Here is a 144,179-nt window from a genome sequence, read left to right as displayed (position 1 = left end):
AAACAAAACAAAACAAAAAAAAAAAAACCCAAAACCAAACAATTACTGATACAGTTTATCCTGGTAAAGAAGGATTAGTCCCTTCTTTAGTGAGAATGGGGTTAAGCGTGATGCAATTTTTTTTTTGCTTCCTATACCTATAGCCTCTAAGTTTAAAGTTCTTTGACTTTAAATACCACTGGAGACCACTGGATCAATGCATAGGCAGATTTGGCTAAAGAATTACTGCACTCTCACCACAAGGCTAGCATCAAGTTATGTTGGACATGAAACATGGGAAACAGCATGACCCTGTTAACTTACAGGATATGTATCTTTATCATACAACTCTATTGTTCGTGGGGAACATTTCTAATCTCAGCTTCTATCAGTTGTAACAGCATAATAGTGGAAGAAAAAGAAACACACAGGATTTCCTCAAGTCTCTTTTGAGCTAGGAAAATAAACCCAAGTAAACAGATTTTTAAAGAATTTAGTTCCTTCTCTGTGCTCTGTATTGCCACAAGAACTTTTGTGTCTCCCTCAGACTGTTGTTTTCCCCATCGTATTTGTCATAGCCCTTATAGGTTTGCTTCTATTCTACAGACTGGTTGTTAACAATTAACTGCACACATTTTATAGCTGATACCCAAAATTCAGTCTGTCCTCACCAATTTATTTAGTCCTCTAAGTCATAGAGTGCAAAGAGCTCCATGCACCAAAGTAGAGGTTGGAAGGAAGCAAAGTGCCCTTAAAAATGGGAAAATAGAGCTGTCAACAGCCTTCCCAAAGCTGGGAACCACGCGCGCGGGCTGGAGCACCATCTGCCGGCATCCTCCCCCTTAGCAGTTTGCGCTGGGACTTTGCACCTCGAGCGGCTCTGCACAGCCATGGGCGCCCAGCAGAAACGGTGCAGAAACGCTCTCCTGGAGAGCGGCGCGCCACGTTCTTGCCCCACAGCACAGCATAACTCTGTGTTCCCGCAGCGCCAGCGCGAAGGAAACCCACAGACACCGTGGGTCTTTTCCTCCATGAGGAAGACATTTCAGCAAAAACAGCAGATTAGTGTAGTGAGATCATTTTCCAAGACAAAATCTTTTGCTTTCTGGGTACCATTGACCTTGCCTGAGGCCTGCTATGGGTGGAGGAGAATAATTTTTGCAAAGTTGATTGGCTGCCAGGAGAATTAAATATGTTTATTTTTTCTCAGCACGTTACTGTAAGTATTCTCTCTGTAAGACATCCTTTCACTGTCTGTGTTGTTTAACTGTCAGAGGACATTCGCATATGTTCCCTTTTCCCATATTCACTGTTGTAAGCACAATTTGCGTATGAATTTCTTGCCACATGCATTCCTCAGAGGACAAAGTGGCCCAGACAGCTGTGGAGAAATCCTGGCTTGCATGAACGTCCCAAGAACTTGGAGTATCTACAGGCACCAAAAGCAGCTTTTTACACGGCCACATTTTATATTCAATAGTCGCTGGCTAAAATACACAAAAACGAGAGAGAGTCCAGAGGAGAGATTAACAAGAATCATCTTACAAACATGACCTCTGAGGAAAGGCCGAACAAACTGAGGTTGCTCAGGAGGCTTTTGAGAAGAAAAGACCCAGAAAAGACACCCTCAGCTCTGTAAAGGCTGTAATGCTGCAAGTGGAAGCAATAAATTGTTCTCTGCATCCATGGGAACAGGACAAAATGTGGCAGTCTTTGCTTGCAGCTAAGAGGACTCAAATCAGATGCTCTGGAGAACTCTGCAAGAAGATGGATGGTGCAGCATGGAGTTGCCTCACCTGCAGAGGTTGTGACATCTCTGTGGTTAGGGACAAATACAGCAGATTTTGTCAAGAATGTCATTGGTATATCTGACCTGGCTCTAGTGCACAGGAACAGACCTGGAAATCCTTTTCCAGCTCTGTTAGTCTAAGTTTCCTGGGAGCAAACAGATGTATCCTAGTGTTATCCTTCCAGGAAGGGGGAAATCTGGCCTCCCAGAGGGGTATCTGGAGAACAGCAGAAGAGCACAGGGAAGCTGATGAAGTTATGGAGCAGCTGAACACAGATTTTCAGAATTATATGTGGACAGAAATTACACTCAAGTTCTACTCTACTTCTTAAATATTCTTCCCTCCCCTCACCCCACTTTGGGGCTTGGGTTTGCCTCTCCCCTACCACTGTCTTGTGAATGATTTTAATGAGAATCAGACTTTCATCTAAACACGTTCAGTATCTCCTGACATTTTAGGGTAAAATTACATCATTACTGTTTGTTCTTGCACATATTCTCAACCCTACAAGCTAAATTTGGTTACAAAAAACTCAGGGGCCATTGTAGAATCCAAAAAGCAGATGTAAAATTGGCCATGTTTGAGTGGACAAGAAGGAGTCTTTGTTTGTGCAGGACTCAGAATTCCCATGGCCAATAGCTAGATGGGGGGGGAGGGGGAGGAAGGGAAAAGCAAGGAAAGATAACAGGGAGAATGCAATACCAAGTTTCAAACATTTCCAAATCTCTGCCACCAGCACCAGTGCACCTAATGGAAATCATGTTAGTATGCAAACATTTTGAATTCAGCTATTATCTTTTCATATTTAACTGGTTTATTTAGTCATAGTCTTAACAGTAAAATATATATATGTATCTTCAGCATAATGCCTTCAAGGAAATTTAAGAAAGCTCCTTTATTATTTCATGCAACTCCCGAGAATAGTATATATGTTTCAAATAGATGCAGCAGATCAGCAATAGCCAACTGTGTGCACTGCCTCACATGATACACAAACTCACTATTTCACATGTTTTACTGGTGCGAAGTGGTAAAAGAAAAGGAAAAAAAAAAGAAAAAGAATGCACAGAAATGCAAGCTAGGAAAAAAATCTTGCTGCCTAGCAGTACAAAGAGACAGATACTTAGGCCTCTCTTAAATCACATCTTCCTAACCCTTCTTCTGGTTCCTGATGTGTAACTGACACCAACTTACACTCTCATCTGTTGGGGTATAAGTCTGGAAGAAAAATGTATACGTCAGCTCTGGATTTTACCCAGCATGCAGAACCGCATGTACGTCTCAAATATCTCAAACATGTCTCTGGCCAAGGATTAAATATCGATCAGCATTTTAAAACACATTTGGTGGTAAATGAAAAAACTCCAAGGAGAACAGAAACACTGCGGTGACCACAAGTTTAAGAAGTGTCATTTACTTGCAAACCACTCTGAATGTGGCAGGCCTAGTGAGGTGGGTGAATAGGTGGCAAGGAGGTGATCTGCTCACACACACCAGGTAATTCATTATATCGTGTCACTGACAAACATGAAAGGGAAAAAATGGTAGAAAGTTTCCGTAAAATCTTTTGCTTGTACACAGAGATGTAAATAACATATGGCTGAACTCAGAAACCTTCGAGATGGCAGTGCATGAGGGCTTCTCCTCCCCCACTTGCTCGCACACACATTGAACCACAAATCATTCCAAGAAAGCCAAAACACAGTGCAACCAGAGTAAATGCTCAGACCAAGTAGGATGGAGATCTCCAAAACCCTTAGGCACCTGAGTAGCTTGCAACAAAGTTTCCTTTAGCTGGACCCTTGTCTCATTAGCATTTGCTTTTCAAAGTCAGCATCATAAGTTTTGCTCCACTTTGTATATTTGCTATTAGTCTTTTTTTTTTTTTTTTTGGCCATCAGACACAATCAGCATAGCAGGAAGGCATTTCTGGCACTTGATGAAGTCCAAATTACCCTTTTGAGCACCTGCAGAGGATAAAGGCTCCACACCGTGAGCCAAGCGCTGGCACCCTCCCAAGCACCACGTACAGCAAGCGCTGCTAAAAAGCCTCACTGGGCTAAAAAACCTAAACCACTACCCAGCTCCTCCCCATAGAGATTTGTCTTGCCCTTCTCCACCAGTGGCTTCTTAGGTTTAAATAAAAACTGTAATGACTGAAGAGATAATCCTGTGGAGTACAGGCAGTTACTGTCTTGGGTGTGCTTCATTTGCTCCAGACACTTTCTCACAAACATACATATGTTTTTTAGAAAAGCCCATCAGATTACTGGATTTTTTACAGCCCAGTGGCAAGCCAGTGCCACAGGCAAAACTTTAAAGGCCCTGAGCTCCATTACACAGCTACACATGCAGTTATCAATGTTCCATAAAGACAGCTAAATCCAGCTCTTGCTGCACCAGTGCCAGGATTTACACAATTATTGTGTGTGCCTACACCCTGGCCGGACCCACCTGGCTGCACTGTCCCCTTTCACTCCCTCATCGCAAGGCAGGAGCTAGAGCTACTCAGGCTCAGATGGACGCTTGCTGCAGGAGGAAGCCCTTCGCCAAGGCTGGAGGAGGCCCCCTGGGATGGAGGCAATCAGAAGCCACCTGGACCTCCTTCAGGTCAAGGCATGCTCAGCCCCAGAGGCACAGCAGCACATTCAAATCTGTGCAAAGCCTAAGTATGCTATCCCTACTGACTCTGCAAATAGGGTGAAATCCAAGTCACTTAATGTCTGCTAAAACCACAGGTGAATTTAATATGATTTTTTAACTCCGCTTTAAAAGTACTTCCAGGCTAATTATCCTCTGTGCCCTTTTCTCAATCAGTCCTAATAGGCTTCTTCAAGTTCATTTGTTGTTGTAGAATTACATGCATTTTTATATATTCACACACATATATACAGGTAGATACATAATTATATAAAATATGAATATAAATATATATATAGATTTATAAATATATATATAGATTTATGTATATATATTAAGAAGTATATAAATATGTTTGACTGGTTGATTGATAGATGTAACTGGTTGCATTAAAAGATAGTATTACTTCTAATCTGCTGGCTTTTTCACATTTTCATACTAATTATGTTTTGGGGTAAATTCCAGAACCTCGTTTGGAGTTTTACATTTCATCATACTCATTTTCACACTTCTCTAGGCTCACTGGTAGTTGCTAAATATTGAGGTTCAGAGGCCCTTTGCTATTGGGAACACAGGTGAATCCTTGGTTTTTTAAAGCTCAAAAGTCCAAGTTCTGTGTTGTCTGAAATTTGTAACAGACTTCATATCCAAACGATCACACTGAATCTGCAGTTTATTTCTACTAAATCCAAGTCTGCCACAGCTGAAGGCCCTTGAGATGCCTGTTAAACTGTGACTTGCCTGCAGTCCTGTTTTTCCGATGGCAGTACACAGAAAAGTAGGTACTGCAAAGTACCCAGAGCAGCACGCAGCTGCAGGAAGCCTCCTCTAGTATTTTAATGATGAATCTTGAGGCCAGCCCATCATCATGTAAATCCACACTCTTTTGTTACTGATGTTTTGTAGGAACCTGGTACCATTAGTGTCTCCCAAAGTCAAACAAAACAGCTCATCAGTGCCGAATCCACAAGCCCTGCTTTGCAAATTAAAGGATCTTCATGAAGTCTTTCAGTATCAGCAGGCTATTTAGAAATGGAATTTGTGGCACTCTGGGAGAGATTTCTGTAATTTCAATTAGGCTTTCTTTGGAATGGACTATCGGAGAGAAAACAGTTTTGGAAAACAAAAGCTTTATCTACTTATTAGCAAGTCAATAAAAGCCATGAAGACTCCAAACTTCTGCTTTGGCTTTTTGTGTGCTAACAGGCCAAACAACCTAGCTTCCTTTGAAACTGGTTTCAAATTACTTGCAGATGGCTGGATGTAGATGAAAGACTCCATAAAGGTGTTCCTTATTCTATTCTCTGCTCCCTAGACTATTGGGCTATGTGCTGACACTTGGATGCTTGTTTTACAATATCATTTGACGTGTGGGATTTATGTGTCAAAATTTCATTTAAAGCCAAGAAAATGTCAGCTCTCAAGTACAGAGAAGCAGCAAAAGGCTGTGCTTTTCAAGACAGAAGTCAGTGAGTCGGACACTGCCAAGTCTGAACCCTGTACCAAGCACACACACACAAAAATTTGACCCAATTGCCAGCAAACTGAGATTCCTTTGGTGTGTTGTGCTGAGATTCCATTACTGCCTTTATCATTAAGAAAATAATGTAATAAAATGAGACCTTTTCCCTGAATGCATTAATAAAGATAACTTGTTGGTCAAGCTCCAAAACCACTGGAGCCACATTTAATTTACTGCTTTTATGGATTTAGGATTTGGTTTGCTGCTATGTTCAGTCCACTGCAACAATATAATGGGAAATTGTAATGGCATGTTTAAAAGAAAAGGCTCATAATCTATCACTGAAACTTTAAAATGTCTTGTGCTGAGAGGCACAATTAAATGCTACCAAAAATGGGCATTTCACATGGTTTCACCGCAGCTCACCAAAGCGGGTCAGGGGAAAGACCCAAATAACCACCAGTTTTCGTGTTAGTCACCTTAAAACATCTCGGGGAAGAGAACTGCTGAGAAAGCGCTGACGGCTCGCAACCCCCTTCTGCTGCTCCTTGCAGTAAGAGCCTCTGTGCATCACTTCATAAAGTATCAGTTGACGCATTGCCCGACTGTAAATCAATAAAAGCAGTAATGAGTTACGTCAGGGTCTTTCCGATGTCTCATAAACAACTGCGCAGTGAGTACTGATCTGTTGTCAGCGCCGGGGTGGAGACGTTTCCACCACCGAAGCACCCAGCATTTAGCAAACGAGAAGATCCAGTGACAAAACAGTACCAAAACCCCGCACCCCATCAATCTCTGTGCACCAAGAGCCCCGCTTGCTGCGAGCCCCTTGCACAGACGGAGCAGGCGCTGCTCCCACCGCGGCGTTCGCTTCGGGTCACCGCGGGAGAGCAGGCGCACGGCGTTTCGGTGCAGGCTGAGAGCGTAGGCGGGCGAGGACGTGCCGCCCCTGTGACCAGCTCTGGTTCCCCGGGAGGGCTGGACGAGGCTGGAAACGCGGAGCAGGAGGCGTCCGTGCAAATCAGAGCGACAGCGGTGCCACGGAGGAGGCCGGGGCTCATGTGTCTGTGGTGCAACCCAGCCCTGGGGAACGAAGAGGAAAAGCTCCTGAGGGGCAAATGAACACACCAAGCCAACGCAGTGCTTTGGGGGTTATTTTAAGACTGTGGGTTTTGGCAAAGACTGACAAACCCTTTCCAATAGCTAATTGCCCTGGGACCCAGGCCTATCTCCTGACCTTGGGGCAAGGGAGGAAGGAATTTGCTATCTTCATTTTACCATCCTAATAATTAAATACTTCACAGATAGTGCTGGACAAAAGCATTCTCTAAACCAAGCGACAGAAAAGCCTGATTTAGAAAAAGTGGCTTGTTCTAGCTGTAGAATTAAACAAATACGTTGTTTTTTTATTTGCATGCAGCAGTCTCTGTCTGTGGAGCTTTGGCCGGAATGCTGAAGAGGTCCGTGACGTGCAGCTCGCCATTCAGTGGCTGTAGAGATGACTGCTAGGACTTGCATCGATGGCTGATTTTTACTACTCATTTTGTTACTGTGGGAGGTTTCCACACGTAGCTTTACATAAACTCAGTCCAGTTTCTTGTTCTGTCCTCAGGACAAAGCGTGACTTTGCTTCACTTGGAGGTTGGAAACTGATGATTTGGGGGTTGGCTTTTTTTTCCCCCCCTCTCTACTGCTATGTTTATACTCTCTATCAATTTCTTCCTGAAGGTGAATTTTACTGTTGACACTTGCATCAGTGAGCTGGGGATCTTGCAAGAAGATTGCCGTTACTGAGCATTTCTCATCAGCGAGGTTCCCCACAGCAGTTGCCGCAGGCAAGGGGGACGCTGCTCGATTCCACACTTCTGCAGGTCCCCAGATCCGCCTGAAGCCTCTGGGCTTACATCTCAGTTATGGCAGCATAAGGAAAATTTGCCAGGGGGTTGGCAAACCCCAAATTTGCTTCCTGTCCACCCTGCAGACGGTGTTGGAGAGACGAGACCCTCTGTCTCCGGGAGCGTCGCTGGAGCACGTTTCCTCAGGATAAGACTTTTCACAAAATACAGCAGCAGCTTTCTTCAAACGTGGCCAGGGGAGGCGGTAGCTCTTTGCACGATGGCCGAGTGGTCATAACACTCTGCAAAGAGGCAAGCAAATGCGCTTCGTTTCCTGCTCCCCTCGCAGGGGTCACAGCTTCCCCTCGCTGCCTCTCACCTGGGTTCCTGATCAAACAGAGCTTTCATGAAATCAGAGCTGACTGCACAGTATTTCAAATCCCCTAATTCTACATACAACAGAAGTCGTTTTAAAATTATTTGCCAAATTAGTTGCAGTGCGCCAGAAGGACTAAGTCCTAGGCAAAGCCCTCAGAGCAAGTTTGAAAGGCGAAATAAAACTTTCAGGGCTCTCCCAAAAACAAGAGACAAGGGAAGAGGAATTCGTTCCCAGACCCGGGGGCAATGCTGAGGGTAAATGAAACGCTCTGTAATCGTGGCTGTGATTCAGCAACACTGCCAGGTACCCGCTCGACCTTAAGCTCCTGCTTAAGTGCTTTTCTGAATAGGGTTGTGCTTAAATCGGTGCTTTTTCTGAAATAAACCTTTGCCTTTTTCCAATGCTAGTTTATCGTTCTGCTCTTAATTGAACATACTTTGTTTGTGCCTCATATTATTTTTGAGATAAACAGTTTTCTGGAAATGGCTAACACAGTTTTCAAAGAGGTATCACTAATGTTTCCTCATCTGCCCTTTAAAAAGCGTACCAAACCTGCCTCTAAAAATTAACGCTTCCTGCATTATCTCTACCATCCCACATAAAAAGCATTTGTCCACCAACATAGCACCTTCGAACACCTCTCTCGACACTGATAGATTAGATTTCGACTAGTAGTGACCACTACTTAATTTTTTCCCTCTTCCCACATGCTGGCTCGCAGCGCGGAAAGGGTAGTGAGAAGTCGAACTACCTGCTTCCTTCCGCGGCTACTCCGTCGCGGCGCGGAAACGATCTCCTGCTTGTTGGTCTGTTTATAGAAAGTGAGGTTTATTTAATACCCCCCACACTCACACACGCACACACAAATAGCACTGAGGGCCAAAAAGAAACCCAGACGAGCCGGAGTCGCGGTGCGTTTGCATGGCCGCCTTCGCCGATCCCTCTCACGAGGAGCTGTGGCAGCACATATGGTCCATTAGGCCATCATCCAGCAAAGCACTTAAGCACTCCCGTAACCTTAGGCGTACGATTAGTCCCGTCGACTTTTCTGACAAATAATATGTTTGCTCTCAGTGCCTCGGTAGCGCGTAGGGGAAAGGAGAGTTCGGTTTTCAGCAGAAACTTGTACATTTGGAAAAACAGGTAAAAGGGTATATTACGTCCACATGTTACGCTCTGTTCTGCCTTCGATAACCTCTTGAGTTTTCAGAAGCAGTTAGCTGAGCAATGAACATATTCCTCACTGAGAACTAGACGCTTGCCAAGCGTGATGTTTTAAACCTACGCTAGCCTTCAGTCAATCTTGCACAAGAAATGTAGCTAATTTTCTATTTGAAAAAAATGTCTAAGTGGATTTTCCTGGAACTTTTGCATATGAACTGAGAAGTAAGTGACATTGCTAATCTGAGGGGAAGGACTTTGAAATGCCTGAAACTGAAGCCTTGGAAAGAAAGTGCCACGCGCAAGCGTCAGCAGAGCGCGCCTGGTGTCATTTCACCGGCCATCGGTAGGAAAGCAAACGCCAAACTTGCAGATAACTCAAATGCTGGTGCTAATGTATCGTGAGTCCTGTACATTTCTCTTATGAATAAGCACATTTGCAAAACTCGAACTGGTAATTTATCTTTATTGGCTGCCCAGCCCTTGTTGTTTAAGCTACGGCCCCAGTTTGGGGATCGTAATGGGGTTATTGCTTGCGTCTTCCTCCCTCTTCTCCCCCCCCACAAAAAAAAAAACAAAAAAAAACAAAAAAAAAACAAAAAAAGAAAAACAGAAAAGGAGGGGACAAATAGAAAAAAGGAATATAATTGCTAAAACATGGTCTGTACTCAGAAATTGCTTTTATTTTTCCAAGTAATATACATTGGAATCTCAAGGAAATGGAGTGTATAATTCTTTGTGAAATGGACACAGAGTTAACACAGAAACAAATACTCAGAAAATGCAGAAAAGCACATGCACACATGCTCATATATGTCTGTGTCTGCATTTATTATACTCAGATACACACACACACAGAAACTGTGATTCCTTTCATCCAGTTAATTGTAAGTCTTTCCCTAACATCTTATTTTTTGTACTTTCAAAGCCTCATATTTTAATTAAAAACACTTAATTTTTTTTTAACGACAAAGCCACAGCAGACTTGTGGTAGGCTGCTGGAGTGCAATTACCAATTCCACAGCACTAGTCTCTTTTCTTTTTGGATGCCAGACTCCAGATGCCAATGTACTGAGGCTAATTTTTTCCATCAGCAACATCTAGCTATTTGGCAGTCTGCTCTAGCATTTTTGCTGGCTGCCTTGGGGCAGTTAAATGGCAGTATTCTTTATATATTGCCTAGGAAGCTGATTTACCTGGGTGGTATTTTAATGAAGGTTTGGCCTTCTCCGTACATTTTATGCAATGTTTTGCTATTAACAAACATGCCTGTGAATTATCTCCTCATTAGATTTCCACAAAGGTATGTTTTTATTTGTGTTCGGCGTTGGCGCCCTGTGCTTAAATGCCCTTCTGTAATTCAGGGTCGGGCTTCTGTGATCCCAGACCAAGGGCACAAAGACTCCCACGCCCCTGCGCGGACCGGCAGCGAAAGCTGCGCAAATAATTCCTCTCAATTCGCTGGCCAAATCGAGAAAGAAGGACGGGAAGTGGTTTCGGGCTGATCCAAATTTCAAATTGCATTTGTTTGTTTCATCAGCAGAATATTTTCCTTCTCTGTGTTATTTCAAGCCGACTAGTATGTTTTATGTGAAGCAAAATTTTTAGCACAAGCTAATTTCAAGGTGAAGCACTATTCATTTTTTTTTTAATACTCTTAGCAAAGGCTGATAAAAGAGGCGTTCTTTTTGTTTTTCTTCCTTCTTTTTTCTCCCAAGAACTATTCATGGAATTTTATATGAATTTACCAGTAAATTTACTTGCTCCAAAGCTTTATTTTTATCTAGAACAAGTCATTAACTACATGTACTGGTATAAAACTATGCAAAAAAATAGAGCCAACTCCAGCGCAAAAAGAAGACAAGGTTACTGACTTCATTTATATATGTATGCTCTTGGGTGCCCAACAGCCATAGCTTACTTGGCTTGCTTACAGTGCCTAGCCTAAGTGACATAAAATTGAATCTCACTGAGAAAAAGTAGGCTTGACCTTTGAATTTCTGACAATCTCTGCAGCATGGACTGGAAAAAGCAAAATCATACTAAAAATATAGCAGTGCTACACAGAAAGGTGTACTCGTGAGCTCTGAGAATAGAGCTAGAGTACAAGAGCTCTGTGATTTCAGAAATGCTGCTTTTGTGGTCTTTTTTAACGAAGGAATTTTACCTTCAGTTGGATACCAGTATGAACCAAGCCCCAACTTCCATAAAAGAACAACTGAAGACAGTGAATGTAAGAAAAATGTTCTCTTGTCTGATTTGAAAGGTGACCTGGAAGAGTAGAGGCCATGGTCGAGCTGGAACAAGTGCAGGGCTGCAAGGAGAATAAATGGCTCATGATGGCCATGGGTGGGGGGTGAGATTAAAAGTGAATGACTTGAAGCTAGAGGCACTTAAATTAGATAAGAAAAAAGAAGTTCTCACTACGCAGTCTGCTCAGTGCTGTCACAGCCTGCGGAGGATGGAGGTGCTCACAAAGAAGCTGGATGAGCATCTGTGGGGCAGGTCCAGGTGCAACCTCCGTGGCAGGGGGATCCTCTGGACGTCCCGGCAGCAGCCGCCAGCCGCAGCGTTAGGAGAGCAAGGTCCTGATCTTCTCCGCTGGCCCTGCTTCCCTCTCAGCAGCGCTGGGGTTGTCCCCCTGGCAAGGAAGCCCGCTCTGGCCACCAGCGCTGCCATGGGAGAGCTGCCCAGCTGGCGCTAAGGTTTCCTAGTATCAAAACGCCAAGTGTCGCCCAGGGGACAATAAACAGTAGTTTCTTCTAGCGGGAAGCCAGCGATCAATGGTTTGTTGCTCTTCAGTTGAAATGCTGGACGTCTTCCCCACGAGCTGAGTCATAACAACGAGGCCTTCTGCTGGTTTACACATTAAACCTTCGTATTTTAATTAGAGGTTCAGGAGGAGAGCTATTTTCTTTGGAAGGGGAAAGATGTCATTTTCATTTTTTTCATGAGATTTGCCTTCCTTTTGGGAAAGTCCTCTCATGGAGCTGACGTGCGGATAATTTACTTTCACTTCAAGAAAAGCTTTGTCTTTTGTCAAGCAAAGCATGCGTGCTGAGTGGATGGAAACCTCTCTCTGCTGCAGGGCTTGTGGCCCTGGGAACATGCCATCGCCACGGTGGGTGGGTGGATCTCCTCACCACTGTCAGGACCTGGTTGTAACATGCATGTGGACACTTCCCGCCCCTCTGGAGCAATGGCCCGTTGTCCCCATGCACTGCTGTGGGCACCCTCCCGGTGAGGAACGGGTCCTTCTTGTCCATCCTTTCCCTCCTGTCTGCTTTTTCTGCAGTCCCAGCTGGTTTCAGTGCTGTCGGAGCTGCCACATAGCCCAGCCCACCACTCTTGGAGCTGGTGACAGCCCACACCAAAGACCACAGGGACATTGTGCTTCCTTCCTACACCTGGAGCCAACCATGACCCAGAGCTGGGCAATGGAGGCAAAACATTACAACACAGCTTGCTCTGTGCCAGGGAAAAAAATGTAACCAGCTTTTTTTGTAAGGCTTGAATGCATCAGCATGACAACGAATATCTCCTGAACTTTCTCTGAAGCAAGGCTTCATATCCATTCCTGACACACTAGCACATAACACCCGTCTTCTTTCTCATGTGTCATGGTAGGAGATAAGCTGATGACTGGGGCATTTGGTTGAACTGTATTGTGTAGAATTGTATTTTTAAGTTCATGGAGAGCAGTTTAGGATTGATTTAAAAGGTTTCTCACTTTCTCTCTAGAAACCAAGTTTCTCTGGTTTATTTTATAGCAGGGGAGTTTGCATGTTGGCGGCATGACTTGCTAGTATTAGCGTTACTGGCATTTCATGAAGAAATAGCAAAGTCATGCTAACATACAGATGAAAAAAATCTACAGCATAAAGTTAACAATGGAAATTCTGATGCAAATTTTTGAAACGGTCCAAAGCAAACATTTTCAAAATTAATTTTCTTGGAGGGCTGGCATTTCAATCAAGATGAAAATGATTTTTAAAAGAGTTCAGCCAAACTGCATTTTTCTATCGAGGAAAGTGAATTTGACAAGAATTTTTTAATCATGTCTACTTACAAAACTTTTGTATTTATGGCACCAATTTATGCCATCACAGCCTTTGGTCAAGACTTTTAGTAGAGGAACTTACTAGTCATAGTCTGTGATCTCTGTTTCCTTCGGTCTTATTTATGCACACACACACAAACACTTCTCTCCTTTTCTAATTCTAGTTAGGTTTTGATACCATTCTGAAAGTCAACACTGATATATGGTCAGGTGTTTACTCAATCAGCTTCAGAAAGAACTTTTCTTTTGATTTTTAATTTCTAATAACCTAACTCTTGTAGCATTTTCAAAAACTCTTGAATTTTTACAAGTATTTGCTTAATGTATTCCTTCGTATAAGTCACATTTATTAACACACTGTCAAAATAACAGGTAGTAATATGAATTCAGGAGTTCATGATGCTTCATTTTCTAAACTACCCTCAGGTCACTGACTTTATCTTATGGTAACCACTCATATCTGCATAAGGCAGAACTTCCTGTAGTTTTGGCTGTGTTTACGGCAAGAAATTTGGCTCTGTATATTTTTTTATGGATTAGCAAAAGTGATCTTTGGCTTTACTGAACGAGAAATTCATATAAAATAAAACACTGGATTTTTCTAGTGGCTTGAAATGTTAAGAAACATTTCACTTTTCTGCAGTGGTACTTGCATGAGGGAGTGAGTCTGGTTCTTTTAAGCAAATTTGTGTTCAGCAGGATGCTCTCAGCCTTCTCACCTTCCCCCCACGTCCTGTCCGAGCTGGCAGTGCGTGATGCCGTACCTTGCACCAACTACTCCAGTTCATAGGGGAGCTTCTCAAAGCAAATTTACCTTCACTGGGGGCTTAATTCCCTGCGCCCGCCTGTGCGGGAGGGTTGCTGCGGCAGGGGCAGGTCCCGTGGGTGCCCGAGCAAGGAGAAGGGCTTTCGTTTGAGGGATGAAAACCCTGTGCAGCAGCTTCCTCCATTTATCAGTTCACGAGGACGAGCCTGGGACACCTAAGTGCTCCCCAGCCAAGCCAAGCACGGCTTCTCTTTACAGAGTGAAGGATGTATGGTTTTCTTCGTTAACAGCAGGGTTTAAGGAACTTTATGCCTGTATCAAAGGTGATATTGGGCAATTCTGTTGCACTTATGCACAATTATTTACTTATGCACACTTACGAACAATTACATACAATTTATGGCCTGACTTCTGGGGCTGCTTAGCAACCTCAGTTTCCATTTAGCTCAACTGGGTGGTTTCTGTAACTCTGAAAAGTCAAGGGAAAGGCCCCATTCTTCAGTATCTTGGCTCAATTACGTTGTCTTGCAACAGACAAATTTATGGATGGCGACCCCAAGGTTAAATTGTGTAGGACATAAGGTGAAAATAAACTCAGAGAGGCCTGAAGAAGCGACAGCGTGAGGTTGGCTGTCACCTCGTCCCGGTGGCCGTGGGTCTCTCCAAAACGCAGGCAAGCTGCACGCGCCTGGTGTCCTCACTCGGCCCATGAAGGGTTTCTCCTTGGTCAGTGACAGGTCGTGTTCTGGGACAGAAATCCCAGTGGCGCTGAGTCCTCGGGAAGACTCGACACCGCGAGATGCAGTGCTCGCAGGTCTCCTTTCTCCCTGCCCAGGGCGCGAGGCCCCGCGATGCCGCGTGGGAGGGACGAGCAGCCGGGAACTGCAAGGCGCAGGTGGCACGGTGGGTGGCCGCACCGTGCTGCAGTTAGGTGTTTTCCAGACTGCAGCTTCTTGTGAAGACATCAGGAAGACCGGTGTGACGGGCGGGCAGTTTTGCTCAAGGGTGGCAGCTCCTCACCCGCTATTTTTGCTGCATTTTTTTAATCTGTGACAGCTATTGCAGGCAGCGGTGTCCCGGGCTTGGCTGCGGTTCGGCACAGGAAAGGAGGGATACGTGGATCGTAGCAGCCGGAGGTGAGGAGAAGAAAAACAGAGGCGGAGTTTCCAGCTGGTGCGTGGAGAAGGAAGCGGTGGAGACTAAAAGCTCTTTCCCCATTGCTAAATCCTCTGATGATCTGAAGAATTATTTTCATTATCCTTCTCAAGAAATGTGGGCAGAGTTAAAAAATAATGAGTGTGTCACCTTATGTGTTCAAAATGAGACACCCTGAAAGAGTCAGGTCTTCAGACAGCACCAAACAGTAATCTTCTGAAAATAAATCCTTTTTAATGATTATTTAAAAAAATTTTATAATCTAGGGCTCATATAATGATAATTTTGACATACCTATAATTTAATTATAAGCAATCAAAATCTGCCAGCTATTTGTACATACAGTTGTCAATGAGATTCTTACTTTCCTACCTTTTATTAAGCTAATGCTATTATTAAATCACTTGCGTACAATGGATCTTAATTTTTGTTTTAGCTTAAAAACAGCTTGTTTTTTTCTATTGGGGGGGAAATAGTTTCTCTCTTGTACTTTACGTCCAACAGAAGATTGAAGCATGGCACTTTTTCAATATCGAGTATTATACTTGAGGTTGTTTCTCAATGCTCGATGAGAAAAACAGGCCTTGCCAGAAATGAATAGTGACCATGTGTTAGCAGATGGAGTTTCAATGTGCTTGTTTAATTTGCAATCATATACAAACTTAACAGTAAACAACTTGAGCAAATAATGAGCAATTGATGTAGAGATTTTTTTAATAGGGACAATGAGCATGAAAATCAAGATGAATACGTTGCTTCAATTTCATGGGCAACATGAATTAGAAACAGGCTGCATGCATTCTGGTTTAACTTAGAGAATAAAATGTTTTCATTGTCTAAAAACTAGGTTTATTTTCAATAACACTCAAGCCTTATTTTTCCTCATCCTAGTGATTTTCCTGAGATTTTCATGAGTTGGGAGTAGCTGTCCTGTATATGGCCAATTAATTTTTGTTACTTAGTTGGCTGTGAGATGGCAAACAATAACTTTCTTGCTATTAATTGATATCTAGAGAAAAGATGCACTGGATCACCTCAAACAGCTCCAATCAATCTTTTGCGTTCAACATTCATTTTGAAACCATAACTTTGCGAGTGATGGATGCGAGGAAAACTGCCTATAGTCTTTCAGCCACACTGACTGAAGGTTTCTCTCTTCAAATGGCAGAGAGACTGATTTCAGCATCCGATGATCTCCTCAGATGACTTCTTCTTGTGTACATGCCCCAGTCTATACGTGAAGGTGCCTGAAGGACATGACAGTGAGAGCAACAGTTCACAGTGTCTTCAAAGGTGAGGAAGACGTGTCGGGGGGTGCCCTGTGCATCGACCTGCTTTCGTGGCTCACTCACTAAGAGATTTCGAGGTGCCCCTGCCCCATCCTCCAGCAGAGCCAAGTTTGGGCTGTGAGACTGAGCCGAGAGTGAGACGACCCTGAAGCCACAGAGTGAAAACAACACTCTTCGAATAACTGAGAAAAATCTACAGAATAAGTATCCCCATAGATGTAAAAAGTACCAGGGATAATAGCAGATCACAAAAAAGTAAAGGGAGGAAAGCAAACTGGGAAAAAACAGGGAGAGGAGAAGCGGCTGGTGGGGAAGGGGCTGCTCCACACATAAACAAGCAGGAGGGGAAGCAAATCCTGGAAAAAGAGAAAAGAGACAAAGAACAGCTGGTCATGAGTAAATAAAACCAGAAACCTAGCAAGGATTATAAAACATTTTTATTTAAACATCAGTAAAGAGCCCATAAGAGTGGTAAAATATTATTTATTAACTCATAGTCTGTTCATTTTACAGTGCCCATCTCAGTGGGCAGGTGAATGAGCCCAGATCCCTCAGAGAAAACTTGTTCTTCAGGTGCACTACTGTGTTTGGAGATGGGGTGTTTTGTTGCTTTTTTAATGTGGATTTTTTTACTTACATCCATATGCCATAATTTTGTTCAGAGTTCCCCCAAATGCTGCAGGGAGAGGAAGATGCAAGGACTGTTTGATTTGCAGCTAGGACCTGGAGACTCTTGCCCAACCTGCTGTAAACAAGGATGTTTTCCCTGTCCTTCATTGAAGATGATGATGGATGTTATACATGGGAAATTCAAGTTAGGGGATGGGTTTGCTTAGAGAAAACAAAAGTTTGGGGAAAATCTGAGCTCTCTGAACCTGGAAAATATTCTTGGTCTGGATAAAAAAGAGACAAAACATTCCATCCTTGGTAAGCCAAATATGGCTACAAGAGAAAAAATGTGCTAATAACTACTTTGCCTAACAGTTATCATTTATGTAACTCCAAAAATGTGTATTTTTACTGAAGGAACAAGAACAAGACCCATGGGAGGGTGGCACACATTGATGCCTTCATCACTGACACTGAGACACAGATATGTGTCCTGTAGTGCAAGATCTGCAGTAGGCTATGGGCAGAGAGCAAGGCTAAATCAATTTATTGTCTGATTGATCCCATGGCCAGTTTGAAGGCTGAGGTCAATGAGAATTTGTAGCTGGTGAGTTAGATAGAGAGGGGAAACACAAAAATTGTTTACTGATTACATTGGATCCTACCAAGGCTATTTACTACCTCTTACTAACTAGCTGGACTTACTACCAATGGCAATACCAAGCCTCGAGGTGCCTTTTGTTGTTGCTCAGACCTGTCGTTCTCCTTGAAATACCAGAGCAGCTACCAAAAAAACAGTGAGTCTGCTTCTTCTGGCATTTGTGCTTGGTTGTGCTTTATTTGCTGTGGTTTTCTGTGTCTGTGTGTTATGTTATGGACCTCTTTGAATCATACTCCTCTTGTTTGCAAAACACTGCAGAAAGCCATTGCTCGTGTGACGCGTCCTGTGACGGTAAATCAGAGTGGTGGTGTTGGGTTTAACCTTTATCAGCGTGCACTATCGTGTTTCTCTGGTTCTTCCTGCCTCGGTTTCAGAAGTTAGAGGAATTTGAGTTGTCAGTTTTCTGTATAAAAATATAGTTGAGAAACATTATCCCTGTCCTGAAATGTCGGCACGGATTAGAGTACAGCTCTGCAGTCCTCCTCAGGAGCCCTTACGTTATTTGCTAATGTTCTCTACCTAGGCAGAGGATTGAGTACAGCAGAGACTAACAGTTACCTACACAAAACTGGCATGGCAAACTGGCTAACATCACACTTCATAATCAAAATGTGACAGGTGAAGCCTTATATGAGTAGGCTAAAGCGCCAACGTTCAAAAGTGAAGAGGATCATATTTAATGATTAAAAAAAGTCCTCAAGTCACATCTGGCTAAGTTAGTATCCTATAGTCTCATCTAGTAATACTAGCTCGGGAGACTGATAATAACAGCTTAAAATGAGAACATATTTGTTGCAATGAACGTAAACTGAGAGTAAACTTCCTTCTGGCAGGAGCAGGCAGAGATTTTTCTTGGCTGCTGATGTCAACTCCTTCATTAGCCTCAGCATATATTCTTGAATGATGAGGTACGCTGGTTTCATTTGTTCTTTCGAGGAAAGAATGAAACGTCTTTCCTTGATTTTACTCTTTTAAAATAGCCTTAACTTAGTATTTTGAATATGCTTTTCTACCACACCCAAGGAATCGCTCATCAGATTTCCCAAAGAAATTTTGTGTAGGGCTGGTGAGAGGTCACAAGAACGTGTGGTCTCGGCTGGCTGTGCCAACAGCCTCAGTTACCATCTGAAGTGCCTCAAGACGGCAGCATGACCGGCTACCATCGCCTGCACTTTCTCAGACTGGACATTTTTGCAAGGTTTCTTGCCTCAAGCTGACATGTACTGTTCCTAGCTGTTTTCCTCAAATGCTGCAGAGAATCCTTCTGCAAACACTACATCTCTCCCAGGTTTGCATTCAGTCTGCAAATGAGGTACTTACCGTGTTTGTCATGGCAAAAAATAACAACTCCCCTCTGGAGGTGAGGGAAAGGCATTGCAAGGCCCTTTTCAGCAACGTCGGGATGTTATTTGTGTCAGTTAACACGGGCTTCCCACAAATAAAGACACTAAACCTTTAGCACCATAGCCACAGCTGCCTTCTTTCTTCAAAGCCTTTGACCCTTAGTGTTTGTTAGTGTCTGCAGTGGATAAACTGCTGATCTAGTGCTTTAGCTTTTAAATCAAATTGACACTTGTATCAGTCTTAATAATTCATTTGCGGTTACACAGAAATATTCAAAAACACACAAATTATCCCAAGCAATTTATTTTGAATGCCACGAAGCGAAAGGAAGGCCTTTTCCCACATGGGGCATAATTTAATGGTGAAATCCATTCCCACCACCCTGTGAAAACCACAAGCATAAGGGGGTTCGTGAAGAGATTAGGTCAACCAGGAGAAAGCAGGTTAGCTCTGTGGCTGTTGAACACAGCAACCACCGAACAGCACAACGTACTGCCAATGCAACACGTGTTTACCAGGTGTCGCGGCCAGAGCGGTGACAGACCCCTTTTGCTGGTTTGGGTACCCTTTTCCCAAGGCTCTGCTGTGGCCATGGTTGGGGTGGGAGCGCAGGACACCTCCCTGGTTGCTCCCCACGAACCTGGCACTGGGGCACTGGCAGAGAGGCTGTTACAGTGCTTGAGCTTGCGTGTGGGAGCCGATACCCTTTGCTTTCTGCTCTGGTGGTGTGCACCCCCGTCCCAGTCCCACCACAGAATAATACTGGATTAGGTGTGCAGAGGGATGCAAAGAAAAGTAGGGTCTGCGCGCAGCCAGATACCAGCCAGCACAGCCGCTCCGCTCGGGGACTACTGATGAATGTTTATGTTCGTAGCACTGACTGTTCATTAGTAGAAACTGTCATTTTTTCATCTGAGATCACTTAGCTGAAGTGTTTTGCCAGTAAATTTCTGGCACCCCTCTTCCTGAGGAATGCCAGACACAGCACGCTGCTCACTGGTTGCTGCATCTACATTTTAAAATAATTGGCAGTTCCATTTTGTTAATTTTTACAGACATTGATGAATCTGGCTGTTCTTTAAGAGATATCTCTGTGCTGAAGCGGCAGCCACATCTGAAGGAACAGTAGATTGGGGAACGCAGTATTTCTTTTTTCTCTTCTTTCTTAATCTAAGTACCTTCATCCTGAAATGCCAGACACTGGGCTCTGTCGTCTTCTTTAACTCTCTATATGATAAAAAGAAATATTTCCAAAGATGACATTTTTATTATGAAATAGCCTGTTGCTTTTTAAAATATTGTTTTAATTTCCTCTCTAAGTTTTCCCAAACTCTTTACAGTCTACCCCAATCTAACCTTGCGTTTTCTAATGCTGTCCCTCATCAGATACAACCTGAGCATCCTTTATTTAAATTACTAAAATCTACTGGGGCCTTTCTACAATCTCTGGTTTATTTCTTTTTTGAGGAAATCTCGGCTGAGCAAAGCTGGAGCTGCTGGGGCGAGGGAGGAACTGGAAGGGGATGAGGCATGGTTGATGGGAGGTTTGGAGACAAGCTGCATGAATGGCAGCCTGAGGGCAAAAAAAAAAAAAAAAAAAGAGAAAGAAAGACAGATTTTTTTTTTGTATTTTTGTATTTATTTGTATTTTGTATTTGTATTTTTTGTATTTTGTATTTTTTTTGTATTTTGTATTTGTATTTGTATTTTTTGTATTTTGTATTTTGTATTTATATTTTTTGTATTTTGTATTTTTTTTTGTATTTTTTTGTATTTTTTTTTTATTTTCATGTATTTATGAGACCTCACCTCAGTCTTCTGGGAGTTTGTGTCTCCACGATGGCGCCGTCGCACGCCCGTTTGGGCCTGCTGGTCTGCACTGTCGCAGCTGTTGTGGTGACTCATGGACTGAAATTCAGCCTTTAGTGTAGCTGGGACTTGACTGATTAACGGCCGGGAAGATTAGGGCCAAAGCCTTAACCTGGCATCCAAAGCCGGGAGCCAGTTGAAGGCCTTGAACACAGGCCCAGCGTGCTTGCAACATGGAGAAGGCAAGCAGCCACGTACTGTAATCCTAAATAATCTGTTTAATGGTCATATATCTAAATAGTCTATTAGGCTCCAGGGTAACAAACAGAAAACAGAAGGAAAATGCAGAGACTTCACAGATCCATAGAAGCACTTTGAACCTTTGAAATTAGACTACTTGGATTAAATCTGCATAACTTCGTTTCTGGGGAGAGACCGGAGGAAATTTTAGCCTTAAACTCTTGAGTTTGTTATCATACCTAAGCCCTTCCTCAGACTTTTTATCAGATGGAGCAGATATACCCAAGGGGAATATCATTCTTTGGTGGGGTCTTTCTATAGTTTTGCATAACAGATTAATGATTTTACTTGGCTTGTTTATAGTGTTCTGTTGACTACAGAAGGGTGACATTTCTTTGGAAGAAAAGTTTTCCTCTGAAAAGTGTTTAAGTCAACCAAAACTCTCGGTGATTTGGCTGATATTTTTGGCCAAAAAATTAAACCTTCATCTCTTAAATGTTTTTATTTTTCATTCAAATGATCTGAGTTGCCTCCTGCTTTACTAAGGATTTTTTAAAAATAAAAATACTTTTATTCGTCTCTCATTTAAATTCATTTTTTGGCAGTGGTGGTGATTTTACAGTGATTGAATTCTTCACCCCTTCCCCTAATTCGGGGGGTTGTCTACCAAAACCAAAAGCTTACAGTCTTAGCATCTCTGCCATGCAGACAGTCAGGGATAATTATTTGTTCTATTTACTGCAATTTAGCAATGCCTTCCTAGTGGGACTTTTTGCTACAATGCATTAATATTCCTTAATCCAGCTGATAAACACAAAAGGAGTGTTTGCAGGAGTGATACTGCTCAAAACAGTGAGTTTATGATCATTGCATGGGCATAATGTTCCAAACCTGTATGTGGACCATAATTTTCCTGGAGATGGATCTATTATTACCTGCACAAGACCATTTATGTGACTAAAGCTTCTCACAGTAGGTAGTTGTGGTACCAAGTCATGAAGCCTTGTGAAAGCAATCAGTACGCCATTCTGTAACCATCAAACATGCAAACATGTTTAACTAATGAATTGTGATCTAAATTCATGAATGTTAACATCCCTAATGCCTTCTAAAGTGATTATTATTTCAAAGCCGTGCTGAGACTGGCAAGCTCTCCTTGGTACACGTGCTGCTTGATTGGGGTGGTTTGAGAAGAAAATCTCATTATAATAATTGTGGCCATAACTTGGAGAGCTGGGACTATTTTTAAAAGCAGTATTAATATCCGATGGAAAATAAAAGTAATAAAGAAGACATTTCATTAGTTTCAATGAGTTTTTCATCAGAAAAAAATCAAAAACATCTAAGCCTACTCAAAAAAAGGCATATACTAAGGAGCCGTCAGTCAAGAAGCTGGTGCAGCACACTACACTTGTGCTGTGGTTTGTGACTGCTTCCCGTGGAGAAGGGAGAGACGAATGCTGGAGGACAGCTATGGGAGGGACATCTGTGGAGGGACAAAAATATCTCTAGCAAGACAGGTCCTCCACACACCAGGGCATGGCAGGCTCTCCTATCTTCTGTACACAGACACAAACACTGTGGAAATCGTGTGCCCCTTCCTTGTTCTCACGTAGCTAAACTGGTTCAGCATGTGAGGTAATCAGACATTAGTAGATTTTGCCATTCCTCATTTTGAAGTCTTTCCAGTGTTTTATTCAGCTGGGCTGGCAAGCCCGCAGTGGTGACTCCTGTGTTCTCTGTTTAAGTGTTGACTTAATACTTACATTTATCTGGGTTATGTGGGGTTTTCTTTGTCATTGAAGACATATAAAAAACCCCTCACATTTAAAGCCAGTCCCTTCTCAAGTAGCTCTTCTGAAACTCTAGAGAACTCTGGGGACCTGTAGCTCAACATACTTGACTACTGGGCTCCTGAAAGGCATTTCACCATCAGCTGGCACAAAAGCATGGCCTGCTTGCTTCTTCTCTTTGTCAGCTCACGCATTTGCCTGACATTAACTTCATAATTATGTCTTTCTGCTTAGCTTCATCTGTTGTGGCTGACCCGAAGGGATTCACAGCTCAAAGTCATCAAATGCTGAAGTCAGCCGCAGTCCTGAGAGCCTCCCTCATCATCTTCACCCAGACGCAGGAAAGCACAACCCTTCTCTCATCCACTCTGTTCAGGGGCTCACCAAGAACAAGCTCCTGTCAACTACATGCAAAAATCAACACATCAGTCTAACCCCAGAGCATCATGCTAACAGCACGAAGGACAGCTGCAATGACCAGCAGCCACGGCAGGAGGACTAAGCCTACGTTTCCTCCAGGAAACACAGGACATAGCACAGTTAATGTTCATTGTTCTTACAGCATGTTTATCCTCACACTGCTTCTGTTCTTTTCACCCAGACACCATAGACACATTGCTTTAGAGGAGACTAGCTATCACTGGTAAACAAAACTATTATTGCAGCAGCTTTTTGATAGGGTCCGGATAGTCACATAAATAAAATGAAACCCATTAAAAGCCTATTTTCTCACAGCCACAGTGTTCTGACACATTCATTGCTCAGGCTGAAGTTTTCCATGCCTAAAGGGATTTTTTTCTTCTCCCCTTAAAGTCAAAGCACAACCCCTGCAACCATTTTTGGGTTATGGGAGAGTGAGTCTAACCACACTCTTTCCAGAGGAGCTACAGTAAAAACAGATGAAGTTTGAAATTTGGCCAGGACAGAGTAATCAATGAAAATTAGTGCACTTGCATGCTTCGAAAAGAGTTGGCTTTCATTTAGCAAAGTTGTGGCTTTTCAAGTGCAGTGTGCTATGTAGTCCTGGGTAAAATGTTGTCTACAGGTGGACATACTGCAAGGGTCACTGAGCACACACATACCAATTTCAGAGTGATTCCTACTTTGCTGTAGAACCTGGCACTGACTAAAGTCAATATGTAGAAGAATAATTCCCTTTTCTGGGTATGATGTTAAAAAAATGTCATCCAGCGCTTGCTTATGCAAGAGATGAGATAATCCAGCCCTTGAACCTTCTCCAAGCTCCATTAGATGTGAGAGGGCCCACAGAGGGGTCTATTTGCATGCATGAAACTGCTGGAATAGGGCTTAGAGTAGCAGAGTTAAAATGGAAGGAATCAAGAGATGCTGTAACCATATTTTCCAAGAGCACCGCTGAACCTGAAAGAAACAATTTCTCACTCTTTCCTTCGGGAAGCAAAGGCTCTCTGGCCTGGCAGAAGCTTAGTGTCACAGGGCAAGGAGTGTCCTCCCTCTGACTGCCTGCTGGTTAGGGAATCTCCTAAGATATAAATGGTCATGATTTAAGACCCCTTGATCTAGCACGCACTTAATACCTCTTATTTCTTGGGTGACTGTTTTAACTATTTCTCATCACTAGTAGCAGATCCCAGGAACAGGATGAATCCCGAGTGCACAGAAGCAATTAAAGCTTTCTGTTGGTTCTCTGTGCACTCAGTGGAGGACTAAATAAATAACTCCAGTGGCTGGGTCATCTTTTGAACATAACCAGATTCTTTACAGAGTCGATAAGAAACAACAATGAAGTTAAGCAGCTGGTTACCCACCTGTACATCTTCAAAGACACCTATTGCCTCTCTAAGGAGTTCACTGTGTCGATAACTTAGACCATGCAAGAATCTCAGTGGGGGCCAAACACTTAAAATTGATAAGCCAGTGCCTAAATTAGGCTATCCGGATTCCTCCCTGTGCTTTCTGCAGTGAATATTCCTTTTAATGGTGGCCAGATCCAATCATTTTTGAAAGCTAGGTTGTGCTTGAAACCACGTTAGAAATTGTGTAAGACAATGTACAGCAAAGCAACAAGCAAAAAACAGGACCAGCTTCACCCAACAATGTTCCTTGGAGTTCTCCGAGATATCTTTTTATACTGAGGTACCACTTATTCGCATATCTTCATTTTCTTTCCATAAGTAAATGCTTCCTGCACTATCTGCAAGATTTCACTCCTGACTTTCATCTTCAAAGAAGTTCATATAAAGTGGTTTCCACTGTGTCATTTTACAGGTCTTTAAGATAAGTTTCCCTTCTCAGAATCATTTCCTTGCAAAAGTAATTACAACAGCACCTCTTTTTTCTGACAGTGTTTATAAATGCAAGACTGAAGAAAGATAACACCGCTCTGACTCCTCTGAAAACACTATAGTGCTTTTTCCTATTTTTAAACTCTTTATAGCATTTGGATGATGTATGGCAGATTGCTACTTAAAATTTCTGCACTGCTAGGAAACACTATTATCCAGCAGACAATACTGGAACATGGTATTCTAAAAGTTATTTATATGATTAACACTTATTGTACGTTCTTTTTTCCTCAAGAGCTCATCTATATCTAATATATTTATCTATTTTGTCTTTCATCAAAGCATACAATGCCATGTTCTGAGACCCTTGAGAAATGTACAAAAAAGTTGCCAGGTAAAACCACAAAAATATTCAGATTATGCAAGAATATGATGGTAGAATTACTTTTAATACTAAAAAAGCTATCACAGATGACCTGGGGAGGATTAGGTAGAAAAAGAAGAAAACTTCTCAAAATTCTATACAATCTTAGTTTTCGACCACTTTATAAGTCCTTTTGCAGAGATGCAGCTATAACTGAACAAAAACTGTTGATATAAATCCAAAGAGAAATAATATACGACAATTTCTATTCCTTTCAATACGCAGAACTACTTTCAATATTAATTTTAGCAGTATTCCAGACTGAAATATGATAAGTTATCTGGTACAACATGAGCAACATACGTGTTATTTCCCAAACATCTCCAAAACATTATCATGTTGGGTTACTCAACCTCTGGCTACCAGTGTAGGAAGGACTGGAATATTTTTAAGTATCTCAGCATAGCCAAGAAAGAACTAAGTCAGACCTATGGAAAAAGCTAGCTTTTAAATCCTTCAGCAATATAATCTAATCGTTTCTGTTAGAAACCCTAAGTTACCTTTCATTCTACGAGCTCCTAATTCCACTAGTTTAATTTTTATTTTTTGTCATTTGCCATAGAAAGGCTTTGATCATGTCTTGAACAGTTTTACAGTAAGTGGGTAGGATTGTAAGTACAGGACAAAGAATAAGAAATTTATCCTCAGTTTCTCTTATTTTGATGGGTTGAGTTTGATCCCACACAGACTGGGCTGCAGCTTTAGAGCTGGTCCTCGCAGTGGGTGGATCACCTCAGGAACCGAGCAGAGAACAAAGCACATTCCAACGACAGAAATTATAGGACCTGGCTTAAAAGTTTGAGCTGCAATTCAGGGACTTCACTAAAAAAAGAAACCCAACAGTTGTGCCAAGCCCTCTGACAACCACAGAATTTGGGAGAGCATTCAGCACACTTCCTAATTTATCTGGTTGTCTTGCCTCCAGCTTTCCCCTTTTAGATCACCAGGTTTATTCTTTAGCAGCCACTGTCAACCAAAAAGTTATTCCTTGAAATATATTCATTTTTGCCTATATATTGTGAAAACTACAGGAACTACTTAACATTTCTGGTAATGTAACAGAGCCCTCCTTTCCTTTGGACAGCTTGAATACTGACAATGCTTTTAGAGTGTTGAAATATTTCAAAACAGAGGAATCGGAAGACGAAAAAGTGAGAAAAGCATTCAAAATGTCCATAATAAAAGGAGGAGGAGAAAATAAAAGAAGTTAAAGATTTATTTTTCCTTTGGTTAAAGCCAGCAGGGAATTTGTGAAATTCTTCAAGCTACATTAAGTTAGATCTTTTAAATCTAAATGTGAAACTGCATAGAATTTATATGCAGGCTGTCAAACGCACTTCAAAGGCTGGCAATTTCTGCCCACAGGAAGGCTCCCTCTTCTCCTCTTGTTCCTCTACATCTGCTAGAGTGCATTCTTAATGTTGTTTCTGACTGGTAGATTTGATTTGATCTGATTAATAAGTTTTGTGAATATCATGAAGACCATAAATTTCTTGTGGAGGGATACAGAAAATGATGAAATTTCAAGTTGTGCACACTTTTCTATGTATGTAACAGAACCATTCTGTGTGAAACCCTAGGAGAGAACTGGGCTCAATTGAATTATTCCCAAATTACTATAGTTTCATATTTACAAATATTGCAAAGAGGGAAAATTCATGGATGATGCCAACAAGTTGAAAAGATATTAGTGATCAGAAAAACAGTGAGACTCCTCTTTTCTGCATCCCATCACAGAAATAGGCCCTTGGCTTGAATGTCATTTGAGAATGGGTTCTTTTTGTTTTAGGTACATGTGGCAGCCCTCTGACCAGGAGGAAAATCCATAGGAAAAAAAGAGTTAATAAAATCACCAACGATCCATACGAAATAACAACAAAGCCTGCAGGGCAAGTTCCTGTGGAGGAGATACTACTGTTAGAGTATTTCCTCCAAAATTTCCACAAAAAGGCCACCAAAAATCATCCAGATTTTAAGCATGGGTACCTAACATCCAGTGACCTAATTCAGCTTTTAAGCCACAGATTATGCTTTTAGACTTTCAGTTACTGGGAACTTGAAATCTAGCTGCAAGTTTCATTTGCACATGGTTTGCAGAGCTCAGACCCAGAGTGCTGCTTTCCCCAGAAATACCAGATTTCCACCTTGGAATTCTCTGGACTGAAATAAAAGGGTGCTTCTTGCTGTTTTCGTGTCTCTTTCCTTTTGAACACTACTTTCCCTGCTTTTCCCTCTCCACAAAAAATAGCTCTGGTGGGTATTTCACCACAGCAGTATCTCTGTGTGTAGTCCATTAAGGACATGATGTGACACGGAGGACTACCCATTCATAGAAAACCATGGAGATGGGTTTTCTACATAGAGGTCTACATGCAGACAGTTCGGAGGTGCCTCAGTCAGCTGCAGGACTTCTTTGCTGAGCTAGTGCACTGACACGCTTAACGAAACGGTATTTTATCATGTCCCTTTGTGTCTCACCTGCAGTTTGCTCTGTTAATCCTTTTGCACTGGGTTACTTTAAAAATTCTAACCTGCTTGATGGTTTCTAACAGCTGCTTTAAAAAAAAACCAATCCAGCCAATGGAAGTGTACTCTCCTCTCCACAAATAAACTACGAATCTCCTATTCAGAATTACCCTGGTACAAAGTAATAAAAGCTACTAATATTCTTAATAATCTTAATGTGTAGCATCTTATGACCCTCCTAGGCTGAAAACAGGATATTTAATCTCATTAAAAAGCCAGGAACCTCTTCCTATCAAACTTTCTACGGTTAAAAAATAACTCTCTGTGGCTTAACATGAGATACTCACCTTTAAGTCACATCAAAAGTTCTGCAAATCTTTTTAGAGGTTTCCAAATGTATTATTTATAAGTTCCTCTCATCTCTCAGAACTCCTTAAAGTTGAAATTGTAGCATTAATGTATCTTAGCTTTACAGGCAGAGACAAAAATAGAACCAATAAAACTTTAAAATTCACTAAAACAGTTTAGGAATAAACTGCTGTAAAATAGCAGGCATCTACAGAGCACACTGTGGCATGAAGTACTCTTAATGGCTTTATTGTCACTTCTTGGAGATGACCTACATAACTCACACGCAGCTTCTTCACTTGGATACGGTACATCTCTCCCAAGTATTGCTAAACTTTTTTAGACCACACTCTGAAATGTTACATTCTTTATATATTCCACGTATATGCCTTACTTCCTTTCATATCTCTGAAGTGGAGTGAGATGATTTCAGTAACTCAACCATTAAGAGAAAAACGTGCTCTCAGTCATCTGACTACAGCTCCCCAATTTGGGTTGAATTCCCAAAGCAGTTTTGGCAGGAAGAGATATTGGGGAGGCGGGGGAGGGACAAAGGAGAGGAAAAAAGAGAGGTAGATTGATGAAATTGGAAGCTAAAATAAAATGTGCCTGCCTTTGAATTTTCATGCATTATTTATTAAATGTGATCACCTCTATTATATTTCAAAATACCTTGATGAAAATTCAAGCAAAATATTTTTAAATATTTGAATGCCTGAACAAATTTTAAAACTTCTCTATTGATCCAAAATTCACATCAAGAAATGGCAATTCTAGATAGACTAATGGATTAAACAGAGGTCTGAATTGTGGTGCCTTTAAGGGTATTGAAGTCTGTGCCAACACTCACCATCTTGAACACCTCTATCTCAGCATCTTCATTTTTATATTGATATTCATGTTTCATGCAATTTTTTCAAATGATAGTATTTTCTTTTTTTATGCAAATGAAGGGGAATTCTTTCTTCAAGCAGAACTATGTGAGATAGTATCAATTCAAAAGTGTTCCATATATCTTTCTGGTTTGTACTCTTGAAGAAACATGAAGAAGCTCCGCTGTTATTTAGGGATAATAAGCTTTTTCCAGTTCATTAGTGAGGACTATGATAATGTTACTGAGACCAGTGAACATACACAAGGATGAATAGGACTGAATTAATAGCCTGGTATTTTGAAGAATCAAATAAGAACTTGTTGAAAATGCTACTAATGTTAAGTTTTAATAGTTCCTGGAATCCTAAGAATATTGGAAAAACAACTGGATTCAGTCTATTTCAGGATGCTGAAAAATTACATACAGAAGACAGCCATAAAGATTACTCAAAGACTGGAGAAAATGACTCACTGTGCGAGTTTTAGAAAAGTTCAGCATGCTTAGTAGATAAAAAAGGAGATCAAAATTGATTTGGTTATAGTGAGCAGTCATATCAGGAATTCAGGTGCTCCTTAATCTAGCAGAGAAATGTATTGTAAGAACTAATTATTAGAAGTTGAAGTCTGACAAATCAAATTAGGAATTGACCCAAATTTCCCCTTATAAACTGATGAAGAGCTGTCCTAATCAGGCTTGTTTCTCTCATTGCTTCTACCAGAAAATATTAAACAATACAAAAAAAGCTATCTGTGAGGATCACCAGTAATGAGCTGACTCCAGCTCTGCTCTTCCCTTTTCTAAGGTTGCCTTTTGTTGTCTGTTTGGTGGTGGTCCCACCACACCATTCAGGTAACCGACAATATACTCTGCTGTAAGTCTATAACACTGTAAATCTACGATAAACTCTTACTTAGCAGTGTGTCAAATGCTTTTCTGAAATTCATGTGCATCAATGCTATCAAATGTCTTAGGTCTACATAGGCAGTTACCACCTCAAATAAACTACAAGGGTTCTCATATATCTACCTTGAAATCTGTGCACAGAACTATTACATCTTTGTGTCATGATTTTTTTATCCAAAGTTAATTCTAGATCTACAGAGGTAACTAAACAACGAAGAATTGCATGAATCATTTTATTTTCTCCTTCTTCACCAGCAGGACTCCATCATTTTCCAGTTTCATCCCATCTTTGATGAAACTATTTAAACGTCATGCCATGGTGTTGGGTGTGTAATTACACACACACACAGTCTTTCTCAGTCTTGGGACAAGGGCTCTCTTCTCCTCTTTATTTGAGCACATTAAGAATTTTGAGGCATGTTTTTATCTTATGCAGTCACTTTTCCTTTCCCACCCTTATGAGTCTCTCTGCCTCACCTTTGTCCCACGGACACTATCAACATTAGCTTTACTGAAAATTAAGGTGATACATTCTTTTAGTTTTGAGTCATGAGAGATTATCTTTAATCTTGGCCTCATTTTCTGTGGTCCTATTTCTTTTCTTCCTTTTTATTTCCAGAAAACCTTTGGCAGATTGTTGTAATTTTCTTCAGTCTATTCACCAATGTCTCATAGTCCTTACACTTTTGTCCTTTAAAACATACCGTTTCTTACAGGAAACTTCATGCCCTATTTTGTCTGCACTAGATAATTTGCTGTCCAGACAGTTTCAGCTAATGTTCACATCTTTGACTTGAAGCAATTCTAAATTTCCTCAGCATTCAGACTCCTGGATCCAAATGCCTTTCTCTCTATATTTACATATATTTGCTCTTCAAAGTCAGTAATCCTAGAATATAGCTTATCCTGGGCAATGTACTATAGGTGACCCTGTCTGAGCAGGGGCAATCGGACTAGATGGTCTCCAGGGGTCCCTTCCAACCTCAACCATTTTGTGATTTCTGAACTTACATCACACAGTAGGAAGATCTAATCAAAGTTATTTTGGATAGTATAGCTATGTCAGTGTGATGTTCTACTTCATCTAATATACTTCGAATAAGTTAGCTGGAGCAAAGTTTGTGGTAGCACAGCTTCAGATATTCAGATTAGCCCATTTAGAACTAATTTGGTTATCTCTGCTGACCAAATACTGTTACGTAGACATATTCTCAGCTACAGGCCAATTTTTTATAATCTGGACAGATTTTTTTTTTTTTAATTCAGACAAAAATAAATAACTTGTGATAACAGATACAAGTGGTTCTTTTTGTTGTTGTTTGTTTGTTTGTTTTACAATCAAATCCTCCGTCACAGAATCACAGAGTGGTTGAGGTTGGAAGGGACCTCACGAGATTTAGTTCACCCCCCTGCTCCAGCAGGATCTCCTAGACCATGTTAGACAAGATCACATCCAGGACTGTTAGTTCTTAATATTGTGCAATGTTAATAATGCCATTATGTATATACATTTATCTATATATATATATAAAAATAATATACACACATATATATAGCATTGTCATTTTCCTAAGTTTTTCCTCTAAACCCACAACTTTTCTGTAGCTGCATTATTAGATTTCTATTTAGATTCCAATCAGAATTCAGTGATGAGACTTTACTTCTATTTACAAATGAACAGTATGGATGCTTTGAATTTATTACATTTAAATTCCTCAGCTATTTAAGATATTTACTTAGATGTATCAATAGGCAAAGAACACATTTAAGAATTGGCATTTTGTCTTTAACAAAAAATAAAGTATTTATACTTACTTTTAATGCATCTATGTGCTCTTATCATAGAGAATGCATTGCTAATGTTAAAGAATTAACATTTCATTCAAATAAACAGGTATCTGCTGAAAATATTTAACTAGAGTTTTGACATAGAGTCTTCCATATTTTCTGTTTATATTCAGTTCTTCAGTATGACACAGGTGAAGTCTTAACGTAGTCCTTATACTGCTATTGTAAGTATTCTTGAAAGATATATTACCTGTAAGTCTTGGCAATTCTGATGGTTCCCCATATAAATGAAAAGAAACCCTAAGATTCCAAGATAAAATTTGAAGGAAGAGGAGTTTGATCTAATCATCAAGTTAATACCTCTGGAAAAAAATAGATAAGCCTGCAGGTACAAGAAGTCCCTGAAGAATTTGGAAAGCAGAAGCTGATGGGATTTGTATACAAATATTTTCTTTACTGGCTGTATCAGTTGGTCTAATACAAGTTGTTACTTTTTCCTTTGCCGTGGGTACACTCTTTCCCAGAAGCTTGAATCCTTAGACCAGCACAATCTTTACAACCTTATCATTGCTACGAAGTATAATACATGGTTACCAGCTCCACACCCCCCAAAGAACTACCTAGTAGTCTTGGCTATTGCAAGATCCTCCTAAGCAGTTAACATCTCAGGCAGGTGAATGAGCGGGACATGCTTTTCACTCAAGCTTAATGTTTTAAAATTCAAATATCACAATGTCCTCCTTCACCATTTCATCTTCATACTACTTGCAGAATTCACATTTCTTTATTGCTTTTTGTCTGTATGGCATAAATATCACTATTTAACTCAATTTATTTGAAATCACAAAAAAACCTCATTGAATCCCATCCAGAAACTGCTCATAAGAGAAGGCTTTGTATTGCTAAACCCTTATTTATATCTAATTGTAATGATGGAACATACCGCATTCTTTTAATAGGAAACATTCACATCTTGGTTTCACACCTTAACCGATTAAGGATTGGAATCCCCAATTTTCAGTTATTAAAACTAAGTTACAAGAAACATATGAGGGATGGAAATTGTGCACTCTGGAACGTTTTAGCTAGATATGGAAAAAATCTGGAGGAAAACTGGGGGAGTTCAAACATATCATTGATCAAATATAGTATATGGTTTCTATCAATAAAGATGCACGTTAAGGCCCCTAGATTTCTGCAGCTCTGCTGCCAGTGACAGAGCACGCTGCTGAAACTTCTAATCAATCTCCATCCAGTGAATATGCGGTCAATCACTGGCACAAAATGCTCCATTACAGTGAGACAGAAGCCAAAACTCAGTGGAGTGCAAAAGCTGTGGAGCTCAGCTTAAAAACAAAAAAACCCTCATAACACTCCCTCAAAAAAGAAAAAGAAAGCCAACAACCCATCCAACACACATCCAACCATTCCGTATTAGCTTAACAGTCGGTGGGATCATTTTGAAGACTACTTTTCTCCAGCACTTGATTTCAAATAAAGTGCTTATAGGATCAAGATGAGTGGAGAAATTAGTATTTGAAGGCATGGTCACTAGGTGCAGGTAAACACAAGCAGTGGCAGATCAGGCAGCAGACTGTAGTTTACATAAAAGTAGAATGGGAAAAAAAGGTAAATGACCTTTCCCTTGCAGACCTTTTCAGACTTCTCTAAAAAGGTCTCCAAAATAAGCATATAAAGCAAGGCTTGCATCAATCACCATGAAACATAAAGGAACGTCCACTCCAATTCTCCCTCTCACCCCATGCTGGTTCCCCTCTCTTTTCCAGGCTCTTGATTTCCCCCTTTTTAATGCTCCTTCCTGCTGCTTTATAGTCCCTGCACCTCAGGGAGCCTGCTCACTGCTGCCAGTGACTCTTGTTACAGTACCAGTAAGGAACACATGTTGTCCATTTCTTCCAGGTGCATTTTTTTATTCAAGTCCCATTGAAATCCATGGAAGTCTGGTAGTGTTGGATCAGATCTCAGTATTTTCAAACCTTTTGAAATTAAATGAACCCTAAAGTTTGTTAAATGGAAGAAGCTGGAAATCAGTCTGCACCCAGCTGCACTGGGCTTGAAACAGGAGTTTCCAAGTTCTATGCAAGCCACCTTGACTTGCTACCAACTTCTCCTGGATATGCCACTGGTGACACAATTTTAGAAACTCTTCTGAACTCCTCATTTGAAACTTTTTAACCAAATGCAGTGGGCATATAAATAAGTAACTTCAGGGTCTTACTCAGTCTTTCATCTTTGAGTGGGCATAATATCACTCACCCATTCTCAAGTGTAGCTCTTGTTATAACAACTACCGTTGGCTGATCAGTCCTCATAACCTACAACTCAACTTCCATTTTTTAATGTTTCTGACACTTTTTCAAGTGCCATTTACATGCAGTTCTAGCACAGCTGCCTGGGACTGTATTAAAAATTCTAAACTTCAAATGAGCGTGAAGTGTAAGATTCTTTTCATGGGGTTAAGGCAGCACAGACAAGGCTGCCATTTTTAAAGATATAGTGCTGCAATCTTCCATTTTGAATTTAATGTTCAAGAAACTAGAGTTTTCTAATTGTGATGAGTTTTTCAATGGACATTTTGAATAGCACAGACAGTCATTTCAGTCCTTTACCATGACATCTGTATTTTCAGGCATGTGGTTTGCCATCTGATGCTTCATCAGGTATAGGATTTGCTTGGGTCAGTCAAACACTTACAACAGTAATGGGACAGAAACTTTGATTCTTCTTGAAACTTCTTGCAACTATTATTAGCTAAAGGATTTGGCATTTTCTACATTGCTCAAGTACCTCGCAGGTGTCAAGAAATAAAAGCATTTCACAATTCCAGCTTAACTCTGATGCCTGTCTGTATTCCTTACAGATGCTCTTCTATTACATTTCATACATTTTAGAAGAAAAGCATTTGAGATTTTATGAGGAATAGCCCTAGATTCAATGTACAGTGTGAGTCTAAAACATGAGGTTTTATATCCTCAGTTTTCCTTTCTATAAGGACCCCTTCCTCCTGCTTAGACATCAGTGTCTGTTCCAACATTTTTAAAATGTTATGTGTATTTACCATGGAATTTCAAGGCCACCAGGGGGATTTGAATGCTGGACTGCAGTTCATTTTAATGAGGGCTGAACATCCAAATCCATAGACAGCATTGAATATATATTAGGCTTTGTATATGTGATAGTGAACAGCTAGTAGAACTGACAGCTATGCTAGACCCCAAAGTATACTCAATTTGATTTTGCAACACCTTCGTTATTCCAACCAGACCATCAATAGTGAATTAAGCCACATTTTACCATAGCGAGTTGTTTTTGTTGTGCCAGATACAAGAAGCTGCAAAGCCATTTCACTTGCAGAGTAAGCCAAATTCTAAATATAAACCTCCCACTAGAGTATATTCAATTACAGAGTCACAATAGCCTCCTATTCCAATTAGCATTTTTACAGGATTTTAGGGAACACCAGCAAATCAGCACCAGTTCCTGTACTACAAAGATTCCCCCTGTTCTTCCAGACTGGTGACTAATTTTCAAGAAGAGCTGTAGTCAGCATGGATGAGGAGCTGGGAAACAGGTGGGTGTCTCAGCAGAATGGCTCCTTCTGCTGCTTCCTGCAACTGTCGACCAAATTGTCAACTGACCTCAGCTCCATGAGCTGCAAAAGCACAAAGCCATACTGGCACGGGTGTCAGTCTGGTGCTCACTGGTACTCGAAGAATATTTTTCATAAGGGTGGCACATTTTTGACATACAGCTGTCTCAAAGACATGTTTTGCATATGCTTGTATTAGCAGTGAGGAAGAAGAATTAAATGTAATTCTTCAGGAAGCTACATGTCAAAACAAATGACATACAACACGGATTTGTGATGGCAATCAAATATAAATGATATTAGGAAACAGCAGTGCAATAGACTTAGCAAAATGGATTAATTTTTATCAGAACTATTTTTATCTGAAATTATTTTATCAATAATTCCTGTCTTCAACCGAAGATAAACTGTAGAATAAATAGGGAAGTATGCAGGTAATTAGGTTTTAGTAACATTCTAGAATATAAAAAATATATTTTTCCAATTTCTAAATAATGGATTTCCTAAAAATATGACTTTTTTTCCTCTTTGCATAGGAATCTGCATGAATGTCAATTTAATGATTACTACTGGTAGATGGAATTTTGATATCCATTTGGTACTGATTTACACCAGTATTTTCAAGGCTGCCAAAAAGCAAATCCAGAAGGCAGGCAGCCAAAATTCCAGAACAGACAACTGTCTTTTATTTTATAGCTTATGCATTGTAAGCTTAATATGATTTTCCACTAACAAGTTCTGTACCTTCTCCAAAGTGTTAAAACTGGTGTACAGAATTGCAAAGTAACATAGCCTCTTCAAGGCACGCTAATATTAAACTTACGGCAAATTATAGAAATTATACTGTTTACTTAGGAAAAAAACAGTAAGGTTAAAAGAACTACAAATGATTTATTGCAGACACTTGTTTCAATAGTCACATTTTTAAGCTCAACTATGTATGGAACAACAATATGTCAGCTTAGTGTTGTTTCTTGTCTGATACAGAATGAGCAGATACATAAAAGACAAGGAAAACACTGTGGTAAAAGAGAAGCACGAAGTATCATGTAGTGATTATCTTGTATGTTTGATAAATAGGATGTAATCTGTACTTAATCCTTCCAGAAAGGCCACAAAAACAAGCTGCATTTCAAGTACTAAAGAAGATACAGATAGGAACAGGATTTGCTCACTTTTCAGGCAGAACTATAAAAAGTGTCCGCAGACTTAGAAAAAACAGAAGCACAGTTGGGGCCATGCCTTGTGTTAAATACAATGACTGAGTATGATGACTGAATACTTTGAAGATTTCTAATGCTAATAATATCTGAGTTGCAACAGCAATATTAGTGAAGAACATTTTCTTCACTCATCCATCAGTCTAGACTCTACAAGAAATGAAGCTCCAGCTATTACTATATATTAGTCAATATGAAAGACCAAAGACCAGCTTTGCTGTGTATTCTTCCATTGCTCATCCTCTGCAAAGATGAACCCTATTATGGTAACACGAATTAGAAAAACATATAGTCATAAGCACACTCTTGTATGGTAAACACCCCTGTGAAGCTGTAACTGCATGAAGCTGTAACATCACAAAGAGTGTCTCTCATTCTGTTAGGAATTATTTTATGTAACATTAAAGTCAAAATCAAAACAGTTGTAGGTATTGAAATTTTAACAGGTGGAAGATAAATTCTGTGAGTATTTTTAGCCTTTTATAATAGAAAAATGTATACAAAATTAAATTTTAAAATACTGTTGTATTATATGCAATTATGCATATAATTGCAAGATATGCAATTATACGTGTTGATAATACGATATTATATTGCAGTTGCTTTTTATGTACATACATTTCTCACTAAAATGTATGGTCAAAGGTCAAAAAATAACATTGGCCATTCAGTTGCAAAAATAATTTCAAGATCAAGAGGAAGCCAGAACAAGTCACTGCGAAAGGTAACGAACTAGCCTTCAAATTTCAGTAACTACATATGCAGCCTGTATCAACATAAAATGCAAAAATACATTCTTCCGTCTTCTGATATGTGTCCAAAGAAGATTATCTCCCAGCCCTCAGGTGGCCGATCTAACAACCCAAATGTTCTGAAATAACAGCCATAGGCCCTTAAACTGACATCCCATGTTCAGATATGCAAAGGGCAATGGCTCCTCTCTTTTGCTTTTTTCTTCCTGACACAGGTTTTTGGTTAATTATAAAACTTTCCTCCTTGTTATGACCTCTACAATATGTACCTGTACATATCTGACCTAGGCGCTGATTAGATGGTTCCGTACACCCCACTTTTAATACCTGTGATGCCAAAGAACAATCAAAGATTTTCAATTATACACTGAAAACAAATTTACTGTAGATGTATTTTCCATGTGTTTTATTGATTTGATACAATATACATACATACACAGCAATATACGCATGTGTATGTGTCTGGATATACATACATACACAAAATGCGATATGTATGATCTATTTAACAAACAAGGCCAGATTATCCGGTGTCGCAGAGATGTGCTCAGCACAGGACCAAAGAATGATGTGGAGGAATACAAGCCTTTCAGATCTGTAACACTGTCCTACCCTGCAGCTGTCTGGGGACCAGACCTGCTTCTGTAATAGAACAGAAAGATAATAGGTATCTATTATAGATCTAATAATAGAGAGGAAGGGTTTTTTTTATCTTACCATGGGTTATTCTGTTTTCCAAAGGACTCTGTAAGTGATCAGTTGTTATTTAATACCATGCCTCTCAGGCACTACACTTGGACATGAGAGAAAAATGGAGAGAAACTGCCAAAACTGCCAAGTTGGATTCACAACACAAAGATATCTAATAAAGCCCACTGGAAAGCCATTGCAGATGGGACAATCAAACCAGGCCCAACAGCTTAGTGGGACACAGGGGCTGAGATGGGGGAAGTCTAGCAAATGAACAAGAGATAGCTGGACAGAAATCCTTCCTTTAATCTTGCCCATCCCCAAGCCTGCTGTATTTATACATCCCTCTAGTACACTCTTACAATACAAACACAGAAGTGGTCAGAACCCCTTGGCACGCTAATGAAGATTTTCCGCAGTAAAGAGTTACTCCCATTAACTTGTTATTGACACACTTTATGAGAAAAACATAAAAATCTGTCAAGCACCTGGCTGTATGCATTACATTAGAAACTGTAGTTCTGGGGAACTGAGAAAGAAGCCTCATGGACTTGCACTGCATTCTATGAAGAAGAACAGAAGTAGTTAGAAAGTTTGTGGCTATGTTATCTAGGCGCCTTTTCAGCCCATAAAAACATAAAGAATACTGGTGATACAGCTCTGACAGGCATGTTTTGCATGTTAAAGAATAACAGAATACATTTTAAAGAATAACAGAATACATTTTAAAGAATAACAGAATACATTTTAAGCCATATGTTTTTAAACAAACCATCAGCAGTTAATATCTAGATCTGAATTGCTTCCTCTGTTGTAAGTTCATGGCTTGGATCGATGAGACATGTTTCTATCATTCTCCCATCAGATATTACTGGAGAAGTGGTAGGAGTCTGCATAGTAAGTAAAGAGAGAGAAGGAGAAAAACTGGGAGTCATGGTTGCTGGAGGGTATTCAAGATAATGAGTAAGGGGAGAACGAGGATATTTTTTAAATGCTTGTCCTGAGGTTATATTTGGCATTCGTGGTGGCACTGTCCTTATGCCAGGTTGAGCTACCGATGTTATCAAGGGAGGAGGGAAAATAAAAGATTTGTTCTCCTTAGGGAAGCTAGGAATGTGTACATTTTCATCCTTCAGTTTTGCAATATCATTAAACACTGAGGCAAGAGGTTGAAATCTGGGTTCCCAGCTGAACAAATAATCTAAGTTACAGCTCCCTCTGAGATCATCATCAGAGGTGACAAGAGTTGCAAGTGAATCATATTGGGAGTCCTGCATATCTGAGCTCAAGATACGTTCTTTTGTGAAGTCTGTCATTATGTCTTTCTCTTTTATTTGAATTTTCTTAAGCATTTGAGATAGCATTTTGTCATGTGCATAGACTGTATCACAGGTTTCTTCTCCACTTTCATCTTTAATGACCTGCATGCTCTCTGTGCTTTGACTGGTAGCCACAACATCGGTTTCTTCAGATTGACAGGACAGTTGATCAGATTCTCTGGGAATTCCTGAATCTGACACCCGTGAGCCTCGCTCACTTAAAGCTGAACCAGTGCTCTTTCTGCAAGGATGTTCATTGATCCTTTTGATTTCCTCATCTTCTGCAGTTTCCCCTCCAGCTGAACCATGGCCACTAGAATCTGAATGCCTACAGGGGTTACTAACATCCTCCTTCTCTCTGATTCCTACTAAGCTCAGCCACTCTGCTATGGTACCCATGGGAAGCTTACTGCTCTCAGTAATCTGGATTTTCTGGCAGTCCTTAGGGACTTCATCTTCGTTGGCCAAATTTAAATCAGTAGCCAATGAAGATGCTGCTTCTTTTTTCACACAAGAGTTCATGTTGTCTTTTTGCTTATATCTCAGAATAAGTGCAATAAGACTGACAGCAAGCAATAAGAATACTATCAAGGAGACAGAAAGGCTAACAATCAGGCCATATGCAGAGCCTATGGGATAATTCTCAGGAGAATTAGAAATATTTACCATAACTGTGCACACAGTGAACTTTGAGCCAATTTTTGGACTATGAGCTCTTACTAACAACTCCAGGATATCATCTTTCCTTTTGCTGCCATTTTTCTTTCTATGAACAGTTTGAGTTAAATAAACATTACCACTGGTTTGATTTATAGAAAAGAATGGAGAAGATTTTAGCAAGGAGTAACGAACAACTCCATCCAGTCCACCGTCATTATCTGATGCTGTCACTTTTCCAAGTAATTGACCTGCTTCGTTTTTCTCAGGGAGATTTAAGAAATATTGATCCTGGGTAAAAACTGGGGCAAATTCATCTCTCCCCTCAATATCAACCTGAACTGTAACTGTAGCCAATGAATCACCTTTGTCTTTTGCTTGGATTATGAGACAATACCTATTCTGACTTTCATAGTCAAGCATTTGCTTTGTATGAATGTCTCCTGTCAAAGGGTCGATGAAAAACATGTCATGGTCTCTAGAAGCATCATGATGAGCCAAACATGAAGACTGGACAGAATAGGTAATGTGCCCATAGGAGCCTTTATCAAAATCCAGTGCCTTAACAGTGCACACAAAAGAAAAGGTAGGCAAATTTTCACTGACAATACAGTTCAGCTTGGGAAACAAAAACACTGGGGTATAATCATTGTCATCTAGGACGCTAACAAGAAAAACAGAAAAAGCCACATTTTTTACATCAGCTCCTCCATCTGTGGCTTGGATAATCAAAGTGAACTTCACAGTGTCTTCATAATCCAGAGTTTTCATCAAATCCACTGATCCAGTTTTCCCATCCAGGCGAAAATATCCCTTGTCATTTCCAGAGATGATAGCATAAGTGATCTCTGCATTAGCTCCTGCATCACAATCATTTGCTGAAACCTCAGTGATATGACTACCTATAGGGATGCTTTCTTTGACATGAATATGATATTCCAGGTTGTTAAATACTGGTGGATTATCATTAACATCCAGTACGGTTATTAGTACAGTAGCAGTTGAATTTAAGGAAGGTGCTCCTTGATCAGATGCAAGGAGGACCAAACAGTGGGAAGAAGCAGTTTCCCTATCAAGAGTATTGCTCAAAACAAGATTGCCAACAAGCTTGTAAGATATTTCTGACTCCGTAAGACTTGTTTCCACAGAGAATAGATTATCAGCATTGCCATCAATAATAGAGTATTCAATATGTGTATTTTCATGTGTCCAGTCACAGTCAATGGCTGAAAATGTGAGGATACTTTCTCCAACAGAGGCATCCTCGCTCACGCTGAGATTGTACAATGCCCTTGTGAACTTGGGGGCACAGTTATTTACATCTTCTATTTGTATCTCTACAGATGTAACCGCACTTAAAGCAGGATTTCCACTGTCCTTAGCTTCTATAAGGAGTTGAATAATCGAATTATTTCCCAGGTTTATCACTGGCTTAGTAGTGAATACTGAACCTGAAAATAAAATAGAATTAGTTAAAACCCCTACTCATCAAGGCAAATAAATGTGATTCTAAGAGCTGAAGCTAATCAATTGTATTTGAAAATGATCAAATTCAATGGCTGCATAGATACAAAAGTAACTTTAAGAAACCATAGTTAATTCTGCAAAGCCAAGGCCCACCCACAATGATACAGTACACATACTGTACAGTACTGTACAAATGCACATATTGTATATAGACTAGCAAAAATGTCTCTTAATTGGTTGAACTGGTAAACTGCAAAATAAAAAGCAAAATAAGGCTAAAAAATATAGAATCATTATTAAGGGCAGCTATTCTCTGCAAGTCCATTACTGAATGATATTAATTTTCCTGTCTTGCTATTCATTAACAGCACTATAGGCATGTTTGTTACTTAGAAAGGTTTGCCAATAAGTTAGGTAAATATATTTCATCCAAATTGCTTCTCTTAACATGCTCATAAGCCATTTCCTTCTACTTTATTGTTTGTGGTGTATAGCTAAACACTGCAGAGACAATGGTGCGTGACAATTTTCTGATCACAGCTAAAAACAATCACTAGCCAAAGATAAAGACAGAGTGATGAATACAGAGTAGCAAATGGGTAAAAAAAAAAAAAAAGAAAATATCTGCAATTGGGTAAAACATCTATATTTTCAGCATTTGCAGTTACCGTCACCCAACAAATACTGCATTCAAAAATTTCTCCCACATGAATGCTTGTGAACAATTATATGAAGTATCAGTGATATGAACTTGCTCAAACTGAACAATAGTTGCAGATTTCTGCAATATCAATCTCTGAAACTGAAATAAACAAAAAATCATAAGTATACATATATACATAAATACATACATACATACAAAGCAAGAGAGAGAGATGCACAGTGTTTTCCACCTCCCAGAATATTACAACAACACGCCAGAATGTTTAAATTTGTAAATCTCTAAACTATTAAAGAATATTATATCCTTTGGAGCGTTCTCAATTTAGAACACGTTTAAATTCCATTTAGAAACATAGAATCAGTAAGGTTGGAAAGGACCTCTGGAGATCACCTAGTCCAACCTCTCTGCTCAGCAGGGTCACCTAGACCATGTTAGACAGGGTTGCAGCCAGGCAGGCCTTGAAGATCTCCAGAGAAGGAGACTCCACCACCTCTCTGGGCAACCTGGTCCAGGGCTCTGTCACTCTCACAGGGAAGAAATTCCCCCTCACGGTCAGGCGGAACTTCCTGTGCCTCAGTTTCTGCCCAGTGCCTCTTGTCCTGTCACACGGGGCAACTGAAAAGAGTTTGTCCCCGTCCCCTTGACACCCTCCCTTCAGGTACTTGTACACACTGATAAGATCCCTCCTCAGCCTTCTCTTCCCCAGGCTGAAGAGGCCCAGCTCTCGCAGCCATTCCTCAGTAATCCTTAGGATTACTGGATAATGCAATCCCCTCAAAGCACAGATCTTAAAAACATACAGCCCCAGCTGTAGAGAAGCTCTGTTATGATAGCTACAACTTGTACTGAAAAGTAGTAATTATGAACTTAAACTTCATGAAATCTAATGCATGAACTGAAATTTCACAAAACAATGCAAAACCTGCAGCAACATTTCTGTTAAATCATGTCATAGGAATAGCATCTATAGGAAGTTTTGGCTAGCTTTGTACACAGTTCAGGAAGAAAATGAGAACTCTGGTCTGATGCTATCAGCTCTTCAGGGATAATGGCATACTTAACCATAATGTATGGTGTATTTGAATCCAAAGATTCCAAAACTCAAGTGATCACTGGCAACAGGTTAGGAAGTGGAATATGAATCTTCAGTTTACACTGTGTAAGTTGAAATAATGAATCATGTTAACAGACTCACCACTCTTATGATCAATGGAAAATCCCTCAGAGGAAGAAAGCATTCGGTAGGAAATCATTCCATTTTGCTCTGAATCTCTGTCCATAGCAGAGACTGTCAGAACAGCTGCATCCACAGAAATGAGCTCTGGCAAACTCACCTGAAGTGTAAAACACAATGACAGTTTTGATAAAGCTTGATAAAAGACTTTGAACATAACAAAGGCATTGATTTGATTAGGGAAAAAAAATACAGTTCCTAGCTTTGGAAAAAGTTTCACCTACTCATTTTCCTCACTGGACAAAACTATAAACAGTTAAGATATTCAAAGCAATGCACACCATAGCGCCAAAATTTAGAGTGAACTTTAAACAATATTAAAATCCATCTATTTCGGGTTTCATTTTGACAAAAAGTTCAACAAATCGCTGAATATTTCTTTCTAATAATATATCAATGGAAGGAATATTTCACAGTGCACTGCAGATGTGACCAGCTTTTTTCCATGCTTTCAGAAACATCTTGATTCATTACAAGGGATGCACTTTGTAGATCCATTCCAGAGTATCTGATTGAACCTTAAAAAACACATATACCCTGAAAGTCCCAGCACCAGAACATTTAATATTCACTAGATTATTGCTGTAATTTAGTTTTTCAAAATGCTCCCTTTCTTATTCATATAATCTAGGAAATCAAGAAAGTCCTTTCCCTTCTTCAGAGCTTCCATTATCTGAAGTCCAGATAAAGTATTTTTGAGACCAAAATTTCCTCCCACCTTATAAACCGGATTTCAAATGTTAGCGATACAGCAGCTACTTCTGTCATAATTTCAAGTGTTAGTTTGTATCATTTTACTGCATGCATTATAGCTATGTATATCCATATATTGTATAAATATGAAAACTTGTGAAAGGATACTAAAAGGGTAAAAATCACAGGGCTATGAATAGGGAATTTTACATATCATTGTGAGTGAAAAATAAGCTGTGTATCATATTGTCCAAGCAGCATGTGAAAAATCAGGATTGCAGAGCCAGAAGCTCAGCTGGTTTTTATTAGCATAATCAACAGAGTGACACTGATTTACATCAGTTAATAATCCTGCCTCTAAGGTCTGCTTCAATCTATAAAATAAAATCCTAATGCTTACATGAGCAAATACTTGCCTAAACTATTCTGCAAAATCAGACATATATGAGGGTTGAGAAAAACTTAAGGCCAAGTCTAAAGAAAAATTTCAGAATTTAAAGTGTATTTTTAATGGAATTTAGACTTACAAGTCTACACAGGTGATTCACACAAATCCTGCCGAATCAGGCACCTGAAATTTTCACAGGTGCATATAGTCTATCCCATAATTATCTAAGCAACTATACTCCTGCTCCTGCACACGCTGAGAGGTAGCAATTTATCTACTAAACGATGTTTAGACATACTTCTTAACTAATCTGTCTGAAATTTGTAATCAAAGCATTGTTAAATCCAAGTCTTCTGTGGTGTCTTATATTTTAGGCCCTGAGCACTACCAACATATGCAGAAAGCAGCCGGTGAAGCACACAACTGTTCACGGAACTGCAGAATCACTGAGGTAGGAGGGGACTTCATGAAATCACCTCATCCAACCCCTCTTCTCAAAGCAGGGTCAGCTACAGCAGGTTGCTCAGGGCCATGTCCAGGCAGGTTTTGACCCCACATCCTCACTAAGCAACCTGTTTGAGTGTTCAATCACTCTTAAAATAAAATATTGTTTCTCATGTTTAAATGGAATTTGAATTTTCTGGGTTTCCCTTTGTGCTCATTACCGCTTGTCCATTCACTAGGCACCACAGAGAAAAGCCCCTACTGCCCCCATCAGGTATTTACAGGCATTAATAAGATCCTCTCCTCTCCAGGCTAATCAGCCCATGCTCTAAGCTCTCTTGGGCACCAGCTTTGGCAAAAGCCCCACAGTCTAGCCCACATAAATTGTCCTCAGAGGACAATTCTTGCCCTTCCTTTAGCTCTCCCTCTGCAGCCCCTCTCCAACAGCAGCTCTACGCTTAGTCTGTTTTCCAACCCTAACCCTAAGCCCCTACGTGTGCTGAGCCTTAGACAAAGCCCTCAGGGCAAAACTCTTCTGGCAGCCGACCTTTATTCTTGGGAGCCTCGTACGATACATGCTCCAATTCCTTTAATCATCTTAGTGGCCCTTAGTTGCTAAAAACAATTGCAAAAACATTGTTGCACAACTTGACTCTTAGAATAGTCTAGCAGTTACAACTTTTGTCCAGAAGTGCAAAAGCTAGGCTCTGAGAGCTCCTCAGTCTCGTAGGAGATATTTGGTATGTTGATATTCATATCTCTCACCTCCAAGAACAGTACAGTTGCTGTAAGGCAAGGTTACATGTTACAAACTATACATGCATAACCTGCCACAGGGACATTTGCTATCCCTGTGTGGAGTTGTGTAACGAATGAAATGAAGAAACACAAACCATAATAATAGGGCCAGAATAAATGTATCAGCTTGTGAACTATTCTCTCAAAAAAGGATGTTCCAAATTCTAAATGATGCTTTCCAAACTGTTTTTGTATTATATCCAGTAACTCCTAGCGATGAGCGCATGGTCTGAGGAGTACAGCTAGAATTCATACCAGCTTCCCTCTGAAGGAGAAAACTTGAGCATGAAAACTGTACAATTCCCTCAGTCCTATCAGCAGGACTCCTAGGAAAGGACTAAGATTTTCGGAGGAGCACTTTGGGGAACTTGCATAGTTACTGCTCATGTGCTAATACTTTGCGGAGACCTTCCCTCTCAGTGGTGAAAAATGCATTTTTAAGACATAAATATAAACACACACTCCTACTGTTTATCATCATATACAGAAAGACATCACAGATATTTGTAGTCTGTTTGCTACATTCCTACCTGATAAGAATCCTGAATAAACATTGGCGGGTTATCATTGACATCCGAAATAAGGATAGTGAGTTCTGCTTCTGTCTGATGTACAGAATCTGAAACTATGATTCCCAACTTATACACAGCAGTTTCTTCAAAATCTAATGGTTCCACTACCGTGATTACACCAGTATGCTGATCAATAGCAAATTTCATTCCAGGACTATTATCCTCAGTAAAACCAAACTGAAGTGCTGGCCATGAGTCTGCATCTGTTGCTGACACCTGAGTTACTGTAAATCCAGGCAAAACATCTGAAACAATAATTTTCAAAATAAGTCATAGCTAAAAATGATGTTACAATTTTTGAAGATTTTATCAATTTTCTAAATACTAAATTTTAGATATATCTAATCTTTCTCTATTACCTTTTGGTGTATTTTGGATTCATGTTTTAGAATAAAAGCAAGATCTAGACATGCTATGGAAATAGTAGTGAATTTCTTCAAAAACACCTGCTTCATCCAGTTTTTCTTTTAGATTTTCTTTTAGATTTTCACAGTTCCAATGTACCTATGACTGTTTCTTCACCAGCAACAGGAAATTCCTTTTGCATGTAGATGACATGGATTTATTGTGAAGTGTCAAAAAATCCCACAAGAATTTTTAACTGACACATTAGAATCCCATGGTCTTTGCAGAATCAAGAATGGCAATTCTGAAGCCTCTTGAAGGAAAAGATCATTAGAAATGATACATCCAGCCAGACCTAGTACTTGGCACAAAATCTTAAAGATACCAAGCATACTCCTGTGAGATTGGGAAATGGGATACAGACAGCTTTTGTCATGTGCCAGACTGACAGTACCAGAGACTGCAAACTGGACCTGCCTCTATCAGTGATCAAACAACAAAGTTTGGAGCTACCAGAAACAAAATCATTTCTCATTTGGATGTTTGGGGCTTGAAGCCTCAAACATTTTGTGCTGTACAGCCATGTCATAAATCAAATGTACTTAGGCTGAATACAAAAACCTAAGTAAGTAGCTAGTAGTTTTAGAGTTGTTTTGCATCCATGGTTCCCGCTCAATTTCTTGTGGGAACTAAACTTAGAAAAGGCTAAAAAAAATCACAGGAAAAACATCCTAAAAAACCCACCTTGATACCTTCTGTTTACAGGAGTATGGGACTTTCAGCATTTAAATCTGTATAAATGTTCTACTGTAAATTTTAATATATCACATAATATGTGGTATTTGAAAATCTAGGCTTAAGACTCAAGGTCTGCAAATGCAGAGCTACAGTTACACAACATACCAGGTGTTAAACTGGGAAGAGAACTCAGGAGGTCCTGCTCTTCTTTCTCATGATCTCCAACCAGACAAAGCTATAAAGCAGCTTAAAGCTTCATTCAAACTTAGAGAAAGAAAGAATTTCCTTCATCATAATGAAGTTCGAAATATTCCTTTTCTAGCAGTGCTAGATTTAACATTAGGTATTTTTATTGCAGAAATGAAAGAAATTGAAGACGTCTGAAGAATATGGCACTGGAGTGCAAAAAGAACAGATTACAGAAGTTATTTCTGTGGAGTTTGTTTCTCTCTTTCTGAATTGCCTATGGTTTGGTTCCAAACTGTTCTTAAATATTATGTCTAAAGATTAATGCCTCTGAGAACAAAAGGAGATCATAATTTACTTAGGCATTTCAAAATTAAAATGATCAAGTATGTTTTTTACCATAACCTCTTGATTATATGAGTCGCCAAAAGCAGTACTGTGGTCTGACGAATCTAACATTTAACTGTACAATCACACTTACTTTCTGGAACTTCCACTTTGCCTAGTGGTTGGACAACTGGAGCGTTGTCATTAACATCCACCACTTGTATCCTCACAATACTTGTGGCAGAAAGTCTGGGATTTCCTTTATCAGCAGCCTGTACAACCAACCTGCCAAGTGGAAGGAAGCTGTAATTGTCACCATCTGTCAGAAATCACAAAACTATTCACCAAAGATGTAAATAAGGAAAAAAATTACAAATGAAGAAGTTAGTCATTCCACACTGCTCTTCCTAAATTTGCATTCTTATTTCTATAAGGGTGACTGCCAGGGATTTTAGTCTTATGTCTTGCAGGAACAACGTCCAGGAGATTCTGTAGTAAAAACACACTGAACTCCTCAGCATTCGTATAACCCAATTTCATAGCAAGTTTAGGTGTTTAAATGAGCTAGCAAGATTCTTCCAAACAGAATATTTCTCCATAAGGCAATTCAGAGCAGGAATTGAATTAAGTACTGAACTGTACTTTAAAGGAACCTGTCTCCCTCTATTGATTATAAAGGGACACCAGGAAGATGAAAATTAAATAACACGAAGACTTCAAAAATAGTAACTTCAGCAAGAATCCGAAAATCCAAACTAAATCTAACACAACGAGTGCTCTAGAAAAGGAATTGATAAGAAGACAGGCTACCTGAAGGAATATACAGTTTCAAGGCCTGGCATCTCTACTAAATGTTTCGAAAAATGTAAACTGTTTACATGTCATGTCACATTCTCTGGGTCTTCCCTGCAGATCTTTTGAGTACTTCATTTCCCACTTTTTTTTTTTTTTTCTAAGTAACAGTTTCTGCTCAAAGTGTCGAACAGATATGACTTTTTACATATTCACGTGACAATATGGAATACCAAAGCTGTAATTCAAGCTGTGGATTCCACTGCCATTGATGAACCACACAAGCTCTGCTGTGGGTGCCTCTGCGGTTTCTGACATCAACAGAACACAGCTTGAATTACAGAGCCATATTCAATTGGTGACCATGTATAATTCCATATAGAAAGTGTATTTTGTCTAGAATGAATACTGGTAAGGTACATATGGAAATATTTTACTATAAATAATCACTTTCTAAGGTGTCCGGAAAAAACTCTCCTAAAAACATCTCAGCCAAGGCATTAAAATTAAGGTTCTGTCAACACTTTTATTATCACACCTATTATAAAGGACTTAGAACTTCTGGGGATAAAAATGTTTAATTTAGATAAAATAAACAACTTCTTTCAAATTTGCAAGGACCAACAGTATCACTTGGAAATTAAATAGGTAAACATTTTAAAAGCTTCTTTTGTTTGTTTCTTTTCACCTAACATAGCAATATACAGATCTATTAATAAAGTATTAATAAAGAGAAGGGATATGAGGCATCAGATTCCTCTAACAAATTTAATTTAAAATGCTAAAACAACCCTCCTTTCCTCGGAGGATTTATTCCAAAATTGTCTTAAAATACTATTTACAAATAAAATGTATTATGCTATTTAATTGACTAAGAGCTAGAACTGATGTTTTTGATTCAGTGAAAAAATGAAAAATAAACGCTAAATGAAGTGTTCTGGATATTAAGTTAAAAAATCGTTCCTTTAGGAGACTATTATCAAATTACACTTATTTTTTTAAAAAATCATATTCTGTTGATCCCTTTGATGTGGTTTTCTAAAAGTTATTCTGGTTCATAACAATTCTGATTGGATGATTAAAAATTTGTGGCCCCAGAGGATAGGAAAACTTGCAAATGCTTCAGCTGATGCCATAGCCATATGGAAAAAATCATAATTTCTACTGACACATATACAGTAATTTACTTTTATAGAGATTGCATTATATGAAAAGGTTATGCCAACAAATCAACATACTCTTACTTTCTCTTCAAGGCATGATTTGTTTGCTTTGTAATTCTAATTATGGCATGAGCTATAACGACAGAAAGTCATGTCCACTTGATTGTATTTACTCACAATTTCCTGGAAAACAGGAGAAAACTAATAGAGAGTACAAAACAGCTTATAGACGGAAACAGCTTATAGGAGAATCTTTGTCAGATTAAGGAGAATAAAATTCAAATTATATTCAAATTTAATTGAAGAACAGAACATGTCCCTATTTATTGCATTTGGTTTGAGCGCTTTCTCTCTGTCTTTATATATTTATAAAAAATGGTTCTATGTAGGGAACGGCCATATAATTCTTAAGAAACCAAAATCTAGGAAATGTCATCTTTCCTATAATGAATCAGCTTGATCACTTATATCAATAATTGTTGCAGTTGATGAAATAAAATCATGCTTTTTCCCCTGAGTTTGAGAATTACCCAAGCATCCATGACAAACAGGCAGCTTTATTGCTGTTTTTGATGCTGGCTGGCTTGCGTGCAGAATCTACAGTTGATGGAAACCAACTGAAAATTATAAAATGCACAATACAAACTATTTCAAGTTAAGGTGACAAAAAGAAGAGGAGCATATTTTTATAAGAGCTCTGTACACAAACCTGTAAAATGAAGTGTTTTCATGATTTAGCACTGTATTAGTTGCTAAAATCCCTCGTGATGGATCAATTAGGAATGCTGCATTTTCATTACCAGATAAAATTGAGTATTCAGTTTCTCCATTCAGCCCACTGTCAAGGTCAGTTGCAAATACCTGTTTGGGAACAAAACCGAGACTTAATTCAAAATGGCAGAATGCAGTTTCAGAAAAAGAAGCTTCATACTACAGTCACCTATATCTGGTTCCTTTCCTCTTGGCTGCACAGATTTAAGCAAGTAGTCATACAGGCCCCCAACATGAGTGTCATGTGAGGTCACAAAATCTGCTCATGAATTGAAACAGTATGCACATAAATAATTTTTTTGAATAATTTGAAATTCAACTTCGTAAAGCATTAGGGGTAATTGTTCTTGAATGTGATCATTTTTACACTGCTTATTTTACCATATGGTTGCTCATAGAATCCGGCCTCCATTTACAGCATAAAAATGCACTGTATCGGGGTCTAGGACCTTAAAATATTACTGCAATACAAATAGATAAAGGATAATATTAATTAATTAGGAAGGTTTTCAGAGCCTTCATGTGATAGTTCATCAATCACTTTTTAAAATATGCAACCAAAAAAAATGTGAAAGAGCCAAAGCAGATTGTAAAACCATCTGAATGGATAACTTTCAACAGCAGTGAACAGGTTTCTCAAAGATTCCTCTGACTCTTTGAAGAATCCTCTTTGCATCTTCTCTGGTTGCTGAACAAGCATTATAACTACTATGGGAATGAAATCATAGCAGAGGCAGCTAGTCAGATTCAGTAAAAATAATAGACATAACAGAATGTATTCCATCAGAAACTTTTGACTGCACATCTGGGTTTACTGCCTTTTGATTTTCCTCATTGCTGGACATATGTTTCTCTAAATACAATGTCCATCATTTCCTAATCACTTTGCCCTTGGGGCATTTGTAGCTTTCCATTTATTTATTCTCTAGAGGAGAAATATCTTTAGTACCTAACATGACCCTCACTGTGACCTGACTTGCAATGCAAGAACATGTATTGAGGAAATTATGTGTTCTTCTAGTCCAGCTGATGACTTCTTTTGCTTTAACTTGGCCAGCTGGAAACACTTTCAGAGAATAGATCCATTCAGAGGAAGAAGTGTTTGCATGTTTAAATTGAGACAAGCTGCTCTTGAAGCATCAGATTTTAAATTGATCACTTAGGTTTGATGCAAGGCTTCTACTCCAAGTCTGATTAGCTGAAAATCTTCTTAGTGCTACAGCCCTGTAAGTAGATGCTCTAATGCATGACCCAACCTACATAGTAACCTAAACCATAGCTTTGAATAATATTCTTCAATTACTTGAAGAGATAAACAGAATATAAAAGAACTGAATTTAAAATCCAGCTGCACAACTAGTAAGAGGACAAAAAATTCCTCTTCAACTTGATAGAACTGAATTAAAAACTTGAAATCTGAGCTAGACAAAGTCATCAATTATTTTAGATACTGAAGCAAAGTAGTAGAAATACCCTGAACCCCACTCTTGATATTTAAAAAGTGGCAGTCCAAAACAAGCCTGGCAGCACTATAGCCTTGAACAGATTAAACTTATTTTTTAACTACAGAAATGAGCTTGTGAAGACATATTTTCTCTTACCTGTATGATATCTGTTTTAGGAATTTGGCCTTCCCATACTGATGCTTTATAATAGTTTTGCTCAAATTTAGGAACATTGTCATTCACATCTTGTACCCAAACCATCACTTCACAGAGCGCTGAATTCAAGCTATTTTCAGCCAAAACTAAAAGATGTATTTTATTCTTAACTTCATAATCCAGAAACTTTGGCTCTTTTACTGTGATCGTACCTGGTTTATTAAAAGAAACTGAGATGTGACATATGTAGTCAGGAAAAAAACACAAGTTATAAAATTTCTAATTAATGTGATCTCCCTCACTGAACATCAACAAGCTTCCCCTTGTGTCTTTCTTCTATCTAACATCGTCCCCCACATGCTATTACTGTACAAATCTAAGGTATCTTAAGTTTTCCCTCATCAACCACCACATGGTAGTTTCCTGAAACAAAGCAAATTTACTTCTAGAGGGATAGAGAGGAAGAGACATGGCTGTTACATGTGTTTATTGACCATCTGACAACGAAACAGATGTAGCTGAGGAGACTCTTGGCCCTCATCTGCAGAGTGGCTTTAAAAGGCAAGTATTTCATCCATATCCAAATGAGGCAATAGCTGTATCAGTTTCTATATCTGACTGACTCAAAGTTGAAACACTAAGACCTCTTATGCTACTATGAGTTTCCCATAAAATTGTTATTCTATTAAAAATAATCAGTGAAAGTTACTTGGCGTACAGATACAACAAAGTATTTCCATATTAAATTTGAAGTTTCTTTGGAAATCTGGCATCACTGTTTCAACATTCTAAGTAATACAGTAATAAATCAAAATTCTTTGCTACATCAAAACATTAAACAGTTTATTTGCAGGTTAATTTCATTAGAATCCAAATTCAGTTTTGTAATGAATTTTTCAATACTAATGCAATGAATATCTACAGCCCAAACCTGTGAAAACATAAGAACTCACCTAGTATGGATTCCCAAGCTATTGATTTTTAATTTTAAATTTTAAAATAAACATCAATGATTATTTTTGTAGATCTGTCCAGTTTTCTAGAGCTGAGTCTTGAACAAAAAGATTTCATAGCTAGAAAGTGTTTTGTCTTAAGCATAATAGTCAACATTTGTCACATTATTTACAAGGAAAAAAAGCAAAATCTACAGTGGCATGAGGATTCATGGGCCTAAGTGATTGCTTTTGGGAATACACTTCAAGAAGACACAGACTAATTGAAAGACTCTAGTGGAGAATGGAAAAAATAACCAAGTCTGAGGTATATCAGTGAGGAGGAGCTGAAAGAATCAGAGTTGTTCATCGTAGAGAAATGAAGACTGAAAAGAAACAGGGTAACAGCTTCCAAGTATGTAAAGGAGAAATGCAAAAACTGTTCTTCATGTCTCCTGTTCTCAGGGGGAGAAGTAATGTGTTTAAATAGCTTTAAGAGACATTGAGACTTTACCACAACGGTTCAAAAGTCTCAAAAGAAGATTCACAATATACAGTACTATAGGAATTCCACTAATGTTTCTGAAGAAAGTGTTTATGAGATTTTTCAAAACAACTTCAAAACATGATCAGTTTGCAGCCTGCACTGATAAAAGAGAAAAATCCCTCTGCTTTTTTTTTTTTTTTTTTTTTTTTGGGGGGGGGGGGGTGGTGTGGAGGAGGAGATGATACTGGAGCCGCCTGCTTTTTGAAGAAGTTACAATTGCTCAAAGAATAGCGAACTTGTTTTTCAGATCTTTCAAGGTCTGAACCATTAAACTCAACAAGGATCCAGTGTTTCCTTCATTAGGTGTGTTTTGAAGGATTATTTACACTGAGTTTTTTTGGTAACTTTGTGGTAAGAAACAAGATGAGACTTCCATCTTTAACCACGAAGCAACAGTTTACACATATCCCCAAATCCAGTGACTACTAGTTTATTAAAACTGAGCATTTTAAACAGGTATTTCTTTTCACATCAGGTTTACATTAGTGCCAGTCTCTCCACATCTCTGGTTTTATTAACGTTTTATTCTTTCTAAGAGGAGGCTTACGTTCAAAGGTATCTAGATTTATTATATACAAGTTATATTTGTATGTGCATACACAGTGAAATGTAGAAATCCCTCATTCTTGTGGTAGGAGCATGCTATACTTTACAGACCACATTTTTTAAGGAGCAAAAGAAACTTGGGGAAAAAACCCATAAATATATAAAGGTACCTGTGACGGGGTGTATGGAGAATATGTTTTCTTTGTCACTGAAGATGCTGTATTTTATGCTTTCTCCTGTTAATCTGTGTTCATAAGCCTCTACAGTTACAAGTGATGTACCTATGGAAGCAATAAGATATTTTCAAAATGTTTACTTTAGAATATTTTATCCTAATGTTATATTATTAACAGTAGATGCATGTGCAAACATCTGTGGTATTAGCTTAAGCACCTCTTCATGATTTAAAATAGAAGACAATCAACGCAACTCCTCCATGAACTTCTACCATATTGCAACTTCATAGGCAAAACATTGCCTATCCCTCCTTGCCCTATAAATCATTAGTTATCTCATCCCAACTTCATCACCTGCCTAATAAAATGATGAGTTTTCAACAACTTTTCCTAAAGATAAAAACTCCCATATACCACTGGAATTATCTCTTAACCTAAAGTTATATTTCAAAATATTATTAAGTAATTTTCTCTCTAACAGAGATAGCACTGATTGGGTTGAGGGCTAAAAGAGACATCAGCTATGAAACTCCCTTTCTGAGGTTGTCTGAAGTGGCTGTGTTGTTTTTGTCTTTGGTCATTTTAATCTCACCTTTTCATGAATTCTTCTTAGGAAAGTGATCATTTCTGTGGATCATAAGTATTTATGTTACCTCTGAAACATGATAAAGAGTTTGCTTTATTTTCCCTTCATTTATGTAAACTCAGTTTGAATTTTTGAAAAATATTTTTAAAAAATGAAATTAGCTTTAAAAACTTTAAGTAGCTCTCTTCTGACAGAATGAAAAGCTACAACTGCATGCATGGCTATGTGTCAAAGAAGCAGAATCAAAGCAGAATCCAAGTTTAATGAAAAGCACAATGATCCAACAATAGGATACAAAAGATGTGAAATAAAAATCCAATTTGAATTAGAATTCGAGAAAAATGCGGAACTAAATACATTCTTCTGATCAGTATCATCACATTAACAGAATGTGAGAAGTTGAAAAGGTGTTATTAAGGTTTCCAAACAACTATTATTTTCAAGCTAGTTATGAAATCATTTAGCACATATGGCAATTGATTGAACATAGATTTTAATTGTTTGACTTTAATTGATTCCATCCATCTGCAATGGAATGAGGTTACCGTACAACCTGACCTCTTCCAAACAGCATTACCGACAGCTAGCTAATTTACTACATTACAGAGGGCGTGCTGTTCATACAAATTGTCTTGGATTTTGGAGGAAAGAGCTTTATCTTTAGTATAAGAATCAGAGGAAATGTTTCTCTTGATATCATCCTCTAAAAAATTTTTTTTTAGTACTATTAGCTACTAACTTTTAAAAACAGAAAATGTTGTTTTAAATAGTTTGTCACTGGCTCCTAAAATCTAGAAACCAAAAGCAGAAATGTGCTGACCACGACAGATGGAGTTTTGTGCACTAGTTAATATATTTCTAGGACCATTTACTAGGAAAGCCTCAGAAGTAAGATCTTAGTGTCCAATAGGTAAAGATAGCCATTAGAGTCGTGCTGTTGTTTTTAGGAACTAAAATAGGGGCCCTTCTGGATAACTATAGGTTGAATTTTCATTGCTTGACTTAATATAGAAACTAGCAACAGCAATTATTTGTAAAACTGTGGTCCTCAGACCAAAGATAAAGATAAGAAAAAAACTGAAGGTCCAGTTATTTTCCACTGTCTTCTAATCTGTAGTCTTTTTTGTTTGGTTTTTGCTTTTTAATAAAAAATAAAAACTACTAGAAATAAAAGAAGCAACAGCATTCCATTTGAATCTCTGCTTTTTGTGCTAAGTTAATAAAATGTTGCTCAAATTCTAATCCTTTCCGTTTTATTTTCCATGTGGCTAAAATTGTTTACACTTTCTTGAACAGAGAACAAATACTTTCTGTTTCTGATACCTTTCATTCAAAATGGCTCTCCTTTAAACAATGAAATTTTACATTTCATTTTCAGATTGTTTTCACTTTGGACTAGCACCTTCCGGTTATTTTAAAAAATGAAACCAAAATGAAGTCTCTACTGAGGCATGAACAGGCCCTGTACAGATAGATCACAGCATTAAGGCAGTTCCTATCCACTAGAGCTTAAAATTTCAGGTATACTTGACTAAAATGTTGCTTCAAACAGAGGTCACAAAATTTAGCACATAAAACCTGCAGTCATACAGCAGCCTAAATCAAAGTAACTTCTAGCTGGCACACCACCAGTGCTTCACAGTGTGGACCCTTCCCCTCCTCGAAGCTGATATTCAGCAGACTCTTCGCTGAGGCATTTTAGTGCACCAACCTGGCAGCAAACTAACCCAGTGGAAACACGGCTTGTTTCTGTCTGTTGAGCGTATTTAAACATCATAGCAAAGGATCAGATTGGAACAGAGGGTTGTGCAAACAAGGAGACAGATCAGGATCATAACAGAGAACAGTCAGATTGGCTTGAACCGCTGTGCTAACAACATCTGAATCAGTTAAGAATATTAGCGGAAATGAAGAGTGATTTAAAATGTTTATATTTAGTTTTTCAGTTCAGAGATGATATACTTTTATTTGAAAGTACCTCAAGCTACTTGAATCCAAGTATCAATTTTTACATTAAAACTAATGACTTGACACTGAAGTATGGCAGCTTGGACACTATTTATCTACCTGGAAAAGTAGGTTAATAAGAACTTTTCTATGTTTGGATATAAAATAATACACCAGAAGTGAGCTGTTGTATAATCCAGATCGTTGTTTTTCTTCTCTTGTCTGTACTCAGTATAGTGGTCTTTTTCCCCCCTCCTTTCCCATTTCAATCTGATTCATCTCTGTTCTTGAGTTCTTCAGAACTCTTTAATTGCTAACAAAAAACAAGCTAAATGAGCACAAAGAGATGACTTACAGAAGAATAAGAGGCAACATATAAAGTCCACAAGTTTTACTGATAAACATCTCTAAGGAAATGCTATGCAAACTACCACTCAGCTGAAAGCGTGGTGAATAATGAAGAAGTTTCTTACACTCTGGAGAGTGCAATGACTTGATTATTTATTGATTGGCTTCTAAGTGCCTGTTGTAACAGTTTATAATATTTAAAGACATTAAATATTCAATACTAAAGAAAACAGTAGAAGAATGGGGTTTTCTGAAGGTCATTAAACTTGGAGGTCAAACACTTCAAGAAAATCGGACCACATAGACCAATTCCTGAGGTAGTTACCCAAAAGGGAGTTCAGACTGAATTAAAACTAAAGAACTTTGGGCTTTGGCTTTCACTGTTTTGATTATTCTGAGTTTTGATTCTTTTAAAAATAAACTCACAGTTTTCCCACTCTATTAGTTAAGGTAGAAATAAAATCAGGAGGAAAAGCCAAATTTATTAATAACAGTTCTACAAATACTCAGTATGTAATGTAAACCTCCCCTGGACTGAATACACTGGTATTATTCATACTTGTAGGAGTCCAAGGATCATATATATATCCAGTAAACTAACTTCTATGGAAGTTTTAATTTTAATATTTTTTTTCCAAAACATAACATATTTGACATGCACTTATGGTTATATAAACAAGAAAATACTGCAAACAAAGACAGCAATAATAGTATCAGTATTTGATAAAAATCACTCATACTCTTAAAATAATTTGATCTTCTTAGCATATAGCCTTTTATTAAATATACAAATTCTGTGATGAAACCTTCCAGTTTACCCTGAAGCTTCCTCTAATCAAAACAAATTGAATCTTATTTATATTTTCTATAGATTGAGTGGGAGAACATCTGACTATCATATTCTGTTTCCACAGTTCCTCGGAGCATTTCCATAATTTCGAGCTGGATTGTCTAGCCTGATCCATGAAAGTATACACATTTAGGAAACTTTAGGATCAGATTAGCTTAACTATTGCTGAAAAGCTCTAATTTTGATATTTCTAACTAAATATATCTTCAATCTTACTATTTTTTCTTACCTAGAAAGACATTTAGCTCTGTCCAGCCATATTAGAGGATTCATGCAGATTAATATAATCTCTCCTGAAAAGACTGAAACCCCAGAGCTTTCATCTTACTCCCATGGGAAGACTGACAAATAGGTTCTCACAACACATTCTGAAAATACAAGCCTGCTGGATCAGGGAGAAACAAAATTCAAAGCCCAGGAGCCTCCCTCCAGAAACATCCTGGTCTCTGCTCTTTCCAGGCATATGATCTAGGGCCCCAAACACAGCATAACTCGTTCACAATAGGTAGATCAATTCGAAGACAGAAAGCAAGAGAAATTAAAATGTTAAGATCTGGGAGAGATGAACGGTATTGTCAGGAAACAGTAAGTCCTCGAAGGCAGAGAGTCTCGTTTGCAGAGTGATACACAATTAATTACTGTACAATGCTGCTCTAAAAAGAGGCCTCTCGGTGTCTATGACTCACTTTCAGAGTTGGTTTTTTTTTTTTTTAGGTATCCAAAACTACTTATAAATCTTGGTCAAATTCATGGAGAAAGAACATTTTGTAAATGTCAAAACAAATCAGTTTAGAGATTTCTGCTTTTTTTTTTCTTTTTTTATAGGAGGGAGGGAGATTTGTAATGGAAGCTGCTGTTTCACAAAAACGCTAGAGAAGAATTAACTATCCCACAGCTCAGTTTTCAGAGTGCTCAGCATGAAGTGAGTGAAAGGGAAATGTTCTGCTTGAGGAGACCTGAAATTACATCTTTCATATCTCAAGAGATTGTTTTACCATCAGACTTACTGCATGCTCAAAGGCAGGACTCCTCTCTCTCTCCTATTGGAACCCTTCCACATTTTCTAAAATCCTATGTGTTTTTTGAAAGAGAGTGATAGATCAAGAAGGATGCTCTAGTGTGGTAGTTTGGTCACTCACTACGGCTTTTTAAAAACAGACTGAAAATAAAACATTTCATTTATGGTCTCTCCCCAGAAAAGTTTCACTTAATCCAAAACCAGCTTTTTCATCTTATTGCCTTTTTTGATCAGTTAAGTGAAATATGAGTAACACTCACAGATCTACCTATATCTTGTAATATACTGCTGAAAATTTGGCTTGCGGTCCCGAAGAGACACAGAGGAAGAAATGGTCGTAGCAATAATTCTGCAATAGCCATCTTCACCCTTAATTCTCTATTCTCTTTGTAATTATCCACAAAACACTGATTCGTTTTTCAAAATTATTAACACATTTCATTCTACTGATTCCTAATCAAATACATAGGCTGTTACTCAGGATCTAATAATTCCTAGTCTCACAACACCCTTAGGATATAAAGGAATATTGCTTTCATTTTACAGAGGGAAATTTTAACTATAAAGAGGATAAATTACTTGTTCAAGGGGAACCTCATAAGGCAGCAGTTGAATCAAGAATTTAGCAGAAGTCTGACCTCCAAATACACCTGGTCAATTGTACAACAGGATTTGTAGATGGAAAAATATGAAAGGCACTCCTTTCTGCCCCTCATTACGATGAATGTATCCCCTGAAGCATGAAAAGGTTCTTATCAAATTTAATTGTCGGGATGTATACCTACAACTATTCTGTGAATGATGAAAAGTAGAGCAGCAAGTCTTATCATTAAACTGAACAAAAGGTTTTAAGCACCTTGTGACTTAAACTGTTTGTCTACAGAGAGTATTCAGTAACGTAGGCTTCTATACAGACGGTGTATCCCTGCAACCTCCTTATTTTAACAAGTCTAAAATTTAAGCAAGTTTTTAAAATATCTCAGAATGTTATTACAGTTCATGAAGGATTCTGCTAAAAGAAAAAAATCTCACGTTGCAACTGGTGTGTACCACTCATCTTATTTGAGCTTGTTTGTGGGTGACACATGAAATAATAAGTAAACACTGTATATCCACCACTAAAGTAACTTTGCGAAAAGAGAAAATCTGCTGATGCTCTGGGATCCCCAGGTGAGGGATGGAAATGCACCACCTCTGATTCAGAAGCATTCTGTTTAACATGAGTGACATTTCTTGCACATATGCAGCAAACCCTAGAGCCAGACAATGCCTCTAACTAACAGATCATCTGGTGCACTGGAAAAGGGTCTTTGCTTCATCCAAACCTAACTTCTTCCAGATGCTGCAAAGGAAGAAGATTTCCCTGTATTTTTCATCAACATTACCATGCCTAAGGGTAGAAAACCAGCAATGTAAGAATACAATCAGGCTTTGATACCCACCTGCTGCACTATTTTCAGGCACACTTGCTTCATACAAGCTGTGACTGAATGAAATCTCCTCCTCTTGTTCCTCTGTAAAGATAGCAACCATAGCTGTGGCTGTTCGAGGTGAGATACCTTGATCCGAAGCCATCACTAGCAGTCGGGTACTGAAGTCTTTGGAAACCAAGGGCTCCTGAAGGATGATGTCGCCTGTATTTCTGTCAATCTGAAATACAGGTTCCGGTACCATCAAACTGAAAACAACTGCTCCATTTGGCCCCAAATCCACGTCCTCAGCTCTAACAGTGGCGACCGTCTCATTCATAGAGATTTCAACAGGCACAAAGGCTTTGACAGGATTCTGTAAAAAAACTGGATCGTTGTCGTTGACATCATCAATGTGTATCACCATGCTGACAGTGGTGCTTCTTGGCAAATGCATGCTGCAGTCACTTGCCACAGCCCTAAAAGTATAGTGTGATTTGGTCTCCCGGTCCAACACCTGTGTAGTAACTATGGAACCAGTGTCACTATCGATAGCAAATGCTCCAAAGGTGTCATCAATGAGAGAGTACTTAACTTCACCATTCAGGCCATCATCTTTATCAGAAGCAAAAAGTTCCACGATGGCTGAGCCTTCTTCTAGATCTTCTCTCACAGAGATTTGATAGTGGTTCTTTGCAAATAATGGGTTGTTGTCATTTTCATCCAAGACTTCTATATGTAACTGTGCAGTGGAGCTTCTTGGTGGATTTCCCAGGTCATGGCACTCAATTACAAGAGTGAAATTGCTAATATCTTCTCTGTCTAAGCTACGAGTGACCAACAGTTTTCCTGAGGTACTATTTAGTGTGAAGTATTCTCCAACGTTTCCACCTTTCAAACACATAGAACATAAAATGATCAAAAACAATTGCATTTGAAAAAGGAAGCCCTTGCGAGTACTGCTAAGTTAATTGCAATAAAATGATCCAATTGCTAGCACAGCTGTGTGCTTAATGCCTTTAGTATATTTTTTCTTTTATAAAAATTAAAACATTTCATTTAAATCAGTGGGTGGCAATGACAGTAAATATAGAATGTCATATCAATTTACAGAGCAGCTCTTCTGCCAGATGCATGTCTTTTTTCCCAGAGCAGCACACCTTATAAAATCTCCTGCAACTATGCTGCTGCACAGTGACCTCTTTCCAACCTTAGTTAAAAATTCCAGAAACCTATGAAGCATTGCTGACAATTGTAATTACTTGCTCCCTGCTCTCTTCTACAAATCTGTCTCTAGGAAGTAAATGATAGTGCAAGGTCTAGATTTGGAGGAATAAGAAAGGTAAACTTCTGAAGCTGCTGCAGGAAGAAAAGCCAGTGCTTTTAGTAACGGTGAATGGTATACATACTTTATAACATGTAGAAAAATCATTAAATTAAAGACCATAAAAGATTATGAAATTAAAACCAAGGAAACAAAGGAATTTATAACTGCTTCCTCAAAGAAAAAAAAACTTTTGGCTGTTAATACAGGAGCCATCTGCCTACATTTGAACTATTGCTGACAGCTCCAAACCAAAGAAAGCACAGCCAGCTTGTATTTGTGCAAAGATATTACGGGAGGTTTTGAACAGCTGTGGAGCTTACACTGGCATAGTGGACATGGGGAGAGTTCGGCAACATGAAAAGTAAGTGTGACTTTGCTAATTGCTGGGTGAAAGAAGCTTTCGTGAAACAAAAATTCCACTTAGATGCATTCTTGTGTTTATTTGCAAGGCTTTAAAGGGTATCTTTACATTCAGAATTTCCATCACTATGATAGAAGAGACAAAATTATGCCTTTCTGATAAATACCTCTTTCCAACATTTGACAGTTTTAGTTTTTCTATTCTGTACTGGTCTTAATCCAGCATACAGACTGAATGTGTGCCTGGAAAGTGCTTGTTAATAGAGACAAATGGGTAAAAGCTTTTTTTATTATTATTATTACTCCATATGAAGAAAGCGTGTCTACAAGATGAGAGCTGGGCAAGCTAGGCAAAATGAAGCCTAATCTGAATCTTGGAACTACTGTTATATACTTCCTAATTTATATTAATTAAAATGATACAGCATAACTTACCAACTATTTCGTATCTTAGAGTTCCATTACTGCCAGCATCCTCATCTACAGCCAAGGTGGTGTGAACTACAGAAGGCTGTTGATTCTCTGGAATATGAATCTCAAAGACAGGAAAAAGAAACTTTGGAAAGTAATCATTTTCATCCAGTACTCTGCAGATAATTGTCACTGTGCTTGATAGTGAAGGAGTTCCACTATCACGAACCAAAACTAAGATTAATAGAAAGAAAGCAAATTATATACAAAGAAAGCAACAATGGGTATTTCTTCATAACATCAGAACAGCAGAGTATTTGTGCAATGCAAAAAGATTTACCACTTCTATCTAATTCAGATGACGAGAAGAAAAGACAACACTGATAATGACACCACCCATTCTCACTTCCCATTTTACAGGCCTTCAAAGATATTTCATATTGTTACCTTTAATATAGAAAACCTCCTCGGTTTCCCTGTCCAGTGATACAGTTGTCACGACCTCTCCACTGTCTGAGTTCATCCTGAAATTCCCATAACCACTTCCTGGTAAGATTTCATACTGAAGCAAGGAATTCAGTCCTGAAAGCAGAATGGAAGTAAGTCTTAGTGAAATACATTCTACTATATATATTTGTCTCACTCCATTTTCTTCCATCTGGGAAATGGGTTATGGATGAAATTATTATTTTTACAGCTGTGGTATAAAATTCATGATTCTTCATTATACCACAAGAGATTTAAATTTAAACTTTGGATCTCCAAAATCCCTGCTCAACTGCTGCTTTGTGCCTAAGCTTTTCACTCACTCAAAGCAACCCCAGTAACATTTCTAGACACTTAGGGAACATCGCTACTGTGCAATGAGATGCTCCAAATAAGCAGATGCATCACCATGGTGCAAGAGAGCATTAACTTAGATCTTGGAAGCTATGTATTGTTTTGTACTCTCCCCAAGGTAATTAATTACTTCTCAACAGGATGTCAGGGAGAACACTATGCTGCTGTCGCAGTTCTGGTTCTCAGCTTGCTTCATTCAGAGCCAACGCAAGTATCTCTATACAGTAAGTATCTCCATAATACAGCACTGAATAGTATAAACACAGAGAGAAAAAATCTGCTTCTCAGCCTGCCTAGAACTTCCAAATATTTGTAATATTGAGCAGGAAGGTGTCTAAGTCCCATTAAGACTCTCATACAGTAGGCATTTCTGAGATGTTTTCCACATAAAAGCCAATTTGTTGGACATTCAGCAGGTCTCAGACCTTTTAGACTGTTCCTAGTTGTGGCCAATCTCTGAAATGATTGTTTGGTTTTATTAAGTCTTACAGGATTTCCAGAAGTGAAGATTAAAGATTTTTCCTTCCTTAAAGCTATTCTGAATGTCACCTCCATTCACTTCCTAACTAGATCTACCATTTGTACACATCGTATGATTATTAGTCCTTTTTGTCTCTCTCTAGCAAGTAAGTGCAGAGGCCTTTTAAAATCTTTCTTTCAAAACTGCCTGCCTGTGTTGGACAAGAAATGTGATTCCACGTTCTCTGGGACTGAACGCACCCTCAGCAAGTTCATAGATGATACAAAACTGAGGGAAGTGCTGATCCACCAGATGATTGGGCTGCTATTCAGAGGGACCTCAACAGGCTGGAAAAATGACCAGGGAGGAACCTTGCAAAGTTGAACGAAGGACTGCAAAGTCCTGCACCTGGGGCAAAATAACCCCATGCACCAGTACAAGCTGAGGGACAACTGGCTGGAAAGCAGCTTTGCAGAGAAGGACCTAAGGGTACTGGTGGCCAACAAGTTCACCATGAGTCAGCAAGATGCCCTTGCGGCACAGAGGGCCTCCCAGGCTGCGTTAGGCAGAGCATTGCCAGCAGGTCGAAGGGATCCTTCCTCTCAGCTCAGCACTGGTGCTGGGTCCAGTGCTGGACTCCAAGTACAAGAGAGACATGGACAGACTGCCAAAGACCAGCAAAGGGCTACTAACTTGATGAAAGGACTGGACTGTCTTTCACGTGAGGGAAGGCTGAGAGGGGGCTGGGACCGTTTAACCCAGAGAAGAGAAGGCTGAGAGGGAATTTTATCCACATAAATACCTGAGGCAAGGGTGTCAAGACAACAGGGCTAGACTTTTCTCTGTGGTGCTCAGGTACAAGAAGCAATGGGCACAAACTGAAATACAGGAAATTCCATTTCAACATAAGAAAACACTTTCTTACTTTGAAGGAGATTGAACACTGGGAAGAGGTTGCCCAGAGAGGTTATGCGTCTCCATCCTTGGAGATATTCATACCTGCCTGGACATGGTCCTGGGCAACCTACTCTATGTGACCCTGCTTGAACAGGGGAGTAGGACTAGATCTCCAGAGATCCCTTCCAGGCTCAACTACTCTATGATTCCTATACATTATGGATACAAAATAATTTCTTTCCTATTTCTAGCAGTTTCAATATCCTTCTGAGGAAAGTATAATGTCATCTCCATCACTGGTTACAGAATAAGATCATTCATATTTTTAAATTTAATGAATTTAATCATACCTTATACTTGAAGGGCGGTAAACATTCATCTTTACCATTGTGCTCATTTATTTACAGATTTTCATAAGTTCCATTCAATCATTTTTGTATGTTTTTTTAACCAACAATCAGTCTTTTAGTAGTGCAGGCACAGTTAGTGCACCTGGAAAACTACAGTACTCCTAGTAATACCAAAACTGTTATTTGGAGTTAAACACTGCATGCCTGTTCTCATTCACTGCAGTGGAAAATAGGACAATCTACAACAGAGACAATGGAGACACATCAATGTGAGAGAAGAAACAGACTCCACAATTTTTAATGCCAATGACTGCCTTATTTAGCTTTCGAATAGCTTTGCTAAACAGTTGGTAATGCCACTGAAATTTGATTGAAAGAATGATTCGTGTAAATGCATTTGTATCTAAACTAATTCAGGGGAAGGACATATTCACAAAATACTCATTAAAAAGTCTTTATGCATAGGAGAAGGAAGATGAGTTACAGAAATACTTCCAGCTTTCAAGAAGAAAGGAGAAAAATCTCTGCAGCAAGGACAATAAAGGAGAATGTCTTGCAAAATTTAAGCTTGCCAACACACTCCATTCAATTCATCCATATTAGATACCACTCAATTACATTTTTAAAAAGATCTTGGCAATTCTGTCTGCATAATATCTATCCTTAACTAGCAATATGCTACACATGGGAAAAAAACACACGACACAGTTGGAATGACATGAACTATTAGCCTTTGGTGTGCTGTAGCTGAACAGCTTTGACCCAGTTCATCCACTGGCAGATTTCACAACAGACCTTGCTTACAACAAGCCCCCAAGTGCCGCAAAGCTTGACTGTCCCCACATTGTTGAAGCTAAAACTTGTAACCCTTAAAACATACAGCTATGTCACACCCCTAGTTACATTTATTTATCAAGTATTTACTGTTTCCTTTCTGGTATCCAGCTGGTAGGAGTCTATGTCTAATAGAAGAAAAAAGCTGCCCACCTGATGCTGCCCAGGAGAGGAGAGTGATGACTCCACATTCACATACCATGAGCCTGGCACAGCAACTGACGTGTTTGCACTTACTCTAGCCTGCTGGTTTATTGAGTATATAGTGCTAGTTACCTTGCAGGGCTGAAATTACAAAATGAAATGAGTAACCAAGCCTATTCCCTCAGTACATTAGAGCTGAAAGAGGAGCTGTCTCCTTAGCCTTCCTTGCCGTGAGCCAGTGACAGAGACCCCTTCCCCTCCAGGCCAAACAACTGGGTGAATTCACTGTGCTTGAGCTTCAGCTAGGGAAAAGCTTTCACTCCTTTTCCTACCCCTCCACCACAGCACTTGTAACACTTGCATTATTAGGGCACAACCACAACTTCTCTGGGGCAGCAGCCATGGCGTTATATTCTGAATACGTCTAGTGCCAACACTAGAGAAGAAGCAATGGGGACAAATGCCCATCCCCCAACTCCCTATAAATCTTGGCTCAAATCCCATCTTCACACTACTAAAGTTATGATGACAATAATCTACAAATATGAGCATGGAAAAATTCCTAAAGAATGGCAATAAGCTCCTTCTAATTCCCTAAATTAGCTGTCCCTATTAATCTGAGATTTTTCGCATAATGCTCCAGATAGAATGACAAACAATGGTGAACAGCAGCTTAAAAGCAGACCTTGCCAAATGCTAGTTTAGTTCATTCAGAGCTTCTGCAAAGAGACATTTCAAGCCAAATCCTTGACCTAGCTTAAATATTTTGTGCATATCTTTTTTTTCCTATATATTTGTTCCTGGCATTTACTTATACTACACACTTGTATTGACTTGCATTGCACAGTTGGATCTTGGCCTTAGGGCAGGTGGGGAGCTCCCATCCGGTGTAGGAGGACTGAGAGAAAGTAAGCCAAGGTAGAGTTGTAGTAAGCACAACTGTAGTAAAGTGCAGGTGGAAGTGGGTGGAACAGAATGTTTCATGGATATTACTGTGAAAAAGAGACAGTGCAGTCCAAAAATTTAATAGTGATTTCCATGAAAGACCTTTTAAAGTGGCAGCAACCTTAAAGCTTGGTTCAAACACAAAATAGATTACTACTGCTTGCTTTCCTTCTTCCCTTCACAGGGAATACACACAGCAGAAAAATAAATAAAACAAGAGGATGATAATGGTTGCAACTGTCAGTAAAAATAATTCTTCCCTGTGGTCAGTCAAGGAACGTATAAGGCAAAGAAAAAAAAAATCAGTGAAGGGAAGAAAGTCCTGTACTGAGACCATGCAAATATTACTGAGATGCAAAGTGTAATTTAAAGAGTAAATAAAAAAATGTAAAAATTGTGATGTAAAAAATAAAGAACAGCATGACAGGAGTGTCTTCATTCAAAAATTCTGTCCCAAAAATATAAGAAAAGCAAGTAGCATTATGTTAATATGACTTGCATAAACCTCCAACTTCTTACATTGCGAGCATTACTTTCAGTATTTGAGCCGAATGATACTGTTGTAATATACATACAACCCCAGGTCAAATCATGTAAATGCAAGAAAAAGCCTGAACAGAAGGACTGTGGTTACTGAAAAGTAGGTAAAATTAAGGGGGAATGGGGGAAGAAAGAAAGAAAAAGGAAGAAGGAAGGAACCATCAGCCACAGTACTGCTCCAATCCAAAGTGACTATACAGCGAGCTGCGTCCCGAGTCGTGTGCCGCCCCTCACACTTGGAACGTCCTTCTTTTCCATCCTGCCAAGTCACCCCTGCTCCCTCCTTCTAATTGCTCCTAAAATTTCCTTTCTGTTTTATTTCCCACAAGATATGTAATAAATAAATACAAGGGATGAAAAAAGGAGGGAGAGGAATTCAAGCAAACTCCTACTTCTTTTCTCTATCAACTTGCAGATTTTTACATCCAATACTTTGCCTTTGTTTTTATAGTGTGATCCACAAAAGAAAGAAAATACTTGAAAGAGGTACAGAGGTAGATAGTAACACTGCTCAGCTGTTATGAAGACTTTCATAGGGCTACCCACCCATTTCTATTTTCTAAATATTTTACCTACTTGTGGGGAAATGTCTCTTATACACAGCATCTCTGTTGAGCTGTGTATCTCACATCAGCCTTATGCAATCAGTATGAGCTCTACATTAAAATGGGAAATTTTACTGGATACCAAAAATGATTTTGCTAACAAGATCTATTTTTTCAGTAGCACAGCCTTACACCATTCTAAAAACGTGCAGAAAGTGAACACACAGCAAAGAGAAAGTCATTCACATATCTGAGATAAACTTTATGCCAATCACAGCAAGTTTTAATATTTAATTCTCTTTTCAGTTTTTATATTTTCTGCAGACCAGAGATTCTGTATAACTGTCTCATGTTACACCAACTGTACACATTGTGCTTGATATTACTGAAGGTAGGATCCTCTCCAATATGTAGGCTATCTGTAACATCATATGTATTTTAGATATTTCAAAAAAATAGGTAACTGAAAAACTGAAGGGAATTTTCTGTTGCGTAACCAAGACTATCATTTTTACACATTATCTGCGATTCAAAAGACCATATGAACCATGCTTCTTTTTCATCCATTTTGCATAGGTTTGGAAAACAATGCATTAACTTTTTAATGTATGTAAAACCACATTTGAAAACCAGAGTAGCTTCTAGGATTCCTTTACAGCTCAGCTACCTGGAAAATCTTAGATGACAGTGCCCCTCTCCGGTCAGAAAAGATTAGTGCATATTTGCTAGTTCTGTTATAAAACACAGGTCTCTGTCTAGTAACTATTTTAACAAATATTTTGACTGAGAGAAACAACATATTAAAATATTAACTTTAACTGAGTTGAACATTGCTTGCTGATTGATAACCACAGTACTGTAGCTATTTTCACATGAAAGCTGGAGTATGCTGTACTGCTCTGCATCATCTGAGCATCCAGGGCTAACTCAGTGCGCAAGTCAGAATACCTCGAAGCTTTGAAAAAAGGCTGAAAGTCTAAGCCAGCAGCCATGTTTTGAAACTTGGATTCATACGTTACCCTGGGAAAACTACAGTGGCTGTACATGCAAGCACATTAGGCAGCAAGATTTGATTGGTCTATTATGTCCACCATGAAATCAACAGCAAAAGGACTGAAATTACCTGAATCTTTATCCACAGCTTCTACCTTTACAACGAACTCCCCTGGATCTTGGTTTTCACAGACTGCAGTTTCATAAAATTGCTTCAGAAATACTGGTCTCTCATCGTTCACATCAAGAACAATTACAGTCAGAATCTGAGTTGCAGAGAGAGCTGGGGTGCCACCATCAAGAGCCACAATAGTCAAATTATAGTGTTCTTGAATCTCACGGTCCAAAAGCAAGGATGTAGATAGTAATCCTATTATAAAAATTGGAAGCATTAAAAAAGTATTCTACTCAAGGTTAGGATCCCAGGTGTTCCAGCATTCACAGGTACAATGTAACTCTACAGTGTACACTGTGCCACTGCTACCAGGCTTCCACACTTTGGAGTCAGTCATTACCTCTGACTCCCTAATTGGTCCAGACATATTTATTTTGATATTATGGGAAATTGGGATTCATGAAACATATAATTTAGGTTCAAAGAGAAATTTCTTTTTATTTTATTCTTCTCATAGAGGTCTTTGTAAATGTGGAGTGATGACACAGAATACACCCTCTTCCAAGCCAAATGTTGTCAAATATAGGTAGAAGATACCTCACTCTACTCTTGCTGTGAATCTGTATCTATATGCATGAAGGGGTTTTCATGATGTTTTATACTTTTACCCACGTTACTAAAGAAAAAAATATAGGTCTTCTTTGGGAAATCAGTTCTACAATTAGGAGCTCTACAGATCAAACCACAGACAGTTGTATCATAGAATGGAATTAAAATCAAAATAAAAACAAATAAAATTACAGCTACAATGGTGAGTTTTGCATTCTTGTCCTGATGGTGTAATAGTTCACGAACTGATTCAGGAACCAAGGAATTTTAGAGGCCTGAAGAGTAAAATTCAATCAACACCTAAATCCTCCTTACATCATTTTGTATCCAGAGTGTAATGAATAGTCTTTTGATAATGATTTTGTCCTTCCTAGCATATATACATACATATATATGTACGAACATACGTGTGCATACATATTTTAAGAAAGCATTGAGCAAAAAACAGAACAAAGTATTTCACTGTGCACACTTTCCTCCCACATTACCTAATGCACTACTGGAAGGCACTCCAGTACATCTACACAACACAGTACAGACCCATGCAGACATTTCTGAGCTAATTTCACTGAGTTTCCACACTGAATGCAGTACTGCCATGGCCACGTGGTACACTGCCCAAGGTAATTAACCTTGAGGATAACAGACAAAAATTAGTGTAGTATCTCAATACAATATTGCATTGTATACACTGCCAGATATTGCTGTAATAAGCATAGTATGAGAAATTATAGAGAGTAGAAGTTACAGTACCTGTGACCTTATCCAGTACAAACGTTTTGTTTTCATTGCCTGAAAGAATGTGATATGTTACTTGTCCGTTTCTTCCTTCATCTGGATCCGTTGCAACTATGTGGTGAACAAGGAAGCCCACTTCCATATTCTCCAGGGCAAAGGAAAGAGGGGAAGATGTAAAACTGGGACTGTTGTCATTGATATCCAAAACAACAATTTTCGCAGTCAGAGAATCAAGTCTGCGATCAGTCAGATTTATTGCCTGGTCTGTTGCAGACACTGTAAGGATCACAGAGCGCGTAATCTCTCTGTCTAGTGGAAATGCTGTGATCAAGGTGCCATACGAAGGGTGAATAAGAAATGGATTTTCACTCAAGCTGCTCGTTTCCATTGAATACTGTATTTTGCTGTTCAGAAAACTGCCATCTCCATCTTTTGCATTGAATGTGTACACCAGAGTGCTGACAGGTACATTTTCCTCTACGCCAATCACTATGAAATCATCTTGAAAATAAGGAGAATGGTCATTTTGATCTTCTACATCAATACTTAGGAACACAGTGGTATTCTGTGGAGGACTATTGTCATAATCCTTTACAGTTACTTGCAAAAGGAAGTGAGAAGCTGTTTCATAGTCAAGTTCCTCGGAAAGAAAAAGATCTCCTGTCAAGCTATCTATTTCAAAATGAACATCATCATCTTCTTTAGCAATACTAAAATGCAGTTTCCTATTATTTATCAGATGATTATCAGGCAGCTTTACAGAATTCCATACTTGTGCAGGTTTAAAGTTTTCAGGTATGACAAAGTGTTTGACATCTCGAGAGAAGACAGATCTCCCTTTGGGAAGTGGCATTACCTGAAACAAAAGCAGAGACTCAATAATTTCCCATTGTTATTAGGAATATTGTAATGCAAGTAGTTTTCCTTAATAGATGATTCAATCATTTATTTATTTGTGACTCTATGACTACCCTAAGTATGCTTCAAAGCCAGTAAACAAAATCAACATGCTCTGTAAGGAGCAAAGAATCCCATAACTTTCTCATTCCTACATTAAAAAAATAAATAAAAAAGGAAACAGAAAAAAGCAATGAGGTTTGAATCTGGCATCCACAGACAGAAGTCTCAAACAGTGCTGTCTCTGTCCTATCCTGAAGCACTTGAATTCTTTTTCTGCATACAACAGTATCACAGTGCTCACAGAGAGAGATTTGACACAGAAATTATGGTACCTTATGCAGTTTGCCCAGTACAAATAGATAGTAGATTTTGTTGAGGGTTGTTAAAATCTTTATAGGATTTCACTTACTATAGATTGCTGCAACGTTCTAAATGAATGTTTTAATTTGAAAGAATCTTTATCAGTGCGAACTGCATTTGCCTTATGTTGATTTAAGCATTTTTTCAAGCTACCTAAAATTGAATGATGTGAAAATAGCAGTTTTGATGATACTCAACCTGCGGTAAGGGAGTACACAGAAGGCCTTGACAAAACAGATCCACTGTAGTTTGGTGAACAGCAGATGGCTGACTGCTGAAAGAGCATACACTAGATTTCACACTCGCGTGCATAGCAACCCTGTATAAACTAGCATAAAGGAATGAGCTATCTTTATATTGGTTTACAGAGAGAGAATTCAGAAAAGGGAGCAATGAAGTGGAGAAACAATATCTATTCTAAAAGCTGGGGTTTTAGCTTCTTTCTCCCATTTTCAGCATCTCTCTCTATATGCTTTTCATTCTGCCTATCTTGATATTTTCCCTCTCTTCTACTGAGGCACAAATATGGTGTATTTGCAATATGACCCATAATGTTGTGGATTCAAAACAAAACAAAACAAAACTGAGCTTGCTCTCTGATTTTCTCACTCAACAAAAAAGTGACTAGACTGAAGAAAATTACAATGAGTTGATGTGCTTATAATTTTGAACATTTTGTTTCTTCAGCTTGCTTTCAGCTTAAGTTTTAAAGGATCTATCATAATGTTTTATTGGTACAAAATAAACAAGTACCTGGATGTACACAGCAGCTTGTCCTTGAAGTGAAGGCATCCCTTGGTCCCTGGCTGTGATCACCAGTCTGTAGTTTGATCTCTCAGCATATGACAGAGCCCGAGTTGTTCTTAGCTCTCCACTGATAGTATCAATCTGGAAGTATCCTATACCCTCTTCTATGGGGAAAAAATGGATATTATTTATTACAGATGCCAAATGCATCTCTTCAGCTTGCCAAATGCCTCCACGATATGGAACTATGCACTGTAATGAGTAAAAAGGACCAGGACCAACAGGAAAAGAAATCAACTCATTTAGATCCCTCAGGCTCATCTGGATCTGTTGTTCTCCCTTCGTTAAGTCATAGCAATTATAACCTGCTTAGTGTGGAATTAAAAAGCTGCAGAGAGAAAAGCTATAGAGTACTAAAGCAACTGCTAACTTTTGTACCAAGTTACTCACACCAGTGGTCTGTGAATAAGGAGAAAAGCAGACACTCCAGGACTTCTATCTCCAACAAAAGCTGGCAGGCAGAGCCAGAAAGAGAATTAAGTCTCAGTGTTTGAACTGGTATGAAGGGACAAGTAAATTACTCTAGATTATTCTGGCTCAGCACCCTCACAGACTGGGAGACAGCAAGCAGACTGATCTACCCTAAGATGGTGTAACTACAGTGATGGAGCCCTGCACTTGTTCTGAACAGGAAATTAACTGGAGGAGAGCTAAAAGCTTGTGATGATTTGTTCCAAAGCAACATGTGAATATTAGAAACTACACTTTGATCTTTTGTTAAGGACTAGTCACATTGCTAATAAAATTAAAATTACTACTCATTAAAATTACTACTAGCAGGCATATCCTATTACATTTATTCTAGAGTTGTGGAGCAAAATTCTGCTACAGAATGGTAAGTATTATTTGTGATTTTCCAATTTTTAGCAAAACAGGCAAAAATCTGTTACTTGCTATACACTATTAGAAACTGAGAAAATCAAAATTGTCATAACTACTTCTCTCAAAGAACTATGCAAACAACTTTTTGCCACATTAAGTTTTAATAAGGTGTGCTAGTGGGTCAAATAAAGTCATGCAGCATAACAGCTGCTATTCTAATAAGCAATTGTGGTAAAAATAAATTCAACGCAGATGTAGTACACAGAACACCCATAAAGAGCTGTATTTCCACAGGCATCTAAGTGAGCATGAAGCTGTTTATGTTCTCCAAATCTGCACATGCAAATTAGTTAGCTGCACAAGTAAGTGTTCATTAGTGTGTCTAGTTACCTTAGTTGTGACTGTAAAATACTTGCACTTGAAGAATTTGAATAAAAATTGAGAAGGCTAGCTAGAAAACAGGGCTTTCACCATCAACACATAGGAGTTTTATGCAATATTGTTCTCGGTTATTTTTGAGTGACTATAGGTTTTTCATGTGCCCTAAGTCCCTTCTAGATTGACTCTTGCAGTCTGGAATATAACAAGGAAATTGCCAACAAAAGGAAACAATGTTTAAAGATAGAAGTATTGAATAAGACAGTCCTGCATTCTGCACTTTTTTCATAAGAGTATTAAAATATTAATGCTGCTTTATTACTGTTTTCATAAATAGCTTTTGGTTACTTTTCTGTCTTAGGTCTCAACAGCATGCACCACTACATTCACAGATACCCTATTTTGTTCTGCGTAATGTTTCACAACATAAAATCCCAGCTCAGTAAAACAGCAAAGGAGACATGAACACACAAGGTGAATTATTTGTATTTACTTTTAACATTCTACTAAGACTGACATTTAAAATAACAAATACTGAGAACTAACACAAAAAAAGAAATCAGCAGTGAATAAATGTGTATGACAACTATTCCCTTCAGTTTTCTACTAAAACAGAGTTATAGTTACCAAACTGAATCAAAAAAATTAGGAAATAAAAACACTGCAAGTGTGTAACTGCAATCTGAGCCAGAGGCTATAAACACTCAGCCTTACTTCAGTAGTGAGTAAGGAGAGGTATTAGGTCTTACAATAAAGATCAATACTTTTTATTTCAAATAACAGAAATTAGGTATTACAGTCAGTTGAAATAGGTGTCAGTGAACAGAGCTTTTGAAGCGTTGAAGCTTGGTTGGTAAGAGAAAGGAATGGTTAGACTCTACTTTTCTGAATAAAATAGAGCTGATAAGAAAAGAAATGATGTTATTCACTAGAGACCGCAATTGCACTAAATCCAAATATTGCCTAAAACAGTTTTGCACATATTTTGCTGGAGAAAAACATAACAAAAATGTTGGATAATTTTGGAAAGCAGTATTTGTATAAATCGTTAAAACAGAATACTTTCATTCTAGATTTTGTAGCTAAACCAGTTTCTTCAATTCTGAATATCAAAAGTCTGTCAAAGATAGATCTGATTTTTCTCTGTGGATTTAATAGATGGCGTCTACTAAGAGAGCAGACAGATCACTTTTAAATACTTTTGATTGAAGGGGCAAGTATATGCGAGCGGTAACTTGCGCACTTTCTAAATACACTCCAAATCCTCCTCATCATTCTTTTGGAAGTTCAAAGGGAGGAGTAATAAAAAAGGTGGTTGTATTTTTTACACTCAGAGCATGTCAGTTGCTGCTCTGAAAACTCATGCTCCCTGCATTTCCAGAAACATTTGCTCAGCTTTCATCTCCATGAGTCAGCTGATTAGGCAACTGCTGCTTATATCATACGCCTTCAAGAGCCCAAGCTTTGTGCATGAAAGCAAAAATGAAGAAAATAATAGAAAAGGAAAAGAAAGAAATTGAGAAGAGCAAATGAAGTATGGAACGGACAAAAAGGAAATCTCTCGATGACTAGATTCCAACGGACAAAATCCCTTCTTGTGCTTACATCACTGCCCTCATCCCCTAATAAACAGATACATTGTTTCACTCAGTTTTTCTGCCTCTTCCTTGTCCAGTCTATGCACCAGTCTTTTGTCTACCTGTTGTTCTCCAAAACCCAAGCACTTTCTCAACTCTGTGCCCTCAAACACAATGACACAAACTGCAATTTCAGATGAGAAGATGGCCTAAGAAACACCACACAGTGTGGCCATGAACCTCAGCAGAATCATTCAAGCCTTCCGGGGATCCATAACTCAGGCGAAATAGCTTAGAAATCTTTGTGTCTACAAAGTAACATTAGATTTTTCCCAAATATCAGTGGCCTCAGCTGGCAGATATTATTAGTTGAATATTTTTATCTAATTTCCTGAAGAACTGTATCTTATCTACATTTCAAGATACTTAGGGCCTTAGTCACCTCATTCTCCTTTCAGATGAAACACAATTGATGACGCTGAGAGAAGACCTGTTTCTTTTTATTAGAAAGAAGACAGTGCCATGGCTCTCAAAGAGCTTGAATACCACAAGGCTGCTACAGAAACATAGCCCTCTTCAAATCTAAGAAGCCTCCTTGAATTATGCTTGCAGATCACCCTATAGAGCAAGTGCTGGCTTTTTACTTGTCCACAGACAGGCATGCAACCAGGCCAATGCAGATGTCTTATCAGCATAAGCTATTCTTCTCATAGCATGCTGGTTATTGAGTTCTAAGGAATCCACAGAACCATTTCAAATGTAACAGTAAAAGCCTGTACTTTGCCAGTGCTAATCTGAACACACAAAGCAATAGTTTATGATGCACTATAAATACAGATTAAATTTTGTTATATATGTTGCAGTATAATCTACTGACAATTGTAAAAAAGGACAAGTAAATCACTTAGCCGTTGCCAGCAATATTAAGAGATAATACATATGGGGAGGGATTCACTCACACCTGATTTCACTTATTCCTTCAGTGACGATACAAAAGCAGAGGTATAACCATATGATCGTGAATCTCCATGTGCGAGAATGTTTAAAGGATGGTTTGTTTTGATTTTCTTGGGAGAGGGAGGAGAATTTAGAAGAAAACACTTCTACTTTGAAGGCTAAAATTTATCCTTTTGGGAAATCTCATGGTTCTTTCACAGATTTTTCCCTTATATAATTCATGGGCATTTATTAGTAGTAGTATTAGTAACCTGAATAATAATCTATTTTTTTAATATGGGAGTCTCATTAAGCTCTCAAGAACATTGAAAATTACCCAGTGACTGAGGTCCCTGTGGAATTTACAAGTTGAACAGCTGACACTGATACTCATCGCTCTTTATCTTGCAGCAGTCTCTTAACTGTTGAAAAGAGCACAGGTCTGCATGCACTTCTCCAATTAACCTGATGTCTGTGTTTAACAGATATGGCTGTAAATCAGATCATATTTCTTCTTTAAATTTTAGTACCGAACAATGTCCCAAGACTGGAAAATATTATTTTAAATATAAACCAGGCAAGAACTTTACCATAAAACAAAAGACCAGATGTTAAAGGCTGTGAGCCAACTAACAACAACAACAAAAATCAGTATCAGAGAAGCTAAGCTGTTTCTGGATTTGTTTATAAGGAAAATATTTGGTTCAGAGTTTGGAAGCATTCTTTTAGAGCTTTTGCTGTTATTTTTGCTTTTATCCTTTTGTCCTTTCTAGAGACAGCATTTGAAAGATCAGTCATATTTTGAGTCACTAGTCATTTTAACAATCTGAACTCTTAGTTACTCCCCTCTGTAGCTCTACAGAGGAGCCACTAAGAAAAACCAGTTGCTGTTTGAAGGAAGGGCATATAGATAGGCAGAGAGACAAAAAAAACACGAAGAAACCTTCCTACATTGGTTGGCCATCACTCTTCAAACACAGGGTTGAGCACCACCTGTTATATAGTTCCCTTCTTGTTAGGGGGTATAATTTCTTGCAAAAGGTTATCATTCATAAGGCAGGAGTCTACAGCTCTGTTCAACTCTTTCTGAAAGAGGTGGTCACTTGTATTCAAATTAAGGCAACAAAGGCATGGCAACAAAACAGCTCTACACACTTTTATTACCTACACACTTTTTAACAGCAAAATTTTCAGTAGAGTTATTAAATGTCTTTTTTTTTTTTTTTTTTTAATGATCTTTTGGTAGAAGAGAGAATGATCAGTTCTCTGACCCTCTGAATTTGGATCTTAAAGCTCCCCCATGACCCCATGAAAGTCAAAAGGATACATACAGTGTAACATTAATCCACAGAAATCTTTCAGTAATTTCAGCCTTGCAAAGGAAAGACTACAGCTTTCTGTCTCTTTAGAGTGAGAGCAAATGTCATAAATGTATCTTTAGGGCATTTAGTTTTGTTCTTTATTCTGAAGTGACAAATAATCATAAGGAGTTCAAACCAAATGAGCACACACCTGAGCTCTACCTACACAGAAAAGAACACCTGAGGAAAGTACTAGGCAAACTGAAATGTATTTTTGTTCTGCCTGACTTCAGTAAAACAGTATGTTTGATGTGCAAATTACCAGGTTAAAAATATCAGTCTTGAAAAATACTGATTACATAAATCCTGTAGCACAGAGCATGTATAGAAGCTGTTACAGCATCTACATGTAAACAACTTGCTGATAGATTTTTAGAAACAGTTTTGTTCTTGATGTCTCTAGCTGTTTTCAATAGGTAATGACTGAAAGGAATCAGAAGGAATTTTTCCTCATTGTTTAGAGATGGAGTTCTCTTGCGTAAAACTGTAGCAAGTGATAGGTGACAAAAGTAGAGAAACTGGGTCCTAAAGCCTACCCCAGGCATGAACTACTAGACACAGAAATTATGGAGAAAACTAAAAAAGAGAAGTGTTTTTAAGTTGCTGCCCCACGTGAGCTAACACAATACTAAACAAAGGATGAAACATGACCTAGAAACCACAAGTCTCCTTGTCTGCCCAGATTATCTGCTGATCCTTCTGATCCCTGTCTCAGACTGTCATGAACTGTTCTTTTAGCAGGAAAATTTTCAATTGGTCATGGGAACAGGGAGATTGTCTTTCCTTTAAGATGTTAAACAACTGACTGAAACACTAAACTGTACTGTACAAGACCATGGTCTTAATCTTGTGTGAATGCTGTTTGGACATCCTCTGGTTGGCCCTACAAGCAACTGAATCCTTGAGAAGAGGGGGCAGAGGGCGAAGGGGGGAAGATAGCTGCTCACGTCTCCTCAAACATTTAATAAGACATATATTAGTCTTGATTTCTACTTACACAGGCAGCTTTATTCTAACTGACATAAAACAGAAATAAAATCCTTTATGTCTTCTTGGCACCTCTAAAACTAATTATTTCAATGTATTTTTTTCTTATGAATAACATTTTAAATTCTTACCTGATTCTGCTGAATACAATACTACACCATTGTTCCCAGAATCAAAGTCTTTTGCAAAGATAGTGGTGATGAGTGTCCCTGATGGCTGCCCTTCCAAAACCTGTCATCAAGAAGTTTATATATAACTTGCAAATATAAAACAATATCAGTAAGCTTTAAAATAAATTCACTTCCCATAAAGCAAGACTTTAGTAGTAGCTCTGTTTTCCACTTCAGTAATGTTCACAGTAAGTAAAACCAAAGTATTTCAGAAAGTGGTCAAATTAATACATTTTTAACAATATCTCATTATGGCCTGCATATATTGCTAAATCAGAAATCATTCATACAGCATATTCAGAGGGCAGAAATGAGAAGAGTCTACTATATACATAAAACAGAATTATACGTTTCTTCTTTAAAATTAATAGTCAATGAGAAGTCTAATAATTTTACATATTTTTAAAGTCTCAAAATATACCTGAATCTAAATTTAAAAACATCTTTCTTCTTAATTTTTGTGTTATGTTGTTACTGTATTACTATTTTTTCAGTTACACAGAGTAAAATAGCAATATATATGCTTTAGAAGTAATATTCCTCAGTAAATAATTTATTTCACATCAAAAACCTGTAGGCTCATAATCAAATCTTAAAAACTATTCAGATAGGTCACACACATTCTAGGCAATGTGGTGGTCACATGGACTAAAATGTATTTCTTAATGTTATTATATGCTTCCTTTAATACCGTTCAAGTAGCGGTGAGATTACACGCATTCCATTAAACACAACTGTGATATGTAATGGCAATCCGATTTACAGTTTGAGCTTTAGCCGCAAGGTGGTGCTCAGAACAAGTCTTGAACGACGGCACAGCCAGTCCAAACCAGAAGGGTACTGAAATAGCTAGCACAAACCTTGACATTCAGTTCTTTCCCGGATGGAATCTGTGGGAAGATAGGCTTGTTATCATTGATGTCAGCGACTAAGATATACACAGTTGTTGTGGTGTTAAGTCGTGGTGACCCGTGATCAGTCACTAGTATAGTCAGCTGGTGGTGAGTTTGTTTTTCACGGTCTAACGCAACCCAGTTTATAATTTCACCTGATGGACAAAGAAAAAGGAGAAAATCAGAGATATTGCTATGCTTGCATTAATCTTACTGTACACAATTATATGTTTAATTTAATGTGAACTAATAATGCATGTCTTTTGATATACTCTACTTACACTAAAATCCCAGTTTGAACTCCATTCCCCGGAAATGTTTTGTGAATAAAAGTTTGCATTTGCACATTAGCATTCTATTACATTCTCTACTGCACTGGATGCCCCAGAGCAAAGGTATAAAACAGTATAAACCAACATGCTGATCTTCCAAAGAAATCCACCTGGCCTTTTCTTCACCATACTTCAGGATAGATAATATACGAGCACAGACTTTTAATTGCTCGCACATGGCTTTTATTATGCCCTTGGGTTAGGAAATTCTCAACATGACGTCTGTATGATAATCAGGAAGCCTTATGTCTACCACACATTTTGGTAAATCCAGTGTATAAATCTGATCCAATCTTCTCTCCATCTGCTTAACTGTACTCAATATACCTGAAGATTTGCAGTTGACCAGTCTTTCACATAGATGACCTTGTACCATTTTAAGATCTTCTTAGTCAATTCCTTATATTCTATTTGCCTTTAAACTTTTATAAAGGTACTCAACAAGAACATGCTTTGAAATTACAGTTTTATTTTGAGGTTCATAGAGAAATTCTAGAAAAGCCTCCTCTTCTCCAGCGAGGCCAGGACATCTGGGCAGTGGAGTTTTAAACAACAAATCTGTGCTGCTTAGACATTCTTTTGCTAAACTGGATTATTTACAATGCCTGTGTTTCTTACAGGATATCCCTCCAGTTGACTTCCCATGTAGTATTCTGTATAGTTATACTGTGTGGATAAAGTCTCTATTATTCAAGGCATTTGAGGTTCACTGTGGAGTACACTTTGTACAATGAAGAATTTGTCACAGTCAATTTCCTTTTGTGGTGCCATGAAAACATGCTTAGTTTCGATGCAACTTTTACAAGTTTTTACAAATGTGTTTTAAAACACTAACTTTCAAATATCATAGTTATCTTTAAAGTTGTTTATGGCTGATCCGTATCTTTCAATTCTACTTGATCACAGGCATTTAGAAGTTCTTCCTATGCTCTACTGAAACTATTGTTCAAAACTCCTTCTTTTTGTTTGCTACATTCAAATACTGAAACTTAAGAGCAAGTGACTAGAACAAAGTCATGAAAAATCAAATCCTAAGGGTTAGTTCATTCTTCATGAACATGCATTAGATTTATTTCATCCCCCAAATTACGAAGCTTTGCATTAGAATATTCATTTACCAACCCAAGACATTCACAGCAGCTCCTGAACTTTACACATTACTTCCATTCCCTTAGAGGGAAACTGCTTTCTAAAAGCAGTATTAGGCAGATTACAAATCATAAAACACTACCTGTGTTGGAATTTATCTTGAAATATTTTCCATCAGACAAGAGGAAATAGGAAAGTTGTCCATTTCTTCCTGAGTCTTCATCAACAGCTGTGACTGTGCCAACCACACCCCTGGGAACTGGATTTTCCTCCATTTTGAAGAAGTAGCTCTCACATATAAACATGGGGGAATTATCATTTTCATCCAGGACATTAACTATTACCGAAGTACTTGCATTTTGCCTGGAGCTTTTGTCATCTAAGGTGCTGACAAGGGCTCTAAAGCTTAGTATCTGTGCACGTTCATAGTTCAAGTGTTTCCGCAGATAAATCCAACCAGTATCAGAGCTGATTCCAAAAGCAACAGAATCTGTACTTGGCTCTAGGGAATATGTTAGCTTGGAGATGACTTGCTGTGGATCTAGTGAGTGGGCTTGAACTTGAAGGATTTGGGCACCTAGTGAGGAAGCTTCACTGATTTCCACTTGATAAACCAAGTTTTCAAAAGCCAAAGCAGGGCCCATTTTCCGTGCCTCAATGATCACTGACAGCTTCAACAAAGAACTCAGAGGAGGACTTCCATGGTCTTCAGCCGCAATGTGTAAAGTATACTCCTGCTCCTTATCTGCAAACACCGTCCTGGTGAGGTTCACCACTCCAAGGCTTGGATCAATGCTAAATGCACTTGATTGATTGCTTGCAATACTATATTTGATTTCCCCATTTAGGCCACTGTCTTTATCTTCTGCATGAGCAATGTAGACAGCTGTGCCAGGAGGTAGGGTATGTGAAATAATTACTTTACCAGATTTGGTAAGAAATACTGGAGGGTTGTCATTGATGTCTATCACAGATATGTTGACCTGGGTGCTGCTGCAGACAGAGGAGTTACCCAATTGCGACTGAACACTGAGCACCACAACAGATTGAGTTTCATGGTCGAGCTGCTTTTTGGTGCGGATGATACCGAACTGAGGGTCAATAGAGAATCTTCCATATGGATCACCAGAAGAAATTCTGTAAGAAACCACTTCTAAAGAATCTATAAATGGAAACAACAACAAAATGTTAAAAAGTACGAAAGTGATAATCTGAAGGCTTGTACAAACATCTGTGAAGAATGTGTGCCATTAAATTCAGCTGAATAGATGTAACCTACATAGATTTATCTTATCTTTCTTAGGCTTTTTGTGCTTCCTTGTTCCTAACCCAGGAGCCTTTCAATAAAATAAATACTGCACAAACTTGATCTGACTGTATACAATTTGCCCACTTATGCACTATTTGACTTTCATCACTGGTATGATAAATCTCTATGGAGAAAATACTATCATTGTCTCTTGCTTTCCTCTCATCTAAAATATAGAAAAAACACTCTTATAAATTACTTTTAAGGGAATAATTTCACTTCACACAGAGATTCACTATAACAAGGAATAAAACAGATAGCAGTTCTCTGAAAGAACTGCATTTTACTGAACCTACTATTCATGTGTGACAGTTGCTATAACCTATACATGTCAAATGCTGACTAAAATTCTTTTCCACAATTATACATAGTTCTGGCTTAACAAGGTAGATCCATGGAGAGGTTGGTATTAGACCCACGGTCCCAATGTTCTGCATAAGAGCCAAAAGTATATGGCTCTCAGGTCAGGGTCTTTTATGGCTACAAGGGGCCTGCCAGAATTAAACCCATTTCCTTCTCAAAGTGATGAAGAAACCAAATGGATTAAATAAGCTTTTAAAATGTCCCATAAACATCTGTTTGGATTTCACCACTTAATTTGGGAATGCATTTTTCTGCATTAGCACACCATCTAAATTCTCAAAAATTGCTGAATACTTCCCGTTTGCTCATCAGTATTGCCCTACAGTTCTTCGTGTCCAGTGCTTTAGAGTAAACCATGCTGTTATACGCATTCTTCTTTACACTTTTACTGTGCTCTGCCCTTCTTGCCACTCACAGTCACACAAACCTATCTGGCAAATAAGCAGGTGCTTGTATGCAAAACACATATTAGGAAACTACTTAAGGTATTCTTAACTATCTTGCAAAGCAAATTAGTAAATGGAAGTAACAAAATGAAGACACTCCCTGTTCTCCATGGGCCACCAAGACGGTTTCCAGTAATCTCCGTTTGGGAAGCTTGTTCTAAAGAGAATCCTGATATAGCAGCTATTACAGCAGTTGCTGTATATACTTATACCAAATACTATTTGATGTTCAACACACTGAAAAAACAATATTAAAGTTAAAAAAAAATAGATTATCTGCAGATGTTTCCAGTCTACAGTCACAATTAAAATATACTGTAACCTCCAACTATAAAACTTACTTAAAAGTTCTCGGGCCTTTACAGTTCCAACTAGGCTGCCTTCAGGTACGTCTTCGGGAACAGAAAAAGTGTACCGGGATCTCTCAAACATGGCCGGTGCCAAAGTGGTCTGAAGGATGTTTACAGTGACAGCTGCATTAACGGCAGAGGACAGGCCACCCCCATCTTGTGCAGAAACAGTCAGGAACAATGCAGAATGTTCCAGGTGGCTAAGAGTTGAGATCAAGTAAATAATTCCTGAAAGTATACAGAAATAGAAGAATAACGGAGGTACTAAGTTAATAACACTCTTCCAGATTTAGCAGGCTGTCAAATGGGCTTCAGCATGTACCTTTATAATAAAAGAAGGCCAGAGAGTGTGTAGACAAAAACCTAATGAAGAGTTTGAGATATGAATAAGTAAAATAAAAATGTGTCAGCAGAGCATACAGTGATTGCATGCATGTTTTACCTCTCCCTCCTTCATTGCATATGCAGCACTACTAATTCTTTTTTGAGAGCTAAATTTTCTTGAATTATGTGGTCTTTACCATGCACAAAGCCACTGATAAATGGCAAGCTGTGTGTCAAAACCCAGTGTCCCTTACTGTGATTTTAGAAACACATATTCAGCTACGGACATATCAAACTTTATTAAAATTTCCCTGAATTAGTGGAGTTGTTCTGAGTATTCGGCAATGTTATGAAGAACAGAATTCAACCAGTAATAATATTTAGAAATTTGGAGGTGATTTGGGGAAAAATAACTTTCTTATTACAACAGATTAATTTATCTTTGCAAATAGTAAAGGTAACTGCATTTCTAACAGGCTCCAGAGACATCCTTTTGAAATAATCACTCAAATAAAACATTCACACAAATAGAGTTGAAGCCCCAAAAAAGAAATCTTAAGAGCAGCAGGACTCATGGCAGGTATCTGGGAAGCATTCACTCTCTGTCTGATCACAACTTTTTGGTAAAATACCCTTTATTAGTAAATTCTGAGGTCTGTTTAATTTGCAAGCTGCTACCAATTATCATTTTTCTAAACTATATCAAATGAATTCTTTGAAAAGAAAATGCAATAATCTGTCCAGAAATACAGCACTTTGGATCTACCTTCCTCAAGGCAAATATATTTTCATCCTTTATCTCTGATGAGTGAGACTGTTTGTCTCCAAATATATTATTTTCTGATTGCTAAAATAAGTCTTTGGTAGCATCAGGTAGATCATACCTAATTTTCAAAAACTCTACATTACTACAGAAACTCTTTTCTGCATCAGCATCTAACCATCATTACCTAAGATGGCAGTACGAGTAGAAAGACTAAAATGATAGAGATACTATCCTGTCTTCTACTACGGTAAAAGCTTGTCTTAACCTCAAAAAGAGCTTTGTCTGAGTGAAGGCTTCAGTCTCAGCAATCAGAACTACATCCAAACCATAGCTCTCTACGGGATGTTCATCATGGTCCAAAACTGATACTTGCAATTGTTCCATGAGAGACTGTTATCCATTGTCCTTTTTGAGACAATTTAGGATTTATAAATGAAGACACAAACCCCACAAATAAATTAATTAACTCTCAGAGCACTATGAAATCTCAGCCTAGATGAAGTGAACAGAAATACGCAACAATTCAAGGGAGCACACTAAATCATAGAGCAATGTGGTTGATCACAGTATGTCTGTTACCTCATAAACTGGGCATCTAAATTATAACCTGAGGCACGCAGTCAGAGACCTGCTGCTTTCAGTCACATAACGGATTAAATAAGGAAATGTAATTACGTCTTAATGTTGTTTGACATAGCTGATTTAATATTAAAAATAAATTAAGTGTAAGCATCACTGTACTTCTAAATACATTTTGCCGCACTTGAGTAACTCATTTTCAGTATAGTTAATACAACTATGAAACTCAGGGAAAGACAGAAATCTCAATTCAGCTTTAAATAAGTGACTCTCCATCACATGTACTGTTCTTTGCACTGCCCTGACAAAACAGGTTAGCAGGCACTTAATCGAAAGATTTTCCAAAGATTTTTTGGGGACACTTAGAAGTTCTACTTCCTCCTCCACTGTGGGATAGTCTATACTAGAAATTCCTTATTCTGCTCCTTTCACAAATAATCAAATATTTAATATTAGTGACAAGTAATCATCACAAGAAAATAAGAAAATAAGTCTTTATGATACATAAGTTGTGCTGTGTTGAGAGGTCTTCTTATCTGCTCAGCAGTATGTTTTTCAGAGCTGTTTCTAAAAAGCAGCAGAACTCCAAAATACATTTCTGTGTTAAGTATAGTATGCCAACTGGTAAATACCTGTAGTCTATTCAAAACACAGTATTCAAATTTTTCTCTCTCTAATCTTTACCATGTCCTCTTCACTTTTCTCTTTCCATCTTCTCACTTCTTTTTATATTAAATCTTTCTGTATTATTTCCATCTATATGACCATTCATGAGAATAGAGTCTCCCTTCACGTAAACAGGCAATTGACTGAGTTATATTCAAAGTATCACTATAATGTTTCTCTCCTTCTTCTTCACTCTACATCCTTTTTTATCAGCTTTATCAGGAGTCAGAAAAGTGTTGTGTTGGTAGCGATGACATCTTTTTGTCAGATGCTTTCCAGCATCTTTTCTATTACTGAGCAGGAAGAAAATCACTTTCACCTGTTCTGAGATGAAGACAAAAATCCCTCAATATTCTAAGACCTTTTGGTGGTCATAGAATTTGCAATACATAAAAAGTTACTTGCAAAGGAAGATTTTCAATATGAAAATGAACATGAGAAATGATCAAAGGCAAGAACATCTTTCTTAGGAATGGATGAATTAGTAGTAGTACACTAAATGCCAGAATTGCAGTGAGCTTGTAAGTAGCAAGGCTGTAGTAAACTCATGTGATTCAACCACCAGGGACAATTTTCTAGGTATCAACAGACTTTTTTTTAAAAGCACCTATACTTTTTATAGAAGTTGATGAAGCCACAAAACTTCCAACAGTTCAGTAAAACCAAACTTCTAAGCTTTGAGATTTCTTCATAACTCTCTGCCTCTCAGGACAGGTTTAGTAGAGAAGATGCCTGGCACTCAGGCTGGATATTTAATGGTCCTATCTGTCGGAGAAAGTAAAAATTAGATTTACGTCAAACTGCCTTAGCAGAATTGGTGCATGATTCAACTACTATGTATCTTCTCAAAATTTAGGGTGAAGCCACAACTGTAATTTTTGATAAAACATTTTAAGCAGAACGGAAAATACATAAAATCCTTATAAATATTCAAATGTGCATGCAGTACACTTTCCAAATACACGGCCAGGACACTGTAATAACAAACTGTGTTGTGTCATGCTTAAAAGGCATTCAAATGATCTTCAGGATCAAGGAAGATTTTTTTCCCCCTAAAAAGAAAGCACACAAACCACAGTCATAACTCAAAGATATAGATGGATTCAGAATTCATTGTTGATCCAGCTTCTATGCGAATAACTGATGCTTTCCCAAGAATCAACCTTCTTTTGGCCTTTCTTTTGGTCTTCTGGTGACTGGGTTTTACAATTGGAATACTACTTGGTTGAGCAGTCTAGCCAGTGACACACTTTTGGCATTTTTCTGAGGTAATCTAAGCAACTTTAGCTCAAGGGAAAGGGGGTTTTCATCTTTTTTTTTCTTTTTCTTTTTTTTCTTTTCTTTTTTTTTTTTTTTTTTTTTTTGCCAGAGGTTAAACATATAAACATGGATTTTGAACATTGCCACTGTCAGATGAAGTTAAACCATCAGATTCTATTTTACTAACTTGATTACTTCACTAATTGGTATTTTCCTATCAAAAAGGTCAAAAATCTCTCTTTTGCATTTTGGATACTTCAAGAAGTATGTAAAGAGTGAGAAAATTTGTGTGGAAAAGCATCATGTTGACCACTTGGGTCAAACGTAGCTACCAGTGTGTCACAGAACATGCTGACCAGGTCTATCTGATCTGCTGCCCTATGGTGCGGGAGATTCTGTAGCACCACATTGCAAGGACAGAAATACAGGCTTAACCGAAAGACGCCTAAGGGAAGAACTATCTGTAAGTCACACATTCAGTGTGCAAAATTCAACAGGTATGGCCCTATTAACTAAAAGACTGAAGACCAGTCACTACTTTCCCTTCTTCTCTCTTCCGCAATTAAGAAAAATCAGCAGCTTATTATTGGTATTATTATAGTCATTTGCAGGCTGGAATTTGTGACTTCAGAGAACTTAAAAGATAATTAGGTTGTTATTGTACAGAACGTATTCCTCCATTATGAAAAACAGTTTCTAGAAAGGCTAACGATAGAAGGGGAACGATACAGTAGTTACCTCCTCTGCAGGAAACGTTTCACTGAGACCAAAGTTCTCAGCAGGGGACCACACAGAAAGAACTGTGGTTTGTCTTTGAGAAGTCACTGTATGAAAAAATGTCACCTTTCTTACAGCCTAACTCTCCCTCTATATGGAAAGTCTTCCTGCTGCCTTCATAACTTTTACTACCTTTTTAATGTACTGTTCATATTACTGCCTTGAGGATTTTATCTCTATTAACTCCTCAGTCTGCAGGAAAGGGTGCTGAAATCAACTCTGGCTCACAGGCAAACAATAATATGAGTAAATTCTAGATGAAGTGTTATCACCTAGCACCATTTACACCTTTGCAATTCCATTTTCTTGAATAGATTGCATAGATATAATTGATTGCAGATTCCAATCTGCATAAATAAAAGCCATACAACTCAGAATTTATATCATGATTTATATACACATGCTAGAGAGAATTTACAATGCAGGTATATGAAAATTCAGTGGCTCTATACATAAACCTCTGAATCTGAATTAGTAGAAAACACAAATAAAAATTAATTGCTGTTTAGTATGTAAGTACATGGTAGCAACTGCCACTACAGAGTCTAGTTTGAGAACAACTCTGTTCCATGGCAGGTTAGTTCAGTACAGCCACATTAGGATTTAACAATAGTTCACTGCAGAACAAACTATGTTTATTGGCCAGTGTAAACTGTTCACACTGTTTCAGAGATTCAATATACTGTAGTCATTTGCAGGCTGGAATTTGTGACTTCAGAGAACTTAAAAGATAATTAGGTTGTTATTGTACAGAACGTATTCCTCCATTATGAAAAACAGTTTCTAGAAAGGCTAACGATAGAAGGGGAATGATACAGTAGCTATCTCCTCTGCAGGAAACAGGCTAGTACTAAAAAGGGGCAAAATCATGACTTGGACCTGTTCCATTCTTCCTCACTCGCTGTATGAGCTAAGACACTAACTTCCAAGAAGTTCCTGTTTTCAACATTGTACACATCAGTAACTTGTGTAGTTTATACATTTGCACATTCTGGGCAAACGTTATGTGTAAAATGAAGCTAATTTTTGCCCATAATGTGCAAAAGTATAAATGAAAGACAGAATTCTGTAGTACCTGACAACCCATGGCAATGACATAAAATTTCTCACAGGTTTGATTTTGATGTTCTTATTTCTGTTGAGCTGCACTCTACTCCACAGGTGGTTGCCTCTCCTTCAGTGAGCTTGCTGCTAAGTAGTATTTCTTAAAAGTTAAAGGCAGAAGACCAGGGCCCTATATAATGATTCTTTTAAAAAGTATTTTCTGATCTTTTCCATGATGTTGTGTTCAGCCTTAACATTGTAACAGCACAGATCACCAAAGTAGGTTCACTCACTAACAACACATTGTGTATGGAAAAATAGTACTAATTATGCCAACAGAACGTCCATATATGCCTCTAGCTAACCACTTTGAAAATGTGTCTGTTTTTCTACAAGGTCTTCAAACAATCAAAGCAAAAATCCAGCACAATGTTTATACCCACTAGTAGGTAAATGCAATATTTCTCACTACTCAAGCACTGCAAAAACAAAGATATAAATCAGGACACCCAAACTTCAATAACAAAGTCTGGATTACTTAGAAATGTATACTTATTTACTTTAATAGCTTCTAAATTTTGCTTGTTGTTCATGGAATAAAGAAGTAACTTTAGAACACAGGAAGAGGAATAAAATCAACAACTATCTAGTAGAGTTCTCCAAGACCATGAAACTGAACGCCCTAACAACGTTCAACCATGGCAGTATTTCTTCAGCAAACATCCTAGGACAGGTCAGCTGACATGACCCAGCACAGCTCAGACAGTAGGCAGATGGCAAAAGGCATGTACGGTTCATCACCCCAATGAGCCGTCAAAGCCAGCAGCTGAACCTGCTGTTTAATGCTGTGTGTGTTAGTGCTGACCCACTGACGTGTTCTGAACATGTCCTGACCAACCTAGCACATGAACTTAACAGTGCAGAGACATGCGGTTTTATGTACGACAAAGTGTGTTAGAGAAATGTGCAGGATGAGCAACTGTTTTTGGTTTCAGTGAATAAGGGGATTATTTCAAGTTTGAAAGGATTAATTATTTTAATGCTCCCATAGTAAATACCTGATTCATCTCAACTCAACCTCCTATGGCTCCCTGTCATGCTAATCCACTGTCTCACATTTCAACCTACCATAACCCGCACAGGACAAGACTGGAGATCCTGCTTAGTACAATGCTAATGTTAGTGCAACAGGGACTCCTGTGTCTAGGACACCTAAACTAAACAGAGAAAAAACAAGCATTACTTTCACCTAATTTTCCCTATATTGTACCATTACATGTTTAAAGAATTCTTCTCTAGCAGTAAAACCCCCCCACTAATTTGTCAGTAAAGCAGTGTGTAACTAAAGAGGCACAATTTGCTGTTGCACGGAGATCTCCTTTCATTCTTTCTTGTTTTGTTTCCTTTAATCTAATACAACAGTAATGCAGAGTATGTTCATTCTCTTTGTATGGAAAAAGAAATCAGGCAACACTTTCACATGAGAACTGAGTTTAAAAAACAAACAAAAAAAAAAATCAAAGCATACAATAAGGAGGTGGGCAAAACTCTGGACGATGAACTGCTGTTTTTTCATAGACAAACGCAGAGACTTGCACAACAAACCTGCACAGCTGCAGCATTGCCACACCATCCTATCAGGTCACTTTCAGTTGCTGGAATTATTGAAGTTTTCCAAAAATATCTTTTTAATGAAGGACCTCTTCACAAAGGCTGCCAGTTTGCAGATCCAAAAATAGCTCATTGTACAACCTAATTAAAAAAAAGCCTACTGCCATGGTGATCAGAGATTATATTTGTTTGATGGTACTGTACAAAGACATGCATGCTTCCAGCAGAGACTGAAGTATAATGTAAGCCCTATAAGATACATTTGCTGTGTTTAGATTAAGAACATTACAAAGCATTCCAGATGCTCATCTTAATCCTCATAAATGATCTGCTACTTACATACACTGCTTATGTTAACTACACTACTATGCCACTTACATACACTGCCATATGTACACTGCATTAAGTCTAGCAGTGAAGGCATTTTACCAAGGCTATTTGTTCTTTGTGTGACCTGCTGCTTTCACAGCTTCTTCTTTTCTTTAAACTGAGAACATGAAGGTTAGTCCTCACTTTTCCACAGTAACCAACCACAAGGCTCTAAGACTGTTATGTTCCTGAAAAATAAACACAGAGCAGGCTGAAGATAGGGGAAATGAGGTGCAAATCCAATCCACCTATAGCTGCTGATCAGAAAGGCAATACTACTAGAACCTCATTCAGCTGAGAGAGGAAACAAGAACAAAAATTGTTAAATGCTAGCAATAACTGATCATTTCTTATTTTGTATTCTGTAGTTAAAAGATATATATAATCTGTATGGAAAAAAAAATCTGTTGATTGACTGAATTTTACTGCCCAAGTCTTGCATTTTTTCCTCTCCTCCAAAAGTGAAGATATTGGTGTCATCTTTCCCTCTTCTCCCACAACATCTGCCTCTTGTAGACAAAGAGCTGTGGCACTGGAATGCCATGGGAGTTTGCTCTTTGTCTAACTTGGTGATTCTTTTTTTTTTTTTTTTTGTCTGTTTCTGAGATCTGACATGGACTGAATTACAAGAAAGAGGGTGTAGGCTAGAGTATTCTTGAAAATACTTTGCCATGTATTGTGCGCGATCAATCCTGAGTACAGATGTCACTCCACTACTGCATTGTTCAATTTTTGGCACATAGCTTGTAGTAATTTTTCTCCTCATATAGAATTTAATTCCGCACAAAAGTGTAAAAAAAAAAAAAAAAGAAAAGAAAAAGAAAAAAAGACAAACACATTAGGAGTTGGAACCATCTATGTTTTCTTCTGTTCTGCTGCAGAGCTTTATTTCAGGGCCAAAATCTGCACTCTCATATTCACTAGAGCAAATTTTGTATGCTTCAAGGAGAACATATTGTGTCTGGTGTTCTCTCTGTTAGATTTCTCAATAGACAAGACCCCAGTGGTGCTAAATGTCCATTAAACATTCAGCTGAGCCACTGCTGATTCCTCTGTGACTTAACCTGAATAAAAGTCTTAAAAGGCAAAAACTATGTGGGTTAATCCAAAGTCTCACATATATTCCTCTGATCTGCAGCATTCTGAATATGCTATCAATCTCACATGAAGGTCAAAAAATAGTCATTGAAGTAAAAAACTGGCTTCAGAATGTTCCAAAATAAAATATGCCTAATTTAAAATGTTATTTGGGTTAACCTCTTCATATGTTTTCCAAATGTATTACATACTGTAAGAAAATGCAAAAAGTAGTTCAAAAACAAACTATTTTTTACTATAGTACTATATGAAAACACCATCAATTATCATAAAAGTGGCTTTGCTTTCTTCAGAAAGGATGCATCTCCATTTTATTTTGATGCAGATTAAAATACAGAGTTAAGCAAAACTTGAAATTTTTGTCCCAAAGGAAATGTTGATATTTCAATTTTTGCTTTCAACCTGTATTGTGATAAAAATCACACTAAAATTTTTCATGAAATGAAAATCTCCCAAGATATCATTGGCAAACGATGTTTCAATTTCCTTCAATAAAATAAAATTTGTCAATATTCTTAACTAGAATCGTTCTATTGTGGAATGCTGAACCAAACCAAAAATTTGATTTTTAGATCAGTTTGACATTAAATTGCATTTACACATGGTACAGAGAACAGTAGTGGAAGTAGCAAAGCACTAAGTGGAGCACTGCCACAAGCAGGAAAATATACACACCAGTGGAGGGATCGTTCTGCATCAGTTCTATTCTTAACCCTTCCTTTTGCATTCATTACCAGCAAATTTTAGAGAGACAGGATACAGGACTTAAATCTGCCTTCAGGCTGACTTAGTTAGAAATTCTCATGTTCTTAAATTTGCATCTCCTTCTGGTGTCACGTTCCTTTTTTCTTCTCTGAAAGACTACGCTCCTACACTGATCCACATCTCTTCTATGAGATTTCAGTCACTAGATGCACTAAATTATTTGGTTAAAAAGAAATAAGAATGCATCTTGAGAGAGTCTGACCATGTAGCCATAGTCACCAGAGGCCATGGACCCCAAAAGACCTCACTGCAGCGTAGGCAATCACAATGTGCCCAAGATTGATCAGAAAGTGATTATTATATTTTCATTTTTTTGAGAGGAAATTAATTTTAGCAAGTCAAAATCTTGGAAAATAATGCTAATTTTGAAGAAGCTGTACTTTACATTAAAAAATCTTTAATGCAAAACTACTGACCAGCTCTACTAACTCTGTTGATTTAAAACAGGTTCCTTGAACCAAGAGTATAAATGAGACAACAACTGTCTTTTATCCAGCTCTGAAGAAGGGTATCACTAAAATCAATGGAAAAAAAATGTTATGCTCTTGAATGAAAGAAAATGTTAATGCTTGTAGCACAATGAAAGCTTATAAATTAAACTGTTAATCCCAAATTCTTAAAAGTTAATCACTGCACAGGTTTTCTGCCACATTTCAGGTTGTATCTTATGACTTGTATTATTAATTACCTGCTTACCCACAATTATAAATAAACTGTCTTTCAGACAGTTTGCTAGCTAATAAAGGGAAAATAAACATAGCTCAGACAGTTTCTTAGTCAGAAGAGCTCTTCAACTTGCTCTGTTCTAGTCAATTCACCAGTGCTGTTCATAGATCACACATGGATCAAATAGCTAAAAAGGGAAACATAGTAAGGCCAAGATGTCGTTTACACTAACATGAGAAATATATGTTAATAAAAGAATCACAAAATAGCAGAGGAACTGGTTGACAGTTTCCCTATCCATGTACTTTTCTAGTTACAAACATTTATGGACAGTCTATCCTTAATCAAATGAAAAATAGCTTATTTCTATTATTTCTCTAAGGAAAATGCAATAAAAGTTATTTACAAGGGTGTAAATGCATATCACAAGCAATACAATACCTAAAAGCCAAAATAATAAATAAATATTGCAATTTAAGAGCTTTTTAAAATTCAGAAAACCTTTTTAATGGAGTATCTATCTGCCCCATGAACAATTCTTCCTGCCCACTCCCATTAAACTTATCTGTACATGATATCCACATGCTCTAGTCTCTGAAACAAGAGCTGGAGCCTCTTCAGGGAGCTTGGATGCAGCTCAGCCTCATAAACTCTGCATTTCCAAAGCACCATTAATATATTCTATACAGTCAGTTGTTGACCATCTTGTATGATCTCCAGGTCATGTATACTCTGTACTGTGACAACAGTTCACTGTGCAAAACTAAGTTCTGTTCAAACGGCCACATACTTGCTTTAACAGAGCAACAGCTAGAAGCAAACTGCGGTAGTGAAGAATTGGGGCTATAATATTTGTTTAATTAGATTATTCACTTCTCTTTTAAAAATAAATATAAAAGAGAAGTGATAAGAAAAAGTCAATCTTTAACATTCCAAAAATAGCCCTGAAGAAAACTACAATGAGATCAGTTTTCAAATACGCAACCTACAATCAATAAAATAGAAATTATAGATGGCATGAAGAGCAGCTTCATCTAGCATATGGTTTTAATGGATCATGGTTTTACTCTAATGTGACCAATCATTAACTAGTAATTAATTTACATCTCATAATATTGGAAATATTTCTCTGTCCATTTATACGTATAATCCTAAGGACTATGATAAATATAGTAAGTCAGAAAGACCAATGTACTGATTCTCATTCCTCATTTCTAAATACCTTCTCAATGAGAATAATTAACTCATTTGAAAAATAAAACCTACTAGGAAGGCAATTTCACAGAACACTCCAATGCCATCACTATGTCTCCTTTTAAATCTTTTAAATCTAAATAGCAAAAACAGCGAATGAAATAGGATTTGCCACACTATAAATTGGAAAAACTACACAACACATCAATCACAGATCGCATTTCCACAAGAAAAAGCAGCTTACCAAAGAGCAAAATATGATCTTGTTTGGCTTATAGGTTTTAGGCTCTACCCCCTGAAGAATTTTCTTTACTAGTCATATGCATCCATCTCCTTCTGTCTGAAAAATTTCTATTTCTAGTTGTATTTTTCCATCTCCTTCCATTCACAAAAAGCAGTCCACTTAACAACTGGATAAAGTTCCTCATACAGCCTTCAGAGACACAAATCTAAATCAGGACATACTGAGCAGGAACTTAAATCTCTGTGCCATCACAGTGAGCCACGTTTTTCCTTCTTCCTCTGAAAACTGAACAGCTTTCACAGTTATTTAACCCAGGAAGACTGCAGAACTTCTGTGTAGTAAATTGGTAATTTTAACGCTTGTTTTATTTAGAGATTGCCAAATAATCTAAAAATCATTTTGCTTGCCAGTAATTAGGCATCGGCATTGTTTCAGGCAGACACTGAAGAATACAAAAGGAAAAAAGGGTATTCTTCACAAAAAAAGTGCACCATATTAATATTAATAAGCTAAAATAAAACACAGTCTTACCTCATGAATTACCCATGAGATTTGATTAAATGCAATCAGATTCCAAGCACTATAATGTTGGGAACAGTATCTTCAACGTAAATGCTTTTCTCATCAAGAAAGGCAAGTAATAATGACCTCAAGCTACAGAATTTGGTCTGCCTTTGATAAAATACCATGATAGTTCCACAAGATACTGATAACTTTTATGATCTTCATGATTAAGGATGATATTTGTCCAAAATGAGAAAAAAAGGGGGGGAGGCAAAAGTCACAATCTGAGGAAGAACTCCTTTAAAAGAAAGAGCAATTGCAAAGCCAGTTCTTTTAGCATAATCACAGCAGCTCTCTCTGACAAACCTACTAGTGCAGTTTTAAAATGATTCTTAAATGCACGTGGAGATCCAGTTCCCTATATTGACCTATATATTTTTGGCATCAGTTATGCCCTAGAGGATCTGAGTTGACAGGCAGTTGAAGTCCATAGTTAGAGGAAATCATGAAATAGCCAAGACAAGCAGGCCAACTTCCTAAGAAGATTAGTTTCCTCCGTTCATCAGAATATTTTTGAGACTGTGTAAGAGGGTGAAAAGAGGCACCATTTTGAGAGAACAGAGCCTTACAACGTTTCATATGCCAAACAGCTAATACAAGCACACAGATACATCAGCCCAAAATATTCTTAAAGCATATGAAATAATCACCTGTGCCAAAGCTAATTTATCTGAAATAACAGATGATCAGGAAGCAGTATTGCTGAGTGGGACATATTCATAGCAGTATGCCAAGGCTAGCTTTCAAGTAAAATGTTAGCTACAGTTTAATTAAGCACATTCTGAAAGATACTTTGCACACTTATGGATACACTGCTCATCTTTAATCCATCTGACACTGATAATTATTTAATATTTTGATTTATTAGATAGAATGATTGATAACTATTTAAGATTAGGAAAAAAAACTATATTGAACTGCTTTGTGGCCATGGGAAAAGCAATGACTGTGAGATTCATCTATCTTACAAAAAAATTCATCCTGATTTGCTTTTACCAAAATTGTTTTCCTACCTTCATCATCACTCCTTCACTGAACCTCTTTGCAGAAACCAAAACTGGAAAGGATCATATCAGGAAGTAATGGCAGAAAAAAAACACTTAAGAAGCTAATCATCAAGTAAAACAAGGAGGCAGTTGGATGTTATAAAACTTTGACCAGAATGAGAGAATTAGCCTAGCACAATAAGGAGAAAGATTATTAGAAGGAAATAAACACATTTCTGTTAACTCTAAATCCTCCACCTCCCTCTAGAATCATTTTTTTCAGCAGAATCTAACTTTCAATTGTATGACGTGACCCCACGTAGAAAAACTATCTTCAAGGAAAAAATACATGCTGTCATTATACCTCTCTGAATCATGTACTCTTACAGTACCTGTAAAAGCATCCACAGTGAAAAGACCAGAAAATTTTCCTGGGACCAGTTCATACGTGACAACTCCGTATATTCCAGAGTCTCTATCTGTTGCAACAACATTGATTATTTCTGTTCCTGGCTGTGTGTGACTGCTGATGCTTGTCACATACATGGCTTGTTCAAAAATAGGTTGATTATCATTAATATCTTCTATCTCAATGCGAACAAAAGCTTGGGCGCTCAGTCCACCCTGTTGAATAATTCAGAAAAAAAATAAAAACATTGTCAATTTTTAAAATGTACACAATAGAATGACACAGCTATGGCTTGAGCCCATCATTAGAATAAAGAACATATTGCAACTGTACTGAGCAATGGAAATACTTATTGAAAGTAACTTACAGTATCTACAAAATCCCCAAATACTGAGTTCAGACAAAACACATCCTCAGAACAACAACAGACAATAGTGTTTTATTATTTCCTTATGAGAGCAGTGATTATGGAAAACGTTCCAGTAAGGCAGAAATAATTTTTTTCATCTATGAAAAATTTCACATTTAAAAGCATCACCATGATAATAGTAAATATAAGACCATTTCAAATTTTGATTAGAAAGGCTAACAGCAGACTAGTGCAGGATGGCCAGAAGTCTAGTAGTTAGATTGCCATCTGGAAGGCAATCATCAATTTACCACCTTGACAGGTTTAAACATGCAGCATATATGTACGTGTGTCTACATTTTCACACCTTCACTTTGGGTAGCTGGAGGCAGAATGCCACCAAATTCAACAGAAATACCTAGCTGAACAGGTTTATTGATGTAAAATTTGTAAATGATTATGTAATTTTATTCACAAGCTTATTTGTAACTTTGAGGAGGACGAGGTCTCACCATGCTTTCCAGAGAGCTTGGCTCAACTTCTTGGTTCTTGTTTCTCCTTCACAAATAGCTGGGAAACAAGCCAGACCTTGTGTGCAGCTCCAGTAACTTACCTCTTCACAGCCTCAGGCCCCAGCTGCTTTGCTGTTCTCCACTTGGTTGAAGCTTCTGCTACTGGTGCTCCCCAAGACTCCCTCCCCACTGTAACACCATGGGGCAGGCATGGAATACCATTTAACCTTGCTTTCCATGGAAATTAAAAAAGCAAGAAGCTACTGCAAGCCGGCTTAGCAAATTATGACAGCAAAATCATTATTTGTCATGGCAAAACACAGAATTTTCTAACAATCTGGAAAAAAGATAATGCTGTGGCTGCTGAAGAGTAGACACAACAGGGCTCCGAGTGAAATAAACAGCAATTTACTTCTCAGAGACACTGTCTCATACTCCCTGTTGACTCTCTCCATCAGTTGGGAGTGGCTCATATTTCCAACGTTGTCTGTGCAAGTGTAATAACTAAAGACATTCTTTAAAGGAAAACAGCTCCCTTTCTGGAACAGATAATGGTGAATTCTATAGCATCAAAGTATAAAATGGAGGTATAAAAATATACATACACATATATATTGCACACACTGTAAACAGTACATTAAAACATAGATGGAAAAGAAATTTATGACTTTCAAAGTCATGCCAAGAACACTGTACTTGCATGAACTAGTTAATTACAAAAAATGCTGACACAAATGGGATTTTGGTAAGCCTAAGTGACAAGCTATGCTGAGCAATTCCAATCTTAATCTTGCAGCCACCATATCATAGCTATGACATAAAAAAGTAATGATGCCACATATTTCTGAAATCGAATAGTATACATCAATTATTTTTAAACTTGGCCTTCATGAAGCTACCTAATGTTTCAGACTGAATATTACTTTAGATTTGTCCTACAGTATATGAATACCCCCCAAAACTACTTTTGATGTTTTGCTTATTATCTCCACAGGCTCAGACTTGTTTTTTTGAGAAAAATGTCAAAAGCATTCTCCTCTGGATTTTCATAAAGGTTTCCATTTTTTCCCCTACATAGTAACAATATCTCTGTTGCGTGGTAGTGACATTGCTATAAAAGCTAAAGTTTGTGGAAAATTAAAATTGTGTCATGCAGTATGCTTCTATATTTCGTGTGCAAACTAGGAAATGTGGCCCACTTCCTCCTGATGTGCTTGAATTTTCTTCCAAAGAAAACAAAGGACACGAAGTGGAATGGTGTGCTTTCAGGCCTAGGTCCCATGCTGACATGGGATCAGCCAGCAGCCAGAATGAGCACCTCCAAAATAGAACTGTAAGTTGCACCATGCCAGCAGCAGCCTCAAAATGCTGAAATAGCCATGAAATGTTTTGTTGATTAGAGGATGCGGAGATGTGCAGATCTAATGCACAGTTCTCACTGCCAACATCCCAATCCCATTTCAGGGTAAGCCTTTAGTCGACACCTGGGTTTCCTCAAGAAGGAAATCTCTACACAGGGACTGAAAGGGGGACTCCATGTGCTTTATTCAAACCCGTTAGCAGATGTTCTTCACCACAGTGGCTCCACAGCTTTCAGGTACTGTAGAACGGGAGTCAGAAACAGTATTTTAAAGGGAAATGGGCCAAGAAAGAAGTGAGATCAATAACAAAAAAGCATCAAAAAAGACCAAAAGGTTCATAAAGAACTAAACCAAACTGCAAAATTTATGGGAACTTGTGTTAAGTTGCTTCTTCCAAATTTCATTATTGTTAAACAGACACGAAAAACACCTTGCTCTCCAGCCAATTCATATATATCTTATAGAGTTAGGTAAGGACTAAGATCTTTGGGAATAGATTAATTCTGAATAAGCTGGAGACTTCCTATTTAATCTTTCAGAAGATAGTCCAAATTTTATGAGACACACAGATCCTTCTTTTTCTGAAGCAGCATTGTATCCCCATTACACAGAAGTCAAGAGGGATATTAACTTGGTTATGGTCCAGTTCAGTGGATATCATGTAATCTTTTTGTTTTCTTTTAAACTTATTCTAGCTACAATAATTGTCAAGTAACATCCCAAGCGAGAGGGAACTGATTACCTCTATTTCAAACCACATAGCTATACCTCATCTGTTCAGAAGCCAACATGGCAGAGTAGATCTTCCAAAATATGAAGACTGAATTAAACAAGTCTGCTGTTGAAAGAAAATTACATTTGTCAAAATATGTTACAAGCAACAACAAACCACAGTTGCTTGTTTTGAAATCACCTCTCTCAAATGTTCAAATATTTTTAACTACTACTGTGCTGTCTGATGCAACAAAAAATCACAATTACATTTTTTTTTTGTCAGAATCCTAAGATTTTGTGATCTGTGGAACAAAAGCGAACATAAGAAACTACTACCAAGTCAAGATAACCACAAGTAGTGATTTTCTTTTCTTTGGCAGGATCCAATTTGTGTGAAAATATAAAGCTATCAGTATACCTCTTTATCATGTTTCAAAAATAATAATAATAAAAAAAAACCTGCCTTTGGCAGAAGAGACTCTTTAATAATAATAAGCAGGAATGGTGCTATTTTGAATAGCTGTATTTCTTCTTGTTGACACATTATAAAATGCTTAAGAACCTGTTAAGATTTCCACTGAGGCCTCCAAACTTTTCATCAGTGAATTGTGCTGTCAAATTTTTGCTCCTAGCTGAACTGTGATATACATGATCTCTGACACAAAGACATATTTTATTTTCTTTGTAAAACCTAAAGATACTATGCCAACTTTAAGTCACAATGCTGTTGTGATGGAAAGGGACAGACATTGCCAACTATTTCAACAGCCTTAACTTCTTTAGAAGCTTTGCATGAGTGTTGAGTGCTTATGTCCACATTTTAATTGTTTCAATGTAAAAGACAAAGAAAATTGGACAAGCCATGTGGTGTGATTTACCAAAAAACAAAAAGATCTCAAGAACAATTTTTTTTTTCTATACACAAAGACAGTAGGCAAGCCAATACAGTTGCAGTATTATTAGGCTTTCCTTGGAATCTAACTAAACGGCAACTTGGAAAACCAGTAGAGCCTTTTTGGCTTCTCTCAATATTTCTCGGGCAGAAATTACTTTCATGAGTTTGTCTTACAACAAAAGGATGCCTTTTTCCTTTGGGAAAATATGGTCTAAAATCAACAGAGCTTAGTACAGGCAAAGGCTAATAGACAGGCAGGGAGAAAAAAAAATCACCATTACAGTGTGCATGGATGTGTCAGAGTGTGACTTTAGCAGCTTCCCTGTGCCAACAAGTTAGGATGGGAAACACATGCCCTAATGTGTCTTCATCCTAGACAACAACTTAAAGCTGTCACTGATGTCTAGAATAAAAGAAAAACCCTAAGAAACAAAAAGCTCCATCTTTCTCTTCTCGTTTACAAAGACCTCAGGAAAAAACAAGCCTACAGTGGCCATTTCCTATTTAAGAAAAAAGCATGCATATCCAGATGCATGTGGCACTTCAGAAATTACCTGAGGCACTATATACTATGGTGAAACTTAATGGAACCAGGCCTATGCTGACGAAGACTGATGAAAAATAGACAAAAATCAGGAGAAGCCATTTTCGCACAGACTTTCAAAGCAGCTCACCAAAAAGCCTCCTATCACTATTCAATGATAAGCTTCAAATCATAACTTTTAAGGGGAGTCCAAACAAAACATTTAGGAACCGCACTTAGGAGAAAACAAAAACAAGGCAGTCAACTCTGTAAAGGGAAAAGGCCTGGGGGGGGGGGAGGGAGGAACACTAACAACAAAATCCGAAATATCTAAACTCTCCTTACAGCATACCTAGACTCTGCTGCAGTCCAGAATGTGTTTCCAACACAGGACCTCAATGTCCATTACAGAAAGGCTCTGTAGGGATATAGATCTAAAGATGATCTAGGGAAATCTCAGATAGCTCTGTCTGTATTAAATGCAATGAAAAAGTCAGTGTCACTGCTAAGTGCTTGGCTAATTGCTGTCAGAACTGAGCAAACCCCAAGCAGCAGGGAGACAGGCTTTTGCAATTCACCTTCTGTAGTTGCCCTTATTGCAGCTCCAGCAGTACCTGCTGCATTTCTACAAAATCTCAGGGCAAGACCAGAGAGGCTGCTTGGATGCAGCTATCCCTGAAAGCAGTATTTGGACATCTGGGGTTAGCAAGCATATTGTTTTCGTAACATAACTCTAATGAGCACTCACAACCAGTGAGCAGTCTGTGTGGTGCATAAGACAACACTTTGCAGGTCGTGTATTATCTTGCCCTCTTCCTTGAGAAAGCATAGGAATCACGGTTTGGAAGTGTGTGGATGTGAGAGCAGAAGAGGTGAGTATGAATGAAGGGAAAGGGTTGGGGAGACCACAGGTAAGCAGCACAAATTGTGCTTCAGATGGGTTGGATTGCTATATGTCCTAATAAAGATCTTTCTGCTTCCTTTTACTTCTACGTATATTTGTGGCCAAGTACAGCACAGCTGCTCTAAAAAATTGCATATTTGTCTGCTTTGCCCTTCAGTGGGTGAGGGGCTGTAGGGGGGCTCTGACAGAGCTGACTTAGTCCAGGTCACGGCTGCTGGTTTGGCAGTGTCAGAGCAGGCTCCCAGCAAGAAGGCCCACACTCCCTGTCTAAACTAAACACGGTGCAGGCTGTAGCCACATGGATCCACCTGGGATTAGACAGATGCTAGCTCTTAATGAGGCATGTAATCCTTCCTTTGCAAGAATCAGGTGTGGAATTTCTTACAGTGTGGGAGCACAAATAACAAAATTATTTCCTGCCTGTGTGGTAGAGTTATTGAAACTTTTTTGGCACACTGATGGAGAAAGACAGTACACTGGTGTGTGCAGTGTGTTACCTAGAGAGATGTTTGTTCCTAGAATTAGACCATCCCTAATAGCAACACTTATAAATGCAGACTATCCAGTCTTCCCAAGGCATATTTTGGACGAGACTGTAGGGGCCAGGTCCTCAGAGGGTCTAAGTTGGACGCTCTCATGAATGCCCCTCATTTGTCACCAACCCCTGTGGTTGACTGTGCAATTCTGAGATTTTGGCTTTGAAGGCTAATGGTAGTCTGTATCCAGACTGCAGAGATGCCACTAGATAGAGTCTAAATTAGCATTATTGCAATTAAATTTCCTTGGATTGTGACAGGTTTTCATTAATAGCTGCAGGCATTATTGTCTTTTTGGTTGAAGAAAGAGGTGATGGCCATCATTTCAGAAATGCAAATAAAGATTGAATTATGCACTATGCATAGCAGTAATACTTGATCAAACTGCAATGTACAGAAGCAAAAATATGCATGCTGTTAAAAAAAAGAATTTCCTGTATGTAAATTAATTCATGTTAACACTTTTTTAAGGCTGAAGTACATAAAACAAGCATGAAGTTACATATGTAACAGTTTGGAGACCACCAAGCAAATAAGGAAAATATGAAGTGAATTAGTTCACTTCAGTTATGTTGTAAAAGCAGACAAGAGAAGAACAAAACATACAACAATTAAAACAAACTGGGCCTAATGTGCTCATGTTCAAAAAGAACAAGTAATTTTGTCCCCTACACCACTTTTGAAAACATATTAAGACTTTTATTAGAATTCCTGCTTTTCCAGAGTTTCCTTTTGGAATACTTGATTTCACAGTAAGTTTGATCTAAATCTTGCTCTCAAATATTTGGGAAATTTTTCCAAGCCAAATGTCTTCATTCGTTTTTTCCTTTTTTGAGAGTGAAAAACATCAGAATTTTGACATCATCATAAGAAATCCAATTTTTAGCTCACTAGCAATTCAGACTCCCAGAATGCCTACTGACGCTATCTCTGGGCTGCTGCATGTGCATAATACAACTATATTTACTTGTGACTTAAAGGCACTATTTTAACTGGCAGTAGTGCTAAGCAGAGTTAGCATGTGAAGCTTATGAGAGGCCCTGTTACGAATGGTACAGTCTGCTCCGGTCCATACACAGAATATAACATGTGAAAGACCCAAAAGGAGGGCTACATGCAAATGCTCTGGGATTCAGTGCAAACACATTTCTAGAATGCTAGTTACATTATTTCTTTTCATATAAAAGCATTTAAAATAGAGCACCAGCTATGTATGAGATGTAAGTGACTTTGGGATCAAAATGATCACTGCCAACTGAAAAAGTGTATGCTAACATTATGATCAATCTTGTCCCCATTTAAATCAGTGAGACTACTACAAGCTCTCCCAAGAAGTTTAGACCTTATGAGCATCCATTTAACAAAATCAGTTTTACACTTGCCTTTCCATGGGCGCTTGTAGATAACTCTAGTTCTCCCATTCCCGTTTCTAAATAGCATATTAAAAACAAGGCAGTCAAGCTCCAAGACCATGTAATGGAGTAGTCAAGCTCCAAGACCATGTAATGGAGTAGTCAAGCTCCAAGACCATGTAATGGAGTAGTCAAGCTCCAAGACCATGTAATGGAGTAGTCAAGCTCCAAGACCATGTAATGGAGTAGTCAAGCTCCAAGACCATGTAATGGAGTAGTCAAGCTCCAAGACCATGTAATGGAGTAGACACAAACAGGTGGAAGAAATTGATAGTTTTGCTGTAAGATAAACTGAGCACCACCTGGAAAATACTATCTTTTCCTCCTCACTTCTAATTAACTTTCTTATTTTCTTTCGTCTTCATCTCTCTCCCTCCCCTTTGACAACAGTGACCTCTCATTCTTCCTCTGTGTCTTTTCTCTACACATTTTTCCCTACTTTTGATCACAGTCTCCACTTTGGACTTCACACTTAACATGTTTTTAATCAATCAAAATCAGCAGCAGGATGCCAGGAGATAAAAATATCCTACCATAATTCAGCCGTAAAGGTGGTACATGGCTCAACATCAATTCAGGTATACTGAAAATTTTGAAAAGTGAATATTGATTTTAGGTGCTTTAATATTTAGGTGTCAGATGACCCAATTTGCAGAAGCCTTAATATTCTGACATTATCACACATTCAAATAAGACATAGTTGTATCTTAGGAAACAAAAGAAAAAATTTATTGATATTTTTATATCATTGTTTTTCCTTGAAGGAAATCTATGGGGAAAAAAAGCACAGTGCTAAAGGCACTATTAATACAAAAGAATGTGTCTGTAGCCTCTGAAATAGTCACTGAATATTTGTAGCTAAAGAAAAAAAAAGGCATGAATTAAACCTCTGATTTTTGCAAGTGCATTCTTTAACTGTTACACATGTACCCAAATTCAACAATATACAAATACACCTTTCACTACTACATTCTCAAAATGCAGCAATACCAAGCATCAACTACAGCTATTTAAACTCATCTATTCATTAAAGATTGGAATTACAGTTTTCCAAGTTTCTTTGGTGTACTTTAATGAAAAGTATAGACATTTTATGAAAAATACAGCATTTCTAGCAGATCTGCATTTTCAAAAATTATAGTAGATACACTTAGGACAAAATTTTAAAATTTTAAATGGAAGTTTAGTATTTAAAGTATGAAATAAAAACTGTTTAATCTGAAATAATTTAATTTAAATGTTTCACAGCTCAACTTGTAGTGAAAAATATGATTTGAATAACATCAATCCGTAAGTTTTAAAAAGCATCTTCATGTTAACTTTAACATTTACAATGTTAAACCAGTAAACTTTTTCTTCAGCCTCTCCACAGTTCACTACTAAAGCTGAGAAAATTACTGGCTGGTCTTCTTCTGGGCCTCTCACTGCAAATAGCTTTTGGATACTTCCATAATTGTAACACAACCAAATTATTTTCTTCCAGTCAACTTCACCCACTCTACTCATGCAGTTCTGGCACAAATTACTGGTTTGACAGTGGTGCAACCATCTTTAAACCAGGGAGCAGAAGTAACATGGAGTCTCCCAGTTCCAAGATAAGAAGGTAAACTGCAAGGAGTAACAGTTCCTGGAAATGTTTTTGAACAACTTGTTTAAGAATAGTTGTGGATTTCACAGTGAAGCGTATCAATTCAGGTCAAAACGACTCTTGTTGGATTTTGTTCTATTTTATGTTTTGTGAAGTATCACATTCTGTCCTCTGTAGAGGTAATGAGTTCAATTCAAAATCATGCAAGTTTCACACTGTCCGTTCTCATTTAAAAGTATACAGCACATCCAAATTTGGGGGAAAAAAAAAAATAAAAAAAAAGAGTCTGGCAATAAGGAAGGGTGAAACTTACCCCATCTGTAGCTTTTACTAAGAGATCGTAAGTGGTTGGATCTCCCTCTCTGTCAATGTCTTGAGACACATAGATTTGACCAGTATGTGGATCAATCTGGAACGCTTTGGATTTTTCATAGTAATGGAATCCATCATAAAGAAAATACTCAATTTCACCAAACTGGTCTGCATCTGCATCTGTTGCCTTGACCTGTAGGGAAATAATAAACTAAACTATTACTCAATAATTTAAAAATCAGAGATACTTTGCTTTAAAGATAACTGTTATAAAAACCAAAGTGCACACACAATACAAACACACTCTACTGCCTAAGCTAGCTGCATGTAGATTGTAAAATAATGACTTACATGCTGATGGTGTAATTATTGCAGCAAGCATAAAATGGATTAGATCTTGTCTGTAACATGACTTGTTTACCTGACAATAATTATCTCAATCACACGAACTTCCCATACCTACAGAAGCCATACACATTAAGTCACATTAACCTATTTTGCCTTCATGCTAAAATATGTATTTTTACCAGTAGAGGTAGGTCTTACAAAAGCTATGTCCCATGTGGATCATAAAAATGAGCCAAGACTTTATCTAATGTATTTCTAAAAGATTCCCTAGAGTTACTTTACTATTTCATTTCAAAGGGAGCTTGTTGAAACAGTGCTCTAAAAAAGTTAAGAACTAGAAGGGGATTTAATGCACAGTTATCTGTCTTAGAAGCTAAAGCCCTATCAACACAACCAATACAACTAAACTTGACTGTCACATACATATACAACACAAAGGAAAAGATGTACAGACTGCAATAAACCACTGTGAGATTAAATTCCCTTGTCAATATAGTCTTGCATATGGCTATAAATGCTAAATAACCAGTAAGCATCACATCTTTTATTTTCAGCTATACTAATTCTATCTTGAAAGCATTATGGATTCTGCTGTAAATCCAAAACATATGTCACAAACAACTACTTTAAAGGAATACTTCCTTCAGAGGGATGTTCCTCTGAACCACATGGCACCAAAGAGAAGTAAATGTGCTAAGATGACAAAGGAAATGAATGGCCGGAAAAAAGCTCAAATGGATGATGGTTAGGAACTGGAGCAGGGCAATAGCCTAAGACAGCAAGAGATAGGGTGCAATCCACAACACCAAATGGTTATTTCCAAGCAGAAACATAGTGTACCTCTCTTTCTTTCCAGCTGCATATATTCTTGTGTTACCACCAGATGACACCAGATCAGTACGTGGGATGCAAGAAAGATGTTTTCAGAAGCCTATGAAAACCTGGAATAACTTTCAACATGCTGTATCATCTTCTCTCAGCTGAGTTTTAAGGACTTCACAAAACATTAGACAAACAGCAAGGGTCAATGCTCTTTATTTGTTGGGAGCATATTTGGCAACTAAGAAGCATAAATAAAAAACCATTTAAAACCATCAGGCATTTTAAATTTTAAGAAAGAACATGCTCGAAAGTTTATTCCAACACTAAAATCCTACTTTTAACACATATGAACAGATGGAAATCAACAAACCCTTTAAAATATTTTAATAAGTATTTACCATGGCAATAGGTTTAGCCCATACAATATACACATACTCTGTGAGAAGAAGCTGAGGGAACTGCACTTCTTTAGCCTGGAGAACAGAAGATTTGGGGGAGGAATTTACTAGCAGCCCTCCAGTGCCTAAGAGAAGGTTACAGAAAAGACAAAGCCAAGCTCTGTCCCAAGGTACACTGCAGGAGAATGAGCAACCACAATCATAAATTGGAATAGAAGAGGTACTCACTGGATTTAAGGCAATGTTTTCACTATGAAATAATTAAGCACTGAAACAGGTCACCTATGCAGAAAGGCTGCACAGTTTCCATCTTCAGAAGTTTCAAGATTTGACTGGACGAAGTCCTGTGCAGCCGGGACTGAACCTGCTGCTGGCCTGGCTTTGAGGAGGGGCTGGACTAGCGACCATGTAGGCCCCTTCCAACCTGCATGAGTCTCTGATTCTGTACAGCACTGTGTAAAAATGCTGCAGCCTGGGCATTGCATTGATTTATTGAGTGACTGATAAAGTGCAAAACTCCTGCTCTTAATCCAACCGCTGGATTAATTAAATAAATCTTTAATAAACAGAACAGCTTTGTATTACACCTTCAATTATATTGCCTTAAGCTCTTTAAATAATAACAGAAGTTTTGCATTAAGCTCTGTTCTTTTGTGACACGCTCTAATGTGAAAGTTTTCACTTAAATTTACAAATATTTGGGAAGAAAATAACTTATAAAAATAAATATACATTAAAAGAGTCAGTATTTTTAGTCCTTTAGTTTGTCATTATTGGAGATAATTAAAGAAGAATTTCTCTTCTGCAGTCTGGTTTCATTTTCTATTTATTCATGAAAGATGGTAAATCCTATGTTTTTTCCATTAGTCTGTTTGTGCAAATACGTTTGAAGACCTTAGCAGATCTTTGGAAATCACACTATCCTAGGGCCTGAGAGTTAACTAACCTGCATAAATTTAAACAGAAAACCTACAATAGAGATTGGCTGCACTTGAACCTACTTTTTAAGCTACACCCACAGTCACAAAGTAAAATGGGCCAAAGGCACAGGCGTGCACTCACGTGCAACTTTTGTTAAACTGCCAGCGTGGTTCAGGCACGGTTTTAATGAAGGCCAAGCAGCACATGCCAGGGATTTTCCTACTAGTAAGTTTGAATGAAGTCACCCTGTTGCAGGGGTGTAGGAGAATTTAGCTGCAAGCCACGCCAGGCCAGGTGGCCTTTGGGCCAGAGAATAGTCCTGGGCTGCTTTACTTGCTAGTAGAAACATGCCCTTAAAGTCCACAGTCAGCGCCTTAATCAAAAAATCACTTCTCTGCCCTCATAGGAATTATTTTGGCATTAAGATACTGAAATTGGATTGAATTAAGTCCAATTGAACAAAAACATGGCTTGTGAAGGCTGAGAAACATAGAACAGGAAAAACGGAAATTGTATCAAAAGTATCAAAGCAAATTATGAAACTAAAACTTACTCAAGGCCCATTGCTTCCATTAGAATTTTAAACTGACTGAAGGCCCGAAAGATACATGTTACTTGAACTGGCTTCTTTTTTTAGTACTCCCTGGATCTCCCCACTTCCGCATGGGACATTTGAAATTCGCTCTATTTCAGAAGAGGTGTTTCTGCTACTGGGAGTGCACCACACACTCTAGTGCATCCCTATTTTAAAATGGCTTCTACTAGTACTGACAGCTGTAAGACATAATAATAATAATATATGTAATAATATATATGTAATATATGTAATAACCAGAGTTTCTGGTGCTGCAGATAGAAGAATCCTTCACAGAGTCTCGTGGTTACAGAGCCCTTCACACTCCTTCACTGTCCTTGTAGTTTGCCTTCCACAGCTGCAGCACAGGCTGCAACGCAGCGCAGTTCTTGTCTGAGGTCCAACTATTCACTCTAGTAAAGGCAAAACTCACACTCAACTAAAACAGAACAAAGATCTGTCCTTAAAAATACTCTACAGTTGTATGTAAATCAAGTCTACAACACATGTATTTCACCAGTCTTGTACTTAGTTATTTCCACTGCAAAATATATAAAAAAACAGAAGCCTCGTATCCTGTCAATACTCTACTGCCTCAATATTACGGAGCAGTAATTCACTTGGCCCTTGAAAGAAAGATATTTTAATTAATTTTTGTGCCTAAAAGCTAGTGTGAGGGACAATACTGAAAGGCTTCTATTTAGCAGTCGTGTCTGCAAGTAGATAAACACGTAAATGCTAATATTTATCTGCAATTGACTATAGGTGATTAATTCGGGGCGTGAAATCAGAGGGTTTAACCCATTATATTCAGCAGCTTATCCTCCTTCTTGTAAATTATGCATTCTTAAATTTTTAACAGCACGTGCAAAGGACTAATGAACGATATATTTAAACAAAAATGCTTACTTCAAATCAATATGAATCTGAAGGTCCAATTGTGATAAACTTCAGTTACTTGAATACCCTCTTTGGCAGCAAAATTAAATGGTATCTAATTTCTGCATTTGTAGAAATGCGTTTTTTCTCCCTGCCAGAGTCCTTAGTATGCATTCAATGTCCACCTGATTTTAACCTTTCTTATTATTATTAGTCTTTTTTTTTTTTTTTTTTTTTTTTTTTTTTTTTGAGTGCATTAGCAATCTAAATTTTTGCCCATGGAATCTTTGATCTAAAGTGGAACTAAAAATGAATGAAGAGTTTACTGTAGAAAACACAGCTGAGGTTGATTGGCACCATACCCGAGGCCTGGGGAGCAATTACCTATTATTGACGCAAGCTGATTTAGAAGAAAATCTAGTCAAAACATGCTGACAAATTCGAGTTTTCAGATATAGTTGAAGAGAACAAGCTGCCACATATTTTAGAAATTAAAGTATACTGTAGTCACAATCCAAAACACTGCAGGTTATAGTATCGTACTGCAGTAGTACTGCTCGTACTGAGTATTAAGTGTTCAAGAGCTGTGAACTACAGCACTGCAAACAAGAGGAAATGAAGGTGGCAGTAAGAATTTTCACAGTGGATTGATCAAGGGTGTTGTATGTCGGCAGTATCACAAAGGTGATAGCGCAGAAAAGATTTATAGGCATTGCAAATGTGGGAGGCAAGAGAGTATGGAGCTCTAACACCTCTGTTCTGACAGCTGGGCTGAATATGATACTGGGATCCAGGAGAACACAAAGGGAAAAATAGAAGGATCGGCTGACAGGACCTTTTTTATTCTTTAACTGAATGTGTTTCAACATGCTAAGTTGTAAAGACACGTTAAGAAGTGTAAACTTGGGAATAAGGAACTACACAAAGTATTTCCCTAGAAACATTTTTAAAAGCCAGCAAAAATCATGGTAGGGATAGACACTGGCTGAACTTCTCCAGCTGGTCGTGTTTTCTATAACCTATCGCCTTTACTGTATTTGTATGCTGTCTAGACTGCAAACCTCTCAGAGGTCACCTTCTTTCCTAAGACAGTACCTCCTATTTTATAAATTGAAAAGCAGAGTAAATATTTTAAATTACATGCAAAAGGAGAGAAAAGATTTGTGTATACAGAAATGCATCAGAGAATACAATAATTAAGTTTACTATGTGCAGAGCAAAAATCTCAAAGCTGTGAACTTCACATCCTGTGTAAAGACTATTTCCAAGATTTAGCTTTGAGATAGCATGAAGCCTTAAAGCTGGCTCTTTTGCAATACTGAAATTCACATGTGGGTGACCACATAACTACTTTGAGGAAAAGAGCAGGCAGTTTCACCACATAACTTATGACAGTGGTCATCTCTGATAGCAACTCAAAGAGAATAGAAAACATTAGACCAATTTTTCAGTTTAAGAATCTCTCCTATACAATGTATTTTGTCAAGTTCATTTGGTTTGATTCCAGTAAAACAAGATAAAACTTTCATGGCTCATAAAATCTGCTTTGGAGGACCCTTGATGTCAAAGATTAAGACAGACTTCTTTTTTCTTTTTGGAGGGAGAAAAAGTGTAGGTTTAACTCTAATTACACTGATATATTGAAAAGCAAATTAATTGCTAGTAATCAGTTTTGAAGAAAATCAGAATGATGAATAAACAGAAATATACTCCACTACTCCAAAATATTCATAATCAAAATGTACGGCAGGATACAACAGATGGATACACACACAGAAAAACTACAAGGAAACTGTAAGGAAACAATTCAGCAACATAGTTAGGCTGATGATAAGTGGTTTAAGAACTTTCCTGTCTTACAGAAATCCAGGGCTTAGTCTTTTGGATCACCAAACAAAAAAATTTATGATGAGCTTTTAACTGGATCATCTCCCTGATCTGTTCATAGTCCAGTCATACAAGCCTGAGCAGCACAAATGAGGGGGCAGAAAAGTGCTGTGAGGTCTGGGAGGCAAAAGCCAGACTTCACTCTGTCAAGGATCTGCACTGTAAGGGCTCAGTTCCAGGCATCCGTAAGCGGGATCCGTATCTGTATCCCTCTGCACAGCTGAGAAGCTGAACACTCACAGGTTACAAAAGTTATCAGGTCAGAATAATACAGAACCAACTAACAGGAAAGCAAGAAAAGAGAACAGGGAGGGAATGTCTACTACTGTAGCCATAAACCTGCCACACAAGTAGATACTAATCCATTACAATATATCCATTTCAAGTTCCATCTACTTCATTTACCAGTAACTTCTGCCACATGAAGTGAGAGTTTTTTAAAGAGTATGATCTAATACCATACAAACCTTTGGCCTTTGCAAAATACACCAGATAAAGGGAACATACTGAGTGGGAGTAACTGAAGAAGAGTGATGAGCAGAAAACACAGCTAAGTTTTATAGTATAACATCTAAGGAAAGCACGCTGTGTACAAGCAGCAAATTTTAATTACTAAAAGCAACAGATGGACTAAGTTCTGGAAAGGAAATGAAAAGGGCTGAGAGGGTATAAATTGGCCACATCACTTACACACATTTTTTTTTTTGATACGGAATTCTCCCACAAACAAGACATTTGAGTCCTACACAGTTCTTATACTTCTATGCACAGCAAAAGAAGTCCGAATTGTTTTGAAGTGGGAGATTATGAACACCAGATGTCTAAATCCATTTGATCAGCTCCAGAATTCTCTGAAGTCTTTTGCTTGCTCTTAGAAAAAGGAAACGCTCTGTTTTGAGGACCAGTTTTGAAAATCTTGAACATAGCTGTTTCAGTGATTGAAACAGCTCACTGAAATAAATTTCAACTTCAGTGAGCAGAACAGCAAGATGATCTGGCAGGTAGAAGCAATTATGAATATCTGCTCTTTAGAAAGAAAAACTGAAAATTCAGGAATGCCAGAAAAAGTTTTATGTCCAACTTGTGTATGAAGAATTTTTGCATCTACATGTTAAGGCAGGGTTGAGGCCTCCCTGAATATTCAGGCAGTATGTCTCTAATACTAAATCACTTTATCACATGTGCTACTTTTAGACAATCTATTCCATCCTCTATTTCCTCATTACATTTTTCTCAGATCAGTGGATGAGATCATTTGTAGCATGGTATTTAAACTATAAACAGACCAAATATTCTTAAGCCAAAAGAATCCCTGTAACTTCGTCATCTCTATGTGCTAAATTTGTAGCTGTTTAATTTTCACTGTTGTGTAATGTTCCTCTATTTTCTGCAGAGACTAAGAAGACATATTAGAACTCAGAATACGGAATTGCTGAATAACGAGATTCTGTTCTCAACTACTTCCATCTCTCACGAATATTACTGGTACCTGTCCACAATGCTCATTAATCTCAGCTGCTTTTATTAGAGCTTTTCACCATCTGGCCAAAAAATAGAGCTTGTTTTTTTCCCTGCCTTTGACCTGTCATTTCACTCCGAACCTAGGGTCCATCTTTTCCTATATCTCTAGAGAGCAGTAGTTTCTCCTCACCTGCAGCTATATAGCATATACATAGCAACAGTCTTTTCATTAAACTTGTAAAACAAAATTTCTAATAGAGACCTGGCTCCTGTTAAACTAAACAAATGGGAATCACAGTAGCTAAAATTTCACAACAGAGCTATTATATTTCAGCCACACAAGAGACACTAAAGAACATTAGTATATAGACGGGGATATCTGGGCTACAGTGTGTGCGCTCTTTCCACTTTGCTCCACTGACTTCCAGTCTGCCTGTAAATACACTATGGTATTTTATTCTCAAAATGCTGTTCCAATGCACAAAATTAGAGCCTGTTTTTCTGGTTTGTCCCGCCACAGTATTACCCCCCTACTTTACTGCCTTCTTCCCCAAGTGAAACTGTACCTTTTGAAGGGACATTATAGAAACATATAATATTTCTGTTCCAGACCAGAACAGAATGACTGATTCTTTAGTCCAGTATCTTGTTCCTGTTTATGTATATTTTTGAAAGATTCAACATAAATTTAATAGTTAAACTGGTTAATGAACAAAGCTCAGCTTTGTATTCTTTCCCAAACTTTTTTGAATTGTCTTTACTTATGTTATACACATCAAAATCTAAGCTTTCTCCAAACATGTTAAATTATTCACTTCAAGGACATGCCATGGCGACAAGTTTCCTATGCAGGAAGAATTGTTTCTCATCTTCTTTTTAATTTATGTCTTTTCAACTTAATGGAGTATCTTTGTATGTTGCTATACAAGGAATAGAAAGCTCCAGATTATATCTGGAAGTTATGCATCTTGTAGTATACACAGGATAGTACATTGCAGTTTCTTGAAATAGTTAGAAGACAACCGACTACCTTGAAAAGGGCAGAGTTCAGCCTAATAAACTGTACTGACAGCTTCTTCTCAGGGACTGGACTTTCAGCTGCAAAATAATCAATGGGGAATATCCGAAATGCAGCTGAGGTTCCTTCCTCCCCCTGCCCAGACAAATAAAAGCAAGCAGAATATGTTCTTAATAACCTTGAATTGCTGCAATGTTTCTGATATTGCAGAATCCAACCCTGAGCTGGCTACACAGTAGATGATGCACAACCTCCTGACACAGCATGGAGGAGAGGCACTTAGGACAAAGCCTTTCTGTAGGTGCCATTTCTCTCCAGAGGAGAAATGAGTACCTGGAAATTGATGCTGGGACAACAGAAAGGCAGAGGACGTCAGACATCTCTCTCAGCCAGCAGCACCAATGTCAGACAAACATCATGTCAGAGAGGCTCCTGGCCCTCAGAAGAAGTCCTTGCACTAGAGGCAGAGGATGCAGACTGAGGTAGCGAAGAAAGCCCAGGAGCAGGGATTGTGCTTGAATCAGTATTTTAAAATCCCTTTGACTGACTATGAAGCTCATATTGATCAGCACTGTAGTAAGGTGGAATCGGTCTCTGACAGCGTCCTACAAACTGGTGGAGAGTGTCAGTAGAGAGCTCTCCCCACCGATGATGATCTAGTAATCTTTGATGCCTATCTGTCCACAGGCAATGTAGTAAGGTCTCAACAGACAGGTGCATTAACAGACACTGCTATAGCATAATCAAGTGCTATACAAAAGCAAATACTTCTGCAGTTTAGGTTCACTTCACCATGAGGTACAGAGCTTACTAATTGGCAGATGTTTCAAATTTGGGAATACACCGTTTACTGCAACACTAGAAGCATCCAGTGTGCAGATCAATGGATAGGAGGCATAGTGGTACACGCACTAGAACTGAAATGTAACTATTAGAAAGGCTCAACAACGATAATTGATGTTAGGAAATAATGGAGTAATACTTGTGGCCTAAAGTAAGCGTGACATCTGCACAGCTGAATTTAACTCCAGCAGAGAAGTGACCCAGGAAGGGCAGGCGTGCAGTTGGAGTTAAACCCCGTGCCTTCACTGCAAGATTAAAAAGAAAACACTTCAAACCCAAGGGAAAAAACACTATGTGAACGTATGTGTGAGCTACCATTAGAGAACTGGACTTTGCAGATGGAGATAAAAACTAAGAGTGGGAAAAGAGAGACAACATCAAAAAAGTAGTTAACTAACACAGATTTTAAAATGTGATTCCTCTTATAAGGTGTTAAAAAAAGATGTAATAGAAATGTGTGACAGAATAAATCATGCTGAGAGTGATGGGTTTTAGTGGGAAATCACATGCTCTAGCACAAAGTAAACAGTCCATCTCATAAGTTCCTCATCAGAATCAGAGAAATCTGCACACTTGAGCAGTCAACTGCTGTGCTTCGCAGACACGGGTTTTTGTGACAGGAAACAGAAATATAATCTCTATAGGGCTGCCATGCTCTGTGCTCCATTAAGATTCAGAACCTGTCATTTGAGCTTTCACTGCTGTAACCTAATGATCCAAGAGCCCAGCATATATACATACATCTGATAATGCACATTGCATCTGCAGAAGCAGAGGTGGGATGAATATGTTTTGAAGTGAATGCATAACAGATCAGAAATCTATTTAGAAATAGCAAAAACAGTCACCATGTCAGTAGCAGCCAAATCTCATGAACACTGTCTTTAACAATTCCTGGTATAACTACTTTATATTATAAACACACACATAAACACCCTACAGAAAAAAAATGGATGTTTCTTGAAAGCTGAAAATAGGATTGCCACACAGCAGGACATGCATGCCAAGTAGTCGATTTTAACAGTAATCTGCACAATTGCAGCATGCTCAATAAGATTTGCAAGTAAAATAAAGAGATTTTTTTAAAAAAATAAAATAAAGACCACAATAAAAATAACACATTGTGTTCTCAGTGAATGACAAAACTTTCAACAATGCATTCCCCATCTGCTAGGGCAGCACGGTCTCCAAAGGCACTGCAATATTGAACAGTAAGACTTACATTTCTGTTCTCTCACTCGCGACAGTTTACAATGGTTTCCCTGGGTCTGAGAAACTTGTGCACAGGAAGTGTCATGTTCTTCACCCACAGAACAATCCCATCGTCAGGAGAAAACATCAGGCAAATACATACGCTACTCTACAAGCACCACTTCTAACCATACTTTGCAATACAAAATCCAAGTTGACAAATTAAGGAAAGGAAGCACCTAAGGCTTCTTCCTAGATCTTGTGCAAGGAACACACAATTATGGCTAATTTAAGTGAACTTTATGAACCTTTTCGAATTATTTAAGCAGTCGCCAGTAAAGCCAAAGGAGACAGATTTGTCAGTTAAACATAACTAATGCTTAAAAGACCCTACATATCATCTCCTGGTTCTTCTATTACTTGTCCAACACTAAGATCACAGTCTAATTTTTGCAACCTTTTCATTCACTTCTGCTCTACAGAATTCAATTTCCTTCTTCACATTTAATTACACAAATTAAAAAGGTTCATTACACTGACTGAAAAATTCCCAGTGACCCCACTAGAGCTCTGTACACAGACATTTATGCATCTGCTGTCAAAGTAGAGCTCTGATGGACTATAATATTATATGTATTATTGCAGTTAGAATGGCCGACAATACAGCAAAGTACTGAGAGACAGTTCATCTGCTCTGTAATCAGAACTAAATTTACCCTCTTCTTGTCCTAAGAACAGTGAGTTTAGGCCACCAATGACTGTCACTCCTCCTATGTCATAGCAACAGGGTCATAGCATACATGCTTGTGCTATAGTTGTCCTGAAAAGATAAGACTAAAAAGTAGCTAAAGCAGTCTTTCCTTTCATTTTCAAAATAAAAACTAGATTGGGAATAATACCATAGAAAGCAACAGAAATCAGATTGTCTTCTCTGAATTATTTTCTGACATGTATATATACATACAGAGGTACATATATTCTATATATTGGTTCAAAGAGCTAAAACAGCAAACAGATCTACTAAATTCAATGATATTTTTACATTCTTTTCTGTAGAACCCTATTCACTTCATTTCTACTAAATTCTGTAGAAGTGACCAAAAGCAGAAGGGACAGGGTAAGTAAATCAGGTGAATGTTGCTTACAATCTGTTTCTTTTTCAGTACCCCAGCCTAGTAACACACCCTGGCTTCTCCTTCATCCTCCTTCTGGTATATATGAAATACCACCTTCTCATTAATAAAAATGGCAATACTAATTTGTTCTCACGAATAACTCCTGTAAGCTCACAAGGTTGCTTAATTTCTCTCTCCCTTTATACTTACCAGTTCAATAGGGATAGTAATATTTCCCCAATTCACAATATATTCAAAAACCCTTCAGCAACAGCTTTTATAAATAAACAGTATTATAAGATTTCTCATTTATTATGGAAAAATTGAAATTTGATAGAAATTTACAAGAAAACTGTGTAGTGCTATGTTTAACCTCCTTTAATAATCCTTCCCTTTGCACAGAATTCCACTATTCTTTAATATGCTAGAAATAGCCATGGGAATTTTGAAAGAGCAATGCTAAGCTTTATCATGTAATCAGCTTAGGTATTTAAAGAAGAAGGAATGCAAATTCTTTGCCTTTCTCAGGGCTCATTTCACACCCAGTATAGAAAATATCACTGCATAGCAATAGTATCAATGAGAAAATAAAATTCTTGCTTGCACACACTTATACCTGTGCCCAGATCAATCCTACCAAGAAGTCTATCCTAAAGACAGAAAAAATAAATTACTAGTAAATGTTAACAGTGTTCTGCAAAATAAAGAAAGAGACAGACACAACACACTGGAAGCCTGGAAGGATCAAGCGCTTTGGAATATAACTCCGTAAGAGCTTTGTATTTCTGGGGACTTTGGCAGGATGGTGGTGACTGCTGTTAAGGATGAGACTGCTAGAACCCCAGCTTGATAATTTCTGTTTAGGAAGTGCTTTTAGGACTTTTGTCTGCAGTAGCCAAAACAGATCTGCTGTGGCATAGCAGTACATGGGGGGACAATCACCTCCCTCAAATGCTCCATGTATTTCTTCTGCACTGGTGGTTTGATAATGCTACAGAGTACCTTACCCACAATTCATACTAGTGCCCAAATGTTGGATGCTAACAGGGAAAAATATGCATTTCAGGAATTAAACGTGCTGTAAGATTCATGAAGTGTAAAAACTTTCCTCCTGTAACTCACTTCTACTTGTTTATTTGAAGTAACAGTTTTCAGCAATAAAAGCAGTCAATAAATATTGAATGGAACATGATAATTTCCCAACTGAGGTGGGAAACTGAGAAAAGAAACTTGCATCTTCTAAATGAAATGTAACTTACTATTTGCTTATTGCTGAGAGAAAGTCCTGTGGCAAAACAGCATTTTGCTACAACACCTTAAATATGAATAGTACCAAATTCTCTCTATTATATGAAAAGAGGTTCTTCATGCAAACTTTGTCTCTGCACGAAGCTGCAGCAGCTGTCTCACATTAACATGCTTAAATACATACGCAAGTTAGAATATAGATGTAAAGTTACAAATGTTAAATTGATTTTAAGCTAGTGTATACTTGATAAAAACTTTTTCAGTGAGCACCAGAATCTCATAAATCTCAGCTACTGTTGAGGTCTTGGTCCCTATTTTCTTTGGCTGAACCATATCTAAACAGATCTTCCTGCTTTTTCAGACTTTAATCTGAGTAAAATAACTATTATTATTTTGTCTATTGAGTTAACCTGTCCTCAGTTACATACTACTATTATCAAACTTTAAAGTTCATACAGCAGTCATTTTGTGTGCAGATAATGTCATGTGAACAACTGTATCTGGATCTTTTAAAGTAAACAACTGTAATGAGTCTTTATGAGTTTTTTATGGGAAACTCTCAGATATTCCCTTAACATAGTCTGAGGCCTTATGGAAACCAAATGTAATAGCACTGACAAAATGAAAACCCTCTTATCTTCAGAGAGGACAAGTTCCTGTTGATGCTTCTCAGTGCCAACCATAAATGAACACACTAACAGGACAGAGGAGACTTCATTATCCATATACTTTTGGTCTTTTTTGCTTAGCTACCAACAAAAACATTCATTAGTAACACACTACAAAACTATTCCTAACAATTCTGGTTTGCAGAATAACGACAAGCTTAAACCCTCGTTTTACAATTACACCGTATTCCCTTTTAAAACTGTTTTGAGAAGGGTCCCCTCTGAAGCATGCCATATTTAATTCTCCATTTATTCAACTCCCCCATTTACCTACTATCTGTAACATAACCTCCCAATTCCTGAGCAAGTCAAGTAAGAGACTTGACAAGAATTGCCTCCAAGTCTACACTGTAACTGCCAAGAACTGGGATTCCTCCCAGCTGGGAACGTTGCTGCCACAAGCGCATCACAGGGATTATTAGGCCGACACTGAGATGCTTTCAGAATTCTTTTCCGAAAATCGTAATAAATTCCTACTTGCACTCCATAAAACCAATAGGAAAAAAATAAATATGTGGCTTATACCACTAATATCCCTCTCTATCAAATCTAAGGGCACCATTTCCTAGTTTTCTAAGATTTGAGTAAGATTTGCTAGCTGAATCCTGGTAATGCTAGCATGAAGTTAGTGAAGAAGACAAGTTGCTAGAGGACCCTACCACCTTTTTAATCTCACCCGTATCAAATATAATCTCACCACAGAACATTAGGCTACCAGTTTTGTGATTCATCTGAATTTATCATTCTTTCCAAATACTCAAGAGGCCAGAACTACATGGATTGTCCCATTCCTACTACAGTCAGATTTAACCCCAGTGATCCACAAGTTTTTGACCTTTGGGCCTCACTACTTGGGCTGCAACGGAGCAGGTAACAGACCACCCACAGCTGCACATCTTGGAAAAGCTCCAGCCAGATGAGAAGGCAGCTGTTCAGCAGCCAAAGTCACCAGGCAATGCCTCTTCTCAATTCGTCCTTTCATTAACTCTCCATCACATAACAGTTCACATTCAAGACTCTCATTCTTATCTTCAGACTTCTTCACTGGAAATGGCTCTGCTGGAGCTAAATGGCTGGAGAAATTGCTTTTCTAAAATGACAGAACCATCAATTTAAGGTTACATGCTCAAATGCTTTATTCTATGATGGGCCCAAATATTTGGGGATCATTTCCAGAAAAGATGAGGACAACAAACCTCAGCTTTATCCAAAGAGAAAACAATTTTTTTCCTTAAACTGCTCCTTTGACAACAATAGCTAAAACCAAATCCCCCCAAAGTAAACAACACAAGCTAGTCATCACTTTCAAAAGACGGGAGAAAGAATAGATCTGTGTTCCCTTAGGCAAACAAATACCGTGGTAAGAGGCACCACTAGATTTTAAGAGAGACAGATGTATAAGTCTTCCCCTTGAACAAAATTAAATTCCTTCCAGATGACTACAGAACTTCTCTTCATAATAAAGCAACAAACAGTGTCATGGCAGTTTAGTGGGAAGAATCTGTAGTTACAGTTCAGTAAAGTCCCATGTTATAATGGATTAAACTCTCTCTAAGGGAAATACTAAGATGCAGTAGCAGGTTCTGAAGAATCTGGGGGACACTTATGGAGAAAACAGGTATGTAAACAGGAAGGGGAGTGGGAGGGAAGAGAGAGAGAAAGGAGAAAATTACTCTAGAATTACAGCCAAAGAAAGAATCGCTGGTATTTTGAGCCTTGAAAGGAAGAAAAGGTGTTGCCAACACTCATTACAGGAAGGTGTAGATCTGATGACCTGTTGAGGACAAAGAATTCTCATATATTTGTCCTACTTATCCTTATTTATCCTCTATACTTATCCTCAAAGTTCTTCCCTTACTCTATCTATGAAGTCTCATTGACCTAACAAGACTATGTGGCTATAACTACAGACAAAGGTAAAAACATTAAACCATTTTGAAACATCAAATATATATAAAGCGTGTACTATATACAAAGTTCATATATTCTTACAGATACACACACATTCAAACCCATACAGAATGCAGTTCACCAGAAGAGTATAATACTTTTTAGAATATTACATCACCACACTGAAGGTCAGAAGTGATTTCAATATGGTGATTTCAACCAGTTAAACAGACATATGTATCCTTTAAACCAAAATTTCACAAAGATATATTATGAAAATAAGCACTCTTATAGTATTCAACATGCTTAGGAAGAACAGATTTTTTCACAGGCCAGCAAATAAAAACAGCACTTAATGGGCTCCTCCTCCAATCATTAATGCTATACAGCACTGTCTCATTTAACACTTTAATAGCTTCTTTGTGTATGTCATCTAGTAGTACCAGGCTTACAACACAATGGTCTGAATAAGAAAGTGACACCAAAGCTCTGGCTGTCATGCTACATAAACACTTGAGACTCCAGAGAAGAAGCAGGTCAGTTATGCAGGCCCTAGAGCTTGCCAACACTGCCTGCTTTTGTCCCAGAAGATAATGCACGCAGCATTCCTTCGTTAGTGTAATTGCATCTGCCATGCTTCTAATGCCAGGGTGGAGAAAATACTTTTATATTTTCTTTCAAATTCTACCCCACAGAGTTCTCACAGTGCCTCCCTCCAAAGAAATCCACATTAACTTTTGTCATGTAGCCTTAATAACAAAGTTGCTCCTGAAAACAAGTCTTAGGACGTCTATTCAACCTCTACAAAGTTGGAGCCAAGTATAAGCAGCCAAGTAACCAGTCATCATCCCAATACAGAGAATAACATCTAGACAAGCAGAAGGAATGAGAATTTTTTTCAAGCACTCAAGTTTCTTGCTATCTAAGGACAATGAATGCAAGCCTCATGGAAGCATGTGAGCCTTCTTACAAGAAACTAAAAAGCAGCTGTTAAATTTCTCATTCTCTTTAGAGCCCTGATTTCATAGTTAGGAGTCAGTATACTGTTTTACAAAGAAAGTGGGTGGGTGGTTTCCTTTTCATGATAGGACCTGACCTGTTTGTTTTGGAGCTCCTCAGATGAAGGCAGTTGGACACACTACAGCTGCTGATCTCCAGAAGAAAGCAAATTTCATTCTGTAATAAAACACTGCCCATTGTCATTTTAAAGGTATAAAATGTGTGGCTTTCAATTTATTTTAGAATGGTTGCTGAATAACAGTATCTATGAGATACTTAGGCAATCTACACAGCTGATGTGGAATTCTTCCTGCAATGAAGACATCTGGAAATTTGACAACTACTGTGAACTAAAATAGTCTCACAAAGTTTTACCAATTCCTGAAGCTTTCAGAATTCGGACTTTGATTCTTACATTATATGTCCTTGGACTCAAACTGTGAAATCAAGATGCAGTGAGAGTGTGTGTGTGTTCACGTGTGTGTACATAAACACACACAAAAGATTTGTTCAAAATAGCTATCCTCACAATATCACACAATACAGAGAAAAGTTCACAACAAAAATGATAAATTAGAAAACCTTAAAATATTTACTAAAAGTTATAACAAACTTGTATTTTAACACTAATGAAAATAGAGTTGTCAAGTTTCAGCACCAAATGAAAACCTAAAGGCCAGATGCAAGGATGTTGAATTTTTGCTGCTCTTCATGACTAGGTCGACTGTGGTATTGGAGTTTAAGCTGTCTCGTTGACAACATGAGTACATTATTCAAAGCTAGACCTGAGTAAAAAGGAATAGTATTATAACAGACAGAGAACCAATTATGATACAATTGCAAGTGGTCTCAATCTATATTCCTCACAGAGCCTAGATTACTATGTAATTACAGGTACTTAAGTGTCTCAGTAAAGCCTCTGATACCTGCCATTATCATGGACATAGGACAGGACAAGACATGACATTACAAGAAGAGAACTGGAAGAAGAGAGTCCCTCTGGTATGATCATTTTGTATACATTTTGAACAGTATCATTCCTTTTGTCCCTCTAAAAAGGGACGAAAAGTGTCCTAGAGTTTTCCATTACTCTAATACTTTGAACAGCATTCTCCAAATAGGGCAATCAAGAGCTTCAGCAAAACGTGTTTTCAGCGGAACACGTCTGTTCTCTTTCCAGAAAAGTCACACAGTACTAAAAGGGAGAATGAAGAATGACTGCAGTAATAGGATCGCATGCGTGAAAAATCCTCACTAAGGGCCATTTTTCACAACTTTTTAACCAGTTAAAACTTCCAGATTGAGTGGACAAGGAATTCAGAACTAGGACTATACAGTAAACTCTGCAATTATTGAACTAGAGGAGTAGAGAATGCTCATGGCCAGGAATACAGTAGAAAATTTGTATTTTGATATCAAAATATGACATCGACAGGCAAAGCTTTGCTATTTTGAAGTTTGCCAATACATCTTGATAATTCTCTGCAGGAATGAAACAGACTGACTATTATCTTGGATAAGACTGTGTTTGAGATTTATCAGCCATGCTACAGAATGACAAAAATAGAAAGTATCTTTATTTGACTTAATTAGAAAAAGAGACACCCTGCCACACACCAAAAACGCATCATGACAGCACTAAATGTTCGGCATTTGTCACGTTGATGTTACTAAGTGTTCCTGACTCTGAAGCATGAAAATGCAAATGTTGCTGACAATAACCATAAAAGCTTTTTCAAGAATCTATTGCCATCTGTATTATTAAAAGCACATTTTTCATTTGAGCAAATTCTTTAACAGCAGACAGAACAAGTCACCAATCTGCTTCACACTGTGAAATATTCCAATATGATTCTACAAAGCAAAGGGCTAACAGGCACAATTAAAAGGAAACACCACGCAAGTAAAACCTCATTATATATTTGGAAATGTTATTCTATCAAAAATCAGTCTTTACAGTTCATACACCTGTCAGTTTACCATCTTATTACTTACAATGTGAAGAGTTTCATGGCATAAAAAAGCAGTGCAGTAACGCATGTATTTTGTATGGGTGACCTTTAGAAGATAGCTTTCCAGGCAGAATTTACAAGACAATTTAATACGATGAATCAGTTTCAGTTGCAAATCAAGTAAGAAAAATAAATTAATCCCATGGTCAAGGCACTGAAATACTATGCACCCTGATAAAATTTTGAAATAGAGAACAAGAAACAAAACATGTTTTGCGGTTTGCGCAGCGGGTTGGCAGCAAAGAACTCCCACTTCCAGAGAGATTTAAGCATTACCAACCGTTCCACCTACTGCTCACTAACACTGGCTTACCTGAAAGTATGTCTGCGTAAAGGCCTGAGTAGCGTGGGTGTGCTCTTTCTGCCTTCTGTATTACTGGCTTTAAAGGCACGAGGCTTTCCTCCAGGCTAGATTTGGCTCAGACCTGGGCCCCAGCATTGGTGAAGTGGGAAAGGTAACTAAATATTATTTTTAATTACCTCTCATCAAAAACATTAATGTCATAGATAAAAAAAAAACAACAACTCCTATGGAAAATATTGATATCTAAAATTCACCAAATTTCTGTTTGAAATACTTGCTGGATATTCCAGACATTTTCTGGGTACCATCTCTACTAATATCTAAAAATAAAAAGCTTTTGCTGTGCCGGCGCTCGGCAGTCTGACATAAAGAGGATTTCCAAGTCAAATAATAAAGCTGATGAATGGCAGAACATTTGACCACTTCCATTCCACAGCAGGTTAACGCTAACACGTTGTTGTAAACCTCACTACAGTATAATCTGGTAGTTTTAAACTATGCAGGCTTACCACATCTCAATAGCTTAACTTTCATCTACTATGAAAACAGCTAAAAAAAAAAAAAAGATTGCACACACAGCCATCTAATACCTTGTTAAACCCGTTCACTTCTAATACCAGAATGCAACAGCATGAACACCAGTTGGCCAGTGTTCACTGAAATACGATCCCTGTTAAAGGAAAATACACTCAGAGAGAGTTACAAAAACCTTAAATCACCAAAAGCGTCTCCCACATACAATTAACAAGGTACCCGCCTTTGTGATGAACAGACATTCAATGTATCTGTTATGAACATTTATTAAGATTTTAATTGCAATACAGTTTTAAGTTTCCGGAAACCTCTTTCTCATGCCTTTCCCTTTCCCTGTTTGTAACGTATACTAGCCAAAGAATCACTAATGGGTAAAGAGATCAGTGATATAATACGCCACGGAGTGGGAAATGAAGGCAAGTGGCACATTTAATCTTGAACAGGTGGAATTTCCAGGGAATGTGAACGAATACACTAATAATCTCTGATGCAGAAATGGAATGAATTAGGCTGTTAACTGGCTGAGCGTTACGCCCCGCTGCAGTGAACGCAGCTGAGGCCGTGCTCTTTACGCCTGCCAACGTCTGGACAAAGCAGTTAGGTCCTGAGGTAACCAGTTACCGTTCTCAGCAAGTGCCAGGGAAGTTTCACCTCAGTGTTCCCACAGGCAGAAACGTTCCTGAAGATTTTCACATTTTTAATCTATTTCTACAGCTTCACTGAGAGTCCTTCACTGGTCAACCCCTGTCGACCTCTGTGAAACCGAACCTTGCCCTCCTATCTCTTCTCTTTCAACTTTTCTTTCCTTGGTCCTAGTTCTGAATGATAATTCCGTTTTCAGGTTTTCTTGTCATAAACTCCCTGGGAAATATCCAAGCATTCTACAGTGTCTCACCAGAATAGTATCACAATGGTAAGAACACCTTCAGAACTAAAAATGCTTCCCAAGAACAGGTCCTCAGCTGTGATTCTGGACTTTTGAGAGCCTGAACTGGACTTATCTTCACAATCAGGAATAAAATCTTTACTTATATAAATATATATATATCACTGTACACAAACCTTCCAGAAAATGGGAAATAGGAGATTGATTTCTGTCTCAGTCCTTGTATAAGCAAATTAAAAATTGACAGAACATTTACTTTATTAATTTCTTTGCTTTCTTTGAAGGACCAAAAATGAATGTTTTTAGTCGAAACAAAGTCAGCATTTCATTTAATCTAAAACACTTTGTTCATTTTTAGTTTTATTGCTTTTTTCCCATTTCAAATTAAAAACATTTCAGGTTCATTCCAAACAAAAAAAATGTTTTTGTTTTGTTTGGGGTTTTTTGGCTTAGATAATGCAGGATAAGATCTGAAGCACCAGAGATTTGTGTTACTGTACTTATACTTTGGTGATTTATGGTACGTGAAAGTAAGAACATATCAGCTGAGCAAATTAAGTGCATTTAACTGTGATTCTCTCCAAAAGATGCTGCAGCAACTTATGGTCAGTTACTGTCTCAGAGTTAGAAGAGTTTTCACGTACATCAGTCTGTAGACCAGCATATTTAATGTTAAATATTGGTAGCTCACATCATTAGAAACATGCCCAAACCTTTAACTTTATTACACAATTTTTCAGTTAGGTGTTCTTCACTTTGATTGAATCCAGTTATGTACAAAAGGACAAAATGCTACATCTTGTTTCTCTGGAGGCCTTTCTGAATTTTTAGCAGTCTATAGGATTCTACTTCATTCCTACTCATAATCTGAAACTGTCACAGTAGCATTCATCTCACCACTGAGATTCTTTTTTTCTTTCTCTTTAAAGTATTTCAAGCACAGTAATCATACACAGTTGCAACCCCATACAAACCTAAACACTCTACAAAAATCATTTCAAAAGCAGTTCATCACATTCCCCTTAGCTCTGGTCATAATTCAGACTAATTATTAAACAGTCATGTTAATGATAAAATGACTTTTTTTTGGCTTATTCTGATGACAGTTTAACACTACAGTCTGACTTCTGTTTTTGTGAGTCCTCCTTCGCATACCTTTTGACTGTTTTATCTTCCAACAGAACATTAGTTACTTGGGATTTTTTCTTTTTTCTTAGTTTGGGACACACAACAATAAAGTTATAAATAAAAGTAGGCTGAATTAAAAACATTAAAGATTTTATGTGCATCACTGCACTGTGCATGACAACCTTTAAGAATGCCATAGGTGTAAGTGGAATAGAACTGAGATGTTTATTCTCCTCAGTCACAGTTTCTTATTTCTTGCCTTTTAAGAGATGAACCTTATTTTAATTCAATAAATATTAATTATAAAAGGGACTACAGATACTTTTCTCCTAGAGTAAGTCTCATTTACATCATTTCCAGAGAAAGGTTTCCACACATACCACCCAGATCAGATAAATGGCCATTAAAAATAACAATTGCTTCTCTGGGTGAGAAACCACAGCAAAAAAAAGCAAAACAAAACAAAACAAAAAAATCCTTGATTAAAGCCAGAAATGAGTTTACTCCTCCTTGTCCACAAGGAAGAAGTGGGCAGAGTGGAAAATACCTAAGCAAGATAAATTAAGTATGAATGAATAAAACACAAGCTTAAAAGAAAAAAAAAAGACTTGGAAGAAGAGCATAGGGGGAAATCTCAGGAATTTTCAGAAAGAAGAAAGAAGATGGGGTCTTATTTAATTGGAGACACATAAGATTCACAAGAGAACAAAACGTGAGAAAAGCATTGTTACTGAAGAAAAGCTGGAAGCTGCAGAAGCCAAGAGAAGCTGAGTTGAATCCCAACAGTCTCTTGAAAGATTTATGAAATCTCCAGAAGGTGCTTTGAGACCTCAGAGGTTCAGATTCCAGGGGCTTAAAGAATGTATGGCCTAATGAAATAAATCCCTAACCTATGAGCCAGTGAAATGTCCCACCAGAGAAGAAACTCTACCAGCAACCCCAGTTAACCTCTACGTTATTAAAAAAAAAAAAGAATGAATTCATGTGCGAATCTGTGAGCCAAGAGAAATAGACAGTTAGACCTCTGAGTAAGAAAATGAGATTTTAATAGCTGTAAAGTGTTGTGTTAATGCTCACAGGGCATTTTGGCTGGTGGATTTTTTTCTCCAGCATCACATAGAATAAAGCTGAATATCTGCTATGGGCCTCTTCAGCCCCAAAGTTGGATTTGAATATATACAGGGAGAATTATAGTGTTCCTGGAGAAAGGCTACCACCAGAAATCATTCCTTTATGAGGCACTAACTTCTCAGAGAGAAACTGGCAAATCAATGAAAATAACAGAGGCATTAAGCATAAGTGTTTCAGATCATGTAACTATAACTTAAGGTTAATTTCAAAGGCAGAATAAACAAGAGTTGGTCCGTAACTCAGTTTAAGTGATAAACAAGTAACATTAAAAATTAAAGGAACCAATTAACAGACAAATGGACAAAATCAGGGATTTGGATAAGAGGGAAGTCTGGGACTTCTTTAAGTCCATTGTGATAAAAATATACAGCCGTTCATTGAGAGAGAGACAACTCTTTCAGTATCTTTTTGAAAACTGATTTTCTAGACATATAAAATGTAATTATTTAGTCAGGATATAGTAAGTATCTCATTGAAAATCCTACTTCTTTAAACATTTATTTAATACAGAGAACACAGCTATTAGTCAAAGAATCACATGTAAGAAATTAGGTTACAGAAGAGATGAAAACAGGGTATCTTGAAAGAGGGAAGTAAAAAAAGAGTTGGTTTTTCACAGTGGAATTCCTCTGGATAAGTTTTTGTAACTATATTGTTAAATCTCTATATTAATCACAAAGGAAAAATAAGCATTTCAATAAAATTCACCAGTTATATGAAATTAGAAAGCCTTGTCAATACAGAAGATAGTTTACGAAGAAGAACTAGATGATTGGAATAATAAAAATAGAATAACAAAATATGAAACTATGTATCTACAAACTACTATTTTTTTGCTGTAAGCTGTGAAGTTAAAATTATGGGAAACTGACAAAGAGAAAAAAAATACATGGATGACTATGAGTCAGAGCAAACCTGCCTTAAAAAAGACAAATGCAAATTGATCTAGGTGAGGTATTTCCAGTTAAGTATTAACATTCCTGTACAAATAACTTGTCAGATCTCATTTGGAAAATACTGTGTACAGTCTGGGCACCTGTTTTCAAGGATGATGAATTAAAACTGGAATGATAGCAGAGACAAAAGGATGAATAGACCAAGAAGCCTACCTTACAGAGGAGACATGAAGAGCTCGAGTTGATACCTTAAAAAGATGGAGGTTGAACAGAGATGTGTTTTTCTTCCTGATGTACTTACAGAGGGTAGATACCCTCTTCTGTCCCAGCCATTTGAATTGAAGAGTGGTGCTTGCCCAAAGAATGGATAAACTGGATGTGGAAGCTGAAGATAAGACGACCATTTCTATCCCTGGTACTCACTTCCGGAATATTCTTTCTATCAGAGCAATGGCGCAAAACCCAAACCCCTCTGATGTTAAAACAGAGTTTGATCAGTTGCTAAACAGGATTAATTTCATGATATGACTGCATGTAACAGCATGTAAGTGGACTAAATGCCCCAGAAGGTCCATTTCTATGTTCTAGTCCTCCTTTAGCTCACCAACAGTGTTTTTTTTAAACATCAGTTTTGACAGGCAAACAAACTTACATATAAAATATGCTCTAAGGCTACAACTCTGGCAATCTCATACTTGTTCCTATGGTTCTACCGACAGTGCTTGAAGAAAGTTAAGCTTTCCAAGTCTATAGATTTGATGAAAATCTCTGCCTGCCTGTGCAGACACAGCAATTCTGCATTACACCCCAGAAACCCGACAACAGAGTGGGCAAGAACTACCACAGGCACTAGGAGCCTTTGGAAGCACAAAAATTTGTACCTAATAACCTCAGCAATATTTCTAACTTTCACCCACACTCTGTAGAAAAATAGCTATCATTTAGTTTATGCTCATAGGCCTAAAACATGGTTTCTATTTTGAGCAATTAGTAAGAATAATGCTATAGCATAAAATCAAGGTTTCAAAAAGTATGCTTTAACTGGCTACCACTAAGATCCAACGGACATCAAAAAAACTCTCAACAAACACAGACGTTTTTCTTTATCCATGTACTAATAGTAAAATGGAATTTCAGTGGAATTTCAGTGACAGAATTTCTGAAACTGATGAATAACTTGTAGAATGCTATTATGGGACACAAATGTTACGTTCTAACTCCCAAACACTGCCTTTGGTCCTCTCTGTAAACAAATTCAAACTAATATTCCTGAAAATTAACAGCAGTTACTCTTTCAGATGCTATGTTTGAACTGTCAGGTTTTCACACAGACAGATATTAAATTAGCTGGAATTTTCAAAGACCGAGAACCTAAAAATAAAATACCCCAAGCGCAAGTGCTGGTTGATTTCTTTATGGCTTATGTGCCTAAGCTCCCTATAGGCCTGTGCAACAAAGGCACTTTTGAAAACAGCTTTCCAGCTCCCACTGCTCCCACCTTTTGCAGACATCAAGTGGTGTGATGTTGTTGTACAGTATCACCATAAGGTAGCATTTTACACTTACTTTGCACAGGCCTATAGACCTGAAAAAGGAAAAGCCAGACAGGAATTACCAAGCTCATGAATTTTTCAAAAACTGCGCTACTGAATCTTGTGTTTCAAGTTAAATAGCCAATCTTCGACATGAGCGAAAGCCCCCGTTCCGTCCCTGTATTGCTAGCTGGTGACTGCCTTCTGCCAAAGCCCTGAACACCAACACTGACTGACGCTTGGTGCAGTAGACTAGTGCTAAGAAGCTACCCCAGAGCTACACTAGAGTAGCTAAGGAGTTTAGGTACAGCCCCAAGAATTTTAAAATGCTTTTAGTGGCGTCATCCCTCAAAATGCTATAAAACAGAATTCCACTTGTTGCCTTCACGAGCAACAAAAACAACATAGCACACAAAAGAAGCAGAACAGGAACTAAACTTAGAAACGGAGCAAGCAGTAACTTGGCACATTCAGGTTACCATCCTTTTCCCCCACACATGATTGCAAATGTTAAGGTTTAAATTCCCCATGGCTACATTTTTGAAATTAACCTATATTCTAATAGCACACCAAAAAAAAAAAAAAATGATACAACATACAGGGTATTAACAAGGTGATAATCCTTGTCTCAAGGAGCTTTTTCTCCTCCATTTGATAGCATCTTAAGAGACTGAATATCTTTCCAGAACAGAAGTATTACAAAATAAACACATGCCATATCGAGTCCATGCCCTGTAAGGGCACATTATCAGTCCTACATAAATGAAATTAAGCATTACAGCAATAAAAGTACCAAACTGAAATGCATTCATAAAATTAGCTAACTAATAAAAATGTTTGGAATTGGTTACAAAGTCATACTGGATAAATGTCCAGAGCAATAGCCTATCAAGAGACTTGTAATATATTCCTAAGTAAAAATAATTATGAATCTATATATCTATGGAAAACTTCTAATATATAGCCTAAACATACATAAATAGAGATAAAGAACATATGTGTGACTTGGTAAGAGTCTAAGAGAAAACATACAGTTTTATACAAATGGTAAATCTATTACTAATGCAGTCACAGTGCAGGACGACACTTGAGAGAAAAAGTTTTGATAAATTACTAGGCCAGTATCTCTGGACATCAGTTCGGAATTAAAAGCAACTACAAAACATAGCAGGAAAAACTGAATGTGTAATATAAAATTTTTATTTATTGGGGTTTTACAAGCTTGTAATGTAATGTACAAAAGAACGAGTGCAATTGTCTCGAGCAGTTTCTCTAATTAGTAAGGTAAATCCAGTTCTTTGGACGTTACACTAAACATATGTGTTTGTTTATGATTGTTAAAAAAAAAAAAGAGAAAAACAGAGCATACACAAGTTGTTTGTCTCACATATGTTTAGTTAGACATTAGTTTAAGAATTGCCCTTCCTGTTATCCCTTCCCCAGCACCAGATGTAGGTGCAGCCACTGGAAGTGGAGCAGACATAAGCATGACAACCTAATCCTCTGCATGAGGGAAGTAGCTGGGGAGGGGAGGGGAGCGAGAGGGGGAAGGGGTGGCAAAAAACACTAGGCCAGAGTCTCACAAGGTCAAGGCAGGAGACTGAGACATCTGTCAAGGCTGAGAGTTATACTATGGCAAATACTATTGGTACTGCAACAGTTTTAATTCTTAAAATAGTACAGGCTGTGAATACAAGTGAACAGGCATGACAATATCCTGACTTTTATTTTAGAAGTCGTACACAACAGGAATCAGACCTAGTAAAATCTGGCATAGACGTAATGCATACTTTTGTATAGGGAAGAGGAGTAGGAGAGAGAGAATCTAGAGCTGCGTGTCTAACGCTGTACTTCTAGTTACTTAAGAGTAACACACTTCTAAACAAAACTATTTCAAAGTTCATAGATTTGATTCGGTCTACTAGAGTAACTGACTTATCAAAGAGAAGCTTGTGGAGTGAGCAAATAGACACAAAAATGGGTTGCAACATACACATCTTCCCTTAAAATACTTTCTGCTTACTCTTGCTAGCAGATGCTATCATGAAAGGTAAAAGTTTGGGTTCCATGGTAAATTTGGTGTATAGAGAATGGTCTTTACAGTATGGTCTGTAAAGAAAGACCCAGTTCAAACCCTCTTCACATTGCTTGATTTACGTGAGACTAAGCTAGTACCAGGAATTACACTGATTTTGTACACAGAACAATTTCATCAATAACCCACATACTTTGGTACAAAATTCCTGCATCCAACACTACTTCCCTAAAAATCCTGACCAGGTAATTATCAAGAGAAGTAACCAGAGATTTTGCATCCAAACAGTGCTGGCCAGTATGTGGGTCCCTATAAATATTCTTTCTGCATTAGTGTGTGCTGGGAGTTACAGTAAATGCTGACAGTTATTACATTTGGTCATGTACGTGTTAGATAAAATACAAGTGTGTAATTTGCTGCACTTCTTTTACAATATATATGCATGTATTTATATAGATATATCTATATATACACACACACTATTTTATATACGGATATATATCTCATATCTATACATACACACACATATATACATATAGGAGAACAGCTAGTATGAAAAGGTGAGAAACATCCGCACATCTTCTGCAGCAACATTAAATAATACATCACTACTGGACATGTTCTCCAGGTATGGCATAAATCCCGTGTAATTCTACGTGTAATTCTACATTCACTAGAGAAGTATGATTTCATTAAGTGCAAAGAAATAAAAAAGTTCCTGATTTTGGAGAGATCTTTACAGAGGAATCTTAAAGCACTAGAACTGACTAAATGAACTAGGATTTATAAATTATATTCTAAAACTCCATTACTCCTCCTGATAGAAACCTCTTTTACATAGATTACTGAACTGCTCTTGTAGACTGTTTGTGTTGACTGTAAAATGTAGACTTTCTTTCACTACATCACCTTTCTGAATAAGATGTAAATTTTTCTCTTCACCAGTGGCACATTTCAGAATTGGTTCAAGACCAACTACTTCCCCAGTGCCAGTTACATTTTCCAACTAAAAAGATAGAGTACTAGGGAAGAGATGATGGAGAGGTGATACAACAGAGAGCTATAAAACGATGAGTGGTAGGCAGCAATCATTCATTCATTCGAGCCATCTCCAGGCTCAAAGCAAAGGAGTGATTCTTCGTAGAACGGGTAGCTGGTCTGTGAAACTCCTCGCCTCTGCACACAGTGGATGGAAGCATTGGGAAATGCTGAGAGCTAGGTAAGTTTTACCAAAGAAAATCCATTCAGGGTTACAGATGTGCAGAAACCATATTTTGCTGCAGATGTCCGTGAGCTGAAAACTCTTGGAGACTGACAGTCTATTAGGGAATGGATTGTGTTGGCCCTGTTCTTACGCTCTTCCCCAGGCATACACTTTTAGTATCTATGGGAGAGAGAGGCAGGATATGGGGCTATAGATGGACTATTGGTCTGACAAGATACCTACATAAGCTCTTAAGTGTAGCAGCTGCACGAGGTGAGCTTTGTAATATTTCTCCCCAAGGTGTGTTCTGTTAGCTAATATCTGTGCCTCTGGGTTGTTGACACCTGGAGCAGGATCTGTACAATCATTTTGAGAGCGATCCTCACTCCTCCTTGCTAACAGCAGTGTTCATATTACTTATCTCTTTATGCTGAATGTAGGGTAGGGATCGCTCAAACTCTAGCATTAACACACTGCAGCACAAGTTTCTGCTAGCTATCTAACGGCATATTGAACTGAGTCCCATAAAACTTCTTAATGGTTTCTAAATCAAACTCATTAATTTTAAAAGAGAAATGCAGACTGTAAATCATTGATGGTTTTTCAGCATGCAATTAGAAGTTTGTTTTCAAGAATGAATCACACAGCAAAAGAAAATAAGAACTCATTTAGTGATGTGTCAATCTGTTTGCATAGTAAGCTTGGAACTTAAATTCCAACTCCTATATTTCTCTGTGCTTTAAAACCTTCCAGGAAAGACTAAGACTTCACTGTCTGCTGACCTAGCAGCTTATGAAAATCTATATACATGATAAACTGACATTAATATTTGATAAATGAACAGAGAAGCCATACCCAGCCATTTACAGCTTCTTAATAATTTGCTCGAGTGTTATAAAAAAACCTGCTGAAGTCAGCTTATTGCACAAAGGTGAACACTAGTAAAACCATTACATTTCTGAATTGGACTGCCTTCCAGCTAAAATAGTTCACGACTAATTAATCCAGAAGGTCAGCAGCAATAAATAAAGACTTACTGGATACTTCAGTAAACATTTATTCATTATTCCGCATAAAATTCTATAAAATCCTGTACCTAAAGATACTTAAGAACTCTATGTTTGCCACTGGTGCTCCAAGTATTATTTTAATATTTTAATACAGAGATCTCTGCAATGCCAAGCACATGATTAAGAAGGTAATTTGATTACTTCTTGATCACTAACCCAAGTGCTAAGAACATGTCTAATTACTCTAACACCACTGTAACACTGGTTTATCTTTTCCCATCACAGCTATACACTGAAATGTGCAGAAGACTTGGGCACCTGTAAACCTCCAAACTTTCCCTCTTCCCAGCACCAACTTACTGAAGTAAATTAAAAGACTGCAATTAGAAATGGGGGGGGGGGGGGAGAAGGGAGGTCATTTTGTGCAGCAATCTTGAGAGCAAAACTTAAAAAAAGAAAACTTTCATGCAAATTTGGGTTGTCAAATAAAAGCTAAATGTTTCCTTGTCAGTATCTGATTAAGCTTTTAGCTTTCTTTTGAAGTCATTCTTCATTTAAAAGGCCCTTACTAGCGATAACATTTCTTAATATAAGACAAGGTCTGTACCTTCAGGTTTAATATCAATGCAAGCTTTCAGCTAGTCATGTTTATTCTTTTAGGAGCTGGTTCACTTTAAGTGAAGTCAGAAATAAACATTAAAAGCCATCATACTCAATCTATTTCTTTTTCATATGTTCTCAAAGTTAGGAGACTAGTTATCCAACAGCTATAAATTTAGTACACAGTCATGAGGAAGGGATTACCTCCTCTTGGGAAATCTGTTCTTTTGCAGGTGTTAGACACTGAAAATTTAATGTTTGCCACAATTAAGAGTAACCATAAACTAAAAGCAGCAAAAGTATTCCACTTCTAACATCCTTGAATTTTTTAGGATCAAAGCTTCCTACTTCTACAAAATATGGTTTCTGTGCTTAAGACTGGCATTGAAAGGACTGCATCAAGAAACAGACTACTTCATTTTTATAAACATTTCTATTATTAAAATGGAACTTTTCCCAATTATTAAAAAATAAAAATATGTCACAACTAAAATTCTTAAACAACAGAATATACAGGAATCCTATTCATTTAGGGTTAGTCAATCATTAATAGAATTGATTTTGCTTTCTGAATTTTTTCATTTCCTCCCTTTCAGCGTACAGTCAGCTGAGCATAGGAAGCAGCAAGATGTTTCACAGATTCCAAGAGACATTTTATTTATCTCCAAGCGCAGACTATCTGTACCTGTAAAGCCACATATCTATTGGATTACAAAAGGTGCATGCAGCCATAAAAAGTGATCTTATTGCTACAAAGCTGTTATACTCTATTGAGAATCTACTGAGTGACTTCTGGAATGCAAAAGGATATTTGTCAATTTGGGAAGGGGAAGAAGGAAAGGAAGAATTGCTATAAAATCGTATACCTAACAGATAAATAATGATGGGCTAGCTGGTTTCAGACTCAGTAAAATACTAATACAGACTGGATGAAACAAATAGTGTTGCATTATAATTATAGGTTAAATAATAAATTTTTGCTGTAACTGTACTTCAGCCTGGGTTTTGGTCTTCCTGTTTTCAATTGTATTAGTTTCAAAACAAAATACCACTCTAGGCCAACAAACAAAAATCTTAACTCTTCTGCAGCTTACTTTTTGAAGACAGATGCAATAAAAAACAGACTTGGAAAGCTCAAGAAATTAACAGAGGAATGCATGGCCTAATCACTTTTATCTTCTTTTGTCCTACCTCTAATTAGGATGAGTCTGATTTTATATCTTTTTATAATCAACATGGAACAGTTTGCTGGCTTCACGTCTGTTCTTAGTAACAGCAACGTGGAAAAATGACCCAGAATGAAAAGGATCAAAGAAAAAATTGTTCTTTCAGCTCCTTTTTTCAACATTTCAGGGAAAGAAAGGGAAGAAAAATACAGTTTGCAGCCAATGCTGCTACCTGCTCAGTGGCTCAATAGACAACTAGCCTCCAAGTCTCCTTCACTTACACTAAGTATGAAAAATCCTTTTTGTCCTCTTATTTTTCTTTAACTTTTCTCTGCTTTATTCAAAAAATGAAAGAAAACATACACATTAAAATGACTTTTTAGAATGCTCTCCTTCTGCTCGTTTCTCTTGAAATATGTGCATTTCAAGTAAGAATAAACAAATTTTCCCAAATACACTAAACACTTTAAAAATTCTCAAGATAACAGACATCCTTCTTACATATATTGTTGTCTTCAAATATATCTTCTAAAAATCCACAGATCTTTCCCTAATCAGGAAATAATTTCTGGTATACCTACATTAGGTTTTTCAGCTTTAAACAAAAGTCTTCCCTTGATGTCACTGCATTTACAAACTTCTCCCTTGCTCCCCATCTCAGCCTGCTATTTTTAAACAAAAAGAACTGAAGCGCTCTAACCAGTGAGTTAAACAGTTTTCTTAAGGGACCAGAAAAGTGCAAGTTGTTGTAACAGTAGAATACATATGGGTCTTTATCATCTGAGAGACAATATTTGCTTTGTTTCTTCTTCTGGTCCATCAGAGATGGCTTAAAGACAATAGATACATTTTTTAATAAGCCAGAAAAGAAAACAAGTCTAGAATATAGCTACTGATATGACTGCCAAGAATTCATAACAATTTGTTTTTTTTTTCAAGATGCAATTACAAACACTTAATTTGTTATACCTACTATAAGACTACATTTTCAGTTTAAAGTGAACTACATTCATGTCATAGAATAAGAGTACTTTACAACCTATAGCATACCCTTGAGGTGGAAGTAAGTTTAAGCTACAAGTCCCAAATTATACGGAATGTACTACATTGTATAATGGAGATATTTATTTTAATTTCAACATATGAGCTGAACATACGAAATTAAATGAGTGGCAGGTGAAAGCTGCCACTGTCGCCAAATTCCTGTCTAGCTCTAAGCTCCCCATAGACAGGTAAGGGAGAAATACTCAAGTACACAGGAGTCTTTGGAGGATACCAAGCAGACCTGGGGCTCCAGGCCCCACCCCAAGAATGTAAAAGACAACACAAAGGAAAGAGATGCCAACTTGACATGCTTATTTCCCTTTAGATCAAGTCTTAACCTGTTGTGTGACAGAGAAAGAAATATATTGTCTCTTCAACAAGAAGACCGAAAAATCTGAGATATATTCACAGAATCACAGAATGGATCACAGAAAATTCTGAGATATATTGTACTAATACTAAAGAGAACCATTATAGTAAGTATTGAAACATACTGTAATCACGCAAAAAAACTTGAAATTAAAATTAAGAATCAGAATTAGTCTATGATAGCAAGGTAGGTCTAAGGCAAAGGTTATTCATTAAATTATATTAGCAGAATGGCTCAGAAGAGGTACTGTCACACTCAACGCTCTTAGGCCAGGAAAAAGAGGATACAGCCAGAGGTTCTCTGACTTTTTCCTCCAGCTTATTTCATTTCTAGGCCATATTGGAGAGCCTCCTCAGAAAATAGATTCATTTTCTGCAGAAAGATCCCTTCTCCCAGCCTGTCCTGTCTTCAGTTTTACTTTGAAATAGTCCCAAGGGCTATGAGTTTTGAACTGCTACCACCTTGAGCAGAAACCATAAAATACACCTCTCATATGTGACAGTAGCCATTATCCTTTTCAATGTACCATAGCAATGACTGCACCATACAAATGCAATCTCACTCTCATGTGCAGGACTTGTGTCATTTGTGAGCTTTTGTCAGGATCTGTGGCAGAATTTACAGGACCATTTGCTGTTTCTTAAACAATAAGAGTGAATGACAACTCAAAAACAACATACAGTGCTTCTGCATGAAGAAATGAGAATTTTGATACATTTGCACAAATGGAAGAGTTAGAAAAACATCTGCTTCTGGAATCACAAGGAGAATGTTTTTGCTATTTTCATTTTGCTTTTAAGAGAGTATTTTTGCCATTGATAATTGTCTTGTTCTACAAGCTTCTCTTCAACCGTGCTGACTTTTAACATCTTTGAAGAGCTACTTACATGTTTTACCATATGCCTGTGGTCTACTTTCCAGTGTCTGATAACCCATTACTTCTCCATTGATTTCCCCCTTTCTTCATTTAGAATTTTTCCGATTTGTCTGTTTAGATTTCTGACAATGACTTTAAGTTACTCCACCAGTATTATTTTCCTCAGTGGTGCAATCATCATACCACCAGGTTGCTTGCTTCTCTTAGCCAATACAAATAAATTCCACTTGTTTTTCAGGGTACAGATTCTCTCTTACTGGCCAATCCATACTGTAAGGAATAGTCTTTTATCAACACAGAAACGCCTGCAAATATGCTTGGGATAAAGCAGCATTTCCAGAAGCTGCTGGAAACTCTGTATCTCCTATGGGTGCAGTTAATTATTCTAACCAGTGAACTCCTACAGAGTAGGAGAAATTGGTAAGAGAGACTTATGTGCAAGTTGATCCACTTCATGTAACTATTCCATGAGATACTATGCCAAAGGGGGTGGGGAGGTGAAGAAAACCTAAATAATAATCACAGTAGGAGAAAAGATTTCCCAGAATGGAAAAAAGATCTCCTATTAACAACATACAGTCAAGAACACAAGGGAATATGTTTCCCAGTATTTACTGGCTGGAGAGAGCTACAGCAAAGTGCTAAGGCAGAAAGCTCTAGACACATGATATACGACATAACCGTTTGTCAGAAGTCACCAAGCACAGGTTACTAATTAACAGATTTCTACATGCACTATTGCAGAAGCCTCTCTGATTGCAGAGTGAAGGGGATTGGAAGATTTAACAGGTGTCTAGCTTCAACATTTGTGATCCGAATGTGAAACAGAGCCCAAACACCAGTCTCTATGTAGTACAACAACTGCAGTCCTCCTGCCCCCAGGTTTGGGCAGCAAAGAGAGACAAGTGTAAAGAGCAGCTTTCTTCAGCGTCTCGGTTCATTTTCAGGATGAAATGAACTGCTGCTCAGCAGCAGTAACACAGTCTGGAGTTGTCTCCATTTCACGTTAGCTTTTAAGTTCAAGCATCAACTGAAAGACAGGACTCATACCACAGATCATGAAAAATGGCTTGACCAAAGGAGGAGCTTCCTCCTTTGTCTACCTGCAACTCCAACAGCCATGAAAACAAAACAGCCCTTCTCCTAGTCATGATGGTTGAGCAGAAGGAAAATGAAGGAAAGGACCAAAAGAGCATAACTCTGTAAGGGAGGTATGTTTAAAGCTTCAAAACCTACTAAGCCTAGTACACAGTGAGACAAACATCACTATGTTAATTGAGGATTAACCTACAAACAGAAACACGAGCTTTCTTCCCCAGTAGCACATGTGATGCTCATCTGTTATTCCTCCTACACACCTCTCTCATGCCTCATTCTCATTCACATTTGGCTTTAACCTTCCTAGATTGATCCTCTAGGACCTAACTTGAAAAAAAAAAAAAAAAAAAAAAAAAAAAAAAACTCTCTAAACAGGATCATGGTAGCATGGTGACAGCTTCTAAATTTAATACAGCAAGTATGATGCTCACAGCATGAGATACCTTTGACCTGCTAGAAAATCTGCGCTCTCAATTAGTGTATCAAAACTTAAAATAAAAAACAGAACAAAGAGAAAAATCATCACAGAAAAGTATCACAAATCTTTGAAGATTCTTGTATATGATTAAATCAGATGTGTAAAAAAAAAAGTCACTATTCATTGACTCCAGTAGTGTTCTAAAGCTGTCACACCTTCCAATGCCTTTTCCCAGGTCTGTTTCAGCACCACGGACCGCTAGCTGCACAGTCATGCTCACTGATACTACTTCAGCCCTAGGACGACTGAAGGTACTATAAGGCATCTCACTTTTGACTGGGAGATGATAATTTTTTTAAGTTATGTTATCAGCTTTCTCCTTGGCCTTCCTGGGGCCAGCATAGCAGGGTACCCATGTTTTGCTCCATATGAAAGATGGGGGGGGGGGAAGGACACAGAGAAATGTGACGGGATTCTCATTTTCATTCGAGTTTAGAATATGAAATAAAAACCCCTTCGAGCTTACTTTTCCTGAAGTTTTCACGGGTTGATTTTTATCAGAGCTGTACAAACAGTAGATGTTTTTAAGATCAAATTACAATAATAATAAAGAAAAAAGAACGGAAACGCTCTCTGTTGAAATGCAATGATTCTGTTAGACCCAAAACATCAGTGACGCTCCTGATATTTAGCTCTATTTTAAAGTGGGCCACCTTGAGAGAAAAGCTAGGATGCTTTTTCTTCTCAAATACAAAAACGCAACGTTTCAACTTTCTCTAGGTCTCCTTTTGAAGCAGAGTTTTCTGCCAAATGCTTATACATTTCTGCACAAACCCCGAAACATTTGTAGCCTCGCCCAGGATTAACTGCTGCGAATTTTCTTTCCATTGGGAAAGACTCTGCTTCGCTCCAAGGTATAAATTCTGAAACCTCCTTCCAGTCTAGAAGTAAAGGGACCTCTTACAACTACTGGCCTTCTAAAGCCCCCGTTCAGCCCCACTGCCAAAGACCGATATCTCCGGACGGACCAGTGAGGTGCTTTTGGCATTACCGTTGGCCGTTGGGGGCGCGCGCGGGGGGCGGGGCGCTCACCTGCAGCGCGCGGCGGCCCGGCGGCGCGTGCTCGCGCAGGCGCGCGCGGTACAGCGGCCGCTCGAAGACGGGCGCGTTGTCGTTGGCGTCCTCCACGCGGACGCTGAGGCGGCAGGTGGCGGCGCGCGGCGGGCGGCCGCCGTCGCGCGCCACCACGCGCAGCTCCAGCGCCGCCTGCCGCTCGCGGTCGAGGCGGGCGCGGGTGGTGACGGCGCCGCTGCGCGCGTCGATGCGCAGCAGCGCCAGGGCGGCGGCGTCGCCCTCCAGCGCGTAGCGCACCTCGGCGTTGGCGGAGCCCGGCTCGTCGGCGTCGGAGGCGCTGAGGCGCAGCACGGCGGTGCCCGGCGAGGCGGCCTCGGAGACGGCGGCGCGGTAGTGCGGCCGCGGGAAGGCGGGCGCCTCGTCGTTGAGGTCGGCGACGCGCAGCAGCAGCGGCTCCTCGGCCGAGAGCGGCGGCGCGCCGCCGTCCGTGGCCAGCAGCCGCAGCTCGTAGAGGTCGCGGCTCTCGCGGTCCAGCGGCGCCGCCACGCAGAGGAAGAAGACGCCGGCGCCGGCCGGCCGCAACGCGAAGGCGCCGTCGCCGCCGCGCAGCGCCAGCGCCACGCCGCCGCCCGCCTCGCCGCCCTCGTCGGCGTCCGACACGGAGACGCGCGCCACGTAGTCGCCGGGCCGGGCGCCCTCGGAGACGCGCGGGCCGCCGCTCTCGGTGAGGTAGAGCAGGCGGATGGCGGGGCGGTTGTCGTTCACGTCCAGCACGGCCACGGAGACGAGGGCGCTGGAGACCTCGGGCTGGGCGCCGCCGTCCCGCGCCTCCACGACGAGGCGGTGCAGGGCCCGCGCCTCACGGTCCAGCGGCCGGCGGAGCCGCAGCACGCCGCTGCGCTCCTCCACCGCGAAGTAGCCGTCGGGGTCGCTCTGCCGGCGGTTGACGGCGTAGCGCACCTCGCCGTTGGCGCCCAGGTCGGGGTCGGTGGCCTGCAGGCGGCACACGGCGGTGCCCGGCGGCGCGTCCTCCCGCAGCCGCGCCCGGTACTCGGCGCGCCCGAAGGCGGGCGCGTTGTCGTTCTCGTCCAGCACCCGCACCGACACCCGCAGGCGGCCGCGCCGCCGCGGGCTGCCGCCGTCCCACGCCTCCACCACCAGCGAGTGCGCGTCCGCCCGCTCGCGGTCGAGCCGCCGCAGCAGCACCAGGTCCAGCGGCTCCGGCGGGGCGCCCGGCGCCGGCCGCCCGTGGCGCAGCTCGAAGAGCGGCGGCTCCTCCGCGGCGCCCTCCGCCAGCAGCGTGTAGCCCTGGGTGCCGAAGCGGCCGGCGTCGGGGTCGCGGGCGCCCGGGAGGCGGAAGGCGGTGCCGGGCGGGGCGAGCTCGGAGATGTTGAGCTGCAGCCGGTCCCGCGGGAAGCGCGGCGGGTGGTCGTTCACGTCCGTGACCGCGATCTCCACCTGCACCATGTCGCCGCGCAGCGTGGCCGCCACGAAGCTGTAGCGCGCCCGGCGCTCCCGGTCCAGCCGCCGCGCCGTGCGGATGATGCCCGTGTCCGTGTGCACGTGGAAGTCCGCCAGCACCGCCGACTCGCCGCTCCCCTCCGACAGCAGGAAGCCGCCCGGCTGCGCCGCGCCCGGCGGCAGCCCCGCGCGGATGTCCCCCACCGGCGTCCCCGCCGGCAGCCCCTCGTCCACCGCCAGGCTGAGGTTGTACACGGGCGCCGCGCCGCCGGGCGCCGCGCACAGCCACAGCGGCACCAGCAGCGCCAGCGCCCTCCCCGACGGCGCCGCCGCCGGGAGCCGCCGCGCCGGCATCGCGGGGCAGCTGCCCCCGCGCCGCCGCCAAGGACAAGTGCGCGCGAGAGGCGGCTCCCGCCCGGCGCCCGCGCAGCCCCCGCCCCGCCGCCCCCGAGCTCGGGGCGGGCTCGCTCGGCTCCCCGGGAGAGGCTGAGCGGGCGGCGCGGCGAGGACGGCGGCGAGCAGCGCAAGGGCTGCCTCTCAACGCAGGCGCACGCCTCGTCGGGGAGCCGAGCGGAAAGCAGGTAGAAGCCTGCAAGGACGATCGAGTTAACTACGCTCAGCAACGATTTCTCCCTGCTTAATATTCCGGTCCTCGTTTTCCCTGGAAAGTCCTGCTCTTTATCCTAGCATTA

The 144,179-nt window shown here is 38.6% G+C and overlaps 1 protein-coding gene across 1 annotated transcript; it reads right to left on the bottom strand.

Moving 5' to 3' along the window:
* Nucleotides 1–39,099: 39,099 nt before the first annotated feature.
* On the bottom strand, nucleotides 39,100–143,841 carry DCHS2 (dachsous cadherin-related 2). The gene is made up of 20 exons (XM_062574939.1): nucleotides 142,045–143,841; nucleotides 106,447–106,638; nucleotides 97,323–97,554; nucleotides 84,009–84,245; nucleotides 81,692–82,711; nucleotides 80,096–80,283; nucleotides 79,197–79,296; nucleotides 72,951–73,108; nucleotides 70,953–71,793; nucleotides 69,606–69,845; nucleotides 63,375–63,509; nucleotides 62,952–63,161; nucleotides 60,863–61,720; nucleotides 54,666–54,776; nucleotides 52,471–52,682; nucleotides 50,808–50,959; nucleotides 48,298–48,428; nucleotides 46,506–46,792; nucleotides 43,614–43,752; nucleotides 39,100–41,738 (listed from the first exon to the last, which is right to left on the bottom strand). The coding sequence occupies exons 1-20, from the start codon at nucleotides 143,839–143,841 to the stop codon at nucleotides 39,100–39,102; spliced, it is 9,879 nt and encodes a 3,292-aa protein (XP_062430923.1).
* Nucleotides 143,842–144,179: the final 338 nt, after the last annotated feature.

The sequence above is a fragment of the Rhea pennata genome, chromosome 4 (genome assembly GCF_028389875.1).
Source record: "Rhea pennata isolate bPtePen1 chromosome 4, bPtePen1.pri, whole genome shotgun sequence".
Classification (NCBI taxonomy): domain Eukaryota; kingdom Metazoa; phylum Chordata; class Aves; order Rheiformes; family Rheidae; genus Rhea; species Rhea pennata.
This window is presented reverse-complemented; position numbering and strand designations above follow the sequence as displayed.

What these genes read in the sequence shown, in the direction of transcription:
- DCHS2 (XM_062574939.1), bottom strand. Translation starts at nt 143,841, where the DNA reads ATGCCGGCGCGGCGGCTCCCGGCGGCGGCGCCGTCGGGGAGGGCGCTG. An exon ending in CACTGTGGATGCTTTTACAG is followed by an intron (nt 84,246 to 97,322) that starts GTACTGTAAGAG and finishes GTATACTTTCAG; the next exon opens with GAATTATTTACTTGATCTCA. An exon ending in GGAAAGAACTGAATGTCAAG is followed by an intron (nt 79,297 to 80,095) that starts GTTTGTGCTAGC and finishes TCTTGATGACAG; the next exon opens with GTTTTGGAAGGGCAGCCATC.